The 144,179-nt window shown below is 44.2% G+C and overlaps 4 protein-coding genes across 9 annotated transcripts; 1 reads left to right on the top strand and 3 right to left on the bottom strand.

Annotated features, from left to right (window-relative positions):
* Positions 1–23,910: 23,910 nt before the first annotated feature.
* On the bottom strand, positions 23,911–27,192 carry lsm6 (LSM6 homolog, U6 small nuclear RNA and mRNA degradation associated). 2 transcript variants are annotated; one of them, XM_047575900.1, is made up of 4 exons: positions 27,094–27,192; positions 26,596–26,701; positions 26,383–26,496; positions 23,911–24,113 (listed from the first exon to the last, which is right to left on the bottom strand). In XM_047575900.1, the coding sequence occupies exons 2-4, from the start codon at positions 26,687–26,689 to the stop codon at positions 24,079–24,081; spliced, it is 243 nt and encodes an 80-aa protein (XP_047431856.1). In that variant the 5' UTR covers positions 26,690–26,701; positions 27,094–27,192; the 3' UTR covers positions 23,911–24,078. The 2 variants fall into 2 exon arrangements, with proteins under 2 accessions (XP_047431856.1, XP_047431865.1); XM_047575909.1 differs by lacking the exon at positions 27,094–27,192 and adding an exon at positions 26,935–27,087.
* An 11,639-nt stretch (positions 27,193–38,831) lies between these two features.
* Positions 38,832–103,740, top strand: znf827 (zinc finger protein 827). 3 transcript variants are annotated; one of them, XM_047578272.1, is made up of 15 exons: positions 38,832–40,839; positions 58,842–60,107; positions 62,215–62,387; positions 62,653–63,136; positions 71,094–71,363; positions 81,498–81,740; positions 84,624–84,678; positions 84,819–84,919; positions 90,741–90,878; positions 92,109–92,280; positions 93,030–93,196; positions 95,785–95,994; positions 96,739–96,916; positions 98,899–98,949; positions 99,301–99,453. In XM_047578272.1, exons 1-14 carry the CDS (start codon positions 40,797–40,799, stop codon positions 98,945–98,947), a joined length of 3,549 nt encoding a protein of 1,182 aa, XP_047434228.1. In that variant the 5' UTR covers positions 38,832–40,796; the 3' UTR covers positions 98,948–98,949; positions 99,301–99,453. The 3 variants fall into 3 exon arrangements, with proteins under 3 accessions (XP_047434228.1, XP_047434227.1, XP_047434226.1); XM_047578270.1 differs by lacking the exon at positions 98,899–98,949 and having other exon boundaries at positions 38,835–40,839; positions 99,301–103,740; XM_047578271.1 differs by lacking the exons at positions 92,109–92,280; positions 93,030–93,196; positions 98,899–98,949 and having other exon boundaries at positions 38,833–40,839; positions 99,301–103,740.
* Positions 103,741–116,692: 12,952 nt separating this feature from the next.
* On the bottom strand, positions 116,693–124,744 carry mmaa (metabolism of cobalamin associated A). Of its 3 annotated transcripts, none has more exons than XM_047579668.1 (7): positions 124,633–124,744; positions 123,924–124,348; positions 122,624–122,746; positions 122,214–122,384; positions 121,482–121,567; positions 120,171–120,320; positions 116,693–117,738 (listed from the first exon to the last, which is right to left on the bottom strand). In XM_047579668.1, the coding sequence occupies exons 2-7, from the start codon at positions 124,333–124,335 to the stop codon at positions 117,445–117,447; spliced, it is 1,236 nt and encodes a 411-aa protein (XP_047435624.1). In that variant the 5' UTR covers positions 124,336–124,348; positions 124,633–124,744; the 3' UTR covers positions 116,693–117,444. The 3 variants fall into 3 exon arrangements, with proteins under 3 accessions (XP_047435624.1, XP_047435626.1, XP_047435627.1); XM_047579670.1 differs by having other exon boundaries at positions 124,637–124,714; XM_047579671.1 differs by lacking the exon at positions 124,633–124,744 and adding an exon at positions 124,505–124,604.
* A 1,492-nt stretch (positions 124,745–126,236) lies between these two features.
* Positions 126,237–142,568, bottom strand: smad1 (SMAD family member 1). Its single transcript, XM_047579327.1, has 7 exons — positions 142,487–142,568; positions 134,335–134,902; positions 131,969–132,232; positions 131,743–131,871; positions 129,104–129,325; positions 128,600–128,856; positions 126,237–127,844 (listed from the first exon to the last, which is right to left on the bottom strand). The coding sequence occupies exons 2-7, from the start codon at positions 134,732–134,734 to the stop codon at positions 127,701–127,703; spliced, it is 1,416 nt and encodes a 471-aa protein (XP_047435283.1). The 5' UTR covers positions 134,735–134,902; positions 142,487–142,568; the 3' UTR covers positions 126,237–127,700.
* Positions 142,569–144,179: the final 1,611 nt, after the last annotated feature.

Here is a 144,179-nt window from a genome sequence, read left to right as displayed (position 1 = left end):
AACCTCAAAGCGCACACACACACACACACACACACACACACACACACACAAACACGCACAGACACACACGAGCACCCAGATGATGAGCAGATGTTTTCCCAACTGGTGGTATCCTCCTAATGCTCCTATACCCCTCATCCTATAAAAGCATGCCTCCTCCTCCTCTTCCTCCTCCTCCTCCTTATACCTTTCCTCAGCCTCTTTCCAAGCCATCCATTTTTCTGCAGAGTAAAGACAGATTAGGGCCTAAATCCCCCGCAATTTGGGTCACGGCCTTTTGTGTGCTGCGTACGGTGAGAGGAGTGGCTCTCCCATTTACCAGAGATCAGAGGTTTAGGCGGCCTCTGATTGAGGGGGAGCCACGCGGTGTGGCCATGTTTGGAAAAGTAATGAGATTGAATTAACCACAGAGTCTATGGTGGAGATCCGAGCTGGGAGCGGTGGAATTTTTTTAAAGAGAAGGCAAACGTCAGAGGATGGATAGTGAAGAAAGCAAAGTGAATCTGTGCGCAATCATTCCTGTGAAATGTTGTCTCTGTGGACCTTTCAACGAGAGCAATACATTACACTATAAAATCAAATCAAATAAAATGATCAATGGGATTTTATGGGATTAAACTATATATATATATATACACACACACACACACACACTTATCCGGTGGTGTCAACAGGATGTTGTTAGTTGGGGGTCTTTGGGTCCAATGGGTTGAGGGGAGGGGCCTCTGTTGATCAGATTAGTTCCAGTACATCCCACAGATCCGTAATCAGCTTGGTATCTAGTGAAGGTCAATACCTTGTGCTGTTTTTTTTTAGTTGTTCCCACTCAAACAAACAAATAACAACAAAAAAAAACCCTGCTGCCATTAAGGAGTGTCATTGCTATGGGGAGGAGGTGTCTGGTCACGTCCAAACGCTTCCCAGCAGAACATTGAATTGTCACAAGATGGTCAATGTTATTTAATTCTCCTGGCAATGGTTTTAATGTTGTGGCTGATCGGTGTATATGTATATTTAACTCATAATTATGATTGTTTGGTAGATCTTAGTAAAATCATATTAAAGTGTAATGATTCTCCTTATTTGACTGATGCAGTTGGATCATCTAGTGTTGATGCTTAGTGTCCTACGTAGATGAACTGTATTTAACACAACACTGGGTCAAGTTGTGTTTTGCTCCTTTAAAGCACATTTTTAAACTTAATATCACAATATAGTGTTACGCAAGTTAAATGACTCTTTATTTGTCATTTAAACTACAAGACACCTGCAATTCACCGCAAAGACGATATTGTAACGTGCATTTTCAGTTGTCTGGTCCCAACAGTTTGATGTTTTGCACTCCTCATACTGAGACCAGATTTCTAGAAATAGAAAAAAAAATAAATACTGCACATGGCTGCAACAATCCAATACAACGCCTCTCCTCCTAACTCCTGTTTCGTCTGTTATTTCCATCTCATCCCAAGTTCAAAGCAGCGTGATGTTAATGAAGGTTCCCATGTACAAAGAGAAGCTTATGTAAATGTTACCTCTCCAGATGTTCTATAGCTCTCAGATCCAGATCTCCTGCTAGCCCCCGAGCCACGTACTACAGTTAGCATTTAGACAAACCTTTGTACCTTCTCTTGCCTATAGGGCCTATCAGATCGCTGCAGCCTGAAAATCAATATCTGCTGCTAATGAAGTTTAGCCACACATTTTAATGAAGGACCCAATTTGCATTTGAAAGTAACACGAGGGGAAATGGGTTCATTTTCCCCCATATCTTATTTAGTATGTACATTTGAGCAGAAAGCAATGCATCAGTTTGTTGTGTGTGGTAACATTTGTCTGTTTGTGTGGAGTTTTACTTTAATTGGGCACTGTACATATGCTGGTATTACATGTCTGGCAAAAAAAAAAAATTAACTCATGCATGTGTTATGTGTAGTTTGAGCACAAATTAGCTTGAATTAAAATCAAGCGCAATACATCTACCATCTCTTTTTGTGAGCATGAAACATGAAAAGCATGAAAAACATGGGTATTGCATTTTGCGACACTTTTATGCAAACAATGGGCATTTCCACATCTGTCCTTGTGATGATATTCACATTACTGATCAGTCTTGATTAAACTACATATAGCTCTAAAATAACCGTGGCCTGTTTTGAAAATACAATACATGCTGTAACAAATTAAGTGCAGGTATGAGCTTCTCAACCTTTCAATTTATTTATGTTTGAGTTCATTTTAGAAATTAACTTTCATGCCAAGAGTCAGTCAGCCACAGAAGTGTACTCTGTGGTTATCTTCATGTCCTGGAAAAAAAAAGAGCTAAAAACGTTTTTTAGCTGTTAACAAAGTCCAGAAGCCGGCTCATGAAATGTGTGTTGAGGAAAGATGGTCTGGAATTGTTCTGTTGATTTTGTTTACAACAAAATCGGTTGTAGGACCATCAAGTTGTGTGTAGGCGTATTTGTTTTCTCTGTACCAGTTGAAACATAATGAAGTCCAAATTGCATTTTATTTGGGAGGTAGATGTTTCCGAGCATCTTGGACATCTCGGCCACAGCTCTTTTGTGGAATTTTCCCAGTGTCTTCTAAGTGAAAGTCAAAGTGAAAAAGTGATGTGACAAGTTGATGTGTCAGATGGTGTCCTGGGGTATCTCCTCCCAGATCTGAACCAGGGCATCACCGAGCTCCTGGACGGCCTGAAGTGAAACCAAAACATAATGTCCCAGCCTAATGGATTTAGTCCAGAGGAGCATAGGACCTGCATACTCTCACCACATGAGTGTGCACATTGTTGTGCCCCACGAGGTACCCAGGACCCATTTCACAAACGTAAGGTCCTTCACACCAGTGGTCTGCTGGAGGTCTTTTTGAAGGGCTCTGGCATCATCCTGTTCCTCCTCGAAGGAAGGAGCAGATACCGATCTGGTCCTGCTGATGGGTTTAAGACCTTCTACGGGCCTGTCCAGCCCTCCTAGATTAACTACCTGTCTTGTGGAATCTCCTCTGTAGTCTTGAGACTGTACTGGGAGACACAGCTAACCCTCTGGCAGGTATTGACTTATCATCCTGGAGGTGTCGGACTACCCGTGCAAACTCTGTAGGGACCAAGTATTGCTGAGGTGGTGTCATTTCAATGAAGTCTGAGAGTACTGTCAAGACCACAGAGATCAAGTTAAAGGTGGGCGAGGAGTTTGACGAGACAACTGCAGATGGCTGGAACACCAAGACCACCGTCACATTTCGAGATTGAGAGTACTTTCAAGACCACAGAGATCAAGCCCCATGACGCCAGTAGTGACACTGACCCTAGCCAAATGAGAAACTATTAAAAAGTCGTCAAAGAAGTTGTGGAAGGAAGAAAAGTCAATGGCCTCCACCTCTGAAACCGTTGCTTTGTTTTGTGGATCATCTCATTGTTGCCCCTCTAGTGCGCCTGTTTAAATGACTTGATGCTATACTCTGATTAAGAAGTTTTCTTTTAGCTTGGAGTTATGCATAATTAGGCGCATGATCGCTTAGAGTGACACACTGGTGGTCTACAGGTTGCTACATGCCTGCCTAGAGGTCAATGACCCATCTCGGCATCAATCATGCTCCACCTCTTTCATCTTATCTCATCTTCTGCTACCACTTATCCTCACCAGGGTTACAGGGGTCATTAGGCGAGCGGCGGGGTACACCCTGGACAGGTCACCAGCCTATCTCAGGGCTAACACAGAGACAAACAACCATTCACACTCACACCTAGTGTCAATTAAGAGTCACGCAGACACAGGGAGAACATGGAAACTGTAAGCTCTTGCTGGGAGTCATCAGTGCTTAGCTGGGATTTAGCTGCTAAGATGACTGAGCCTTATAAGCTCCATTGGGTGAAACCTGTGGATGACATCATGAAGGGTTCATCCAATTTTATGCGTAGTCTATGGTCCTGCTGAATGAGTGTTGGACCAATGTTCAACAAATAGAACTCTAAACCTTAAAAGTACTTTTAAGTTTTCGCACACAGCTGCTGGCTTTATCTTTATCTCTCCTTTCTGTTCCACCACAATCACATCCATGTGTTTAATCTCCACCGTAGCGAGCGGCCATTGGACATCTCTGAACCTCTAAACTAGCTTCAGTGCTTGTTTATCTCGCCGCTCGACACAGCTCATCACAGCTCATCACACACCCGACCTGCGTTTCTTTTTTGTTAGAAGTTAAATTGCTACAGTAGTACAGCTGAGGGCATGTTTTCTTTCTTCTTTTAAGTAAATCCCAAATTTGAGAGAGGGATAAAGGGCGGTTACACCCCCAGAACTGGTGATATTCAGATAAACAACCCACGCGCCGCACAAACTCTTGCATGTATTCTATGTTTAACGGGAGCTTTGATTTGTGTTATTGTGGGGGATTCTTCTCTCCTGGATCAGGTAAAACATTAAAGCGTTTTCATTTCGCTAAACAGCCGTAGCCCAGCTTGGGCACTTTGGCTTTATTTTATATTTTTTTTGTGTACGCGTTTTATGGATTGTGCTCATGTTTGTGTGTTTTTGACAACATCTGATGAGACACGTACTTTGCCCATGTTGATTGATTTTATAATTTTAATATTTAAGTTTCATTGTGAGTGACTGATTGAATGTCATTTCACGCTATTTGCAGGTCGCAACCGTTCATTTAAATAATGACAGTTCTCCTCCGGCCGGTCATCGCTGTGGTATTTAGACGCTACAGATCCAACTGTGTAACGGCCCTGAAATTTATATGGAAACTTTTCTCAAACCCCCGTGTTGACAGATAAAGTTCACTTTGAATAAACGCGTATTTGAATGATGTCACACTGTGTTCGCGACCCTTTTCTACTCGAGCAGCTCTTTGTTCATGAAAGCCAACCTGTGTGTTTCATGTAAATAACAACAAGGCTGAGTCTCCTGCGTGCCAACGCTCGGATATGAATACTGTGAGATCTTTGCAGCAATTTCTTGTGCGCTCCCCTGCCGGCAAAGTGTGCCACAATACCAGCTGCAGCAGGAAGGCAACTTAGCCTCCAGCTAGACTAAAGTGTGCATCAGAGTAAAACAGTTGTTTACTTTGTTTGAACCACAGCATCTCACCCACGGGAGACTGAGCGCTTGAAGTTTTGCATCTTTCGCTCTCAACTTGTGACAAAGGGTCGGATGAATAACAATGTCATTTCCTCTGCCTCCTCCCCCCTCGTCCCCACGTCGTCGTCGTCTTCTCTACGTTCCATCCACTTCTCTTACCTCCTCGCGCCACCGCCACCCTTCTTCCCCTTTATACTCTCCTCTCGAATTATTCATCGGCCCGTTTAAAGTTTCAGCATGCAGTAAATTGATGGTGACACGCAAACTACATTATGTTTTTTCACTCGTTTTTTTCCATAAACTAACAGCACTGCTCATCTCTCTTTAATTGTGCAGCAGTTGGGGACACAGATGCACACAGATGCGAGCGCAGGAGGGTGAGATGAGAGGAGGGAAGGCAGGGATTAAAAGACAGCGGAGCAGTGGATTGTGTAACTTAGTTAAAGTGATGAGGCAGAGGTCCTAAGTGACCCGGCTCAGATGTTCCTGTTGTGTGTGCGCTGATGTGGATACAAGGGTACAGGAAATAGGGAGAAGGAGACGACACTCGCTCTCCGCTTTGATTCGACTTTGAATTCAGCTCAAACTAACAGCACATATGAATCTTTCAAAAAAAAAAAGTTCCCCAACACAAAGACGCGTGTGATTGTGCAGACAGTTTGTATAGTTTATTTTTCTTCAGTAAAGTCACTCATCAAAAAAGATGTGCCCCCCCTTTTCCCACCACGTGTCATCAGTCGAACTATAATTCCATGTTATTTAGTTTGGTTTCACTACTGAAAACTGAAAGTTTAAAAAGGTCTAAACCAAGTGGCAAGCTCTGGAGCGGACCCTGAAAAACATGTGGAATTTTATAGACAGAGGAAACCGAACGGTCAGAGGAAACAGGGGGTCCGTGACCCCTATGGGGTCTGCAGAGGTACTGCAGGGGGTCGTAAAATCTTTGGTTGATTAAACATTTTTTATATATATATATATATATATATATATATTAAATTTTTCTTCACAGATTCATATTTCTTTAAATATACATTAACATGAATCTAACATATTTTAGTAAAGGGATAAATGGAGACACAAAATGTTATCTTTCAGTCAGTACTCATTCCACTCGTGACACTAGACCTGTCAATCTAAGCTTTACACAATAGGCCCCGCCCCTATTGCTGCTGAGCCAATCACAAGGTCACATATTACGAGGTTTATATATATATATGTATGTATGTATATGTCTACATATATATATATATATGTATGTATGTATATATATATGTACACACAGACAAGGCAGTTGCATGGTCACTTTGAAATAAAAAAAAAAAATCATATTTGAACCTGTGTATTATTTGAATACCTTAATATTGAACGCAAAATTTTAACGATGATATATTTAATTCTAAATGGCACTCGGCAGAGTTTAATATAGAACACATATGGGTGGGTGGGGGGTCCCTAATTACTCTCTCGTCTGTTTGGGGGTCCTTGGTCTAAAATAAAGCCAGTAAAGAAGTGCAAAAAAAACAAAAAAAAACAATTTCTCAAATGGCCACTAGAGGGCTGGCTCCAAAAGAGAGTCGATCTCCATAGACCTCAGTGTTAAAATGTCCAACTCTACAGCCGGAAGGTATTTGCATCCTGGCGTGTAGCTAAAACTATTTCACTGGAGAGGCCCGTCCAGTAGCATTTATACATAACAATGGTTATTCATGTGTTACTTGTGTTGATTTTGTTGATCCTTGAAGCATCTTCTTTTATTTAGCAGCTGTTGCCGTCTTCCCGTTTTATTGTGATTTCGTGCTGTTTATTTTCTCATTCTCTTTGAGCTTGATAGAGATGCATCACTTACTGAATAGTGTCAGTCTGGGGACGTGTAGAGCAGAACACAAGCAACACATCCAAGCACCAAAAAAAATAAAATAAAATAAAAAATATTGATTGGAGAAATGTTTTTTGTTTTTTGTGTTCCAGATCAGGCCGAGGTGTCCGTTCCCTCGTCCTTGATCCAATCTGTTTTTATCTCAGTGAACACGTCTCTGAGGAAGTTCAGCAGGATGTCTTAAAGCGTGTCAATACGCGCCTCGGCCGCCGTACCAGGAATCAAAAAACTCACCGGCCCTCGAGAGGAACGAGAAAGAAAAGAGACGGTGGAACATGAAACGCGTCTCTTCCTCCCGCTCACATCGCTCATGCGCAAACACGTAAATTACTGTGATGATGTTACCAACAGCGGCGGATCAATAAAATGCTGTGTTTCCACTAAAAGTCCGTCAGTAGTGGAGATCAAAGTTGTACAAACTGTGTCAGGCTCCGCGCGGATGTTGGAGTGTGTGTGCGCGCTCGTGGCAGGACGGGGCTCGCGTTTCCCCTCCTTGTCACTTCTCCCCGTTTCATCCCGCGCACCTCTCCAGCAGGAAAATAAATAAATAATACCCAATATCGTCGTATGTGATTGAAGGGCCTCTGAAATGGTGGGAGCGGAGAGAGCGCCGGCAGATGAAGTGGAGTGTTGAAAAGAGTGATTATTTTTGCTTCACTGAGGTCTTATTTTTCAAAGTGCCACTAAAAGCATGAGAGACTTCTGTCACTTTGCGCTGGGAGGATGCAGGAGCTGAGGGGTGATTTGATAAGAGATGAGAGAAAGGTAGTGACACCCCGTCCGCCATCTTTTATTTTTTTTTTCCCCCCCTCTTTTTTTCCCCAAGACCTTTGCTCAAAATTTTGATACTTCCAAGTGGCTCCAATCATATTCTCCATGAGGCGGTGTGATATTTATGGCTGAGTGCCCACAGCCAAAGCTAATATTATGAGCTTCCGCGGTGCCATCCATATTGTTTTACCTCCCGTTGCCTGCGGTGCGGAATAAATAAAGTGCCTGCCGCCGCTCCGTGGCATCGGCAGCCTTGGCTTTCAAAGCACTCGTCTTGCAGGTTGGCGAGTCGGCCTGGCTGCAGAGAAGGGAGAGAGGGGGGAGAGGGAGGGAGAGACGGGAAGAAAGGGGGCTGTCACTTTAGGTTGGGTAATTTTTGACGTGCACGTCAAGGCCTTGACAAGGGGAATGTGGCCGGCTTGTACATTAGAGTCGGGCTCACAGGCAGCGCAGCACTGGGGACAAGTAGTAATGCAGTCCCAGAGAGTGCTGCTCATCTGCTCACACTATGTACTTGTCTGGTGCCACACAAGGATGCCCCCTGTCGCCCCGACTCCACTCCCCCATCCCTCTGCAGAAATGACTTTAGTCAGTGAGGGAAGAATCCATTTACAATGTGTGCTTTATAACATCTCCTTGACAATGCAGTAGTGGATTAGAGACATTTGTGATGAATCTTTTATAAAGACTTTTTTCCCCCCCATCTTTCTTTTCCATGCGCGCAGGCTTCCTGGGTCCTGGCGCGCCACATGCACACGTGTCTGCTCGGATGTCATCGCGGATCGGCAGAGGAGACGGCAATGGGTGCTCGCAGAAAAAAAAAAGAGAAAAAGAAAGGAAAAAGGAATAGGGAGAGTGACACAGAATCGTCAGAGCGGGGCATTAAAATTCATCTACAAGTCACGATGGCTGCCATGATAGCGGCGTGAAACTTTCCTTTGAAAAAGAACGTCACTTGTCCTCTCAGTCATCCGCTCGCCTTCGCAAAAACCAAGACAAGCGCTCTCTGTCCTCATCAATTCTTCACTGCAATTTTGACATTTATTTCGTTCATTTGCATAGCGGCGGAACTCGAGCGCAACATCCCCCCCTCTCCTCAACTTTAAAACGCTGCTCCAAAATTAATGCGGGCCCCGGAGAAATATATAAATATATCCTAAAGTTGACATGATGTTGTTCTACATTATTCCCCTTGAAAAGCGATTTTGTTCAAACTTACAGCTACTCCGGCGCGGCGGGCGCGGAGGTGCGGGGCGCGCACACCCGGGCTAACAAACATGCACATGGTTGTCTGGCCTTGCCAACCCTCCTGTCAGTCTGCGCCGCGTTGTTAACATGGAATGCATACTGAATGTTACAATCCTGACCGGCTGAATGCTGTTTTTTTAATGCACAAGTCTCTCAGTAGAGAAGTTCGCGATTATGGTGCAGAGTTTGTGGATGATACTGCTGTTTTTTTTTTTTTTTTTGAGTGGAGGGGGGTTTGCAGACACTTCTCTGAAAGCGACCTGTGGATGTCCACAAACCTTCTGATTCTTTCAAAAAGTAAACATGTAACTGAATAATTAAATGTTTGACATCAGGGTTAACTAATTTAATCTATCCTATATTCTTTCTTTCGATCAAATGTTGATGCATATATATATTTTTATCTTAAAAACAAACAAAAAAAAGAGCCTGAGCGACTGTTGTCCTGTTTGCAAAGGGAGAGCCACACTCTTCTCTCTCCATTTTTTTTCTTCCCTCACTTCAAACTCACCTGTCCTGTCCCCCTCCCGTCCCCCATTGTCCATTTGAAAGCGACCGCAGCAGCAGCAGAATCTGAGAGCGAGTCAATGCAAATGCTGCCTGGGAAAAAAAAAAGAAAAAAAAAAGAAGAAGAAATTAAAAATTGATCGCCTTTCCATTTGAATTCAAGGTAGGCATCACTCTCCATAAGCAGGCCTGTCTCTTTAAATCAGAGGAACTGTCACTTCTGTGACTGCCTGTTTACAAAATATGAGACTGAAAATGAGACCTGCTCCCTGCGGACAAGCTCCTTGTATAAATATAAATAATGAATATTAGATAAATAATTTCTGCCCCTTAATAATGTACAACTTGACGAAAATTCACTTACACTGTGAAACCGGAGAATCCGGCTGAGAGCAGATAATGCAGTGGTACAATGGAGGGCTGTGAGTGGCGGAGAAGAACAGGACACGTTGGAGGCCCGGCTGACCCCGCGGTCACCCTAGAGACCGAGAAGAAAAAAATATATATATATGCGGGTTGTCAAATTCGTTCCGTCGATTCTGCTGCGCGGCTGCCGGTGTGTGTAAAATACTCATTAAGGGATGAATTAACTCCTCCTGTTTATTATAAATGTATATGCGGCCTTAGTGTGTGTTAACGGGGAGCGTGATGCAGTCCGGACGAAGCCACCGTCCCTCTGGGAGCGGTGGACTTCTGAGAGAGCAGCAGTGAGCGCCTCCTCTCCTCCGCTGCCTGGGTGTCTCCTGGCGCGGGAGCGGGTGGAGATTTGATAAATGGTTAATTATGAAAACCCTTGTGCCAAAGCTAAAACTGTAATTAGCCTTAATTGGCTAATTGGATAGAACTGGTGGATGGCATAGGCGTAATTACCCCTTTTTTTTTCCCCTAAGCACTTAAAATCAAGTATGTAGCTGTGACGCTGACAGAGAACTTACTTTATTCTACGTGTGCAACGAGAGCGGGAGTCAAACTGACAGTGAACTTATTATCATTATTATTATTATTTTTATTTTTTTGTACAATTCACCATCAGATCCTGTTGTTATGTTTCTTCTCGGGGCTGCACTGACTTGTTGAGCTAATAAAACCCTCCGCGAAGGAAATCCCGCATTTCCTCCTGATGCAGAGATGGATCGTGCACAACCGGTTCTGAGACAGTGGAGTAAAAACTAGAATTTTCTTCTCTTCTACCCCCTCTTCTCTCTCTCTCTCTCTTTCCTCTCTCTGACACAAACACAAACTCACTCCGAGCATTAGAGCAGCTCAGCTCAAGGTGCTCAGACTCTCTGCTAATAACACCATCTAGAATTCACGCCCTCCAAATAGGTTAATGTGTTTTTGCCCAGAGGGCCCTATCTACCTCAACAGCAGAACTCTCTCTGCACTTCCATTAAGCTTGAACACTGCCGCCTATTAGCTGCTTTGGTGTGTATGGGGCCTGGAGTGAGAATGCGAGCACAGACGCAGCTTTTTGTGTGTCTGTGTGTGTGTGTTTTGTGTGGATCGCGAAGTTGCTGTGCAGTGCGCCGGGGGTGTCACTACCTGGAGCTGCCTGGTGTGCTGTGTTAACTGCTGCAAGGAGAACAATGTTAGGACCCCTGACAGCTTGTTAAAGACTTCACCGTGTTGTCTGCTGGGTTGTGTATTAGCACCACGCAGCGCAACTCACCTGTTTAAACGCACGCGCGCACACACACACAGTAAACACTCAGAAACTTACAGAAAAAAACATTATTCTTATTATTCTGGTTTGTTAAAGTGCGAGAGTGTGAAGAAGTAATGGGTGGTGGAACTTTATTTTTTTTATTTATTTTTTTATTCATTTCTGGTTTGTTTGCTTTTTCTAAATTTGCAAATTCTTTGTCTCTGTTCCGTCTTTGTTGCACACACAAAAGATGTATAAATTAGTAATCAATAATGAAATTAAATAATTCATAATTAACAAATTGCACATTTCCGTTCTTCTCATCTTTATAAACCAAATGCATGTTACAAAGAAAACGCGACTAGATGAACATAAGAATAGCACCGCACCGGAGCAGTAATTAAACCTCACTACAGCAGCTAAAACACACTGTTCCTTGCAGAAAAATCTCAGTTTATCGTACGATAAATGTATTAACTATAAGTCACCGATTAAAAACAAAAATGTCTTGTCTGAAATATGAGAAATATTCTTTCTTTCTGTCTCCTTCATAAAACTGTCTCAAAGTAAATTGGAAAAACAAAGAAGATGGTTGTATAAAAACATATATACACACATTTATTTTATTTTTTTAAGGTTAAACAAATTGCAGTAATGCAGCAGAAAGTAGAAACAGGTTTTAATTCACATGACGGATATTAAAACAATGAATAAAAACACATTTTGTATAACAATGCAGATTTTAAAAATGTGTTGCTTATCAATTTTACTGGTTTCAAATCAAGGTTTCAGCTTCTAAACTAAACATTTAACATTTAGACTGACGCACATATTTTGTAATAAGTTTATGATTTTACATGATTTAATACGTGTTTATAGCCACAATTGATGGTACAGATGTAGTTTCAAGTCATTTCTGACTCACGCTGGCAACGGGTCAGTACTTGAGGTGAATGCAGAGTCTATATGGAAGACGTGATCTGCCTACAGGTGAGCATCGCTATAGTGTGAAAGACATTTGAAGAGAATCCAGCCGCCGGTTATAAGGATTTTACAGCGTTTTATATTAAACACGTGTTTTTCTATATGTAACAGATTCACGTCACACTAATTACAGGATTCCTCTTTTTTCCAGTTGCATGTTTTCTGTACCTTAAACACTTTTCTTGTTGCTGTTAGATATTTTGTGATCTTGACTTTCACGGTGTCGACACGTTCCAGCCTGAGCTCAGTTAACTCCACCGCGCGCTGAAAGCTCTGTGTCGGCCTGACCCCTAGTGGACGCCCGCTCCACCCGCCCGCGCTCCCATTCACAGACGTATCAGGCAGAAAACAGCAAAAAGGAAAACATCCATAAAACTTGTATAAGTTTTGTTCAGATGAATAAGTCATCTATCGAGATGTTTTGATTGGGTTTCACAAGCAACACATGTCCTGAATTGTTTTTGCGGGAAGCTAAAGCGCCTTAGGCCCCCCAGCAGTGGTCTGTGTGTCTGTGCACATTTATTTGTATTTAAGCAGACTGAGGCATTATTCATAATGTTTGATGCCACAGTCGGTGACGGGCTTCGCGGAAATGTGACTTAAATTGCGCCCAATTGTAACCGAGCTTCGGTTCAGCGTTGTCTGCCTTTGACAACAATAACTCAGGCGCTGAAGACGCATTAACCTCTGAATGGTCCTCGGAGATGCGTCGCATATATTTGATGAATTCCGTGACTGACTGGACCAGCCCATATTGTCGAGAGTAAAATAGATCTGACCGGCTTAGAGACAGCAGAACTAATTAAATGGATAAAAGATATATATGGCCTGTAAAATTAATAGCAGACCAAAGGACTTGCCTCTAAGTCACTTCATCCACTCCACGGCGCTGAGCTGCTATGGTGGGTTTTAGAGGGCAGATGAGGCTGGGTAAACCTCGGTGTTCGATGGCTGCTGTCTTTGGGCTGACGCTGCCTCCAGAACATGAACATCTGGGCTGTGCTTATGTGAGTGATGACACCTGAACGGTACACTGACCAGCCACAACATTAAAACCACTGGTAGGAGAAGTAGTGAATTCATTGTTCTGCTGGAAGATTTTCAGACGTGGCGTTCATGTGAATGTTACTTAGACATGTAGCACCCACCTGGACCAGACCAGACGCCCCCACCCTCATAACGATGACACTCCTTGATGACAGCAGGATAAAGACTGACACACGCACACAAAAAAGGTTTAGAAACAACTCATAAAACATAAGACAGCACAATGTGTTGACCTCACCTCCAAATTCACTAGATCCCAAACTGATCAAGTGTCTGTGGAATGAAATGGAACAAACCTGATCCACAGAGACCCCTCCCCTAAACCCATAGGACCCATAGGCCCCCCACTAACTACATTCTGTCACCAGACACCACAGGACACCCTCAGAAGGACCACGTCCATGCTCTGATGAGTCACAACTGTTTTGAAGACACAAGGGAGACTTACACAATATCAGGGTGGTCATAATGTTATGCCTGATTGGTGTAAAAAAAGAAACAATTGCTGACGTATCAGTATCCTATTAAAACTGTGTGCGGTGTCTGCCCTTTAACTTAATTCTCTTTTTAAAGCATGACGTCTATCCAGCCTCTTCATTAGGTTTTTCTTGGTGTTGCATGCTCTTATTTTGAAGGAGTAGTTTTGTCCTGCTAAAGCACCCCACGCATTTGTGTGTAGTTGTACTTTATGTAGCGTCACGGTCCTGGAGGAACGTTGTTTCAGTTACTCCACGTGTGCTCTGTAGGTATGGAATGAAAATAAAACCTTTACCACTCGAGAAAGACGTGTTAGCTGAACCGGCATTAAATGTGCGGCCTTGGTGTATTGAGTTTTATCATCTATTTATTGAATCCATTAACCAACTACAAACAGTGTAGTTAAGTGTAGCAAGTGACCTTGAAGCGATAAATCATTTAGTTCAAAGCCAGATAATGGTTTATAGCCAAGAAACATTCGATTTCAATATATGTATATACAAAAAAAAAAAAGAAAGAAGAGGAGCCGATCTGTCTGAGAAGCTGTAATTAGCAAACGCAGCTCTGCTGAAGGTCAAAGATTCATCACTTATTAAAATAGCTCTCAATTAAAGTTCTGTCAGGTGACAAATGGATTAATTCAATAATCATTTCAGCTCTACTCTCAAAGCTTTGTTAACGTTATAGATGTGCCTGGTTATAGATGTTACTGATTCTCCTTTTCCAACGCGCTCACACGCGCTGATCCTTTACTGGCGTCTCCTGAAAGGATGAGGTCACACCACATCTGAAAATACTCATCGCTGTCAGTTCTCAGACGTTGGCGTGCTCCCCTTCAAAGTTCTTAAGAACCCACGTCTTTTTATTAACCGCTGACAATGGTGGGACGTAAAACGGGATGAATTTTAGTGAAATAAAGGTCAATAAGTTTCACTCCTGGTCATCTGACTCTGTGCTCCACCAAGGAGGCCAGTACGAGAACCACTTCTCTACTCTGACCCACTTCGACTTATCTCTGCCCTCTTCTGTCATCCTGGGAGACTCTGGATAAGAAGGGCTGTGGTAACAGGAGGAGATGATACCTTAGCATCTGGTTGCTTACATTAAGATGCAGTACATGCATCACTGTGCGGGTACAAAACACCAGCACCCAAGCTTCATGATAAATATAAGATTCCATCGTAAACATGAAAGTACAGCCCTCATGTTGTGCGCTTGTGTATCAGCTCCATAATCTGCAGACACTACGTCACATAAAGGTTGAGAATCTGTACGGAAGTTAAGTGGAGCTGAACTCCAGTACGATCAAATTCAGCTCAAATGTCCTCGTACTGATAGTTTTAACATTTCTTTCCCAGCATGGAATCAAAATCAGAGTCTGAAAAGTGGCTCTTGAGGAAGAAAAACCACAAAATAAAGTTATAGAAGTGCATGTAACAGAATACAAATAGAACAAATGAACATTCATACAAGCCTCAGATATCCTCTTGCTGTGTAACGACACATATTACTGCAGATTCTGGCTTCATACTGGTATTAATTTTATCCTGTGAATGTTTCATCTCCTCGAGTGTTAGTGCAGTTAACAGGATCCGCCACTAGAGGGCAAACTACTGAAAAGTTGCTGCCTGCCAACTTGCCTGGCCTTGACCATGCACTTGGGAAGCCATCATTTATTTTTGGAGCCGTAGGCTGCATGGCTGCTGAGAGACTGGCAGGGGGTGAGGAGGTGGGAGGGTAAGGAGGGAGAGGAGATGCGAGGAGAGGGAGGGGAAGCGGGGGCAGCCTACGCCAGCGCCAGTGACACAAAAAGCATTGTCCTGATTTAATGGCTGTGAAGTCTTGCCTCCCCCTGGTCCAAGGAGCTGCTGATGCTTAATTAGGACGAGCATTCATTCAAACACAAACACACAACAAATGTAACACACTGACACACGCACACACACACAGAGACACACACACACACACACACCTCAGCCCCAGCTTTGCCGGGGCTTTCTGCTGCCAGCCTGGAGCAAAGATGATTCAATCCTGCTCTGCCTGTCGAAGGAGATGAGTTATGAAGATAGAGAGGTTTCTGTTGTAGCACCAGCACAACAACAGCACTCTTCCTCCAGTACGGACACCATTAAATTGTCACCAGGCTTTAATGTGAAGAGTTAAACCTCTGATGAGTCATCAGGTCTAAAATCAAAACATGCTCGTGGTCGATGATTAATGACCGTGTGGGGAGTTGTAAGCTAGTTTGTGTAATGACGAGAAGGGGGGGAACAACAACAACAACGACAACAAGGAGCTGGGGAGGGCTCATCCTCAGATATGTTCTTCATGTGGCCTGATAGAACACCGTCACACGGAGCTGTGACCGATTCGACTGAATCATTTGTTATAATTTAAACGTCGCTAAAGCTGAAATGATTTTGATCGCGTGGCAGGATTCGGGGAACTTCTCTCTTTTACCAAAGGGATGCTTCACATCCAGTGTTTGCGGTACTTTCGTGGGAGGGCCGCGTGTCTGCTAAAGCACATATTAATTGCAAAAGTTTGATCTCCTTTTAATTTTTAATCCGGCATGTTTTAATTGACTGACCTTGTTCGCGCTGTAGAATATCGATCGCCTTGTATTGATCACGAGCAGCACCCCGAGAAGCTGATAGGCCGCATTAATACGCATCAGGATGCATCGCCTGTTCGTCTCAGGGCCCAAATCAGCAGCGCGTGTCCCATTTGTACATCTTTTTTAAAAAGTGATCCCGCTCCTTCTCCGTGTTCGACAAACTCGGCGTGAAACGCTCGGTGTGAATATTTAACAGAGAAGTAACGATACAAGACATGTGCAAGCCCCCCCCCACACACACACACACACACAAATATATACCGCCAAAGTGTTTCTTCAATGGGTTTACATCCAAATGTATTAAAATCCCCCTCTCCATTATCACAAAATGCATATTTCTTAATTATTCATCGCGAGGCATTGAAGCACCCAGGTCTTTTAAATTTTTTATTTCTGCTCAGCTTCAAACAGTGGATCTTGTAAAAGGGGACCCAGTTTTGGGGTGTGGGAATTGCTTCGGGGCGAAGCTGACAGGATTTTCAGTCTCGAGGCACCTCGCGCTTTTTCATTACAGCGAAGCAAAGGAACAAATCCAGGTCAATTAAAATAAGGAACAAGAGGAGGACGAGTGAAGCCACCACCAGGACCCGCCACAAGAGGGCACAAGGGGCTTAGATATGCCTCGGAAAACGCATCCCGGTGCACCTCAACGCAGCGGCGCACCAGCCGAGGGGGGAGCGGCGGTGGCGGCGGCGGCCCAGATAACGCGCAGATGAACACGACATCAGCTTGCACTTTTAATTTGAAGGTTATACGAGCTTTTTCCAAAGGAGAATATGGCATCAGTTGTCACAGTAAACAAAACAAAAGATATGATGTAAGAATGATTTGTATGCGCAGTTAAAAGCACTGCCCCATCCCGTTTGGCTCTTCATAAAAGTCGATCAGAGGCCTCCTACTCCAGGTTCTGCTTCGCCTATAAAAGCTACTCGTGTGTGTGTGTGTGAGCCAGAGTGCGTCCCCCTCTTCGCTTTCTGTGACGGTCGTTAAAAACTCTCAAAGTGACGCGCCCACGTAAAAAGCATCAGTGGCTAACCTGGGGAGTGTCACATTGGATTTAATGGCCCCGTTGTTCCTGCGCCGCGGCGTGCACGAAATCATATCCTGATGTGAAAGGTGCTCTCCCTCGTCTGCCTCCTAATATGTTGTGACGCAAACGTTCACGCATCTGCCTCGCTCTCCTGCACACGCGCACACGGGCCGAAGCGAGGCCCGGCTCGGGTTCAGGACTGAAAGGCTGTAATAGGGTTTATGACAGTGTCCCGGCTCTGACGCTGGCCGTGGTCCAGGGTCCAAGTGTGTGTGTGTGTGTGTGTGTGTATGTGTGTGTGTGATAGCTTAACACGTGTTATCGTGTGTTAGGTAAATATGTGCGTGTGTGCAGCTGAGTGTGTGACTGCATCCTCCTCATGACCTCCCTGATGGCCAGAGATGGGCCGGAGTCATAACTCTTCCGACGGGCTTTACCCTTGAGCAATATCACAGACAGCCGGAGCGCAGCGAGTCAAACCGCAGAGCCTCCCTACATGACGGCGGACACACAAGCTGTAACGCACATGTGGTGCGCGCACATTCACGCGGTCAGAGCGGCCGAGAACATGTAATGTCGTAAACAGCGATATGATGTTGGATTGCACTCACACGCGTGTCTTTAATTTAAAGCAACGCCCTTGTCTCATTTCTATAGTTTCATACTTTTTTTTTTTTTTTTTTTTTTTACCTCAACTGATTACAATTACGTTGCGCTCTGCAAAGAAAATGCTGGCGTCAGAGCATGCTGCAGTATCACTTCAGTAAAGACTGCCAGGGCAGGAAACCCGAGTGGTCATGGTCATCTGAGAGGCTGAAAAAAAAAAAAAAAAAATCAGTTTAGTCTGAAGATAAACACTACAGGAATGCTCCGGTCACTTTCACCTTCTGACTAAGTCTGACTAACATTCTTACAAAAGATCATTCAGTGCAACACAGGAATAAGGGGGGAAAATGATAATCCAATTTATTATTATTATTATTGTTATTACCTTCCTAACATTGTGTAAGTCTCCCTTGCGCCTCCAAAACAGTTGTGACTCATCAAAGACTTGACATGGTCCTTCTGAGGGTGTCCTGTGGTGTCTGGCAACAAGACATTGTTAGTGGGGCCTTTGGGTCCTGTGGGTTGAGGGGAGGAGCCTCTGTGGATCATCCTGATCATACTTGATCAGTTTGGGATCGAGTGAATTTGGGGGAGAGTTAGTTGCAGCGTATTGTGGGGGTTTAGAGGTTTTCCAATGAAAACAGCCTCCAGCTGTTGCAAGAAACTGATCAGATAACAGCGGTGAGATCAAACAGGGAAGTTGCGCAGGCTCGAGAGAATGAATGAGCCGAAACAGGTTGTTGTCATTTCTGGGAACTTCTGCAGCAAAATTGGGAAGAAGTCTCTGAAATATGTTTGATTTTCACTTTAGAAAGAAAGAATGTCACAAGTGTGTTCACATGTTAAATCTGTCCAAAGTTTGGAATATATTTTAGAGAATATATTGATTCCACGATTTTTATTTTTATTTTGGTCTATGCTTTTATTTCAGAGTAAAATAACACATTAAACTGCATACATTTCAATAAAAACAATAAAAAATGATGGCACCAAATTAGTTTCTTTGGTCCATCCTCAAAACCTTCAAAAGCCGATCATCAGCGCTTTTCACGACTGTAAAAAAACAAACAGAAAAAAAATCGAACAAACGTAATGACACAACACTAACCCCGAACAACAACCAAGTAACACTGAGTAAAACGGCACCCTTGAAGCTTTTGGGCTGTTGTATTCGAGGGCAAAGGTTCACGTCTGGACTCCTGACTGCCGCGCAAACATTTCCACTTCCTCAACATTTCATCTAGTGACACGCCAGCCGCCTGTGGCCGTTTGTCTGAGAGGAAACAACAACAAAAGACTCTTGCATTACCATTATTACAATTCTGGGTGCATGCCAGCAACACTCTGGATTACCTTGCATGGCAGACAAATTGGCAATTGGAGCACCAGTGTAATGGAGGCTAATTGCCTGAGTGCAGGGTTAGTTTGTATTTCATGCAAATCTCATGTGCATAGTAGTGAGACTTGGCTGACAAACAGGACAAGCAATAGCCATTCTGATGCAAAACATAATTGAAAATGGCTCTTTGACACAGGCTGTTTACCTCATATTCACTAATTATTGCTCACGAGCACTGATGGGCTCATCCTTAAATTTACCATTGTGTGAAATAAGGTCCCAAGACAACCATTAATGTAATAACTTTTGTGCGACCAATAATTACCAACAGGCTACCACGTATGTATAATGCCCAAATGAGATCTGTTGGACTTTATTGCTTTGGCATAAAACCAAAAAATAAAAATAAAAAAATAAAAAATCTCGTTTATTTTTAATTTACATAAAAAAAGAAGATCATCTCTACCTATAGGTTATTAAATATTTACTACACTGCCAGGGCTAAGACAGAGGAGCCTTTCAAGGCAAGTCAGAGACCTCAAAGCTGGTGCAGTTTGGTCTATGACTATTTAAAGGACATGACATCTGGACCCTCTGCTTTCAAGTCAGAGGGGTTTTCTACATAGAGGAACTCATTTGGATTTGGAAACTCTTTCAGAGGCAGTTTAGCAGCTCTTCTGGTGTGTGTGTTCGTTCACCTGTTGTGCTATACATCTACAGTCGTAGAGGTTCAAAATATTTTTTTTCTAAGCAGTTTTTTTTTTTCTGTTCACAAAAATCATTTTTGACCTTGGTAATAGCAGCTGACCAAACAAAAACGCCACCCCAAGGTCTCGCATTGGATATTTCGACTTGAGTGTCGATCTCAAGTACGATATCGATGTCTTAAAGGCTCTTCCAGGAAATCACCAAAGATAATTATTCAGGGCTGAAGAAGGCACTTGGCGGGCGAGCGGTGGAACGTCTTTGAGAAAACTCGAGGCGCGTCCGGCTGCCTTTATTTCAGCCGCGCGGAGACGTGGACGACCCGGGAATGTTTGTTTTTTTTTTAACATTTTGAAAAGCAGAGATTTGACTGAAGACGCCACGTCTTATCCAAACTCCACGTCCTCAGATCTGTTTGGTGACAAAGCTTTGACTGGAGTTCACGGAGAAACACTAATGACTCACTAATGAGTTAGCAGAACAGTTGTGGCCCTGTCGAGAAGAATAACCTTGACGTGCTTTGTGTTTCTATCCATACAAGTTATTTCAATGTAAATGGGTCAGGTCACGGCCAATAATTCAATATGGTTAACATGTTGTATGTAAGCGAGTGTGTTTCCAAAATAGACCCCAGTGTTGTGGGACAGCTGCAGAGCCTTTTGTGGCCAAGGTTCAAGGGCTCACGTTGACCTTGTTGCGCCGTTCAAGACTTTTCCTTTTCCTCGGTCTTAACGCGTCCGTTGCCGTTCTTAGCGTCGGAGCCTGTGCGGAACAAACACGCTGCACGGCGATTGCAGAGTGAGTGCAACAGCGCTGCTCTTTAGCCTCCAAAAGTACCTAGTTGTGCTCCCATAACCTCACCATCTGCATCAAACTGACACTCGCAGCCAAGATAAATCGCAGAAGCCTCTCCCCATGCTGGGAATAGAATTTTTCCAGATAAGAAGGTCAAGGGTTACATTTCTGGCCAAGGTTGACTGTTCTCGGGGCTAAATAAAGATCCTAGGGGTTGCCGAGCAACACAGGGGAGCGCAGGCCCTCATACTCAATTAGGATCAAAACAACCATCAAACTTGGACTCGGATTCAGACTCCTGAAAGACGCGGAAGTGGAGCGGAGGGGACGTCCTGGATCAAAACGCCTGTGATGTTTCGCGAGGGGAAAAAAAATCTGCGGCTGATAAATAGATTAATTGGCCAACGAGCAGTTTATTAATCGTTATTAATCAGAAGCAGCTGCTTCCAGACCACGGCGGCAGCTATTGTTAACGCCGTTTCTAAGGTGTTTGTTTGTCCTGCGCCGGCAGAACAGGCCCTCTGACCCAGCCTGTGGAATGCGAGCACAGAGCCACGGAGTGGGAGGTCACCGCCATCACTTCCATCCCCAACACACGACAGTCTGTCAGGCCGGGGGTTAAAGCTGGTCAAGTTCACAACCCAGCACAATGTGCGGAGGGCGGCCCTCTTTACACATGGAAAACTAATTCTCCGTTACATCCAGGCATGCAGGATACAGTGATAGTGTGCAAACGTACGACAGGAAACGCCACATTTTTCAGTCAGATCACTCTTGGTTATGCATCTTTTTTTTTTTTTAAGTTCATTTAAATGTGTACAAGTAGGACAAACGGCAAAATAGAAATGATTTGAACGTTACATATGTTTTGTAAACTCTCAGTTGACCCTGGGGAAGAAGTGAAAAAAAAAAAAAACATTCATATGAAAATCCACACTTAATGGATTTGCATAGAAGACAAGAATGTGCCCTTGTCCGAATGGGAACATGGTTCCGGCAAACATTAAAAAGAAAAAAAAAGGAGAAAAAAAAGAAAAACAGGTTCTCAGGTTGTCCTTGTCATCCTTTGATCCCTTGTGAAAAGGCTAGACAGTCATGCTGCAGTGATCAGTCAGGGTCAAAGTCATACTCCACTTTCCCTCCCTCCTCCCTCGCCTCTACTGTAGTTTTGTGGCTCTGGCAGCTGGTGGTGCTGTAAGACTTGAGTCTCCCCCGCCGCTTTTTCTCCTACATAACAAGGCTGTCACCTATTCTATCCTCCTTTGTCCTCTCCCCTCTATCACTCACCTCCGTACGTCAACACCGAGCCACTGCAGCATCCTCCGCCAGCCCGCTATGATGAGGTGAGTGGGGACCAGTGCCCTACACTAACTGAGCCGGACAAGGGCAAAAGGCATGTGGGAGAGGAAAAAAAAAAAGAGCAGGATCCCTCTCTGTCACGGGGGAACCTTATTTCGAAGGAATAAAATAAATAAATAAGTAGGTTTGAATGGGTTTTATCGGGCTAAATTCAGCAATCGGATGCTGACGAGCGCATGGACGTTCAAGTGGCTGCAAGTATTTTGTTTTTTTTTATTTAAAAAAAAAAAAAAGCACATGGTTCAATAGCATGATGTCTGCCACTGGGTCATTTGTGTGAACGGTATTAATTGGGTTCCCTGTGAGGCCACGCAGCCAGCGGCTCAGTTATGATTCCAGTGGGTAAATATTTGCCTGCGCTAACCCTCACTAGGTGCCGTAATGATTCTTTGTGTGTTGCACTGTGTACAATACTCTTCTGTGTACCTATCACTCAGTGCCTGTGTCTGCCTGTGTGTTTCTGGGTCTGTGTTGCAGCTCAAACCCCACCACCACCACCACCGCCACCCCTCACCCAACATTCCCTCTCTACAGCTGCAGCTCGGCAGAGTTTGATCAATAACGCGTCCTTCATTCTCAAGTCAGGGCTGACCTTGGCAGCCTTTTGTCTCCTTCCAGGGGCCAGAGTGCGCATGTACAGGTTGGAAAGCGAGGCTCTCAAAAAAAAAAAAAAAAAAAAATCCACCCTGGGAAGGAAAGAGAATTCCCCTCGCTCTCCTCCGCGCTATAGCATTCTCATTAAGAACCTAATGAATCATATATTTATAGCATTCTTATCTTAGCGTAATGAGGTGATGCCACTTTTGAACTCATTTGCTAAATTACCACGGGCCGCGCCGGAATGGGAGTAAACTTATGATTCTTTGCATTTGCTGCCGCATTGATTTTCACAGGCCGCCAGAGCCGGTCCAGACCGAACAAAGACCACGTGCGACGGACAAAAAAACGCAGGCTGCGAGAGATTTAAAGGAGTTGATCTGACACATCTGTTTACGTGTTAATGCGGCCCGACGCGGCCTGCAGGTGGCACCGTTTATAGATCAGTGCTGCAGTCACAGTCTTCCGTGTTTGGTAATACATGTTTACGTTGCGAGTGACGGGGTCAGCCTATAAATTGGGCTAAAAAAAAAAAAAGCATTAAAATGTGCAACAAGTTACTTTTGTTGGCCCAGGACCTGTATCTGATAAATACTGCTGTGATTTACTGTAGAGACGACCAGGAAAAGTTGCGATGCAGGTACATTAGCAGAGCAGAGTAGAGTCATCAGAACGTATTAACATCATTAATGACAGAGACAGAGATAAAAACCTAAATGAGGATGAAAAGGGAAGCTTTAGAAATTCTCTCCAACATTATTTGAACGCTTTCATTTAGCTTCATAAAAAACAGACGATTGTAAAGATTACGTTTAATGATTGTGTTTGTGCACGGGCCACTCTGTAATGGGTTTCTGCGGGCCAGTCGCATCAAGATCAATTACAAAATTAGCACGTTGGAACTGACAAATTATGATATTGTGTTTTAATCCTTTCGAAGCCTTGTGGGAAAGCAGTGGTAGATTTGCAAGTCTGTGCTCGCTCCAGGGATAAACTGATTTGTCTTAACGGAAAAAAAAAAAAAAGAAATGAAAGAAAAACATCTTTTTTATTAACCTTCCACCGGCTCACCAGCACTGAGGAAGCCTGACGGACGCACAAGAATGAAGTCACAGTTAGGGTTTGGATTGAATTTCACATAACTCAATCAGCATATAGGATGAAATTATGTCCCTCGAGATAAAAACGTGTAAACAGAATAATGTTTGCATAATCAAATGTAAGTCAAAACTCAGAATTTATTAACATATTCCACTTTTACAAAACGAACATTGTTCAGGAATTCAGGCTTTACAAAACCAAAAACTTAAGCACAGCTGCGTCGTCATGAATCACTAAAACAAACAAACAAAAAAAAAAAAAAATGAAATCACAGAGTCATCTTTAGCCTACACCTTCCTCTTCTGGGTGCTGATGTATAGAACTGAGGGAGAGGAGACATAAAGAAGACAGAAACGTAAGTTTGCGGTTCATTCGATGTGATCATGCGTCAAATAAGACGGTTATAAAACATTACATTGTTCAGGATGAAGTCATTTGCACAAAAGGGGAAAGCGCAGTTATTCCAATAAAAGTCAACAATCAAGAATAACAGCTGCTGTTATTCTAACTATAACGTTTCCTTTCGGGTGGTCCGGCGTAAATGCAGCCGATTCCACCGACAAAGACAGTCTGCTGCACCGGTGCATTCAGCCGATGGTCGGCTTGTGTGAATGCGATGTTCTTTCTAAGAACTGATTCTTGAAGCTCGGAGCGTTTTGTAGCCAACCCTCCCTTCGCTTCCCACAAACACATTCTCAGTGGGAGACGCTGACCCACTGAGCAAACGTCTCCCACTTAAGTCCCATTTGTCATTTTTAAAGTGAAATTGTACAATTGTGCCGCACAGGTCACACTGGGTGGATGAGGCGCACCCAGCTGCAGTCTGCATTCAGAGTCAAACGCGTAAGTTGTTACTTCTGATTTCCTCAATCTGCATTCATCAACCTGTTCTATTTTGACTAAAATAGCCCCGTCTAGAGACTGTGAGCTCGCTAACACCTTGAGACTCTGTTGGTCTGCATGACTCACGCACAAGACTGAATCATACAGTAGATACAGTATATGCTCGGTGTCTGGGAAATGTAGACAGTGTGATGAAGACACGGTTCAGGAAAGAAAAAGTTCTGGCTGTGGAGGTGAATGCAGAACAGATTAAAATATCTCTGCGTGCTCACCGGATCCTCGCACTGAGCTGATACGAATGAGTAGTCCTATTTAAAGGGGAGCTCCAGTGATTAAACATGAACTCTCTCTTAAGGGTAGGGTCATTTGAATGTCTATATTGACAGAACCATTACTGCAGATGGCGGTTTAAGTTTCAGTTTTCCCCAGACTGCCTTTACTGATGAATAAGGAGAGTAATTATATATAAATTCATATCAATATTCCATCGACTACAAGAAAAGTGAAACACTAGCTGATGAAGCCCAGCATCAGTGTACTGGGGGTGGCAATGTGTTGTTCTAGCTAAGAATCTGTGAATATTTTAGCAGCTAGAACATTAACTAAAACTATTCTCAGTCTGCTGATCATTTCCAATTGATCGTGTACTTTTTTAAAAGACGATGTTAACACTAAATCTCTATAGGTCCTGCTGTTATATTGGCTGCATAGTGCAAAAGTGTCTCCTGTTTACAAAAATGTCTTCGTTACAAACTTACAAAGTAAAACTAAAGGGACATTCTATCTTTGAGGCTGATCAAAAATAACAGATGTCCCCGTGTTCACAGTAAATTGTAGTTAGACTGAATGATACAACAGAGCTTTTCAGATGGTGACTTTTTACATCACACTACATCCTTAATCCAGCATTTTCAAATTGTAATATACTATTGCATCTGCTTTTAAGACACTGTCTCCATACTGTCTCCTTCAGTTACGAATAAGCGGACAAAATCATTCTGACTTATAAGTTTACAATAAAAAAAAATTATCCACCAAGATGTTTGGTTTACGTCCCCAAAACATCAATCAGACTCTAAGTGGTTCACTTATATCAGAACATTGAATCTGCCTAAAACAGAGGAAGGATTTTGTAAAGCGTCTTCAGGCAATTTGTATTGTTATTGAAGCTATATGAATAAAGCTGATTGAAGGTGGAAAGAGTTTTGACAACATTACATTCATTAAACTGAAGAAGAACCAAGGAAAGATCCTCAGTTCCAGCAGCGCTGCCGACATCGATTCTGTCTGATTATTTTTCAAAACTTTTTGAACAAATTATTGTTTTGTTTCTGTCTCTCCAGAAAACTTGTCAACTCATTTGATATTTATCCTTGTGTAGAAGGATTATTAGGAGAATATTTTCATTCCAACTACCAGAGAAACAATCGGCTCGAGCACTTACATGGTTATTAGGAGCAAATCTTTTCCTTCTGAACTGATCATAAGTTTACATCAGTCTGATCCAATTGAGGTGGTTACATTAGACTTATGTTTTCTAACACGTGTGTCTAATTAGTGTCCATGTAAATCAGGTGCATCCCTATTTGAAAGTAACAACTTGTGATCCTGTATTGGTGTGTTGTGACACTGATACTACTGTATATAGCCTCCTGGAGTTTTGCAGTAATGCAATAGCTATTTAAGAGTAACCAACCAAACAAAATAGTGCCTCGACTTTAAAGTCTCTTAAAGTTGGACGATCTTACCATTGTTTCCTCTAATGAAGGCGTCCCCATACTTGTTCTTAAGCTGTCCATTGACATACTCCTCTGTCTGCTCTATGGCGATGTTCATGTAGCCATCCAGACAGGCCAGGACACCTGCACACACAAACAAACAAACATGTGTAGCGCCTCGGATTAACGCCGATCGATATTTAAAGGCAACGAGACTTTAACACGGGCTGTCAGTCGCATTACCTCTGTAATCGACTCCAGAGTTCAGTTTGACCACCACAGGTCTCCCAATTATCTGCTTCAGAAAGTCACTCGGGGTCTGCTTTCTCAGGCTCATCTTCAATGGGATCTGAAAGGGTTGAGGAGGATCACACGATGTTGTGGCGGCAGCTTATTACAAGTGGCTACGTTAGCTTCACGCTAGCTCGCTCTCGTACACCCCAAAGTGTTCATTAATTCAAACAAACATTTATTTACTTGTTCTTTAAAACGAATGTTGTGTCGTAATGTTTCAGGTTTGACTAAACGCTAAGTAGCAACACTGTGCTAATATGTAGCTTTAGCTCATCGCTAACTACTAACCGGTTGACTCCAGTAATTCTGCTTGTAATTAATAGTGTGCGAAGGTCGATACCCGAGTAAATATTCTCTCTGTGTTTTGCTATACTACAGCTGATGGAAGAGTTTTTTTTTATCTTAATATTATTAGCAGTAGCAACGTGTTTAGTATGTTTCACTAACCTGACGCTCTTTCTTTCCAGGCTACGGATTGACCAATCACAGACGGGCCCGGTACGGAATCCGAGTTGGGACAAAAGTGTAACAAACGCGCGTTGGTACAGGTTGACACAGCACAGTAACTAAACAGGTTAGAGAAAAAAATACACTCTCGGTATTTGGGAGACAGCGTGGCATATTTATATGGTAGTATAAGATAGCAGTATTTTAAGTGGATTATTTTACTACTAAATATACATAATACCCTATTTTTAGACTTAAGTGTTTGCAAAATAATCATAGTGTCAAGTATTCTGACAGGTATGCTTAAATGTAATTGTTTGAAATTGAATGGTAAATCACAATAAAATAAAAAGTATATAATAAGTTACGTTTTCCCAGGCCTTTTGTACTTGTACTTTGTACTTTTGTTCTATATCAAAATAGAATCTCACAGATTTATGAACGCTGTAATCAATATGCCACATGAGAGAAGTTGATATTGTGTTTCTGTGTCTACAGCCTCCATCAAACTTTCTAACACCAACAAATTACTATTGCTGGTCTGTGTAGCTGACGGCCAGTATTAGATCATCGTGTTGAGGTCTTACCTGCCAACAAGGAGGGAGAATAACACTCAAATCTTAATGTAAGTACAGCTGAGCCACGGCCTTAAGTTGATTGCAGAAGATGATTTGGCATCTTTTGCGACTATACTTTCTAGTCATTTTCAAGAAATCTTTTTAAAGTAAATGCAGATTCTAGCTTAAGACATGAAAACTTTATATATTTCTTTGACATGTACGACAGTCAAATAAATATATTAAGGTTTTGGATGTTTTTTTCAATAAATTAAGCAACTTGAATGACAAGCATAAGGAATTTTTGACATTTCATGGCACATGTTTTTTGGTATACTAAATACAGAAAGTATTTCAAGAGTGAAAGAGAGAAATGGATGATATGATATCCGTCTCAATTTAAACTGAAAATGCATTGATATTCTGTCAGACTTGTCCTGACAAAAATAGACTTTGATGTCGATAACCCAACACAACTGTTATTCTATGTGATATCTGAAAGTGTAGTAATCTTATCCCAATTTTTATTACCTATTGTTTTTAAATCTCTGACCAGTTCATATATGTCTTACATCTGTTTGAAATATAAAGAATGCGAATGCAGTTTGGTTTCACTGTGGTTCTTCTTTTCTGAAGAATCGTAAAGGTTTCATGCGTTTTCCCTTTTTTATTATGATGTTGAACTGCGCTGTGAAGGAAAATAGAAAGTCCACCACTTGATAAAACTCTAGTTGTTGGGTGCATGACCCAAACGCTGCACAGCTTGGGACGTACATGAAAAATGGTGTTGGGGGGGTGGAAATAGGGATGAAATGGTGAGGTGAAAGCTGGACGAGGATAGAGGGCGGAAGGATGTGCCTCTACGTGTTAGTGGAGACAGAGAGGTTGAGGGAAAGTGGGAGAGGGGGAGAGAGACAGAGAGAGGGAGAGAGAGGGGATTGTGAGAGGCAGAATCATAAAGTACTTCTTGTGTGTCTAGACAGGTTGCTTGTTAGCAGGGCAATGGCTAGCCCTGTGGAGGCTAGAGGTTAATTTGGTATCTGCTGCCGTGTTAAACTAAGGTCAGTACTACAAGTCCTTAAGTCATAAACAAGAGTGGTTAAGAGCCATGTATACACCTAGGCACCGGTTAATGAATATTCAATGAAGATTTTTTTTTCCCCTTGTCCCCTGTTCCCTTTGTCGTTTCTTGCTTTAAAGAAATTTTTGGGAATGGAAAAAAAAAATCATAGCTTATTTCTGTGGCCTTCAAAAATGACCTCTGTGCACCTACATTTACTTGTCCTTTGTTATCATAACACACAGCCTTAGTTGTAACAGAAAGTGGCTTTTTTGCTATTTGAAATGTGCAACACTCATTATGCGGTTCAGTCCCTGAATGCACCAAACGTAACTACCCGTAATTTGATTGCTTGATTCACTAAAACCGATGATGTAACTCGAATGTGATGGGGTTTTTTTTTTCCCCGCCAGGCCATAAATATATTGTTAAAATAAAACTTAAACTTATGACCAGGGCTATGTTTCAATGGCATTTGATGCAGATGTTTTAATATGATTGAACTGAGCACTTACAGACAAATCATGGCATTCACGTGCCCTGAGATAAATGTGTTTTGCCTGTAAATGGCAGAAAACCCACCATCGATACATTATAAGTCAGTTGAAATGGGGGTTAATTGTAAACACTGACACCGTGGTCTGAAATTATGGTTAACACCGCGTCCCATTTCACCACAGATTGCATGTCAATAATGGCCACACATTATGCCGCATATACTGTATATTATTTAAAATTAAAGTGTGTGGGAGTACACATCTAAAATGCCAAGCCTTTTTTACATACCGTGTAACGGCAGAAAAATGCATTAGCATTCGAACACTTTGGTTTGTGTCTTATTTTCTTCATATTCTTTGTTTGACTGACAGCATTAGAAATGCACTGCTTAACAATGAACTGTAAGAATGCAATCATTGTTATCACTGGGAATCATATAGTCATATTTATTTGTATACACTAACAATGTGCCCGTTTACCCATATCAATTTTTTGTTGGATTTAGACAAAATCAGGCTTTTGCATTTTTCTGTTTTGGTGCAAATTATTTTTTCTTCTTCTTTTTTTCAGTTTTTTATTGGAAACTGCTGCCATACTATGTTTTTACATCAACAGTAGATCATAACTTACAAAACACTATTATTTGGTTCTGCTGTTCCCCTTGAATTTTGGGAGATTATTTGGGATTTTGGTGTCTCTCAGCTCATTGTTTTGGTTTTGCTGTCGTCACATCTTTAATGTCTTTAGTCTCTCTTACTGCTCTTATCATCACTGCCTCTAGCTGTAGCAGACACCAGTTTGAGAAACTGTCAGTGTGAGTCACTCCATATGAATTTACATTAATTACTGTTATGGCTGTTGTCAAAAACTATTGCATTATGTGAGTATGTAAATTAATTAATGTTTATTTAATACAACGCATGAAACAAATTCTAATCGTCTATAAGCACCAGGCATGTTTAGCATCTAGACATGTTTAAACTAGGAGAAGGGGCGGGAGTTTATAAATTATATTTCTTCCCACTCCTTTTTGAATACGTATCCTACATCTTATGTTTAAATGTTTTGTATCATTTTATTTATTTTCGTAATTATTTGTCTCCAAATTCAAAATGAACTTCAATCAATCAAAAAGTGATATAGAATAGATTCAACCTTATTGTCATTGCACATGTTTTAATACAAGGCAATGAAATGCAGTTAGCGTAATACAGACAGTGTTCCAGTGCACACAGTAGGATATGTACAGATATTACACCCAGGTTAATTACAGAATAAAACTATGGTTAATGGAAACCATGGCAATTACAGTAGGATATAATAGTAGGCCACTGTTGTGTTTACATCATGAGGCTGAAAAAGGAACCCAAAATCTGCAATTTTTGTAGATTGCAACTTAAAGCGAGTTAGTTTCCACCTGTTAAGTTACTTTACATCAGTACATAACACTTATTATTCAGATTTAGATTTATTTATTTCATGTAATTCCCCCATTCAAATGATATTAAACCTTAAAGTTATGTATAACTACTCTTGGTCTTGATTGCTCTGAGTAACAGGTGGGTGTCATGGGTAGTTGTAAAACGGCGATCACTGAGCATTTTAACCTGTGAGTGATGCCACAGACAGTTTATCGATCTCAAAATAAAAGTCCATCATTTAGAGCTCGTTGACCCCAAGTAGCCAAACAGTTATTGTGTCATGCTTGTGAATTGTAGCTCTTTGCAATATTAAAATATCCACAATTATTTCATGTTTCCTATAACCAGAAGTTTAAGCACTAGCACCAGTACAGGAGCAAAAGCAAGACACATATCGCTGTGTCAGTGTCACCAATATGACCAGTAATGCAGCCAATAATGCTAAACCTGGTTAGCATCACTATTATCTGTCATCCAAACAATATATTTCATTCCACACAACACCCAACATTAATATCAGCGTTAAAAAAATGCTCTGCCAATCCAGTGTAAGACTGGTCAGCTAGAAAGCATAACAACGGCGCTGTCGATTGACAGACAAATCCCGTCTCCATCTCCAGACCCTTTAACCCCGAGGGAAGGGCTAGTGAAATAGAAAGATTACGGTGAGGGGAGATGCTATTGTAGGTGGGAAATGGGGGACTGGACCAAAGCAAGCAGGGGCTTGAGGTGAGTGGGAAAAAGGGGGAGGAGGGGGTGCATCCCTCTTGTATCCTAGAGCAATATGCAGTATGGGTGTAGAGGTGGGGGTTGGCGGCGCAGGATGAGGAGAAAGTCTAGACTGCAGTGACCCTTGTGAAGCCAGGTTTTCTCTCCAGGTCAAGCTTGATATGGGGAAGATAATGGAAAAGCTTGGGGGAGTTTTCAAATAAAAAAACAGATTGGTGGAGGGAGTATCCCTGTTCTTGCTTCTGTGTAATCCCTAACTGTATGGAGGTAATAGTGTGGAAGGAATGGGAAACCTTTCTTCCATTAAAAGGGGGCCAGGAAAGCTCAGTTGCATGGCTTCATGCCTGTATCTGTGGCTGCTGTCGCACCAAGGGTTGTTTTAAATGGCCTACTTTTGGGACTCTTTCCATTCTCTTCCACTGCTCATTTACAACAGCAACAAAACAGGTGGTCAGATCTTTACACCCACTGTAAGTGTCCATTAATCGGAGCAGGTAACTCCTAAAGAATGATAACATATATGCATTGGTAAATTGCCCACAAAGTGCAACGAGTGTCCCTGTGCTTCGGGCTTTCCTCCTTATTATTTCCATGCCAGTGACACATCCGTCAACTTCCACTTAATGACTCAGCTCTGAGCACTGACAGTTGACAGTGGTTGGTTGGCCTGGGGGCCCCATGCTGAGAGGAGGGGGCGGTGGGAGACAGACTAGGTGGGATGTAATCACTCCCTGTAATTTGGAGGAAATCCACTGAGCTGCTCACAGTCAAGATGAAAGCCATCCTCTTGTTCCGTGTCTCTGCAGCCACCAAGCTCCGCTGCCTGCAAAAGAGAGTTTCATAAAACCAATTCTGCCTGGTCGGTGTCCCCCAGGGGTTAGTCCTGAGACCATCTCAAATCAGCTATAGCCCTGGAGCCATGTTCTTTCCCCAAGGACTGGCACTGCAGCCAGACAGTCAGACGGCCCATCCTGTGCTGTATGGCCCAGGCGCAGCCAGCCAGCACACAACTCTCCTGAGATCCTCCTTAGTGGGAAGAGAGCTCAATGGAGCTTATGCTGTGGGCTCTGCTTGTATCTGGCTGTCTGTGTGTCGTTCTGTCTAACACTCTCGCATGTCACCTCATCCTCACCCACCTCTGTTTAATATCTCAATCCGGCGGCAGAGAGGGAATTCATGTAAAAGCTGCACATGCAGTGTTCATTTTTCATCACATCAGGGACTGGTGAAAATGTTTAAATAGATAAAATACGCTGCTCTCAGCAGTGTAGGAAGGTTGTGTTGACGAATACGCCGATTTGCCAAGCATCTTTATCATACATACAGTATAATCACGTGTGCAATCTCTAATAATTGCATCCTGTTAAGCTCGGCATACCTCATTGTCTAAATGACAGCCAATTTCACACGAAAATTTGACTCAAGTCACGAGCAGATTGCCCAGTTTGATCACTTTGTCACACAACACCATCCCACCAAGTTGTCAAAGGGACAGTGTAGTGGTTTTGCTTGATAGATGGTGAATGGTGCTTATACAAGGAGCCACTCCAGTGCGCCCATAAATATGCATTGTGACATTTGGAACAAAGCCGCTCGTCCTCTCTTTCCTGATGAGCTCTGCCTGCATACTATAACATATTGCCATACTGTCACACCTTGTGTTTCATAGCCAATCTCTCTGTTCATCAACTTGGCAGATAACCTCTGGATGCTGACAAATGATATGGGAGGTGGCATTAGGGCTCTGTTGTATGCAAAAAAAAACAAAAAAACAGGAGGCTATTTTCCAGCAGCGAGACTTATGCAAGTAATTAATGATTAATCCTTATTAGTGTGTGATGTATATGATCTGTGGTTATGAATATTTAAAGGGAAGGATGCACTTCTTCGTGATGTCTCAGTTTGGAGGCGTGCCTTTCGCGTTCTGCCCGGCCGCAGCGAGGTAAGTGCAGAGGAATGCTCCCTGTTCTCGCCGTACCATTAAGAACATGGCTGGCCTGTTTCTCCAAACACCCCATTGCTTTAGAAAGGAATAAATATCCAAGACAGCCAGGAGCAGTTCCTTTCAAATCCCACACACACGCATATCTCCGTCTCCCCTCCGCATGTGTGTGTGTGTGTGTCTCTCTTTCTCTCTCTCCCTCTCTCTCACTCTCCCTCTGTCATTTGACCAGCAGTGCTTCCTGCCACTGAGGACCTGTGACTCAACAGCCAGAATACAGCAATGTTCTTTTGCCCACCCTCTTGAATATTCATAGAAATAAGAGGACTGAAGCTCAGACCCATCCATCTTGTATCCTTCCACATTTATATGAAAGAGGAAAGTGTGTGTGTATGCGTGTGTGTGTTGGGGGGGGGGGTTTACAAGCCAGTAGTGCTAGATATCTAAACGGGTGCTGTGGGAGAGGGGGAGTTGGGGAGGTGGGGGGGGGCTGTTTTACACTAATTTCTTTATCCCTTTCACAGGAGTGCCATGTTACAAGAGAATTCCTGAGGCGAGCCAATGGCCCGATAAATCTGCCGGAGCCTCTCTCTCAATTTGTCTCCGTGGAATGTCAGCTGGCAAGTGCCCAGACACTGAGAACCTCTTTTCACAATGCGCCAATCTAACAGACGAGATCCCATGTTGGAGCTACAGTACAAGGACTGGCATGGATAAATTGCCACGTGCCTTATCTATGTCTCTTTATGTCTAAGCCGTCCGGGGGACCCGCTCCTCACGCGGCCCCCGCAAAGGCCACTTCCTCGCGGGCCTGACGGTGAACCTAAATGGCCGAGCGGGTGACATTGACAAAATGCAGGTGTCACCGGAGAGGAACCCGTGATATGACACAGATGCCGTGTCAACCCGTCTTACTCCGTATGACCCGCAGTGTGAACAGAAATTGGTCTGTTTGGTGTCGTTCATCACTGTGTGGCGCAGTCTCCCACATCGCTCGGTCCAGGTGGCGGAATGGCAGAGTGGGAGAACAGACCATGTTTGTGTGAAGATGCAACAACTATCTCTCTCTTCTTCTCTCCCTCTCTCTCTCTCTCTCTCTCTTTCATTCCCCACCCTCGTCCCCCTCCCTCTGCCTGTTCAAACAGACTGCTGTAGCACTCTTTGTACTCTATTTAAAGGTTGTAGGTTAGCAAACAACAACAAGCCTTCCCACCTGTACTCCTAAATGAGTCACGAGCCATGATTGGACTCATCGCTTTATTTACAGTATCTGCGGAAAAATGCATCCGTACCGAAGGATACGAGGGGAATATAAGACTGTTTTAATCACTGATTTTGGTCACAAATATTCCTCAAAATGTTCTAGTTTCGTCAATCTCCCTACTGATGTCTTATTGTGTTACAGGACAGCGGGATATTTCAAAGTGTAACGTAGATATTTCTTTGTAAATGTGTCACATCGTCTAGTTCCCAGCAGATAAGTGCATCTGTTAAATCAAATTAGTAACCTGGCCATATTATTAAAAGGTCTTTATTTAGCGAAGCAGATTTTCATCTAATGATACAGGACAAAATGAAAAACCCAAGTGAATTCCGCCCTATCCTCCACAGCGCTGAAATTTTAACACAGCCAACCGCACAAGCTTATTTAAGGGGGTTCATGTTACTGCATGACAGTTGGCATGAGTGTAAAAAAAAGGCATGTGCCAAGCGGAGCTGCCAATGCTCAGCATGGCTGGTTTTAATATTTTAATGTGTTTCATTACAACATTATGGGCCAGATAGCCTTTCTAACGTCCAGACAATTGTCTGCAAATGAACAAGATTACATGACAAGCCCTGAATGACAGAGCTACCCACTGTTGCCTACCCCAGCCACTTATCTGATGGTAGCCTAGCAACAGATCCCTGACCTGGCTTTGACCTCCACCCGATAAGGTCAACACCTGAAGGCTCTCCCATTGGAGGGCTGGCTCAGAGAGAGGTGGAGCTTGGGGATGTAGGGAGACAAAGGACTCACAGAGCAAGGGCAGCCTCCTCTGCATATAGTTGCCTGTTCCCTGCTGACAAAAAAAAAAAAGAAGAAAGAAAAAAAAGCTCTTACAAAAGCATGCCAGACCTCCTTTGCAGGCTTTATTGTACCTGTGTGTGCAAATGTATTTATGTGCGAGTACCAAAGGCAAGCCAATCAGATTGGTCTGGTCAAAAACATTAAAGCGATTGCCGGTACGGTACCCACCCCCCACCCGTAGCAAATTTAGAGCTTATTTTTCAAAAGGGTCAAAACGGCATCAGCGAGAGCAAAAACAGCAGCTGTAACTGATCATAATGAAAACGACTGTGCTGACGAACAGAAGAGACACATTATGAAGGAGGTGCTGAATGTGAAATTAATCGACCAGAGCAGCCCACCCTCATCCACGTGCCCCCTTCTCCGCCGCTTGTGCGCGTGCAGCCGCTCTTGGTTTAACAGCAGCGATATGGAAGTTAATCCAAATTGTGATAGTGGCAATATCCTATTAGAGCATGGCAATAAAATCAAGCTGCGACTGGCAACACATTACAAATATCGGAACACGTTCGGCACACTCCATTACAATATGGGGCGACATTACTCAGCGGGGCTCCTCTTACACATACATAGAGGCATAAAACAAACATGCAAATCATACGCACAGGCTTAAACTGCAGCAGAAAAAAAAAATAAAAAAATGTATTTGACAGTTGGGAGTGAAAGGATTTTTTTCATGTTATTTTAAATAGTGAAAAAAAAAAAAAGACGTTGCCTTTTACTGGATAAACCCAGACTTTAAAGACAAAAGGGTAGTAAGGCAGCCAAGGGCAGTGAAGTGGACAAATGAAAAGCAGTTCATAATAGTTTTTGTAATTATTTTTGCTCACCCGGCTTCGGGAATAAAAAAAGTGATTTAGAAGCAGGTGGCAGATAGTATTACTGTCCGAGTGCTTTGTGACTTTCTCTGGAAGCTGCACTGAAATTCACAATCGCACTGCTTGAAATGATTAAAAAAAAAAAGGAAAAAAAGCACATTGTTTTTCGAGCCGTGTTGTACAAGGGGGTGTGCCACCAAACGGCTGGATGGTTTGTTTACGTTTTTCTTTGAGCAAATTTTTAGACGTTACATGCTTACACGTCTATCAGAGGCTGCGCTGCTGCAGGGATGATCATCCAGCCTGTGAGGTTTGGTACTAAAATAACTCGCCCCTGAATCGAAGGACCTTCGCTTTCCTCTAGGGCCTTTTGCAAGACCTCTGCCCCAGTTCACCCAGGGCAACCTAGGCTCCTCCTCTATGCATTTGTGTATGTGGAAGTGTGTGTCTCCGTGTGTGTGTGCGTGTGTGTGTTTGCGCTGTCTACGTTCTGCGGGGAAACTGTTGAAGGTCAAAGGGCAGGAAGTTGGCCACCTGCCTCTGTCACACTAGAAAAAGTAGTTGAGCAGAAAGAGGAAGCGGTAGCAGGAGACATGACAGAGAAAGTGTAAATAGTGTATGTGTGTGTTCTTTCATCTCGCAAGAAGGTCAGATGGATTGTCGCTTTAAAATGCCTAAACAAAAACATATCATTGTCATTTAAGTCACATCCTCTCATTTGCTTCTCGCTGAACATTTTACTGGCCTTTGAAAAAGTTTGTTTGTCTGATCTGCATACTGTATGCCTGATTAAAGGAAAACAACCGTGGTCGGCTTTTGGTTCGCCTTCTGAAAAACCTGGTACAGGGATCTCTCCATTGGTATTTGCTGGAGGCGACAACCCTGCTCGCACCCTGCATAAATGTGCCAACCGAGGACGAGAGCGTAGAAGGCCAGGGGGCAAAAAGGGAGTGAACCACCTGCTTCTGTCACACTGTCACGATGAAGGCGGATGAGTGCAAATAGGGTGAAGTGTATGTGTGTGTGTGTGTGTATGGGTTGTGGATATTGTGTAGGAGGGGGGACAGGTGGCACGCCGGACAGCGCTGGCACAAGCCACCCCAGGATTTATCACTCAGCGACAGTCACGGCTGGGCAGGGGACAGATGTTTCTGTTTACCCCAGGGCAACATCTGACTGGCCGAGCCTAACGTTAGCCCAACCAGCCTAGCCCGCACAGGACAGGGCCTGAGACGACTGGGGGGGTGGGGGTGGAGTGGGCGGGGGAGAGGGAGAAAAGGAGACAGAAGAGAAAAGAAGAAACCGGAGAGGGTTCAGTTTGGCCCCAAGGCACATGAGCACGTTAGCTCATTTCTCTCCAGTCTGCTCCATCCTCCACTGAAGCACCTGAAACTCATTTAGCCCACGCTAACTGTTGTGCCACTATAGGGAACCATTTTAATAAGAAGTAATAATACCGACTGACAATATGAGCTGTTATCAAAGCGGGGAACCTACACGAGTTATTGGGAAGTGAAACAAAACTACTGTAAAAGACCTTGAATATATTCTTGATGGAGTTTGCGAAGAGCGCGCGTGCGCGATGCTCTAATTGTGGCCATCGTTTAATGGCCGGGATCTTTTCCCGGTTACTATATATGATATGCATATGTTCCAGCGGGGGAAATTCGAGACCTGTCGCTGGGAATGCAGCTTGAGCACTCGTTCCGTGGAGCAATGAGGAACGACCTTTAGGTTCAACCCCGGAGTGAGGTCATGTCATTGTTACCATGGCTACAATCGGCTGCCTGCCCCGTTGCTAGCATTACCTCAGCTGCCTGGCATTGTCAGGGTCAGAGAACAGCCTGTGACCTCCCTCACTGTGACCAAGCTCAAAGGGGAACAAAACCTCCACCAAGACGGACACGAGCATCCTACCGCTGCTCATTTGCCGTGAACATGTGGCGGAACCGTTGGCGGAGGTTTTTGCATTTCTACATGATTTGTGTTCCCCGAATCAGCCAGCCTGGTTAAACGAGACTGATATTACATGGTGTTTGCTGTCATTAATGAGCACTAATGTGCTGTAATAAGCTATGGACGGACGAGCAGAGCAAGATTTAGCACTGATTAAGCCATGCGGCGTGCAACAGCTTAAAGGAGAATTTAGGGCTGTTAATTCCAAATGTGTAAGCATTTCTCCCAACAAATCTGGGAACACGCATTTATCTGTGATCTCATCAAAAAGTTCAAAACCCAAGATGCCAAATCACTGATTGTAGGGGAAGATAAATAAATAATGTGCTCTGCAGTATACTTTAGGGGCATGGTAATTAAATGGAACCATAAAATATCAATACTATTTAAATCATCCTTTGCCTTTTTCATCTTCTACTGGATGTTTCTACCTAATCTGTACACCCCATAAACACACACACACACATAAATATGTAGGAGAAACTCATCAACTAACTGTGAAAGCTGAGTCTTGTGCAAGCATTAGCGTATTTAGAAATGAATAAGTAGATGGGAGTGCTGGAATGGTCTTTTCCATGCCTACAGGTCTCGCCATGTGAATATTTTGTGTTGTACAGAAACAAACAATCTGCAACAAACAAAGAAGCTCTCCGCGCTCTCTCTGGTCATAGCACCTGTTCATCTGCAGGTACAATCATGGCCAGTGATAGCTGCATGCACGCAAACACACAAGTCTATTTAAATTGTAATACACATCATTGTAATATTCAGCATCACAACCCAACATTACCCTCTCCTCAACTGAAAACCCTAATGAGGTGTCTTAATCATTTCATGCGGGAGAAGCTATAATAAATCGCTCTTTACTATTTGTGGAAAATGTTTGTCCACTCTCCTCCTGATAGGCCCCCATTTAATCATGTTGTTCTGTTTCCTAATTAGCAGAAATGCAAAGTGTCTTTGTCACCTGTGGACAGCCAAGAGGGCTAATTTGGGCTTTTCACTAATTGCCACGGTAACGAGCCTCCTGCGCCTCCGCTGGGGGTGGGTGGAAGGCATGGCAGGAGGAGGACTGGAGGATGGAAGGATGGAGGGATGAAGACACAGCTCTCCTCACACACGGCCGAGGTGTGAAAGAACGCGGCAGGCCAACAGAACGCAGCCTGGAGGAGTCCAACAGCAGGGAGTGGGGGACAGCCTGCGCTGTGAAAAAGCCCCAACACCCAGCTGAGAGGGAGGAGGATTCAGCTCGGGCCGGTTTTTGGTCTCTCAACTTTGATGAGGAGATATGACTACATTTGGTTGGGTAATTGTTGGACAGTTTTCTGACACTGACACCTGTTATTGCACCCATTCTGATTTAATACAGGTTCCCACTCGATGTCCATTTTTTTTTTTTTTTTTTACTGTTTCTTATTATAGACAAATTCCAGGAACAACTCAGCAGGCAGTTTTTAAATCACCAGCTTGACATGTATGAAACCCGTCCGTGAGCGAGAAATGGAGGTAGGAGGAGGTAGACAGAAGTAAACGAAATGAAAACACAGAATCTAGGTTGTTGTTTTATTTTATTTATTTTTTTTTTGTTTTATCCCAATTACTTTTTCCTTATAAACCGTTTACACAGTTTGCGAAATGAATCGGTGGAAACTTTTCCATGAGAAGAGTGTGTATAAGAAGCGCAAACTAAATTGCTCCGGAAACGTTATAATAGCGTTAATATAAATGTATTATCCAGCCCGAAGTACAAGCATCACTACTACGTAAGAGGCAGGATGGGTTTAATGTATACATTTGTCAAATTCATGTATAAACTTAACCATCTAGTCAATAATAACCCTCTATTGTTGTATTCTTATCATGCTACGTATTGAATACTGTTTTATTTATTTATTTTTTTAACTATAGCCGAATTTGCGATTTGGTCATGGTGTTAAACTGTGCAGTGTTTTCCTAATGAATGCTACATTCACGGCTTCACGTATTTCACAGCGGTCAGAGCAGAGATGTACATTCATCTTTGCATCATTCGCATAAATTACTATCGTAACTCACTATTATCTCTCTCTCTCTCTTTTTTTTTTTTTTTTTAAGGAAATTACACCGACTCCGTTAATGTAACCCGACTCCATCAATATGGCCCCTGCGCTGAATTATGCCCCTCTTTGCTTTTCCACATATATTTTCTTTTCAGCATTACACCCTGAAAGCTTGGGGGCACCTTGTCCGCACGTCGCTCTCGGGGGCGAGCTCCTCGGATGTGTGCGTGCGCGCACTGGCGTGCTTGAGCGTGTGAGAGCGTGCGAACGTGTGTGTGAGTGAGTGAGAGTGTGTGTGTGTGCGTGCGTGCGTGCGGTGCGCGCGCGTGTGTGTCTGCTCTGCTGTTGCTGCCCTTTGATCCCTGCATTAGTGTTAGTTAGGGGCTCGGAGACACACTTGCACCGAGAGCAGCCATAGTCAAGACACGGCAACAACAACAGCGGCGCCTCCTCCGCCTGTGTTCCCATTCCCCAACAATACACTTTAAACCGAGCAAAGCCAGGTGCACGACCAAGTCCCTGCCATCACTGGCGCCTCCAGTCTCAATGGGAAAAACCTTTTTTCTTCTTATCCCTAAACAAGGACGAGAATGTGATTAAAAACGGGGGAAAATGCCAAGGAGGAAGCAGGAGCAACCCAAGCGCCTGCCTTCGCGTAAGTCCTTCACTCGTTTTGTGCAATTTTGACGGCTCTCCGTGTGTTTTGCGCAGTAGTTTAGGGTTAAAGAGGTGAAACAGACAAAAGACTCGGCGTAGGTTATTTCTCCCTTTTTAGGTCCGAGCGAGGCAGCCATGTTGTTGGCGATGGGTAACGTTAGCGAGGCAGTGAGTGGATAAATGATACGTGGCTTTAATAAGAGTATAATCGATAGAGGTCCGGTTCCGTTAAAGGTTGCGGTCAGTCGGTATATGTGTCGGTTGTGTGTGTGAGGTATAACGGGCGAGCGTTTTCGGTAACGTGTTCGCCTCCGCTTCGGTCGCTTTTCGGGTAGAAAGGGGAGGATCTGGGAGTCTGGCCGCAATAAAATGAAGGGTCAGTCGGATCAGACAAGCCAGAGTCTGGCTCCCCGTACCCTTGTGTTCCTAGTTAGCAATAGCGCTATCTAGCAACGCTCGGTAAACTTCATTTCCTCGGCGATAAACGTCTTTAACTTTCGCCTCATAGTTTTGGCTGCTTCCAGGTCGCGGAACCGAATTTGTTCGCGCTTGTTTGTCGTCGACTTTAAAGAAAAAGTGTGGTGGGATTTTTTTTTTTAATCATTTTTTCTTGTTTTTTTTCCCCCCAAGCCTGTGTATTATTTTTTTTTCTACCCCTCCCAGTCTGCATGCAGGCTGTGTCAGAGCCATGGTCGGTCACCTGAAGTTCAGGGTTTTTCCCCCCTTCCCTTTGCAGCCATTCATTGCAGACAGACTACGATCAATAACGCGGTTAGAAAAAGGAAACGACACTTGTGCTCCTCTACGTCGCTTAAAAACAACACTTTGCCGCGGCGCACATCTACTATTATTCCCGTGCAGTTGATTTTGGTCGGAGGTTGGGTTACTTTTCGCACATTTGACCCGCTGTATCTTGGATGTTCGTATTGAGCCTTTATCAGTCCAGATAATGGAAAAGCTGCAGTGACTCACTCCGGCCGCTAGAGGATGGCTTGGCTGTTAGTGGGCTATGACAACCATTATTACAGGAATTATCCAAGAGTGACATTTTGTTATTAGTTCTTTTTCTTTTGTTGTTGTTCTTGCTCTTAATCATTTCTGCTGTATACATACGCAGGCAAACATTTCAATTAGTCACATTAGTATGTAAATGTAGTGAATAACTGAGTGAATCATCTTTTAAATCCACGATGGCCTGATGCATTTATCTCATGACTCTTCGTCTTCTCCGTTTCTTAAATGTCAGAGCGTGCAAGCTGTTCAAACCAACCCGTGAGCACAGTTTTTAGTGTTAATATTCACTGATCTACTACTCAGGTGTTTGACCTAGGGTTGAACTTGGGAAATTGCAGCGGTTGGCTGGGAGGCAGAGAGGTGGAGACTGGGTGACAGTGGGTGCAGTGGCGGTGTCTGTGTGTGTGACTGACTGACAGTGAGTCCTCACTGATACGCTGCAGGGTCATGATATATAAATGAAAATAACCCTTAGCAGCCCTCCCCTCTCCGTACATCCAGGCTTGTTGGAGGTTTTTACTGAATACGTTTCCCTGGGTCTTATACTGTTTTGTGTACGCTGAAATCCTAAAAAAAGCAAACAGTGGTACCAAGCACACAAGATGAGCTGAATTTCCTGAATTAACTTGATCTCTTATTACCTCCAGGAAGTATGTACAAATACTTTTATTCAGTTCATGATTGCATTCTCGTCCTGAGTAGAGAATCCGTGTACTTTTGGTCAATAGGATTTTTATTTTTTATTTTTTGACATGTCACCCTGTTAACAGGGACGTTTATAAATAATATAAATATAGCTTTAGAATATTTTGTTTATGAGTCAGCAGTCTCAAAACGGAAAACGCTGCAACATTTAAATAAATTGTATGTTTTGTGCAAAAGCAAAAAAAAACATGTTTTAACACCAAGTTGCCTACCATAGCATCAGATTATCTATGAGAATAAATGTACACCTACATGTTCACTACTAGGACATTATTTAAAAAAATGTTAGAAACATATAGGAAATTTTGGGTCAAGTTAGTTTGATTGTGATTTTAAATATTAACATTAAAACTAACAATTTTGCTGAAGTGTCCTTCTCGCGGAGAACTGATGTTACAGAAGACACACATTTTTAATAATGAATGCTGTCGTCTTTGGCACAGTATCATTATGTATACATAGTCCATTATTTTCTGTTTTTTGGGGGATGAAAATCAAAGTAAGCCTGTATCAACCTTTCAATTAAGCTCTTTTGTAATTGCCCTGCAACAGACATACTGTTCACCCACGTATCTGAAATCATGTGCTCATGAGTAGGTAGGCACTGTGCTGGTGCACGGCTCTGCATGTGTTCCTGAGTTTAAATGAAAGCCTTTTCTGATTTAGGAGCTGTTTCCCTCCTCAGTCAACAAACTGTCAGAGAAAAGTATGAATTTGTCAGAAGCTTTTTGCGCTTTGTTTTGGATCTTCCCACTCCACAATGGAAGTGTCACCTCATGCCATTCGCTGTCAGTCTGTGTGTTTTCATTATTCAGCCAACAACACCCTGGTGGTGTGCCAGCCAACAAACACAATATCGAGCTTGAAATCTCTTCATCTGTGGTGAAAAAGGGCAAGCTAATACACTGGCTTTAATGCTGGAGGTGCTTTATCTTAGCACAGACCCAGATATATGGGTTGTGTAGCCCAGCGTGCAGTGTCCTATTGTCTGTAGCACAGCTTGTGAGAAGAGACTATTCTTTAAGTGTGTGTGCATGGCACGCACATGTGAAACTGAACACACAACCCCTTGTGTATGCGTGTTTGTGTGTGTGTCTCTGTCTGTGGGTACATAAGCTGGCTATGGAGGTCACAGTACAGTATGGCGCCTTCATTCTGACAAGTAAACATGACCTTTGGTGCCACAATGAAAACTGCCATTCTTTATGACCTTGTGCTGTGTTATTGTTTGTGTAATTTTACTGCCTTATTACTCAGTGTTAAAAGTTGGGCTGGGTTACGTGCTGTGTAAACATGTAAAACTGTATACATTTTGTGCACATGGTTTCAAAAATAACATGTTGAGTCAGTAAGAACAGGCCTAAATATTCAGCACTGTTAAAATAAATGGATATTTTTCCAGCATTGCCAGACAGACTTCTGCTCCTCTTCCTCAGCCAATAGCGCACTGACTGGGTGGCTCTCTACCTTACTGTAATGGTGGGTCACTGGCTACCTTCCACTTGCTATGATTATAATGACCTTGGTTGGGCTGGGGCTTAAAAACACTGGATTAAGGGGAAAGGAAAATGAGAGGAGGTTTCCATTTCACTCTTGGCATAAAATTTGAGGGGAATTTCAGCCAAGCATCCCTTGCTTCACTACCACTGCTATGCCCCCCCCCCCCCCCCCTCTCAAGTTCATGGGGCTCTGGTGCACTGGCTATAACTTGGAAACGAGTGCAGCAGAAAGGAAAGGTGGTTCCATGCCCCTCTAAAAGTATACAGCTTTAGAGAGCACAGAAGCCCACTTTCGGTTAATATTCATACTCGCTGGACGGACCGGGCTCTGCCTTTTGGGTTTTCCTTTTGATAGGAGCAGAAAACACACAAGCTGGTGTGATTAAAAAGTTAGATGGGCAAGGTTTAATGGGCCTGGTTTCAGAAAAGTAGCTAAGCCTCAGGGCGAGGATCAATATTTATACACAAGAGTTAACCCTATTTGCTACATCAGAGAATTGGCACGCCACAGAGACGGCGGGGTTTAGACAACTTAAAAAATGGATGATTCTTAAGAATCAAATATCCATGCGGCGGGTCTGAATGCTACTCAAGATTAACATGTAACCGTATCACGTTCATTTGAATTGGTGCGCCCGTTTAATTCCCACAACACATGAAAGCATCTTTATAGAATTAGGCTGATGGTTGATATTGATGATTGACTCAGTATTGGTGCAGATCTTTGTTTGCTTGCAAGTACAAGAAACTGTTATTGTGACAACGACGGTCAAATATGGTGTTTAAATCACATTGGCAGTGGTTGTTGAGGGAGAACTTCTGGGTTATTTTCACTATAAGTTCTTAATTTGGGCCATATAAAGTCGTGTCGGACTACATCATAATTTCCAGAGATGTAATTGCTCCATACGTACATCTCACATCCACTGTGCTCAGAAATAATCACTGACTGTTTCTGCAAATCACGAATTCAGCCAAATTAGATTCCTGTGGACCCTTTTACAGGCTAGATTTGTTTTAAGTGATAATGTATTGGGAGACTGCATTATGATAATAAGCAAGTGAATAACCAGAGCTGAAACGTCCTCCCGTATTATTCAGCTCCACTGTTTGGGTTCGTGGTGTCTTCCGGGTTAGTTACAACATCCCAGTGTGGCACCCTGTGGTCATTCAAAACTTTGTGTCTTGATAAAGGTACATGACTTACACAAGTTTTGTATGTGCTAATGACATCAGACAGTCTGAGTCGTTTGTGGTGGCATGACCCAAGTGTTCTTGTTAATAAAAAAGAGGAAAAGAAGATTGCAGATCGTGGTTTTCTGGTTGCGAATTGAGACAGACTCTGACAGTACCTGATGCCAGAGATCTTGCTACATGTCTGTAATACACTATTACATTGTAGATTCATGGCTCTTAAAGTGTAACAACACAGTGGCTTTTTACAGTTTTACAACAAAATCCTAAAAAGATATTTATTAGTTTTAAAAGGTTCCTCTGAATTAAACTTAACTCATTTTGTTTATATAGTTTCAAACCGAAAAATTTGATGGTCATGAAACGCTCACTTTTTTTCTTAAAACCACATCTTTTGTTTATTAAAATAAGCTCGATGTCTCTGGAAGGAAACGGTGTGTAATAATTTAACTCCTAAATGAATGAATGAATGAATGAATGTAGCCCTACCTGAGATATTCCAATGCATTTACCAGTGATGGCAAAAAGACATAAAAATACTTTACTCTTTTACAGTTTGTGTTTTTATTATCTGATGTCAACTTTTTTAAAAAAAAAAAAAAAAAACGTCACAACGTGAAAACGCTGGAATTGCCAACTTGTCTTTTAGATCTAATGATTTCAAAGTGGCCTCTCTGAGCAGAGAGTCTTTTTTCTTTGTAGCACAAAATCAGTGGTCGTCCTAATACCAGTACAGTACCTGCCTGTCTGCCTGGTCGCAATCAGAACCCCCTCTGTGTGGAATGGAAGTGCCTCAGCCTTGGTAACGATTTTTCCCGTGTTGACAAGTCACAACATGGAGATCTACAGCTCGGAGAGCAGCCCTTTGGCTACGCAGAGCCCTGCTTGCACTGAGTAATAGCAATCTCACAGGAGTAGCAGGCTTTCAGCTGGCAGCAGTTCATACGGAACAGCTCGCCGGTGCAGCTGGGAAAGACGGAGCAGAGTGGAGAGGGAGAGGAGCTGGTGGTGGTAGCAGAGGAGATGGAGGGAGGGAGGAAGTGGAGAGGAAGAGCTGTTAAGAGCTTTGGGCGGTTTCTCTGTTGTTGTACCACACAAGTGCATCCAGGCCCTGCAGGACAAGCCTTTAACAGGCATGAGGGATGGAGAGCATGAGAGGAGAAGAGGAGGAGGAGGAGGCGGCGGTGGTGGAGGAGGTGGTGGTCTGGGGAGCTGAAGCTGGCCAGTCGTGCCAGACGCCTGTTCTAAACAGGGATGTGATTTATTGTTTGACTCCGTCTCACGTTTCACTCCTCGAAAGATACTAAAATTTACATTGTCGAGAGATAAAGAACTGCCCCGATTGTCTTTGAAAGGAACACCGTCCCCTGTGGGCCGTGGCAAAACGTTTGAGCATGTGGTGCATCATTAACTAGTGCGTAAAACTGGGAAGTTTTTGGCACCAGGTGGCATCGGGATTTTTGTTTTGGCATTGAATTCTGTCTCATTTATAGCTTTTTACAGTTCGTACAAATCTACTGCTTTAGCCTATTACGTATTATTAACTACGAAGCAGCTTTCTCAAACATGGCTGTTCGGTGTAGTTCATTACTGAATGTATATTTTCAAGGGGGGTTTGCTGAGACGTTGATCTTTGTCGCCCTTTCTGAACACACTCTGCACAGTGCAGTGCTGTGAGATGACCTCACTTCCTGTGTGGGTAGAGGAGGGCAGGAGGCCTCTTTCACACACATTCACACTCTCTGAAGCACAGTCTGGCTCCAGTTAGCCTTTAGTGCACTAGCCAGGCTAACCCCTCTCTCCTCTGTGTTTCCACTTGGCACATTTGGGCAGTCAAGAGCAAGGCACAGGCTAATGTCTTCAACTAGCTGGGCTAACAGCTGTGCGTCTGCAGCTTTTGGGGCATAGGATCAGTTTTATGGGGAGATTAAAAGTACTGAGAAGGAGGGGGTTGTTACAGACACACGATAGCGGGACCATAAGGCAGTGACAGCTCTCTAGGGAAACAATATATCACCTCTAAAAGGGGAGTGGAAGTGTTTGGCTGCCGTACAAAAATCCAGAGAAGTTAAAATCATTGATGTGATGTCATCTCTGAGAAAGCCATTGTCAGTATAGCGTGAGGTTATTTATGATGCTCAGAATGCAGGTGAGCGTCTTGGCTAATTCAGCGTCGTGGAGAAGGTCTCCCCATTTGCACATTGTCTTTGTTGCGTCTCTCGGTGTATTAAAAGGAAGATGTGGCCCCGGCTTTTATCCTTTCATTGTTTACCAAGGGCATTTGATCACTTGATTGTGCCCTTGTGATTCCAACGAGATTAGCTAATCACTGGATATTTCTGAGTGAATAGCCCTGTGGCGTATGGTACCTGTAAGAATCATCAAATGAACTTGGGCAAATTGGCGATGATGAGTGAGTGTACGTAAGGAGCTGTTGCAAAAAGAACTGAATCAGATGGCTCAGCTCATAATTGCCCGTATGTTCTCACACCCCACGAGCGTTTTTGAATGGGGGCCATGTTGGTGCCATGTCATTAATCCCTTGTACTCTACAGGGGAGTGGTCAGCGGCAGATGTATTTGCACTTCCTCCAGAAGGTTTTCTAGATTAGCACAAATCCTCCCAGAAAAACCGTTTAAAAACCTCATTTGGCACGCACAGCCAGACTTTGTGCTCATAGCTGGCCAAAGACAGCCTTCCCTCCCTCTACATCTCCATCTCTCTGACTCCCCCGGACACCCCCACCCCATCCTCACCAACCTTGTGGTTCTCACAGCTTAGCTCCATGTTGATTTGGACAGGGCAGTGTAATTGTTTGGAAACCCGGTTCTGTCATTTGCATGTAGCAAGCAGCCACTTTTCCAGTTTCAGTGCTTTGACCTTGTTGTACCTGCCAGCCAGAAATGAGATCATCAGAAGAGTAGACGAGGAGCTGACATCTCTCCTCCACCTACCCGTGGCTTTAAGTGATGGTTGTCATAGCAATCATTATGCCACAGAACAGACTCAGTGGGTGAAGGATGGCTTTGAATGCGGCAGCCTCAGGTCACAACCTGGTTATGACAGAACAGATAGGCCTATGAGGGTTGGTTGCAGTACACAGTCTGCACAAAGTAAACAGCTGCATACATAGCCCGACAGCTTTGTATAGATTTCAGCTTGAGACTGAAGTTATTGAGGCAATGTCTTTTTTTTTATACCATAGAGAAGGCAAGGCAGGTATTCATGTAATGGAGTGTAGAAGGGCAGCATGGGGCGAACAATGCCTCTCATTCGCATCAGCTGCCCTGGCCAGCATTTAACATGGAGATTGGAAACGGAATAAGCTCTCCCCCCAATCTCCCTGGACCTGCATGTAAATGAGGTTAGCGGTTAGCATTTCCTGCTGTGCCACAGCAATTCTTCTCCCTTTTCTTGCTCCCTCCTTTTCCTTTTTTTTTTTTTTTTTTTTTAAATAATGGCCTGAAAGTGCTCCCCCTTTCCCGGGGTAGGGACCGGGACCAATCCTGATTAGTGTCCCTGTCCTAAGTGACAGGCTAAAATCCAAGCCGGCACTGCCTTGGGCGCCTCTGCCAAACAGCCGTCAAACCAATACCACCATAAAAAAAGACAGCCCCTCCACTCTCAAGATTCTCTCCTTCTTTTCGTCCTCGCCGCTCCTCTGCTCATTCTCCCCTGCCGTCCTTTCTGAGCGACTCTAATAGACGCTGCCTCCTCCATCTCTCCAGCACACCGTCCTCTTCCATACATACATGCACATATAGAATTACCTCTCACCCTACCCCCACCTCCCACCGGACCTTGCTTTTTGTCCCTGGGTGGACTGGCTGCTATAGAGCCAAGTGTCCCTTTTGCCAATAGGGTGATTTACAAACAATACATGGACGCTGTACACACTCCCACCTTCCACCCTCCTACTCTCTCTCACTTTGCCTCCACAGACACACAATCACCTCTGTGATGAGCTTCAGTATGCCAGCAGACTGCGCAGCAGGGTGATGGCCTGTTCTTTTCTCACTTGTTTTAAAAAAAAAAAAATGTACCCCGTCTTATTGAAAAAGTTAGCGCACCATCCATGTCTCGGTTGTATGAGGTGACTTTATCAGCTGAAAGAAAAACCGATGCCTTTTGATTTGCTTCTCAAGTGGCTTAAAATGTGTAGTCTCGCAAACCACATGAAATGGTGGTAATGTGCGGCGCATTCATGACAATTTTCCCCCGATGCGCCGCAGTTCTGTTGAAAGTTGCAATGCTAATTACTCTGAGGAAAATCTGAAATAAGAACACACTGAGAAAATACTGTTATCCTCCTCAGTAGCTCTATTGAACCTGTTATCAATTAGCCATTTTCACTACTTGTTTATAGAAAGGACTGTATACATGATAACTGAAATAAAAACACTGCAGCGCAGAAAATTGATCTGGTCATGTCAATCAAGGTGTCACGCTCCCATGTGCTTATGAAGCGAGTAAGCGCTAGTATGTCAGAGGCAAAACACTTTGCCGTTTTCACACATGCCTAAGTAGAATTTTTCTTCCATGGGTGGTTGACTGCATTCACTTACACAAAGAAGGATCCCACCCACATATGCCTATTCTTATGAGATGGAGTGGTGGAAGACTTTATGAATACGAACAGCTCTTGCTCACAGAATCAAGAGATTGGTTTTGTGAAGTGTAGCACGAGCACAATGCACTGGTCCCATTTATCAGATGGCCTATGAATTTGTCTCTTTTCGTGCACATGTGACCAAATAGCGTCGTTGGCTGGTCAGCAGTTTTATTAATGCTGGGATTAGATGGCCGTTTGCAGACGTCTCTCTGTTAAAGAGCCGTCCGTGCTCATCTATTTCGATGTCATTTCCTCACGCTCCTCGTGGAATTTTGCTGCCCAAACATTTTGGCAATATGCAAGTAGATTTTAATTTGTAAAATGCACACACACTCGGCAACCAACCAACAAATAATGTAAAGTGATGTGAACTAGTGTTATGAATTGCATAGTATATTTGAGCTTTTGTCTTTTGTTACTTCTTTTTTTTTTTTTTTTTTTAAAGTTGTTTTACATGTGAATAGTCCCTTTTATTCATTTGATGAAGAGCTTCAGGTAGAATAGCTTTCAAAGATGAGAGGAGTTTGATGAGACGTTCTTTTGCAAAAAGCTGCTTAGATTATTTACCAGCGCTTGTAAAGCAGATTCAATAAAAAAGCATGACCATTGCCATTGCCAAAAACACCGCAAGCAATGAATATGCCATTCATAATAAAATAAAAGGTTTTGGCAGAGAGTTTGACAGGAAAATCTACCAGTGGCCCGGGGCCTCCAAGGAGTTGACCCAGGTCTGTTAAATGTTGAAAATACAGCCTTAGAAATATCACCATGCTTTTACAATTTAATAAGTCCCTGTCTCGCTATGTCCTCCATGTTGTGTTTTATCTATCCAGACAGAATATACCCCATGTTGGTGAAGTTTTTGGATTCAGCTCCTAAAAGTTCCCAAAACTCTAATTCTCAATTCTCCACAAACCTACAATTTTTTTTTTTTTTTTGCTGTTGTTGTTTTTAAATGTGTCAACGTCGTCCAGCTCTTAAAGCCCAGCCTGGGACGTTCTTGAACCTTCAGAAAGTTCCTGCTGTGAAAATTCACATTGCAGTATTGTGATTGAGGCTGTTTTATTCATTTCACATAACACAAACAGACAAACTTTGCTGAAAGTAATCTCATCAAAAATCATTGTAACCATGTAGGGGCGTAGAATTAGGGATATTAAAAATTCTGAATGCACCTTAAATGCACTATAATCTTTACAGGTAAACTTAATTTGACACTTGTGTATTAAGTTAATCACACTGTTCAGTGTGATTAACCACAAAAAAACGCAAAAAGTGTCTAACGCATGAATTTACCACTAAATGTTCTGGCCCAATGTCAATTTATATTTAAACAGTCCTCCTCATAATGCTGTTCATATTGCACAATATCACGATTCACCTAACCATTGCGAGACTTCAAACGGGATGTTCTCAGAGGGAAGTTGCCACTGAGCTTAGAGCGTCACCGTGTGTCATCAACATGTTGCAACAGCGACACTGGAAGAGTCACAGAAAGACATAGAGGTGGACGTCCTTTGGCCACATCCAATGCTGATGACCACTTCATTGAGAACCAGGGAACCAGATGAGGGAATGCCACTCAACTCCAGGCAAGTTTAAGAGAGAGAGAGAGAGATGAGAGGGACCAAAGTGTCAGGTCAGACCATTTGAAACTGCTTACTTCAGCACAGTCTGTGTACTACAACCTGCAAGTGTACCTGACAACACAACCAGGCCCAGGCGTCATCGTCTTGAACGGACCGGGGAGCATTTGCGCTGGACGGGGAAGTAGTGGGATGATGGCATCCAACGCTATTGGAGACATCAGGGAGAACGTTAATGCATCGGCCACTGTTGCAGCCAGAAGAACCTTAGTGGTGGCGGTGGTGGTGTCTGGGCAGGTGTGTATAGTCGACACAGAACTGTCCTACACCTTGTTAATGGTACGATACCTGAATAACAACATTAACCCAGTCACACTGTTTTCATCTTCATGGACGACAATGCCCCAGCTCATCATCATCATTAGGGAACGGCTGCTGGAGGCTGGGCTACCTCAAGTGGAGTGGCCTGCATGTTCCCCAGACCCAAGTCCCATAGAAAACCTATAGGATCAGCTGAGGTGTCAGGTAGAGGGTTTTAACCCAGAATCTCAAGGACCTGAGTGCAGCCTTCAAGAAGAGTATAGTGCTGTGCCTAAGTTGACAAAAAGTCAACTTGTGAGACGTCGTTGTCAAGCTGTAATTGACACTCAAGGACGCATGACAAGTTATTGAGAGTTGGACATTTTTCTACTATAGTGCCTCACTTTCATGATATAATATCCATGTAGCATGAACTTTTTACATTTTCTGTAAATTTCACCCAAAACTCAAATATAAATAACATTTTGTGAGTAGTGTGTGTATATACGTCATGGGTGGTGTTTCACACCAGCGAGCAGGAATTTTGACAATTGTGACATTTGACTTCTGCACTAATGTGATGAAGTATGTTCTCTGCAATGTAATTCATTGTTGCCTTAAAACTGAGAACCCTATATTACACAACAATAATTTGTCAGTTAGCAATTAATCAGTAGATTACCTTGTCTACGGTTGGATAAAATATTCAAAAAGATTTATCTCCATGATCTCCTCGATGACCTCATGTGTAAGTAGCCACAGCCTGTTTGGCAGGTTACATTTACATTTTTTTTTTTTTTATTCAGGAACAATATCAGTTGCCAAAACTGGTTAAAAACAAACAAAAGCCATGCAGTTTGGTTGCGTCACTACAACCCCCGTACTTTAAACGCCTTTGCAGAGTCTGTAAAAACTTTGGTCTCTGAAGTTAAATATTTTTGCAAACTAGCCCACAGACATTAGAAGGTATTTGACCATTGACCATCTCACCATTGACACTTCTTCATCGTACAGATCAATGTTGTTACGTTATTTTTTAAGATGTTACTTGATGAAGTCAAGTAATGTGAAGAAGTGATGCTTCATCATCTATAGACTATTTTAGAAAACCCAATTAACTAGAGCACGCGATCTGGAGAATAAAATAATAAAACAAGCTTTTAATAAGATGAAACAATCTAACACATGTATTCATCACAGCAAGAGGGAATAAACCCTCTGCACAGCTAGTAACTGTCTGTCATTATATACAAAAATATATGATACAAATATATAAATCAAATGATTTTGGAAACATAACAAAACACACAATGGTTTAATCCTCTGTAACACTTATAGATAAGGATAAAGTAATTTCCTCATTTAATTCACATAATTCTGCTAATAAATCTCATAGCTTTCTCTGTGCAGATTGTTTATGTCCCCTCAGGGAATAGGGAATCATTTGAGTAGGATTTCAGGGTAGTGGCCACAATCACATAATGACAGCAAAACTCAGGATTTGTGGTGCAGATAGCGGTGTTATATTCTGTAATCCTTGTTTGACAGCCCCAACTACATTTGGCTGAGCTACAGGCGCAAAGCATGTGCACAAACTAATTTCTGACCAGGGAAGTCATTTATATTTAGTATGTGAAATGGTACATTGATGTGCCTCTTTAGCAGACATCATCCTTCTTCATTGCATTCTGTTAAGTTAAATACACTAACACAACCTTGAAAGTCTCCGATAGTATGGTACAGTGATTAGAAAGTGGCTGCCCTCTGTCCTCTCAGTTGAGATGGGGATTGCTAGACAGAAATGGAATTTGACAGCCTCATGTGTAATAGATGTTGTAGATATTCTGATGCCGTTTTTGGGACGGTGACAGACAGCGAGCGCTGGCCTGTTTTCTCTCTCCAATTAGTGTCATTAGCTGGGTAATGCAGTTTGTTTTCATGCCTGGGCTGTAGTTTATTGCTGTGCGCAGGATAATCCTAATTATTTAGTGAGCTGCTTTCAAGGGAAATAAAGAATTGTGGTATAGATGCGTGTTTTGGAATGATTACTTGTTGAGTTGATCACAACTGCAGGTGTTGCGTTAACTGCTACACGCAATGCAGTTGAATGTAACTCGTACACTGGACTTTTTGTTTCTCATCTTTAATTTCGTGATCCGACCATATTCAGAAACATGCATGTTGCACCACGTTTGTTTTCATATTTTATTGTGTGATTGTAAAGTACATGTGATGTTTATCTCCTCCACTGATTAGCTTTTCAACGTTCCAGTCTATGCTGCTGCAAGGATGCAATAGATATACCACCTCTTTGTGAAGCAGTTTGTGTCCGTACCTTTGATAACACAACTGAGGTTATGAGCAAGTTTTTTTTTTTTTTTCGTACGTGAAATGCTAAAAATGGAAGGGAAAAATAAACCAGGGGGTAAAGTGCACTTCATCTGCATTGAGGAATTTCAGAGGTCTCGGGCTCTCAGTCGTCTCATTCTCTTCCAAGAACACTTCTCCTTCCTGTTTCACCTCTGGCATGCCGCCCAAAGTACCCACAAACCACGGAGGCCAAGGCCGAAAATACACAGATGGTAATTTGCACTACATTTCAATACGACTCAACCACCATTATATATAGCCCTGCTGCCTGAACCCTGATCCTCACTGAGAGTATCGTCTCACCTCGGATTCCTATTGAAAGATAGGCTCGTTATGTCTTTGTTACTTGTTAATGGTTGGACGGGATAATAGAGACAGTTGGAGTTGTTATGTTGGAAGACGTGAATGTTTTGGCGTGAACATTGATCAATAGACAGTAGATTTTTTATTTTTTTTTTCCCCCAAGGTCAAGACATTGTGTCAACATAATTAATAGTTAGAGGGATGTTCAGAGGTTTAGGTTACGTTTGCATGGAAGGAAAATAGGTGTCAATCTTTCAAGTCAGAAGAAAGAAAAAGGCACTGAATACCCCTACATAACCGACGATATATGCACACTGTACGCACTCAAGCATTCAAGCCCTGCTATTGAGTACAGTTCATCCAGTGGGCCCCATTTTTAATTGGTTAATTTATAGGAGTGCCGTTACGTTCCAATATCAAGGACAGGCCATCACAGGATCATCAAAAGTAAATAAGCTGCCTATTGTGCTGTGTGACATTTTGCCTCAGCAATCACTTGTCTTGCCCATTTCCTTTTTGGTTGTCATGTTTCATCAGCCTCCTAATGGAAATAACAGGATGAATAAACTCAGGAGCAGTGATTTTGTTGCTCCTGCATAGAAGCAACAGCGTTTAATGTACTGATGGCACCGAATTGCATGAGGGTGGGGCAGTCGTGGAGGCCTGCTCGGCTGGCTCCTCGCACATCCTGCTGAATTTATTCCAGGGATCTTTACTCATTCTAATCTTTGCATTTCCAGTTGTGGATGGGAGAAAAAGGGAGAAAATCTCATGTATAAGTAGGAAAAAAAAAAAAAAAAAGAGCACGCACGTGGGAAAGAGATCAAGCGAGTGAGAGATTACGGAAAAAGGAAAGGGAGGTGATCCTGATCCAGTGTGTTCCAATTAATGGAATTACCTTCCGTCTTGAGAGGACTGTTAGTCATTTGCGGAGACGTGAGCCGGCCAGTAGTGGATCTCTCCCACCATATTGTCCAGCGAGCACTAATAAGGCAGCCCTGACCGCTGGGCGTGCTCATTAGCATAGCCCGCGGCCGTGGCAACCCCCGCCAGGGCCCAGCCGGACACTTAATTACCACTACGGCTTCTTCTTCACTGCGTCCATACTCGCTTCCTTCCTATGTCCTCACCCCCTGCCCTTCCTCCTTAACCCGTGGACTCACGTACACACAGACACACATGTCACCATCACCCTCCCAGCCATAGCAGGACAGAGAGGCTAATCATTTTGGTGATGTAAATGTGATGCCTTTAGTCTCAGTGTGTTGTGGCAGCCTTTCATGTTACTTCACTTTGTAGGGTGTTGCGGTCAGCAATCTTTGAGATTTTAGTGATTCCCTGACCTGCACTACCTCCCTCTATCTCTTGTTCCCTCTCTCTCATTCTTATATTAGCTCATGGGCATGACTCTCCTTTTGACATCGGCGCAGTATTGATGCACCCCCGTCCAACCTTAATCGGCTAATGGCCTCTTCTTCTTGCCTGCCCAGCCAAATCAGCCCCTCCCTTAACCATCCTTCTATCTGTCCCTTCCTTCGCCTTCCCGTCTCCTCTCCCCCTTCCCTGTTCGGGCCGGGGTCACTGAGGCCAATTTTCATGCCTGGCTAAGCAACAGAGTAGCTGTGTGTGTGTGTGTGTGTGTGTGTGGGAGCGAGTCGCTGTGTACGTGTGTGTGTGTAAGAGAGGGAATATGTTAGTCAGCAGCCTCAACACAAGTCATGTGGTGGGTGACCTCTTGACCTACCTTTACTCCAGTCCCTTGCTCTTCCGCCGCTTCTCCGAGTCGCACTCTTCCCTTGATTAGCGGCCGTTCTGTGTGACAAGGGTAGCAGAAGTCTGACTGACTCCTGTACTGTACTCGTATGTTTGTGTGTGTGCTCACACATGCGTGCACCCCCTCTGACCTAGAAAAGCCACAGCCAAAATAATCCTGCCAAGTTCACAAATGGAGATTGTTGACAGCGCTGCGTGGCGAAACAATGAACAACTCCACTACCTGAAACGTCCAACTGTTTTTGCTATGGTTACAGACTGTGAGCTGTGTGTTTCATTTTTGTGACAGGTTAGTGCAACAGATTTTCAGACGTTGTAAGTTGAAGAGGGACCCCGTCAATACGTTTTATCTGCTCTCTGCGTATCTCGGGTCAAGCTCAAGTCACTTTACTCTGGCCAATCTTGAAGTATTTTAGCCTTTTCTTTAAGCAGAACCAACCTGGAACTTTTAACTTGTGCTAGGTCTCTCTTTGTCTTTAATTTGGTGGCACTATACATCTCCGCAGCCCAGAGAGAAAATCCCCCACCACTGCACCAGTGAATCATCCGTGTGTGAGTGATAACAGATCCAGACTGCTGAGCACCCCGCAGCTGTTTGTCTCAACATGCAAGTCATCCCCGCCATTACACCGCTAAATGGTTCCCTTTCTGTGGCAGACGCTTGCCGCCTCGGCCCGTATCTCCATGTCTCCATCACTGGAGGGGTGGGGGGTGCGGTTATTGTCACCGAGCCAGCCACTTTTCCAAAGGAAAAACAGTTAAATGTTCCTGGAAAAAGTGCAGAAGGGTAAATCACATGCTCCACTGTGATTTTGCAAAAAAATAATAATAAAACAATAATAATAAGAGACTGTATTTTCAGATGTGTGTGTGTGCACGTGACCGTGTTTGTCCCTATGTGTCTAGTGGACATATAGCAGCAGTCGCGGGTGCAGAGCTCACATGAAGCACCCTTTTGAGCTTAGGCCAGAGACCGTGACCTTGGGAAATGTCATTGTGCTCACGGGGGTGGCTCGCCTGTGACACACAAAGCCACGGTAGTGGAGTGCATCAGTGCACTGTTGCACTCAGGCAGGAGGCTAGTGGCGTGGTGTTGTGTTCGGCTGCACCTAACCCAGGGGTTTAAGAGTGAGCCTAGGAAGCAGGAGAGTTCAGCCTCAAAGCTAAGACCTTGGGTCAGCAATCTAGCGATTTCCCTCTAACCACATTACAGCCATTAGTGGCTCTTGCTGCTTTTCGCATGTCACATGGAAATGGGTCAAGCCCTGCCCTGCATGACTCACTGGCTCTTTCTCCCTCTCTTTATTCCTGTTAACCCTTCTCAGGTGGTAAAACAGCTTCAAGGAGCATGCTAAATGGACTTCACAATCATTGCATTTTTGTGTTTACTTTCACCTTTAATAACAAGGGGTCATGCATCTATGTAGGCTTCTCAGTCCTTACAGCACATTGTCTGTCAAGGTTAACTCCAACAGATGTGGGTATATAGACGGTGTGGAAAGGCCGAATATTATCACAGAACCTGTTGGATTGTGTTTAGCTGTGTGTTACTGTAAAATGTGAGAGAGAAATGTGGATGTGTTGGAGACGAGGCCGTATCTGGACGTGTGTGAGCTCTGTTTGATATCTGTTGCAACAGGAGAGTAGCGGTCATAGTGGATTGTGATTGTGGTCACCTTTGTGGATCATAGTAAGCCACGCTGGCCAGATGTCAGCCAACTCTAATGATCCCAAAAGGTTGCTTGCCTGGGTTGCATGGCAACCATTTTGCCTCTCACTGTAAACAGAGTAAATCCACCAGTCCCATGTTGTGGTTGTGGCTTTGGTGTGTGTGTGTGTGTGTGTGGATATATGTATCGTGGTTTGTAAGACATTTTAAATCATTCCTCCATTGTCTCGTCATTTTGCCGCCGCATGAGCACAAATCTCATCCATTTCGTTTTGTGAGGTTGTGTACAGTAACCCAAATAGCAGATGCCAGTTTTGACATTTTGTTTCACCCAGCTTTGTTGTTTTTGACATATTCTTATGGAGGTTTGTTAATATGTATCAGGAATATTCACTTTTCTTTGTTCGCCCTTGTCTGGCAAGCTGTAATGTTTTGCTTATGAATATTGATACATGAAGTGTATATTAATGACCCTTGGTGACCTTAACCCTATCCTTATTGGCTCCCTGGTGGTATCCGCAGGCTCATGAATATTAATCTGGTTCTGTAACCTCCATTACCCTAATCTTTGCTGTCTAGCCTCCCAGAAGGGCCCGTTGTCATGGTAACCCCTTTACTAGGCTCTTCCAGACCAAGGGTGGGAAAAAATATGGTTTAAAAAGGACAGAAAAATTCAAAATTACTCAAACATCTTGGATGTGCTATGTGGAAGGCTGCTATTATATAAGAAAAAAGTAGAATTTGGAAGTCCTTTGAGTGGTCTGCTTGCAGAGCAGTGAGGTGTGTTTTTGCAGCGTGACTTTGTGCATCAGAACGATGCTAAAAATGTGCATACAGTTGAACTTCTGCATTTTTCAATTATGCTTAAGTGATACAGAACACAGGCTTACTGTTATTACTGTCTATCACGATACTAGCACTGCATTTATTTCTGTTGCCCCTGGCTAAATAGTTTGTCTTCCTTTCCTCTACCAGATGTGGACAGCAATGAGGAAGGAGGGCCTGATGGAGGTGCTGTGGAGGAGGAAAGCTGGTTTGGGAACGCTTCTGACACGCGCTCTGAGTCGTCGTCTTTTGGAGACACCCAGGATGAGCTCCTCTTGACCAGGGGCTCGTCTCCTGATGAGCGGCCGGGATTCAGCGCTGCGGATACCTGCGGAGGCGAAAGCTCAGTGGGCTGCCACACACCCGTCCATCGTGCCTCCTTGGAACTCCTTGGACTGGATGGAGGTGCGTTCTCGACCCAGGACACGCTCTCCTCCGTGGTGTCGTCACTGTATGGCGAGGCAGCATCTCGAGCCTTGGGGAAACCTCTGAGCAGCAATCTGCGGCGTCTCCTGGAGGCTGGGTCACTGAAACTTGACTCTGCAGAGCTGCTGGGTCGGTCATCCAGAGGAGGCGCTGGGGGTGAGTCCCCTCCAATTGCTCTAGCGCCACCTTTGACCCTCTCCCCGTCTTCCCACCATGCCCAGCAGTTAAGTGCTCTTGCCCGAAAACTCGCCAATAACAACAACAGTGGCTCAGCCTCGCCAGCCTCCTTGGCACCCTCAGTCACCAACATTAAGCAAGAGCCCCTTGACCCATTTAACTCTGTCACCCCTAGCAATGGCAGCGGCTTTGTATGGGCAGGTGTTGCAGACAAGTGGCCACCAGCCAGCTGCTCCACGCCCTGTGGCTCCAGCCTGTCCCCAGACTCTGCAATCCAGAAGTTAAAAGCTGCAGCGAATGCTGTGCTTCAAGACAAGAATGCCGTGGCGTCCTCCTCAGCGACGTCTTCCTCCTCCTCCAATTCTGCCTCATCTGCGGTGCCGACCCTGGGAGGGGGAGGTCGAGGAGACGATGTGGTGCGCTTTGATGCCTTCAACTCTCCGTTTAGCCCACAGTCAGCTAGCTCCACACTCGCTGCTCTTTCCAAGAAAGTCAGTGAGCGTAGCCAAGCCTCATCAACAGCCAGTGCTGCTACGGACCACCAAGCCTCAGCTAGTTCCTTTCTCTCGCTTGTGTCAATGACCTCCTCTGCTGCCTTGCTCAAAGAGGTGGCAGCCAGGGCGGCGGGAAACCTGATGGCAGAGAAGAAGGAGGGTTCTCCGTTGCCATCTACTGGGGTCCTCCAAGAGGATGTGAAGCCCCTGTTGGACAAGTCCCAGAAAGCACCGACGCCCTCCACACCCACTCAGAACCTAGAGTTGCTGTTGCCTTCTACTCCAAAGGCCAGAGGCAAACAAACCAACAACCAAGCAGGTAATCAAAATCTGCAACACAATAATAGTACATGCTTAGTTTTAAGAGAAGAGTGATAGTATATTTATTCAAAAAATGGTGACTTGGGTACACTTTTTTGTTATTTTTTTCCATTAAAAGATGGCTTTTCATAAGAAGAAATAGTTGCTAAACATTAGACACACTCAACTGTTGCCTTGTGTTAAATACACGATCACACTACTAAAGCTTAAGCTTGTTCTAATTCTTTTGTGACCTTATGTTTATAGAATGTGAAAGAAATTGAACTTCCCTTCTTTCAAGTAAATTTTTCATCCTCTTTCACTATGCCTTCCTCTTGAGAAGTGGTTTATTCAAATTCGGTCAAAAGACATCTTTCTCTATTCATTACGCTCCTACCTGTTGTGTAAGAAATGACACAAATTAAGGCTGAATTTTCTGGCATCACGTGGGACATGTAACCAGCAGGTTTGCTTGTCACCAAAATAAGAGAAGGCGCAGTTCTGAATTTCCATGACATGTTTTCTCTGGTTTTGTAATGGTTTTGTTCTCACCTCGCTGGAGCTGAAGTAGCGAGTGGTGTAGCCTCAGCTTAACTGTCAGCCGAGCGGAGAGCGTAGCCGAGAGAAAACAGCCCTGGCTGGCCTTCTAGTCTGGGAAATGGTCTGTGGGCTCGACGGGGGGTTTCCGACTGAGACCTCACTGCCTTCCCAGACCAGCTCGTTTGTGCTCGGATGTGCGTGCTGCCAAAAGGGGGCCGTCAGTGTGTGCTCGGCACAGCGGGGAGCCCTGGGGTCCATATCCATCTCGGCAGCCTCCTCCTGGCTTCAGCCCCCACTAACCAGAGCCCTCTGCACTGATCAGCACAGCAGACTTAAGGCCAAACACATCATACTTTCCACTGACTGGATACAGATGCGTGCACACACACACACACGCGCACGCTCTCTCTCTTTCCCTCTTATACTCTCTCTGCTACTCACAAATGGCCATGCAGCGCAATCTGTAAGACATGTAGACATGTAACCCAAACAAGAGTGCACACCAAGATCTCACTCTTGGAGAGAGAGAGAGAGAGAGAGAAGGCTTCAGTATGCGGGCTCTAAGTAAGTAGCCTTAAGGGAGAACAGAATGTTTTCAGGGAGATGGATGGGCACTTTTGAGGGATTGTGTCGCAACCCCGCCAACTCTAAAATGGCTGGATCAAATTGACTTCAGACGGATGAGGCAGTCGATGTAATATTCTGTGATCTGCATGCTAAAAAGGGGGTCTGCTCTAACCCGGCGTGCCGTCAAGGTCGAGCGGCACTGTAAAAATGCAGGTAGTTGTTTGGTCGGCAGACTGAGAAATGTGACCTTGATTATTGACTGTCATGTCTTGTTTTATTGTCGCTCCCTGCCAGTTCCACCATAAAACTGTATCGCACTGTTCTAGACGCTGCGTATTTAAGGAGAATTCACTCCCGTTTCTAATGTGTGATTTTGATTGCGTAGGAAACAGGGGCGTAAAGTACAAAGACAAAGGTACCAAACCCACACACATTTCATCTCTCCTGCTTTATTTTAGTTCCATTTGCCTCAACTTAGAGTAAGCAGAAGTCATTTTTGCATTGTGATCTCTCCTGTGCTTGGAGAGGTTGGGCCGCAGATGGCGGTTTATTGTTGCAAATAGGCAGTCTCGAGGTTTTACACCTCAGGTCAATGAATGGCTGAGCACAGTAATTTCACCAAACACTGATTACCAGATGTTTTTCAAGGAACGGCACTGGAATACTTATGAAGCCATCCTGACAGGCCCTTGTAGAATTTGTAATGCAATCATGCCTCTTTCTAATAAGACCAATTAAACAGTAATGGATGCCGGATATGAAGCCAACAACAATAATCGAGATACTAAAACATGCTTGAGTTTTTACTTTCATTGTTCCATTGCTTCCAGCTGGCATTTCCCTTGATAGCCGTCATCATTAGGTGTGCAGACATTGTCTCTCAGATGTGAGTCTGAGTTACTCCCTGATGTAAGGAGCGTTTCAGCAAACCAGTACATTATTCCATGCACCGACGTTTAGTTTTGAGACTCCTTGAATGTTTCTTGGAGATGCCAACAATGTTCTTTGGTTCACTCAAGGCTCTCCTGAGGATGGTGGCAAACCATTCCAGTGTCCTGTATGTGGACTGGTCATCAAACGCAAGAGCTACTGGAAGAGACACATGGTCATCCACACAGGCTTGAAAAGCCACCAGTGTCCGCTGTGTCCCTTCCGCTGTGCTCGTAAAGACAATCTCAAGTCCCACATGAAGGTGAGACAATATGGATTTTTTTTTTTTTTTACTCTGCCCCTCCTGTTACCCCAACCCTTTTCATTTTTCATCAATACTTATTAAGGGACTTGGCATAAAATTGTTGACCTTAAATGAAAACGCATGCTGTAGTTAAACTCATATCCATGTTCGTATGTAAAATATCACACAGATGCATGTTCTAGTTCTTGCTCAGCATGAGTACAACTAACATGAAGCAAACAATCTGCGAGGTTTGACGTGAAAAGCTGTGCTTCTCTTCCAGGTACATCAGCACCAGGACCGGGGTGAGACGTTTCAGTGCGAACTTTGTCCCTTCACTTCCTCCCGTCACTTCAGCCTGAAGCTTCACATGCGCTGCCACCAGCACTTCCCCCGCACAGACGTCAAGGTGAAAGAGGAGCTCACCACCGACACGGAGGGCGAGGGCTCCCTGATGGGTGACAGTGGTTCCGCGGACCTCAGAGGGACCGAGGTGTCCCCGCTGCACTCAGACACTCAGCAGCAGACGTCCCCTCCGGTCGAGGCTTCCTCCAATCATGTCCACATCAAGGAGGAGCCGCAGGAGAGAGAACTGTCCGTGCTCTCCCCCTTTAGCATTTGCCGGGACCGTCCCAGCAGCAGTGCCAACTCCCTCGACCTACCTGGAGTTGGGGTCAGATCTAGTCCCAGTGGTCCAACCACAGCCTCCCTCTTCAGCCCCGACATCACTACCAAAACAGCCACTGACCTGCTTATGAAGCTTTCAGGTTGGTGTCATTTATTTATTTATTAAAGATAAAACGGTTCCCTCTTGGGCTGCTACTATTGCTATCTATACAATCATTTAATCTACAGAAATCTGACAAAGTCGTGACCATGAGTTCAGGGTTAAAAGCTCTTGTTTTCTCTGACCCCTTGTTTTACTCAAATTTTAAAACCCAATATCAATATTTTTAATTAAAAGTTGCTTAAATGAAAATAGTTTACTGTAGTTCCTTTCAATCAACTAGTGGATTAATTGGCTATTCAGTTTAGCTGGAATTCAGTCAATGCCCACTTTATGAAAAGGAACCAGACTCCTGCTCCCGCTGTAAATGGAACAACTTTATTAGACCGATGGGTCTCAGCTCATGGCCTTCATCAGGGTCATCCAGTGCGTACCGTGTGGCCATCATCTTGGGATCTGGTGTATAATAGCAGAAGCCTTTAAGGGTTTTAAAGGTGTACCGTAACCAGTGCAAAGTTAATCTTCTTTGCTGCCCACAAATAAGCACACAAAAGTACAGTATGTGCTGCGCTGGCTGCGTTTAGCTGCATCTGTCCCGGGCAGCAAATTTTTTTTGTTTTGACAAATTCACAGCTCACACAGACGCTACCGGCATGACTCCTGTCATCCGTAATTGTTTTGTTTATTGTACTGTTTTCTCAACTTGAGTTTGCGACTCCGTTTATTACAGTTGCACTTTTATCAGAAGTATTTCCGTTCCTTCAGACCTGAATATTAAGACATCCATGCTGCTCTCAGCTAGATGCTGTCTCCCCTTTGCCATAAGTTTTGTTTTGATTCTTCGCTGCCACCAAAAATAACATTCGTAAGAAGCGTAAACACTTTTCATGTTTATTGTTTCAGGTCAAGGCTGTGGTATGTCTCTGGGTTGTTTTTAATGGGATTTAAAACAATAGGAATCTAAAATGTCAGGGAGCTTTTGACAATGGCACATACAATAAAGTGTTTAGGCTTTTATTGGCATCGACATAGGAAAGCAATATAAATTCCCACAGTGAAATGAATACTGTTTACACTATAAGCCCTCAATCACACGGCACGGATCTTAAGACTCAGACATCTGCGTTACGAGCTGTTTAGCTATCACAGTGCATATTGTGCATAACGTGCATGCCTTCACTTGTACACAGATTCATTCACAACCTTGCTTTCAGTGCCTTTCCCAGGAGTGTGATAGAAAACTAGGTCACAGACTTTTAGCCATTTCACAAATTTCTCCTGCCAGAAGTTCAGCATACCTTCGAACTGGTCAGCACGACATCTGAGGAATTCAAAACGTGCTCCTCTGACCCTGACGATTTGAGAAACAAAAACTAGATTAAACCGTTTTAGCTGCTTTTGCTTTTATTACAAGCAGACTTCAATACAATAACAATTCAAATACTGTAAATTCACTTTGTGCTATTATTATTATTATTATTATTATTATTATTAGTATTATTTCAGCTGTTCAACAAGTCTCTGCACCCACACAGAAATGTTGCATTTTTACATGTACAAATTTAGATCATTTCCACTGATGGTCTGTTCTGTGAAATGTCAAATGGCATCTGCTCGACAAAAGGTGTTTTCTGATCGGAGTTTTAACAGGACGTTGTCTTGCCCGTACTTACAATAAATGCGGTATATTGCTGTATTGAAATCACAGTTTAGTGGACTAATCACTCCCATTAACACCCCCCCCCCCAACCCCCCCCTACCCCAACACTGGAATAAACACGGGAAGGCGAGCTCGACAAATCCATATTCAACAGTTGACACATCTGAGTTCATGCACAAATGGTGGATACTGTTGTGGCCAGCACATCTAACACATTTACTTGCATCCTCCTTCTGTCATGCTGTTTCTGTATGTGACAAAGTTGTGTTGGAAGAAGTGAAAGGGAAAAGACATTGGTGGTAGAATAACTAGGTTCCAGGCTTGGCCACGAAGGGGTAAAGACAAGTGAAAATGCTCTGATTTGGACATTTTTTCTTACCTGTTACAAAGACCAAAGTATCTGTAGCTCAATGACTGAGCATGGCTTTGCCAGAGTTTCTTTTGTGTGTGCACTCGTCATAAAAAGTGTTGCTGTGTGCGCCATTGTATGCATGGTTGGTGGCAGCAGATTAAAATGTACTTGCGCTTAAGTGAGAGTATATGCAGCATGTTGCCCTTCGTTTTTAAAAGACACATATAGTTATATTCTTCTACTGTGTTCACACAAGCAAGTAGGACCTTTGCCTCTTTTGTACACAGTTTTAAACTGATACTTTATAGCTGCTCTGTAATACATTTGCAGTCTTCTGCTGCTGGCCACTGATTAGCCCCACTAAAGCAGTTGGGGCCTAAATGATTTGCTCAAGGGCACCTGGATAATAGTTGTTGAGGGATTCATTTTTCTCGCCCACGTCTTGTCAGTTGTCAGGGGAGTCGACAAATTGTGACCTCTAGGCGTCTTCAATTATTTTTGCTTGTGTGTAGGTATTATTACAACTGGCAAAATAGTGACAACTTTTATTCTAACATTGCTGAGGGGGTAAAACTGGTAGGAAGAAAAAAAAACACAACAAAAAAAAATAGAAAAGTTGTCACATTACCCAAAATAACAATTTTACTGTGGCAGTGGATGTCATGTAATACAGTCATGTTGGTATATTTCACAGTCTATCACCAAAGTTGCAGTGTGATATGTGTGATAGCGTCAGGATACATTTTTAACTGACTAAACAAACTCAGCAAACATGCTGTTCTCAGGTATACAAGGTCCAGCCCGTGTTTGGATGCATCCCACCATGTTGCAAAATATCAAAGGAGGTTTGAGGTTTGAGACAGCGGCAAGATTGATGGGAAAAGGTTGACCGAGGTTGAGCACCAGGGTCGGGGCTACGACTGCCACTCTTCCACTTAATGCTGTGTAATTAGATTGAGATCTCGAACGAGGATGGGAGGAAAAAACCCTGGGAACATTAGATTAATTAAAAATTTATGCATAATTCATAATTAAAAAGGAATTCATAATTTGAAATGATTAGCGCCCTCGGCGCCATCCTGTGACCCCGCCAGGATGCGCAGGGACTGGGCCGGCTTAGTTAACTCCCCCCTCGATCTTGCACGCCCCGGCTCCACATGGATGCCCCCTGGGTGCCAGTTGCACTTCACTCCCAGACTGCACAATCAAGCCCGGGCAACTCCCAGAGGAGCCAAGATGGCTCCTCGCAATGTCAGTCCAGTGTCAAGTGGCGGACATCTTAGTCAGGGCATCATTCAAGGAGAGTGAGGGACAATGTAAAAAGACAGGACGAGAGGATGTTGAACTTGAATGCGTGATGATGGGTTTTAATGAATACGGCTTCTTTGATCACAAAGTTCTCTGGTTGTCGGGAGGTGGGGCCGAAAGGAAGAAGGTTATGAAACTGAGAAGAAGTGGGCTCAGATCTCCGCGAGACTCGCCCGTGCCACGGAGCGGCCGGGGAGGGAGAGGTGAAGGACCTCCTCCTGGGACCTCTAGACTCTATTTCTTTTGACCTCCCTGCCAACTCAGATTGAGTGTATACACGAGCAGTTCATCCCTCCTGCTTTTACACTGTCTGTGTTGGTGCCTCAAGTCCCACCAGGCCTATGAGGAGGAGGGGAGGGGGGGTAGGGGTAGACGTATAAAAAGCTGCAAAGGGAAGGATGAAAAAAAAAAAAAGAAACAAGAGACAGATAAAGTGACAGCAAGTGAGGGAGAAGGAGTAAGAGGCAAAGAGGGAGTTGTATTGAGCTCCCCAGGCATAGAAAGCCAGTGAACTCTACCTGACCTCTGACATAATAAGCATATCATTTTTTGGACTGCCTTGCTTTCCATTGAGTGTTATACTGATACCCTTTGATTTCTATCCTTGCACGCTGACACAACCGTTAGCTATCCAGTGTGATCCACATTTTGATTCAGAGATGAAAGCCACTGAGGCACTTTGAAATGCACAGCCCCTACCCTGCGCCCAGTGGACCCTTTGTTAATAATGACAGTGGGCACTGCACACCCTCCGAGCGCCACCCCCCCACCCCCCACTGCGGTGACACAGGCACAACGAGCTTGACCCTGGCCGGGTGTGAATAATTGGCATGCAGGGGGTTGTGGGAGGTGTTGCATCTGTCATGACGCTTGTGCAGTTGTCTTATTTATCCTTTTTTTTTTTTTGTCCCTGGGAGAGACTCGCCTGCACCGCTTTACTACAGTGTGACGCACAGGCAGAATTTTAACGCTGTAGATGTTCAACCTGGGGCCTGTTTTTATGTCATTATCCTTGTTTGTGTTTATGTATTGCTGTCTATTATTGCATGTTCAGGAATGAGAGTACTGTAAGGGATTTATTGAACCGTCTCTTTTGACACAAAATATTTTGGATTTCGAAGGTGTCTCATCTTTAGTTTTGTGTCTTTGTGAGCATCTAGATTTACCTCATGTGTCCCTTGCTTTCCAGCTCTGCATGAGCAGATACAGACAGGCCTTTTGTGTGCGACCTCTGGTCCATACATCCCCACTGCAGCCATCAGTATCACTGTCCGGTGTCTAGCACACTGTCAGCTATTGTTGGGTTCTCAACCTGCCCCACGTAGCCCTGTGCTTTCTGTTTTTTTTTTTTTTTTTTTTTTTTTTTCTCCGGGAGAAAACAGCAGCCAATTGTCAGAGGGGGAGCAGGCCGGCGTGACAGAGGTGGAAAGCTAATGAAGTTATTTGACGGCAGGCCTGGCCACGGAGCGAGAGGTGAGGTGGGGTGGACAAGCGCCTGGCAGTGAGACGGATGAGGCGCAAGAGAGAAGCGTGGCGAGGGTGGAGGGGGAGGGGGGGCGAACAGGCAAGAGAATGGCGATGGAAGTAGCGTTGGTGACAGGTGTCAGCGAAGTGTGATAACATGGAGACAAACTGATAGCGTCGTCAAACCTGAGCTAGAACCAGCCTTACAGTATCATGCACAGGGAGCTGACACCGGCCGGGATGCACACTCGCACAGGCAGGGAGCTCACAGAAGTGAAGCCCAGTCACCCAGAGATGCCCGCCTCCTCCTCCGCAGATCTGTGTTCACTTCACAAAATGATCTGCCAGGGACTGGATGCTCATAATGCTGTTGTGATTGTGAAACTTTGACAGACAAAAGGCTAAAGTGTAAACTTGGGTGTTGTTGGCTGAGTTGTTGCTGTTGGTACTGAGCTCTGGCGTTTTGTTCTTGAGCCATCAGCATGGAGGAATTAAAAACTCACCCACTGGATAAGGCTACTAAATAATTCATTGGGCTCTGTAACATAGATTCTGAGTGGAAATACACTCTATTTATAGTGACGATCCAAAAGGTCACCGGAGTGGAGTGACTTTGTGTGAGAGTGCACGTCCTGGAGATGTTTTTGCACTTGTGAGGTCACAGAAGAGAAGAATTTAAGAATCGGAGTTTATGCTGCAGAGTGTCGTTCTTGGCCGTTCAGCCCAGCCAATGCATGATGTTTAAGTGCGTGATGACACAACGCGTGTTTAAAGGTTCATCTGAAGACATAGGTGTGTTCACATCTGCACGGTTAAATGCGCTGGTGCATTTCCATGTGTGTTTGTAAGGCGGTCACCAAGTGTGCTGTCCCTGTCTGATCCGACATGGCCCAACACGCTTCTAATTAGAGGACGTCCCTTCCAGGTGCTGACCAGGTTATACTTAGCCTGCCCGCTGACATCTGACAGTGTGACATTTCCAGCTGGTGCCATGTGCGACCCTGCGCCACTGCCCCTGAACTTGAAGGTTGCTGCCCCCCCCGCCCCCTGCCCCCCGCCCCCTAATCCACCCCTCCTATCCTCTCCCCCAATGCTCAGCCTCTTCCTTCTCGCCCTCTTGAACCGCAGCCCCGGCCCGCCATGGTGTGGCACTGTGGCATCGTGGCATCTCACGGGTGGCCACAACACCAGCACCTGTCCCCTTTTCGCTGCCCCCTATCCCCTGTCCCCGAGCCCTCTATCCCTCCGGCATAGATCACCATTAATCAGAGGGGCCGGAGCCGGCACAGATTGATGATGCGGGCAGGGGGCGACGGGCCTGTGGCGGTTAGAGATGTTAGGTGAGACGGTAGGGTGAGGAGCGGAGCAGATCTCTGCTGGGGCCAGAGGAGACTGGACAGCAGCCTGCCCAAGAGTGATAGCCTCCTTTATATCCATGCCCTGTGTGTGTGAGACAGATTGAGTGCACATGCTAGGTTGTACAGATTGTTCCAAACTGTACACGTGTCAGGGGTTATGCTGGTAGATGGGCAGATGTGCTTGTCAGGGCCACGGCCAACCTTAGCACTGGTAAGAAACATTAGCAAACTCTAAAATAAGCCCCCCAAGCAACACTAGTAATGAGGAACTACTAATATACTACTAATAAACTTCTTCTGTTTTTTGTCTGATCGCATTAACAAGTGTGAATTTATTTCTGCTGTGCGATGACTTTTAAAATGCCTGTGTATTACTTATATATTATATGGAAATATAATATATAAGTGTTAATCTTTATGTATTTATTCATTTATTATATTCTTCAGTTTTACGATTCTAGAAATACAGAAAGCAGCCTTTTCTACATTTGGTCATTATCATATATTATGTGGTGCCCTTTAAACTTTGCCATAGCAACCTTGTTTTGCATCTCGACTCAAATTTCATCTCGTCTTCAGAGCGTTCATGTTGGCTAATTTATTCATAGTTTTAACAAACAAAATCAAGGCAACGTCGCTTCAGTCTACATTAAGATTTTACACACACTTGTTTAGATATAAACTTGCAAAATTTTATGAGCAAATAAGTTAAAAAGTGATTTATATGTACACATACACATAGAAGTAAGTCTCCAGAATAAGTAGCAAAATGTTGAGCAGACTCGTAGTCGAAAGGGGAAAAAAAATGATTTGAACAATGTGACATTGTGAGAAAATACCATTGTAACAACTTTACAAGCCAAACCACTAAATGAAATACTCGATACTGGAACTAATTCTGAAAAGTATTACGGTACATCTGTGGTTAATCAGGTTACACCAGCTGACAATATTATCCTTAAACATTAACATGGTTTCCATAGCACTGAATGAAACAGAAACCAGCTGACTTTCCACGGGCAAATATAACATTTACATTTTAGATCATGTTCCTAGGCCTCCGCTCTGCGTTTCATAGTTATTTGATATTCCAACGGTCTTGTAAGCCCTAGCCTGTGTAAATCTTCCCTTTAGCACAAAGAGTAGTGGAACGTGTTGAGAGACACAAAGAAAGGCGCTTGGCCCGACTGTTCTTTTCTTGGCGGCTATCGGAAGATGCTCCATGTCTAATTATTAATTATTCATCTAAGGCGGATTAGATGTGGCCCAGTTTCTCTTGAAGATGTCTTTAGAGCACAGGGATCCATGTGACAGTTCGCTCCCTAACCTAGGCGGCACACTGCAGAGATGGCAGATAAGGCTTCACTTGATTGCTGTCACGCTCTACAGTACTGCAGGAATTATTTCATGTCCTTTTGTCTGAAGGGGATTCAGACAAGGAAGTCAGACGCGGGGAGAGATGAAGAAACTAGACTTAAAGTTAAAATGAAGTGAGGATAAAGTGTAGAGGAAAGAATGCGATGGGAAGGGGCCGGTGTGAAGGAGAAAAGACGTCGTAGATACCCTGAAGACATGAAGAGATCATGAGATTTAACCCCGGCTCACAGTATATCATAATAATAATACTGAATTTTATATTTTACACTCAAAGACACTTTACATTGGAAGTCACAGTCACTTTATGCAGGGACTCAGAATATCTGATGAGGACAGTTTGGGCCTTTTACATGGATGCAAAAGAAACTAATTCATATTGTACTGTAAAGAAACATGAATGAGGGACATCATGGCCTCTTGTTGTTGTGCCGTCAAATTTACACCCTGCTTCGATCTCCTCTGTACTTTTTAACTGCAGCGGCCAACCAGAGGGAGACACTCAAGTCTCCATTCCACCTGAAGGAAGAGCCCAAAGTGGAGGAAGCACTGAGCCCTCGACCATCCTCCCAGTCCCAGGTTCAGTCGAGCTTCCCTGCGGCTTTCTCCCAGGACGGTCACACGGGGGCTGCAGCCTCAGAGCGTCCAGGGCCACTGAAACCGAGGGAAGGAAGCCCCATGGCTAAGAACAGCTTGCTGAGCCAGGATATCAACGTTAAGGTGGCCTCTGAGCTGCTAATTAAGCTTTCAGGTAAGGTGTTTACTTATCTATAGATTGTCTCATCTCATCTTCTACTACCGCTTATCCACACTAGGGTCGCGGGGGGTTGCTGGAGCTTATCCCAGCTGTCATCAGGCGAGATGCAGGGTACACCCTGGACAGGTCTCCAGTCTGTCGCAGGGCTAACGCAAGCAACCATTCACACTCAAACCTAGGGTCAATGTAGAATCGCCAATCAGCCTAACGAGCATGTCTTTGGAGGTGGGAGGAAAACCCACGGAGACGCAGGGAGAACATGCAAACTCCACCCAGAAAGGCCCGAGCTGGGAGGCATCAGTGCCAACCACAGAGCCCATCTATAGATTGTGATAAATGAGTTCTCAGATTGATCTGTTCAACAGTCTGTTATTGTAAACTGAGGCAAAACAATAAATTTGTGGTCTATAAATTGAGCTTTTAAGGCACAGACCACGTTTTTAAAGTTTGTACAAAACACTAGTGCAAACACGGTTGAATATGTAAAGGAATAGTTACTACTCTTCCAGGAAAGAACAGGTCGTGCACTTTGATATTGATATTCGTTGTACTGGTTGGCTGTTTGAGTTTCAAATCAACTCGGGAGGTTAGCTGTAGGATAAAGGTTGTGACACTGATCGCCATAAAAAGGTTCTGTTGTTTTCTACCGAGGCACACCTCACCAAGCTAAAATTGGGGGCTTCACAGAGGTGAGCAAAATGTATTTGTGGGGGGGGAAACATATATGGAGTAATAGTCTTTGATTCTCTGAAGCTTCTCCTCAGGATGGTGGCGGCAAAGCCTTTGTTTCCTCTGTGATGACAGTCATGTCACCAGCTTTGACCTTTTATTTTTTTCTGCTCTTTTATGCATCAAGTTATTACAACTTCTGTGAAACCGGGTGTAGTTTTATATTGCACAGTCCGATGCTTTCTGTCCTTTCAAAACAAGACAATGTTTGAATGTAATTTACTGTGTATGCTTGATTTATTGAACTTAAAAATTCAACTGTGACTTGTCCTTTGTTTGTATCAGATGTTTTTTAAAGTAAAATGTACCCTATTCAGTGCCAGATGATTTAGCCTTTTACAGCCTCTGGCTTAAACTGAGCAAAAATGTTGTTAAGGAGTCCTGAGGCCGGGAGTCAAACCTGGTTCTTTATTTTGTAGCGCACAGCTGCTGCTAAATAAAGTTTTAAAGCAGGTGCTTATTTTAACCTACGTCAAAATCGCTACTGAATGCCAGGTCTAGTTCAAGTGTGTTATAGACAGGTGTTTGTCCAGTGTGGGCTGCTAGAGAGCGTCTCTCAGGCAGTCAAGAATGAAACAGGCTGAAGTGTATATCAGTATGCAACAACACGACTAGCTTTCAAAGCTACATGATTTGCAGAATAACTTGTTTCCCTGTTGAATATTTAACTGTAACGCACGCTTATTGTATACAGTGAATTATTTTGAATTAACAAAGGTTGCAGCAGGCCCCAGAATTATCTTTCCTTTGTAAGCACAGGCTGATTTGGACATTACCACAGTTATTATGATATAACTGTGCGGCCGTAACCTTCATAATGTGCATCTCCAGTATTAAAAAAAAAAAAAACTCAAAGCAAATGGCAGTCTGATGGTGGCGCAGTGGGGTGTTGCTCCATCCGCGGCTCTTCATCGTGTGCCAATGTGTGCGCGCTTGACAGACACCTCACACACCGGTTACCATTGTTCTCTCTGGGTCGACTGGTGTTCAGAGTGACTCATGCTGGCTGGGAGCTCTGTGGTACTACACGTGTGCTGCTCCGCTGCCTGCCCCCAGGTCACGTTTCCCTGTGTGTGTGCATTTGCTTTTTTTTTTTCTGTGTGTGTATGAGGAGGACAGAGATAATACGATTACGACTTTAAACTAAAAAAAAAAAAACAACACAACAGTTGAAAATAATGGGTCCACGAGCGTAAATAGATAAATTGAGAGAGTGATCTGTGCATTATATAATTCCTTCACTGTGTTCCCGTCTTAATGTTGTTGTCCCTCTTTCGCTACCTTTTTTTTTTTTTTTTTTTTTTTGCTCTTTCCAATCCCTGCACTGACGTTATCCTGACAGTTTATTTGGTCTTCACGCAGCACATCCAGCGTTTATCCCCTCCCATTACTTACACTAGCTCTGCAAGGTTGACCTAGGTTAGGGAAAGATGCTGCAGCGTTCGTCCGTCCACTGGCTCCCTCTGCCCCCTCATACAGTCCTCGGAGCGCAGTGCCGTCCATCGCCATGGCAACAGTGGGGGTGGTAGATGGAGAGGGCTGTCTAGAGTGACAGCCTTGACAAGAGTCTGGACCCTCAAATGACCCTGGGGTGGGGGGAGAGGGGGGGAGGAAAGGAGGGAGTAAAAGACGGTGAGGAGGAAAGGGAGAGAACCGGGGAAAGGTCGTCGCAGTTACAGTCACGTGCGATTACGGTCGTGAGGTTCAAGGGCGTCTGCACTGAGACCTCTGCTGTCCCCGGTTCAAGGTTAGCCCCAGAGCACAAAAGTCCAATAGGAATACTCAAATAAGATAAATACTTTGGGGGTTTACTCAGAGCATTCTCATCCCCAGCTGGCTGTTTAAGTGCTTATTTTGCTCATTCTTATTTGTACAGGAAATGGACAGAACCTAATTAAATTTCTGCTGCTCATCCTTCCTCGGCCATGGCATTGGACAGTCAGAGCAAGTGGGGTTGTCATCATTACTGCCCATTGTGCTGTAACATGAGTTGCATCATCCCTTTAACTAGGTCACCCCCCCCCCCCCACACACACACACACACCCACCCCCATTCTATATCAAACATTTGTTGGTCGCACTGAGTCGCCTTGCTAGCGTTACCTCCCCCACATCTGTTTAAAACCAGGCTACTGGTGTCTGGGGGCTAATTACGCCGGGCTAAATAGTCCCCGGCGCCAGCGGCTAACGTGTCTTAGCAGATGGGCACTGGTGTTGCAGGGCAAAGGGAACATGGCGTCACAGCAACGGGAGAGGGGGGGCGGGGCTTTGGGGGAGGGGGGGAGGGGAGTAGTGTTGGGTCCTAGGTGGTGCCCTGGCAGACTGGCATCGTGTGGGTAACAGCCGTGCCACCCACTCACCATCCAACCACCCTCACTATAGGTGTGAAATCACACTTTGTACTCACTTAACTCATTGCCTATTCCTTAGGAACAGGCCTCCTATCTCAGGAGATTTTCTACAGGCCTTCTCCCCTCCGCAGTGCTTGCTGAAAAAAGTTGCATCCTCAACTAGGGAGCAGAATGGATTGGAAACAATTCATTTTTCACAAAGACATTCACAGAAAAATGAAAATCGTGTGCAGCACCGTGCAAGCTTCTTCTGGTTACCATTCAAATGTAGCTTTAATATTAACTGATGTGTGTCCCCGGTTTGGTCACCAGCTGTGGTGATAGTGGATGCCCATGATTTTATTAGCAGCTGTAATGTTTTGGTTTTGTGCAGCAAAGTCATCAACCGAGCGTGATAAGAAGCTGGAAAGTGGGTGTTAATTTCCAGTGGCGATGGCATTTCTTGAAGCAGTGGGAAAAATCTGACAATTAACAGCCAGTTCCACCTTGGTTTCCTAAAAGAGTGCCTCAGCGGTAGCTAGTCACAACTGACTGACAGGTTAGTTGGTGCTTTTTAGACCACAGGAAGTTTTTTGGCAGAACTGTTGTGTTGTTTTCTGTGCTCGGCAGAACAGGACGCGAGAAATGTTGATCGGCCGAACACATAAATGCATCTCAGGCTGCCATTTGCACAAAAAATGGGAGTCCAGACTTCATCAAATCTGTATGCGTGTGCAGTTGTACTGTACATACGGACAGAACTAAATGATGGTGATGATGTTACTATACCAACCGCTAGGTATTGTGTCGCTGAAGTGTTGCTGACGGATCTTAAAAGCCATTAAAGGTGTCTGGTTGTCGGTGGACCTCTCAGTTGATTGTTTCGTCCGAAAGAGCGTAATGTTCTTTACAAATTGGACCCTCGTTATAACCTTTATTACCTGGACGCACTGGTTTACTTTTTATCCTCTTTTCTATGGATTTATATGGGTTTTTTTTCTTGGCAGGAAACCATTTGCAGCACCACTTATATTGACATGAAGCTGAACCGGAAGCGTAACTTTCCTTGGGATAATAATCCAAACTGCACTAACTAATCCACCAAGTGGTTGTATTAACTACTGTAGATGAAGACTTAAATGTACTTGAACCCATCCACAAGGAAAATTAACGTTTTCAGTAAAAAAGTAAAGACAGTGCACCCATGGCCCTCTTCAGTAGAAATTATTTTATTGCTTTCATTAAGCAGAAATTGTCCACAAGTCTAAGCTTAAACTAGGCCAGTGCTCGTAAACTACGTGACTAACCTGCTGTTGGTCTCATTAACGGCTATAAAAATGTCATGTTATCACCTTTTATTAATGTGTTTTTTCCAAATCAGAAAAAAAAATGTAGCTTGTTAAAAATCCATCAGTTTCCACGGGATCTACTTACTTACTCTTTACTCGACCGCGTTTAGCAACAGACCAGTCGTTTTCTGTGCACACGTGTAGAACATAACGTCGATTTTTTTTATATTTTTTTTTTGCCCTTGGTTGTGCATGACTTCCTCCAGGTAACCACAGTGAATCTTTTTATCTAATGGGGCACAGCTTTTTGGCACAGCAGTACACAGTTTCTCTGTTGTACTGCGGTGAGGTATTCATCGACTGGGAGGGAAAACTTTCAGAAATTTTAACAGCAGTTCTTAAAGTAAACCCGTAACTCAGTAGGGACTAGTTTGTCGCTTTCTTAAATAAGTTTATTTACCTAGTTTATACATTTTTATGGAATAATTACATATTTCTACTACGCATTTAGTTTGGCACATGAAGGTGGAATAACTAAAGTGTCGACTCGTAGCATCAGAAAACAGAGACGGTTTTCATCAGGACACCAGTGCCTTGTTGAACCCTGGTTTACATCTTACTCTCTCCAAACAGAAAAAGCTTAGTTGCATTTTAGGAAAACATATTACAGGGATGCTTTTCAGTAGACGGCTCATTTTCTGCAATTTTCTGGAGAAAATACCACAAAGCAAAATTCAGAAGAGGGGACTGAACATAACATTTATTATATAAAAAATACATTTGTGAATTAAATATAGATATATAGCTTTACCCTTTCAGCTCGTAAGTGGATGTAATTATTTAGCTTTGCTCACACATGAAAGAATTTTCCGTTTATTCAACGTAGCCCATCCCGGCCGAGCAGTTCACCGTCCTAATTCACAACACTGGCATTACTGTACAATATTACCTTATTTTAAGCTCCACACTGCTGACAGTGTCCTCACCATGCCCCTCAGCGTGGCCGCTCGCTGACCTCTCTTATTCCCACCCACCCCTCCTCCATATTCTGTCTCGCTGCCTCTTCATTCACTGCATATAGCTCTGTTTACAGAGAGTTGATTCCCTTTTTGCCTCTCGCTATATGTGCCTGTTTCCTGTGTGCATAGTTTTATATGCATGAGTGAGTGACACAATTACCGAGGCAATCACTTGCCACCTTTTGTCTCGACCTGATATGATGAACATTCAGCGGCCTGAGATTGGCTGCAGCCAAATGTTTTTGTTCAGGACCGCTTTTAAAAAAGGGGCCGTATCCGTCCCCTCGCGGGCTGTTTATCAGCCGACGCTGCTCCGGAGTCAGATGTGGCTGCAGACTGCAGCCGTTGGAAAGCTGAACCGCTGAGCGCTGGCTGGTCCAGGATCAATTGTAGCAGCAGCTGTCTGTGAAGTCTGCAGGCAAGGCTGCTGTGGCTCCCACATGACACGCAGTCTCCACACTGCAGCCTTTGAAGCGCGTGAACTCTTCACCCCTGTCTGAGCAGGTCGGCTAGAGAGCAGGAGAATAGAGAGATTGAGAGAGCGAGGGATGGGGGGGTAGGGATAGAGAGAGGAGAGGGATGTGGAATAACAGAGCAGAAAGAAGGGTAGACTAGGATAACGGGAGGGGGAGAGGTGGAGAGGTTGTCATTTAGGCTCTAGCCGTTCCTCATCCTTCTGTCCTCCCCCAGCTCTTCTTTCTCATTCTGCCTTCTTCTTCTTTCCTCTCTTACCCTCGGGTGTTCTTTTTCTGGCACTGTTTGACAATTTTTCCCCTCTCTTTACGCTTCCTCTTTTTTTGCATCTCCTTTTGACTGTCTCCCTCACTGCCTGTCGGACCTCTTTTCTTTTTTTTCTTTTTTTTTTTTTGCTCCTATGCTCGATGCGTCAAAGTGGTGCAATAAATCTACTTTGTGTGCATTAAGTCACTAATGGTATGTGACTGTTTTCATCCAAGTGTAATTACAAATCTACGCTAGGCGTTAAGCTTCCGGCTGTATATTTTCAGGGAATCCGGCTGTCAGGTCGGCACAGATTCAGCCAGACACCTGGGGTTAAAGTTGATCACTAAAATCAGCGTCGCATAAACCCCCAGTCACTTTTAGTCTGACTCAGAACCGTGGTGTACGGTGAATAAAGGTATGTGGTGAACGTATGGGAGCCCTGCTTACAGATCAGCGTGTTGAGAAGTGCGCACAAGCCTGTAGTTTGAAACTAAACCCAGATGTGACCGACTAGTTGTTTAAACAGAGCAGTTACACCTGCTCTTAAATGAACAAAACTTGAGACGAGAAGAAAGACTCACGTGAAAAAGTTGTAAAAGCCGGATTCTAATGCAACAACGCAGCCCACATGATGAAGTGTTTTCATTATTTTTCCGTGGCCTTGCTCCCCTCTTAAAATATTGATGGTAAAATTGACAACGTGTTAAATAAATTACACAGTAGCACTGCTACTTACACACCACAGTGTCCAGACCAGACCTAGATCTGATGTTTTGACAAGAGCCTGATGTTTTATTTTTGTTGATTGTTTATAAAGAAATAATTCTTTGGAAGTTTCCCTCAACTACTACTACCGAGAAGCTGCCTCCCCCCAATTTCTAAACATCGCAGTCTAACCACCAAATACCAGCGTTTAACCACATTTATTCCTCCTAAATAATGAAAACATACATTTAAGCTTTATTTGTTCAGCTTTACCGGCATGTATTTAAGTTATGAGCTGTGACATTTCTTGAGAACGGGTACAGACGCTTTTGGACTCATGTAGGCACACGCTGAGACATTTTTCCAGACCTGATTCTGCTGTGGCCTAATGACAGCTGGTGTATCACAGAGGAGGCTTCTGCACTAGAGGGGATGACACATACAACACACACACACACACACAGTTAGACACACAGGCTGGATTGAGGCAGACTGAGGGCTGCTTTTTATGGCTTCAGAACATTAGGTCACGACCCCTACCAAAAAGCCACAGCTATTATCAGTGTGGGAGTACGGACGTATTTTCATTTTTTTATTTTGTGACAGGTAGACTTTTCATGTGGCCTGCTGTGATGCGGTGCTTTCAGCGTGGCTGCCGGCGTGTTTACGATCCTGTGTTTCCTCTCTCTCTCTCCGCGTGTCACGTGATCCACGTGTAACCGCTCCCACGCCGGATGTAAGCGGTGTGCTCGAGCGCGTGTGGGATCCCTCTGTACGTGGATGTGTTTTTGCAGCACAGCAGCCCTCTCAGCCTCTGCCGTCAGGGTGGTGATCCAGCGACAGAGGCTTGTGTCCCTTGGTTGACCCTTACAGTGCGGTGCCCCCTCCGCCCTCCTCTTCCCCTCCCTCTGCTCTGCCACTCCATCAGCCTCTCCTAGGTTACTCTTGGCCAGCCCTGGCCACCTGATTAAGGGATTAGTGGGGCTGATGGTTGTCAGTGTCCCCCACATGCTGGCTACTACCAATAAACCAGACACCTGGACCTCAGGGAGGAGGAGGAGGAGGAGGAGGAGGCGGCGGCGGCGGCGGCACGGGGGCCGGGTGCACTTTATTTCATCCACATAAACACAGGAGTATACACAAACGCCCTGATTCAGTAGATAATCTGGTGTGCACACCGTGTGCTGTAGGTCCAGCCTCAGCGCCTCACATTTGGCCTCGTTAAGTAGAGAATGTAAAGGGAGGGGTTAGCGCGGGGTTACTGTCTTATGTCTCCCTCCCTCTCTCCCTCCGTCTCCTCCGCTCACGACGCCCTGCCAAATTCATATATCCCATAATCGTGCTGAGTCGCCGTGTCAGCAGCACTGTATCAATCCCACTGCTTTGTCTCGCTCCTGTTTGTCATCGCGCTGAGAAGTTGCCTCCCGCCATCACTCTGGTTGAAGACAACTTGGAAATACAGATGCTGAGGGGTGTCCCAATTAGTTTTTTTTTTTTGTCTTTTTATTTCGGCCTCTCGGTTCCACTCTATGTCTTTTACATTATGCAGCTGCACAGTGAATACTTAATGAAAGCGAACATCACAGATTACTGACATTAGAGCAGTTTTCTAATATTTATCGTAAGTGTTTTTGAGAGGCAGTGTCTGAGTCCCCTGAGGAGATCGGGACATTCCTAGTAGCTGCCGTCTCTCTCCTGACTATTTTTTGCCTGCTCACTTTTTGAACTTGCGGTGAAGAGAAGCGAGTGGACGGCTGCGCCCACTTCTCGGGCCATCGTTTTGTTTGTGTGCTGAAGGCACACGCACAACACCTCCCATTATCATAAGCTTAGAGTCGTCGCTTTTAAGTTCACATTTGAAGCGTTTTACTGCCGTGTTTGCTCGAGTGGACCGACGTGAGCTGCTGACATGAGCCGTCCTCAAGCGACAGTGTGACCTCCCGGTGCACTCTTGCCCTAATAATCACACAGCGAGATGCAAACCGGCTCAGCTCGGCTTTAGAGGGAATGCTCCTGTTTTGGCTTTTATTTGGATTTCCCCCATTTTTAGATTTAATACCATCCGTCCAACCTCTTTGAACGTGCACGGAAATATGTTTCATTTACTTGTGCATAAGAGAGACATGGTCATGTTTGTTTTGCTCTTAAATTGGACTTTTGGACTGAATAATTATTTGGATTAATTAAACTCCAGAAATTGTTTGTCCTCAATGTGTCCTGGTCTAAATCTAAAGGGTCATCAGGATAGCTACAGGTGTTGCATGTTTTACAGTTTTTGGGTTCTTGGATACAAATGTAGAATTTGTAGGTAAATTTGAATTAACTGGTACAGAATAGGCCACCTGAGAGAAAGACGTACATCTGAGTTCAGCCTATATACAAAATTTAGTAATAAAGGTAATTATGAAAAGGTTTTAAAAGCTTCTGCTATCTGAATATTTAGTACAAGACCAAAACATCCAAGTAATTAAATCAGTTTGACACTGTAAACACAAGCTATTATTAAACTGTTTTTACTGTTTTACTGTAAATCTGATGAGAGATGTGAGTTGATTCGTGCAGAGTAAGAAACGAGAAAAAAGTTCTAATCCTGTGAATTGTTTTGGATTTTCTTGTAGCCTTTTTTGCAAAAACATTGGTCAGTGTTCACGTCTTTGGGCCTTAAACGGGGCAGCCTCAATACGAACTCATAGACATGTGAAATGTTTGTGCTTTTAACCAAAGTGGCTGTTGAATGGCTGTTTTTTTTGTTGTTGTTGTTAAAGGGAACTACAGGCTGAATTTAAACAACACAGTTTTTTTTGTTTTTGACAAATCTCTATCTTCTAAATGTATTGGAGAAATTATTACGATTTCCCTCCTCAATGTTGTGTAAGTATGATACAACAATGTACTGTAACTGAACTGACTTGTATTTTAATATTGTGCACGGTTCTGTTTACCCGATTAGTGATCAGCTCATAGTGAATCCATTCTGTGAAAAAGCCTAAATCCTTTAACTCAGCGGTCTTCAATGTTTTTCAGGCCAAACACCCCCAAGCCAATGGAGAGATTAAGCAGGGACCCGCTACATTATTATTATCATTTTGCATTCAGTATTAAGCTATTCAAACAATACACAGGTCAAATATTCATTTTTTTATTTCAAACATGTGGGGTGCTGGTAACGTCGTCTTGTCCCTTTACTAAAATATGTTGCATTCATGTTAATGTGTATTTAACGATATTTATAATTGTAGAGGACCGATGCTTTAACTAATGTGAACCGGTTGAATGTTTTTTGTCGATGCAACTCTTAACTTGTGTTATTTCTGCTTGATTGTGTCTTTGCAGAGAACAACAAAGATGCCCAGTATCAGAAGGTGAAGGTAAAGGCAGAACCCATGGAGGTAGACCCGCCCCCTGCAGAACTCACCCCTCCTGCCTCTCACCTGCTGGCCTTCAGCACTTTAGGGGCGAGTGAGAAGAGTGAGCCGACGAGTAACCTCCCCGAGACATTGGCCTGCCCCCAGAAAGACCTCTTCTCCCAAGACATATCGGTCAAAATGGCCTCTGAACTATTGTTCAAATTGTCAGGTATGTTCTTTTAAGATACATATGCGCTGCCAGCTACTGAACCACAACACACACACATACAGACGCACACTCGTAGCATAGCATCGTGTCTTCCCCCCCACACTCCCCCTCCTTGCAGAACCACGGTGTAAGCCTTGGACATTTTGTGATACCTCACTATAAAACCTACATGTTTCCATTTCCATCCTCCAGTGGCTCCGTAGTAAAGTCAAGGATATATGACATGTAATGACATCCTGCTTTTTACCTATGGCCATGAAAGTGACATTGAAGCAGCAGACAGCTGTTTGTATTGCAAGATTAAGACAGTGCTTTGAGGTGTATCCATTGGCCCCTTGAGGAATAAGGCAGAAGCTCGTGTGTGTGTGTGTGTGTGGTGGGGGGGGTCAGGTTTTGTATCTTGGGCTGTGACCCCGGCTCCGTTCAGCCTCTGATTGCTTCGTTTAAATGCCATATAAAGAACCCAGCTTGTGTGAAATCTTTTTTTTCTTCTTCTCTCTCTCTCGTGCTCTCACACGTATTCACAAATTCACACATTGACAATCGTTCTTTCCCACACCGGCTTGCATGCACACCTTTACGCGCTCACACAAGGCCCCATGGGGAGTGGTGTCTGCACAAATGCCCCCTCCTCCTCCTCCTCCTCCTCCTCCTCCTCCTCCTCCTCCTCCTTTCTTTCTCTCCCTCTCTCTCTCTTGACTCGTTTTCAGACATGCCGGCTCAAGCACACTTGGCTGCACACGCTCTCCCCCTGCACTTCCCCTCCCTCCCTCTATCCCTCCCTTTACATTTCTCCCGTGTGGCATCTCCATGGCAACATGGAAAGAGACCTCTGTCCTTGGCGAGCAGTGTGACGGAGTGGGGTGTTTTGGGTAGGGGTGGTGGTGGTGGTGGGTTGTACTGAAGACCAGAGGATAAGGAGGGTAGAGAGGGCAGCAGGGGTACACAGCATGCCCACCCAGGGAGACCAGGGCTACCACTACCTTGGCAACAGCGACAGCCCCCCCCCCTTCACCCTCCCCTCTCCTTAGAACTGGGTTTGAATGTGAGGGGGACTGGAACAGAGTGGGCTGCTGTCACACAATGAGCAATCAATATGAATTACCCAGAGCAGTAGGACCTCAGAGACACATCAGTAGCAAGGTCGCTCTGAACACTGAGATGATTGCAGCTTTGAAATTCACTTCAGTACATCGCCTTGAAGCTCACACATATGGCTCCATTCTTGGATATTTTGGATAGTGCTCTTTTACTACTGAGCGCTGAAAACCCGTGATCTGCGCTCATATTAGTTGGGCAGGTACATTACAGTTCTTGTTTCACTTGCCACTTTGCAAATATTTCTTAAGAGGTTTCTAAGATTGTGAAATTGCAGTAACTTCAAATGCTCAAGTACAAGAAATTTACATTTTTTTTTTTTTTATTTGACGAATGTACTTGTGTATTTTACACTGGAGGTGCCTCATCTGAAGTATGTAGGACCTCCTCAAATGTCAGGAGACATTGGCACATTTTGTTATTATTATTATTATTATTACTACTACTGCAAGACTTGTTAAGGGTCTCATTCAGCTCCGCATGTGATTGATTGATCAGTCACCTTGTGTGGCCATTTGACTGTAATTGTTCTGAGTCATTTCTTTAGCTGAGGAAAAAGTTTTTTTTTTTACAGTCGGTTACAGTCCAGTTTTAATGGGACAGACTTGGGAAAAGGACACTAGACATGATTACATTACTACTAAAGTATATTATCATGAAATATTTGAATATTTTGTATTTTTAAATAGCCAAATAGTAGAGCTCATAGGATTCAGAATAGGTTATACACTCGTATAGTGGAGTATTGGGTCTGAAACGTATCCAAAAGTAGCCCTCACTAACCTTCACTGTGTTAAACATCTTGGGCATGTTTTGAGCCCACAGGTAGTGGTGGTGATCATTCAGGCTCCTAAAAACATCCACAGCAGTACAACAACACATGCACCATCTGGGTTGTCCAACTAATGTATATCTGGCCGGCCACACATTGTTATTTTATAAAAATGTCTTCACATTAGTGTTGTTGGGCTTAGCTTGCGGCCCACAGGTCGACAGACCCACCAGAGAGACTCCCACTGCTCCAGATGGCCAGCACAGCCCCGCTGGCATGGTAAACATTTACCATCTGAGCTCAACTTAAAGGGATGCAGCAATCAGCTCGGTATCTGTGTCAGACAATGATCTGTGACCTTTGGGAAGTTTTAGGAAACTTACCAACTGACACTGACTTTAAACTGGCTGCTGGTCAAATCTAAATATCCGTTGTCAGCAGGAGTAGTATTTGGACGTGATGGTTTATTCTCAAACTTGGAGGAAGTAGGAAAAAGAAATCTTCACTAAATCTAAAGATCACACAATCTCCAGCAGCTGTAGTAGAGATGGTTGAGTTGAGGTCTGATTCGATTCAGTTCAGTTCAAAATTGATTCACAGAGAGAGATTTTAGTTTCCAAACTGTGTGCTTATTTATGGAAGGGATTGTCACAAAACTTATTTTGAAAGTTAGAAAAATGGAACTCGTGCATTATTGAAAATGTCCCACATTACTTTGCTCCTTTCTATTGTCATTTTTTTTTTTTTTTTTTTTTTCTAAATCCAAAGTCCTGTCACACATCAGTTTGAGTCCTGACGATGCTCTCAGTGTTGTCACTCATCTCGTGTTGTTGTAGTTTCTGTCTTGTTTTGGATCTTCTTCACACTGGAACTAGTCTTGGGAGACTACTCATGTGAAACCATGTCTTCTAGATCTCTCTCTCTCTCTATATGTATATTCACAATATATGCAATCTATTGTAAGATAAAAGGAAATAAATGGTATTATATATTTTGTTTTGTTTTCTTTTCAGAAAAAGTGAGCAAAGCCAACAACCACAAAGACAGTAACATGGTGGGAATAAACAGGTGAGTCTGTGACGCTGCTTACATTTGACGCATAGCTGTGGACTGTCTTTCCTTTAAAAGTTGTAAAGGATCTTATTCCATTTGCATGAGCAGTAATTCGACTGAGTGGCAATGTAAATGTTGGTGTCTTTGTTTTTCAGTCCATTTCTGGACGAGTGCTTCAGACAATCACCCTTTAACTCACGCTCCAAGAGCACTTCCCCCGCAGAGGCCAGCTCCTCCACCAGGGCAGCATTTCATGGTGAGACACATGTTACGAGCACACATACTCACACGGACACTGGTTAGAGGGACGGCAGAGGACAAATCAATAACGGCTGCGGGCAGGTTGTTGAATGGGCATTATCATCCTCCCACGGTGTCTTTTTAAGTTCCGATGGCCACTCGACTAATCAATTAGTCGGTTGACGGAAAATGAATCAACTTTGATTGGTTGTCTTCTGGTCTCTGCTTCGCAAACGTCCACGTGTGATTGTCGCATATTACAGTTGTGGGCTGTTGGCCGCTTTGAACAAAAGAAAAGAACCGCAAGGCAAGTAAAAAAAAAACAAAAAAAAAACATGTTTTCTATCATTTAAATGAGCGTAAAATCATAGACTAAATGATTAATTGACAAAATAATTGGTGGATTCATTAATAATTGTCACAGGGGTGCCAACCAACAATCATTAATTAACCCAGTATCTTTATGTGGCTTTACATAATTTTGCAGAAAGAAATAAATAGTCTGAAAAGTCCTCTGCAGTTGGACTGAACAGACATGTAATTAACTGCCAGCGGTCATTATCGCTGCATCATTCATAGAACGGCGTCTTCAAAGACAACTATCAAAATCCTCATGTTATTCTCACGTAGCTGGAGGGGAAATGGGTGACTAGATGCAGAGCTGCTCGTTACGACCACACATGCTGTACATGTGCACGCGTTTCCAGACCGTCCCCTTGACTCACGACAAACACACACTCTCGTTAACCCCCTCTCCTTGTTTCGTATTTAGATTTTCCGCCGGCCTCTCTGAACCATCACGCATTTCCCCAACCTGAAGGCTCGGCCCAGGGCATCCCCTGTCTCCCTCTTTTCCCTGGCATCCCACAACTTCCCTTCATGTTCCTTTGGCAGCGAGAGATCCAGAGGTTAATTAGCTTGTGCCAGCTTTGCCTGTCCCTCTGCCAGTTAATGAAAATCTGATTGGCTTCTGGGTGTCAAGAGTGTCCTGAAAGTTAATTCGCCCAACCCACCTCTCCTTTCCCTTGTGTGTTTAAGCTTCACATCCAGCCTCCACTCCTTTCTCCCTCTTTTTGTTTTTACTGTAGTTTTACTTTTTTCTCTGTTCATTTGTTTTACTCTGTTCGTTTTATCGTACACCAGTGGCTGCAGCTCTCGAAAGCAGGTTTTCAGCTCAGTGGTCAGTGAACTACTATCTCTTCCTGTCACTTCACACCACGTCTTTGACTCTGCATTAAACCGACTATACTATTGACTATGATGCAGCTTGTGAAATACATAACTTTTGTCGATCATGCAATGGAATCAAATGTATTTATCAGCGCAGTGTAGTCATGATTTTATCTCAAACAGGTCACGGTAGACGATATGTAATTTAAATTGAAAAACAAAGCAAATAAAATTACATGTTAATGCACAAAATATATCCAATTTGTACCAGAAAGAGAAGTTACCATTGATGAGGGAATCTCGTAGAGTCGACCCTGCTCTTATGAATGTACGAATGGGTTAAATTATCATTTTGGAAATTCAGAAGATCTCACAGGACAAACAAAAACAAAGTTATTAAGCTGCTGTGACCTCAGATGGAGGAGGAAAAGGCAAAATGGTTGCTATGACGTCTAAAACCTGATTGATGCTGTAAGAGCCAGGAAGTTTTATTAGTTAGTTAGTTAGTTAGTTAGTTAGACCACTTCACTGCTAGGAAGACTGACTGTGATTAGAGATTACTGGCACGTCTCATTCTGGTTTGGTCAGAAGCTAAAACATTAAATATATTAGTCTGAGAAATGTTAGTGACTTTAAAAAAAAAGAAAATGTTCCTGCCGTCTATAAATGATTCCAAATGACATTTTTATTATTATTAACTCTGCAATCTGAAAAAGGACACAATATTAAATATATTTGGTTTAATTTGCCATTTTACAAAAAAATCATCATATTATGAAAAATTTGAAAAATGAGTGCTTGAGGGTTAGGAATCACAGGTTCCACTCATTTTAATTTGGACATACAGATGAATCGCTTTCTGAGAGTAAAATGACTCGAACATCTACGATTGAAGTGAATTACACTTGTTCTTATATAGGAACAAATACATACGTTTAAAAGGTAAAAGGAGACTGAGTTGCATAACTGGTGATGTCTTCGCAAAGAAATGCTCTTTATTATGGCTGCTAATGGAGCATGAGCCCAACAACAGACATGAAGCTGGGGGAGCATTTCCTTCTAAGCAAGCCTGGAAGAGAAATGAGTAGGAGTTTGTGTGACACCAGTGTGACTTCAGGAGTTCACCGTCTCCTCCCTCTAGTCTGGGGTTTAGCACAATCCTTCATTTCTTGTTTGTGGCCGTCTCTTATGCTCTAATAGCACTAATTAAACCATTAACCACTTCAAGGCCCACACTACACCCTAATTGGTTTAATCGTCAGTGTGTTTGCCGGGTCATGGCCTTGGGTCTCTGCTGTCCGGCTTCTCATCACCCTGCGTGACCAAGCTGTCCACTAGTCTCACTTGCGTGAGTCAGGAAAAGTTAATGCATTTATGAGCTGAGCTTCAGCCTGCAAACCTCATAAGAAGGTCTGGGATTCGCAGAACAGGTCATGCTCTAAAAATTAGTGAGTGAGCCTGATATCAGAGCTCAGCCCTATTCCAGCTAATGCAGGAGGTCAGAAAGTCCGTGGTCTGGAGATCATCCAGGTCACAGGAACTCAGGTTTCTTCACAAGTCTTGTGTTGTGACACCTTTGCCACCGACTGTTACTGAGTGTGTGTGTGTGTGTGTGTGTGTGTGTGTGGGTGTGGGAGGGGGTGTCACTCATTACTTACTTAGTTTACAGGCAGGTGTTGCTTTTCACTGGTCTACTTGCATGCATTTACCATGACATGCTACATGCCCTCAGTCACCCCTGTTATAGTGGTGAGTTATAGACAGCAGCAGAAAAGACTCGGAGTGATGAACTGAGCGCTGTGACGGTTACATTTAAGGCTTCAACTAACGGTCACACCACTCAGGCATAACATTATGCGTAGGTTTCCCAGCAGAACGTTGAATTGTCACACGATGGATTTACTTCTCCCATCAGTGGTCATAATGTTCTGGCTGACGGGTATATTTTCACTGTCTTAGTTTTTTATCTGAGGGGCTCAGAAAATGAACATACTCTGTTTACAAAAAGCAAAAAAAAAAAAAAAAAACAAGCAGTCACTTCTTATAGTTGAGATAATCCAGACGAACTTTTCTGACCACAAATCTTTTGTGGTTTTAAACTTGATGTTGAGTCACTACGATTTGCCAAACATCTGCTTGGCCAATCAAGTCAGTAGGTGGGCTTCATGGGCATTTTGTCTAGAACAGAATGGCTGTAATTGGTTGTTTCCAGTTGCATGAAGAGGTATTTCAGTTTGAAAACACCCAGTAATGGGATTGTGACGAGATTTGTGTCCTGCTACGGTAAAATGATTAAATCATTCATTGAGCTGTTAAAGGTGCTCCAGTAAAAACAATCAGAAAGTCACAATAAACTCTGCTTATTTAACATTTAGTACAATAATAGTACACTATATTTCATAGTATATGGTTACTTCCTTAGATTCACTTAGGAAATGTGTGTGTAATTCAAATGCCGTGCATATTCTCAACACGAGGAACAAACAAACAAATCATAAAAAAACACATAGTTTTGTGTTTCTCTCCCCGGTGTGAATACAGTACTTTGTACATGTGAGTAGACTAACCACCATCCTTCAGAGGAGAATAATTTAAATGCAAAAATAATTGTATTTTGCTTGGACGGTTTAAAAAAAATGGTGTAACACAAATAAAAGCGAATAAACAAAGGCACACAACGTAAATGTACTAGTTTGCATATAGAGGGCAAAGAGCCAATTAAAAATGTGAGACGGACGCGGGAAAAAAGGCTCTAGGTTGTGTGAGTCAGTGCAACAGCATTAAAATGTCCTTTCACACCACCATCTGTTCCTCACCAGAGAACCTGCCCTCAAATGCCAGAAAACAATCTTTGTTTGTCTTCACTCAAATACCTTCAGCTACACTGTGTCTTACAGGGCGACTTTTGAATCTTTTCACGGTGTCAAGAGGCACAATGTGTATCACTGAATATCAGCTGTGGACTATGTTGCTTGAAGACTCTTTGTCTAATTTGTCTCTCTTTTTTTTATTCTAAAGTCAGAGTGCTCAAACTGATTTCCATCTGCAAAGAATCAAACTCCAAAGAGGAGGGAGAAGCTTTTTCAATCTCTTTACCAACGTGAAAGAATAAAACCAGAACCTTTTTTTTTTATTTTTTTATTTTTTTTTTATCCCTTACATGCACAAGGGGTTTGTCCAAGGCCGGGCCTGTGTAGATATTCTCTGAACAATATAGACCATAAATAAAAACCTTGGAGTGGAAGTTCTACACGTCTGAAAATAGCGTCTGGTTGGTTTTACTTCTTTTACGAAGGAGTGGATGAAGGGAAGGGAAGCGACGTGCGGCGAGGGGGGCTGCCGTGGTGTGCTCATGCTGCAGGCTTCAGAGCAAAGGACTAGTGCTAGTTGTTGACATTAAGAATGCATTTACACTGCATCCCACCCGCAGGCTAGACAAGGAGCTTCTGTCAAATGGTGGCAGACAGGTTTCAGTGTTGTGGGTTAGAAAATTAGCCCACAGTGCATCAGTTTGCCGGGTATCAGATGTTTTCACGTTTCGAAAACCTCAGAATGGATGAGGGATGTGTTTGATTTGATGTGTCGCGGCGTGATATGAAGCAGCCCACTAAATGTTGTGTGTAGTGTCCTCCGCGCTCGTCTAATCTAGTTTATTCTCGTCTGTCTCGTCATTTTGACTCCTTCGGCTGCTCGCGGACACCTTCGGTGAAAGAGATTACACAAGTCTAATTCTGTGTTGTGTGCAGCCAAAACAGCTGCATGGACTCTTCAGGACCTCTGAAAGGTGCCAGTACGTTAAGCAGCAGATCCTTTTAAATCCTGTTAGATTGTGAGTCGGTCAACAGATTTACTTAATCTGAGTGGTCACAATGTTTTGGCTCATCTGGGTAAACATTTGTTTCCCAGGGAATAGTTCAGAGGGTAATTGTTTGTTCCTTTGCTCAGCACAACTAGAAGCCCAACATACAAATGTATCAGTCTGTGACTTGATTGTGTCTCTACTTTCCAGATCCCGTCCTGAGTGAAGGGACAAACGTACGAGTGGTTTCAGTCTTCACATCTAGTTGTCAATAATTTCCTTTTTTATTTTTTATTTTTTTTACGTTAATTGAATAAATATGTTGCAGATAAAGCAGAACGTCCTGCTATCACGCTTTCTTGGCCGGTTATAAAGAAATGCATGTAGTTTCTTGAAAATGCATCTTAGTCGTACAAACTCTCATGTTTCATATAATAATATAATGTCAGCTGCAGGAAGAAAAAAACAAAACACTAAAGACAGAGGTACTAACTGTGGAGGACGGGGTTGAAGTAATTAAAACTTGTATTGGACATGACTGTGAGCTCCCTGGTTCAATGCCACAGAATTTTAGATGTTGAAGTTAAACGGAAGAAAAGGAGACGAGGTCTGTCCTGATGGGACAATTTATTTCTGACCTTTGCCGTCTTAATTCCCACCTCCGCCCCTCACTTTCTTTAATCTCTCGTAGCTGCCGAATGAAATGCTAAAACAAAGATGGACAAATTCGACCAGACGATACTTGATCACGTCATTTTTACAGTTTCAGCATCAGCTGAGTTTGATTTCCAGCAGCATCATTTCACAGCGTTATCTCCACCACCAGATGTTGTTTGTGATACGTGGTATGGTTTTCTGTTTGTGCCAGACTCAGAAAAGGACGACAGCGAGCTGGGGAATGGGATCGCCCAGTGGAGACTAAATGAGCAGCTCTTCCCCTGTCCCGTGTGTGGCAAAGTGTTTGGTCGACAGCAAACCCTTTCAAGACATCTGTCCCTGCACACAGGTGAATAACGCCCCCCCCGCCACAATGTCAGCTCGTACCTTAAGTCTCCTTGTTAATGTGTTTGTGTTTGCTATTGTGTGTTGCATGTGTACTTGTGCTTCAACACAGTAAGTAAATAAGGTTGACTAGACTAGATTACCCTTCCTTTAAAGAGATTACTACCATGATTAGTCTCACTGGGAAAACTGCCCGTCTAATTACCCAGATAGAAGGATGTCTCGCTCTCTACACACACACACACTCACACACACACACACACACACACTCCAGTAATTCCAATGCCGCTACAACTGTTTCGCTCATTCACTTTCTGTCTTAGACTCGCAGACATGGACGTGGACTTGCTCAGGATGACGCCGCACACGCTCCCTCGTGTCCTGATTACACCATGTTTTCAAACTCGGCCCCACGATCCGTTCTAGTCTCCCACCATCCCACTCCTTATTAGTAAAATAAAAATAAAATTTTTAAAAAAATCACAATTATCCTGCCCACTACAGTTTCATATAAAACAAATTAACTCTTGATTAGAAATTAATGCAACCTACTAAGGATAGCAGACCAAATCACTGATTGCACAAATAGAGTCGTGTGTACGAAATGCCCCCACACAATTGGACATGCTCTCACATTTTGCGTGCACGCACGACGCGCGCGCACACACACACACACACACCATCTGAGTGTTGGCTGTGAACAGCTTGGCCACACCACAGAGAGCAGAAGCAGGGGCATATGTCAGTGTGATGGTCTTTTTGGTTTCCCCGGCGACATAAAGGTTGCCTGGCTTCATGTCCTTGGGGCAAATGATGTGTGTGTGCGTGTGTGTGTGTTTGAGTGTGAGCATGTGTGTGTTGGAGGGGGAGTAGATGTGTCGTTGTGTTAATTTGTTTCTTGGACGAGAAGAAATGTGGTTTTCAGTAGATTTTACAGCTCTCGCAAATAGAGGGAGATCATGTTTAAGGCATCTCCTGGAATCTGTAGGTAGGAATATCTGGGCGCTTCCCGGAGACGTTGATCTCACCATAAGGTGTGTTGTTTCTCTCTCCCCGTTCTCAGGATCAGATTTACAGTCGGGGTCAGGCGACGGTGAGGCAGGGTTCAGCATTAAGTAATTAGGTTGGAGCTTGCTTTAAAGGCTCAGGAGTCTGAGTGCAACTTAATGAAATATCATCTGAGGTGATGTTTACAGCAACCCGGGGTCTCGTGTCTGCGTGTGTTTTGTTGCAGAAGAGAGGAAGTACAAGTGTCACCTGTGTCCTTACGCCGCCAAGTGCAGGGCTAACCTCAATCAGCACCTGACCATCCACTCCGTCAAGCTGGTCAACACGGACGCGGAGCAGATCGTCAGCGCTGTTACGGCCGACTCTGCTGAGCGCAAGAACTGCCCGTACTACTACAGGTAGTTAGAACTGACCAAACATAACCCCCCAGTCTGTTCGGATGTCTCAAGACAGTCACGGGGATCGGAATTGATATCATTTCTGTCTTATAAATACATATCTGCTGCCTGATGCCAAATAAAATCCCGACATATTTCTTGAATTAAATTGCTCTGTTTCTTTAACGTCTGTTTCCTCTGTATGTGAGAGTCAATTATGAGTTCTCAAAGGAATAGTCGGACAGTATGGTAAATATGCTCGTTAGCCTTCTGGCGGTGAGGTCGTGTGAGGAGTTAGATGCCACTTTTATGTCTGTTCTTTACCCGTAAAGCGACAGTCGGCTTAGGATAAAGACTGGAAGCGGAGGGGGCGACCAGCCAGCCGGACTCTTTTTAAAAATAAAAATGAGCCGTGCTGCTAATTAACACAACATAACTTGTCTGTTTCCAGTTTTAAGGTTAGTCTTAACGAGTCATCTCACCCTCACAGCCTCGTATTTTTAGGCTGCAGACATAACTGCTCACACTCGTCTCCTCAAGCACCCCGAAGAAAAACAAATAAGATTTCCAAAAATGTCGTTTTATACTCAGGCTGGTGATTTAAAAATAGGTCAGTCGCACCGTTTCCAAATTACCAAAGTATGTTACTTTCAATAATCTGTCACGCTGGACGGACCGTAGCCACATCTTAACATTATGCAGGCAAAATGTAACACTCAAGCTGACTCGTCTCCTTCCTCCCATTCTCGCCATCTCTGTTCTCCGTCCAGCTGCCATGTGTGTGGTTTCCAGACGGAGCTGAACGCCCAGTTTGTCAGCCACATGTCGCTCCATGTGGACAAGGAGCAGTGGATGTTCTCACTCTGCTGCAGCGTCTGTGACTACGTCTGCATGGAGGAGAACGACATGAAGAGCCACATCAGTACTGGACATGCAGGTGAAGATGGAGCGCAGAGTGTTACCAGTAAAAAGATAAAATCTCCAACAATGTGTTGGTGTAAAATCACTCTTTTGGTTACCATTCACATTATTCTTAGCTGGTATTTCTTGAAAATATCCTGAAACTCTTTGTCCAGAACGAGCGCAATTTATTGTATTTTGCATAACAAGTCCACGTCTCAAATTATTTAGGGGTCATTTTCCTTCAGTCTACGAATTGATGACTTAACTAATCGTTTCTTGTCTCCGCTGTTCAATCACGTCCCGAATAGTAGCAAAGTACATGATTCAACTCCGAGCGAAATGATTTATGGAGTTATTTTCAAAATGACTCTCACATGTGAGAGTGGGTGGTAGCTTACACATTGTGGCTCTTGTTCTCAGCCCAGAATAGAAATACACAGCGCAGTATTTGGACAGTGACACATTTTCAGTTGTTTTGGCTCCGTACTCCCAATACATGGGGTTTAAATTTAAACAATGAGCGAGGTTAAAGTGCAGGGTTTCAGCTCTAAGGGTTTTCAGAGCTATTCCTGTTTTTTGTTTTTTTTACCTGTTCAATCCAACTTTTTGTGCTGCACAGTAGGACAGTTGCACTGAAGGCGCGTTTATTAGATCTGCGTGTGAATATACTCGGACTAAACCTGAAGCACTTAATCGTCATAGTCAGGGTTTTATTTAGGACGACAAATGATTATTTTTATTATCAATTAATCTGCCAATTATTTTCTAGATGAATCAATTAATTGTTTTGGTCTAAGAAAATTAAATGCCCAAGGTGTGGTGTGAACATTTTTGGCATTATGACTTCAGATCAGATATCAAAATGATTGCCAGTTACTTTTCAGTGGCTCATCTAAGCCACTAATTATTTCTCCTTCACTACATTTCTGTTATATTACCTGTTCTACATGTTTATGTTCCCTTTTTAATTGATATTAATGGGAATCAGCATGGAGACTGATTGAAATGACAACATCTTATAGCAGCACTTCACAAACACACAGCTCAGTGTCAGTACAACCAGCTTTCACAAACTCCTCCAGTCGACCTTCTTCAGACTTTTAAATCTGCTGGCCTGAACCCCCCTGGTGGTCGATATGAGTGTTTTTGTTTAAAACAGCTTCGTCCAGTTTATTGCTGACGTTTTTTTGCTCTTGCCCCTGTTCCTCAATCTGTGTGTGGGTGGGATTGTCCGGTCCAGACAGCCGAGGGGTCTTTCAGAGGCCACGGTGGCCTTGTTTATCTGAGGAGGTCGGCCCTTATCGTGCCTGAGGGGGGAAAAATCAATAGGCCTTGGGTCCTTTGGAGACGAGCTGGGTTTACGATGCCACCGTGGCCATCTTTTAAGTCTCTCTGCCTGGTTTGGCATTTATCTCCGTCTCCCATAAGATGGACACCACCGCCAAACGCACAGGTGCCGAGGAGTGCGTCTCATGGTCGAGTTAAACTTCACAAGTGCGACGTCCTACATTCTGTGTGTGGAGAGTTTTTATAATTTGTCAAGGTTCAGCTCTATCTGGTGTAGTGTCACACGGCGCGGTGGCCAGAGCAGCGCCGACGAGAGCGTGGCCTTGCAGACTGTAAAAGACCAGCTATCTGGTCCCACTGTGTGGACACACCCAGGTATAAGATAAGGGAGCTCAGCAGGTGTCGGAGTTCAAGATAATCACCTGTGAGGACCGGGCTCTGAAGGGGGACATCATGTATATCATGAATGTTGCACGGCAGCCACAAAAGAACCCGTTTGGTAAAAGAGAAAATGGAATATTTCTATTAGTCGAGGCGTGTGTTAAGGTTGAGTCCCACTGCTTCAGAGCAGCGTCTATTTTTCAGCTTTGCTTCTATCCTTCTATATTAGCCTTTTGGATATTAGAAGAGAAGGCAAGTACATGATAAATACTGCAGCAAAGCAGATAGAAGCTCCCTCTCGCTGGTTCGCTGCTGTATTTAAAACGCTGCTAAGATTGCTGTGAATGACCCTGGTATATTCAGATTTGATTGAAGGTAATTAATCACCTTATAATACTGAATAAATCCTCGTGTGAAGAAGCGCCGCACGTGTTCATCCGTGTCTGTGTGCCCGTATTAAAAAGACAGGTCAACCATTTCTAGCTCTTTTCACTCACTCCTGAGTGAATGCTCTTTGTTGAGCTGTTCCCTGAGATGCTCCTGCCATCTTAGCTCCTTCGGCCATGACCCGTGCTCCTCACCCCTCCCTGCTGCCTCCTCTGCTTCTAATTCCCTCTCTCTTGCCAGTGAATTGCGGACTTGGAGACGGAGATCAATAAAAGCACACTGCATCTTGATTGGACTGGCAGCAGGGCCTCAGTCAGAGCACAGGGCTATCGAGGCTGCCTGCTTTTATTCTGCTTGTGCGTGCGTGTGTGTGTCAGTGTGTGTATGCAGGTAGATAACGAAAAAAGATTAGAAAATGTTTTTCACCCTCAATCACCGCAGATTTTGTAATTATCTTTGTCCCGAGCCTTTCTTTAAAGTTGAAGCTGGTGCTCATTCTTCCTTATTGTGCCCTTTGAGGACGCAGAGGTTTAACTTTTTCTCACTCTGTAACTCTCGTGCGTCCAGGTCTGAACTCGAGAAGTCCCCTCAGCGAGACCAAGAGCACCTCGTCGTCCCTCTCCGCCCTCAGCGACTCCCTCAACAGCTCGGAGGGAGGAGACCTCACCCACAGTAACGAAGAACTCAAGAGCCTGCTAGCCCCGCCCTCCTCCGCAGGCAGCCAATCCAGCTCCGGAAGCCACTCGGGATCAGGAACCGAGGACAAGTCGGACAAAGGCAAGGAACTGTGGGATGGTTCTTACTCCTCTGAACCTGTTTGAAAAGCATCTTTAGGCATCATTTAATTAATAGTTTAACCCTTAAAATCCAGCTTCATGACGACTGAGTGGACGACTGATTCAAATAGTTCTGAATCCTCCTGATGAAGTATATAGCATCACTGGTTTTCAGTTTAACCCCACCAGTGTCAAACCAGCAACAGGAGCATAAGGAAACGCACAAATTTATCATGTTTGACAGAAAAGTTTGTGTTCAGGCTGATGTAGAAAGTCAGTCAGGCTACGATATGATTAGTCTTGCAAGTTAGTCAGGAAGATACTCAGTATGTGGAAGATGAGGCATCGCATTCAGTCCTTTATCAGTGATTAGATTAAGTTATTAATTCAACAGTTGGAGAACGGTTGAAAACAAGTTGTGAAGTGACAGTGTTTCACTTACTTAGTTGTATATATTCAGATTGTTTTGAATCATTATTCTTCTTCATTATTAGGAAACTTAATGAGATACCTTCACATGTGACAGTTCATTTACTACTCAGTCTGAATCCAATCATGTGAGAGCTCTGAGAAATCTGTGGTTTATTTCTAAGAACCTTTAAATAAACATTTTGTGTTAAAAAAACTGGGATGCAAAGTAGCGGCGATGCGGTTGTGGTTCGTTTTGCTTATGAAAACCAGAGGCTCAACATCACGCATCGCAGCAGCTCACCCTCTCCTCCCCTCGTCTCTCTGCTCCCTCCAGGTTTTGAGTGCGTCTTCTGCAACTTCGTGTGCAAGACGCGCAGCATGTACGAGCGGCACCTCCAGATCCACCTCATCACACGAATGTTCGAGTGCGACGTTTGCCACAAGTTCCTGAAGACGCCCGAGCAGCTGCTGGAGCACAAGAAGTGCCACACCGTCCCCTCCGGAGGGCTCAAGTAAGGAAAGCAAGTACAGACAGAGGTTCCTAACTCCGCCCATCCCTCCTCCCCTCCCCTCACCCTCTCAGCTCACCTCACACTGTACATGCACGCACACTCACACCAGGGCTGTGCTAGTCACAGAATGAAAGAAGTCACTGCTGTTTTACATGCAGCTGTGTAAAAAGCTGCATGAGGATGGAGCAAGACTCATAACATCCCTCTGATAGTGTAACTTATTGCAGTGGCTGATCAAACCAGGAGGGAGAGTAGAAAGGAGATGGTAATGGGCTTCCCCTCAGGATCTGTTGTTCCACTGCCCACAGCCACGCTGCAAAATATCTCACAAAGCTGCTAGCGCCCCCTTAAAAAAAGGCACTCAGTCCGATGTAGTGTCGATTATATAAAATCTGCAGGCACGCCCCTCGCAGACAAATCAAATGAGCGGCTATGCGCAATCACTCAGATATGTGACGTGAACAAATGATTTATCAGTTAGTGTAAATGAAACACTGCTCCTCACGTACAGATACATGAACACACATCACGTCTTTTACTCCGAGTGTTATTCTGATGAGACAGACTTGTTCCTGCTATTATTCGTTGTTCATGTAGCTCCACTCTCCTCACACGCTTCCCTCTCCATCTCCATCCTCCAGTCCCACAGGAGCCTTTGTTGTACTGTGACATGTTTTTGTGCCATTTCAGGCCCGTAGAGCAAACACAAAGCCCATCTGCTGAAATCAGCCCACCACACACACACACACACACACACACACACACACACACACACACACACACACACACACACACACTGATCACTTTTAGCAAAATCACAGTGATGTACTTTCGTTTTAGTGTGGTTGTTCACATTAGCACATGGGATTCAGATGAATATGTGTGTTAGACGGGCAGAAACATCAGCAGCAGGCTAACATTTAGCGGAAGTACATTTCAAGTAACACAAGCCATGTTTTTGTTTTTGTTCACCTAACTCCAGTCTGTGCATGTGCAGAACCATTGACTGTCATTATGAATACCGCCTCATCTCGTCATAAGCAACGATCTGTGTTCTACACGTTTTTTTTTTTTTTTTTAATGTGCAGCCATCAGCGGAGTTAGCATGATGTCAACACGCCTGAATGTCTGGAAATGAAAATAGGAAGTCACACTGACTCATAGAACACAGATACACAAGAAGCCCCCTCATAGCTCTAAGATCTCCACTCTGCATCTTTCAGTCACTAACTTAAAGACTTACTGCAGCTGTAGTGTCAGTGAATAAATGTAGTTCCTTTTTTTTTTTTTTTTTTTTATTCGTAACGGTTTTAAATGTTTCCTCTGTCTGGTGTAAATGTTTCTGAAGCCGGATTGATTTCTTGAAGCCAGCATTCAAAAGAGAAGGAGACAGCTGGTGGAGATAGTTTAGATTATTTGTATTCAGTGGAGGAGAACTGAGCTCTTTTGATCTATTTATATTTAAATGTATCTACGTTAACTCAGTTGAACTGATGTACTGTTACTACACCAATCAGGCATAACATTATGACCACTGACAGGATCTTGTGACAATACGGTGTTCTGCTAGGAAACTGTAGGACCTGCCATTCATGTGGATGTTACTTAGACATGTACGACCCACCTAGACCAGACCAGACGCCCCCACCCCGTAGTGATGACACTCCTTGATGACAGCAGCCATCAAACAGCACAAGGTGTCGACCAAATTCACTAGATACCGAACAAAACACATGGGAGACCTACACACTATTCAGAATGTTATGCCTGATGTGTACAATGCACAATTTGAATCCAGCCAGGTTTACACGGACTCTTAATTCATGTCAGCCATATAGAACTAGGAACTCAGGTGTGCAAAAAGTAAGGGAGACTGGGTTTTGCCTGAGCAATGTGAAGTGTTTCTGTACATGTAGGTGTGTAGCCAGGGAGAGAGGGCCTTGACCATTTCGAGGTTTTTCTGAGGTGATTCTGTTCTGCAGGGTTTGTGAAGCGCTTTGGGGCCCAGAGCAGATGAAAGGTGCTATTTAAATGTAAGTGCCACTCCATTCCTTCATTTCCCTTCATGTCCTACTGCTCCAATCTTTTCTCCAGCCTGTCACCCTACTCCCTCCCTCTCCCCTCCACCGCCCCTCGCACACACCTGATCGCCTCAATTCTCCCACCATTAAAGTGCCACACATACCACCACGAGCACACACAACTGTACATTATCCACAATTTTCCTTTATCTGTCCTTCTCCTCTTCATCATTTTGTTATTAAATTTCAAGGTGTGTTACATGGCTGTGGGCCTACACTTTTCTTTCAACTGTCTTGTGCTTTTGTGTGTTGTGTCCTCCCTCCCTCCCTCCCTCCCTCCCTCCCTTTTGTTACATTAACCAGGTGCCCTTTTTGCATCTACTCCACCAATCGTCCAGCGGCCATGGAGTGCCACCTTAAGACGCACTGTAAGATGGAGTACCGCTGCCGCATCTGCCAGGGACTGTGGCCCGACCAGGCCTCACTGGAGGCCCACATGCGCGGCCACCGACTGGGCAACCACTACAAGTGTGAGCAGTGTGGCTACTTGTCCAAGACGGCCAACAAGCTCATCGAGCACGTGCGTGTGCACACGGGCGAGCGGCCCTTCCACTGCGACCGCTGCTCTTATAGCTGCAAGCGCAAGGACAACCTCAACCTGCACAAGAAGCTGAAGCACGCGCCGCGCCAGACTTTTGGCTGCCAAGAGTGCCCTTTCACCACCACACACCCCTTCGTCTTCAGCCGCCACCTCAAGAAACACCAGAGCGGAGGAACGGGGGGGCTGGACGGAGGCTTGGGGGGAGGAGAGGAGGAGGAGGAGGAGGAGGAGGAGGACGAGGAGGAGGCGGGAGGGGAGGAGCTGCCGCCGCGAGAGGCGACGTCACCGGGGGGTCCTGCGTCGCTGCGGCGGAGCCGGGAGAACTTCCTGTTCGGCGGGGGGGGCAGCAGCGGAGGGAGCGGGAGCAACAGCCCCCTCACGAGCCTAACAGCATCTCAGGCGCTCCAGTCCGTCGCTCTGTCGCTCACTCTGGGCAAGTCCCACCAGCTGAACCCCCCCAGGCCCCCGCACTGCTCGGCGAGCACCAACGGCAGCGGCGCCGCCAGAAACCCCGCCGGCGCGAGCAGCGGCAGCCCCTCCCTCTTCCTCCCCTCCTCCCGTCACATGCTGGAGCAGTACAGGAACTGCGACCGGGCCCACCTGATCCCCCTCACCACCCTGTTCACCCACAACAGCCGCTTCACATTCCACTCGCGCCTCCACTCCAGAGGGCGGCCGGCCACGTCCCCCCTCCTCCTCCTCTCCTCCGACTCCGCGTCCCCCTCCTGCGCTCCCGCCTCCTCACCCTCCTCCCACAAAAAACACTCCTTCCTGGCCTACCTGGGACTGATGGAGAGGGCCAAGACCGTCTGACCTCGCCCACCTCCCCTCCCCTCCCCTCCCCCTCCCCCTCCCTTTCCCTCACTCCTGGGACGGTGGTGTGAATGACACTTGACCACCGCAGTGGGAGCAACATCTTTTCCAATCAGACCAGCAGAATAAGCTGGACCAGACAAAAAAATAAATAAAAAAAAGAAGAAAAAAAAAAACATTTATAAGAGAAAAAGGCTGTACATGCTAAAAATGCATTTATATCAAAAAGCTGCTTTTCTTATCAGTTCTATCGATTGAATTATTACTACTTCAAGTACTACTCTCTATTACCTTTTTTCAGTTTTTAAACATCTGAATGACCTGGACCCAGTTGCATTGTCTGAGGAAACTAACGTATCTCAGTTTTATAGCTATTATTTTTTTCTTTTCTTTAGCCGTTCGACAAAAAGTTGAAAAAGACGAAACAAAACTTGCAAGTGCTACATTTTCGTGCATTTTTGTCTGTTGCTATTATGCATCAAAATAGCATGCCTGTTTCTGTGTTTCAACTAGCTTTGACGTCATTAGGAAGCTAAATTCGAGATATCCTGAAGTGTTAGCGGTGCAATGTGGACAGAACCAATGAAACGGTATGCTTTTTATTCATCGACAAAGGCACGTTTCCAAAGCAACGCCTCAAACCACGCACTTACTTATTTATCAATCTTGTACATAGTTTTGTAGCCCTTCTCATCTTTTTCTTTTTTTTTTTTTTTGTTTTGTTTTTTTTGGTTTTGTTTTTGTATAATGGTGAAACCGTGTTATGCGTAGCTGCTGACTGATATCACTTCTGTCTCGGAATAAATTACTAGCTATTTTTTTTTATTATTATTATTATTATTCTAAGCTCACAAAACAGAAAATAAGCTGTGATAATGTAAATATATATTAAAAACAAATATCCAATCTGAACTATCCTGTAGAAACATTTATTATAGAATAATTTGAATATAAATGCAAAAAAAACGTCGCCAATGCATTTGCACTTACAGATAAAATGAATATAAGATAAAAAATCCTAGAGACAACAAATGTGTGAAGAGACGGAAGCGTCCTGTCATCACTTCTGAGACCAGGTCGATATCAGCACAGCACTATATGCAGAACGATGTATCACGCACCTATACTTAGAGATATATGAGATAACTGTTTTGTGGAGGTGACCGGCTCTGGGTTAGCGAGCTGCCCGCAGCCAGGGTCACCACAGGCCGATTCAATGGTGCTTTTTGGAGCTTTTTGTAATTTTTGTGTACAAAAAAAAAGAAAAAAAAACCTGTTCCAAAATGACTTGAATGAATGTATTTTTGTTTATGTACATGAAAAAGAAGCGATACAGAAGTGCGAATAAGAACAGGGACGTCTTCAGTGCTGGTAAAGACGGGGGGGTGGGGGGGGAGTCGGTGTGTTTGGTGGCCTTTCTGTGTCTTGTGTTTTGTTTTTTCCATTTTATTTTATTTTATTTTTTACTTTATTTTTTACTGAGCCTTTTACATCATAATAAACATTTTCTACTAACATTCACGAGAGAACCCGTTGTGAGAGAAAGCTCCTCTAGGTGCAATGATGGAGCAAAGCCATTCATTTGTACAGCATTTAATGTTCAATGGCTTCTGTTAGGCTGGCAGACAAGGTACTGCTTCTTCTTCTTCTTCTTCTTTTTTATTTTTTTTGTCACCCCCTCCCTTTCTTCCTGTCAACCTTTTGAGTTTTAATTGCACTTACTGTAGTTACACTTCAAGCCAAAAGCACTTAAACCTTTTATTTTCTTTTTCTTTTTTCTTTTTTCTTTTAAGTGCTAACTCGGATCCATCAAGTTACCGTAATGTGAAGTCGGCTTTATAGTCGCTGGAAATGACTCAATCAACACCCCTTAGTTTCACATTTAGACGTTTCTGGTGGTGCAAAAGGCTCTGCCTCTGTGAAATCGGAGAAAGTAATTGAATACAAATTGCATGAATTAGACAGTAGAGGTCAAGCTCCCCCTGGGAACTAAAGGTCCCAGGCTAAATTGTGATCGCCAATTTTGCACAGTGCTGCACTTTTTTTAATATGAGAATATGTATGTGTCAGTGAAAATACAAATTGTTTTGTTTTTAGTTGTTTTGCGAAAATGGGGCAGCATAGTACAAGCATTTTTATTTTGGAAAAGCTTTACCCGTTATTGATCACGCTTGTGTTCCCAAGTGTTCTTTCAAGCCAAAATCCCTTATTTGTAAAGGGATCATTTGTTTTTAATTTTCCACGTTTATTTTTTTACTACCATTATTTTACTTATTGCATTTTCTTATAATTCACTGTTTTGTTCTTCTGTTTTTTTTGTTTTTTTTTTTCCTCTGCTTGAGTCACATCAGAATAATGTTGATTGGACAGAGAGCGTGCACGGTGAAGACCAAACTGTAGCTTCGCCGCGGGACGTGATGTTAGGATTGAATCCGTCACGTCCTGCTCAGCGGCGAAGCCTCGACCGTCTCCCTCCTTCCCACACCGCTGCTTGTTTGTTCCTTTTTGCTCTGTCGACGTCTGGCGTGCTGTCTCTGGAGTAAAAGGAGCATCCCTCTCTCTCTCTCTCTCACACACACACACACACACAAACACACTCTCCCTGTACTATCTGTGTTATCTTTTATACTCTAGTGCCACTTGGTGGAAGGAAACCACCTGAGACTTCTGAGAATGAGTCAAACTAATTATCAGGGTCCAGTAGAGAATAAGCGAGAGGGAAAATAAATAAATAAAGAAATAAAAGAATGTGTCCACACTTGACACCTTTTTAAAACGTCTGCCTTTGAATACAGCGTAATCATGAATGGCTGCACTTCTTTATGTCCCCTTTAGGCTGAGTGTGATGCTGAAAAAGGCGACGGGGCTCAATCCTTTTAGTATTCTCGAGCACTTATTCGGTTTATTTTGCCCAGCCGTGAGCAGCGCACCGACCTTTTTCCTTTTCCTCTTGTTTTGATTTTAAGCTTGACTACCTTTTTCGGCACTTCAGAGTATGCATGATATTGTCCTCTCTCCCTCTTTAGCACTTAATTAAAACTAACTCCCTCGTTTTAGTTAGCATCCCACTGCACTGTCTACAATCAGTTAGCTTTAAGTTTGGCTGCATCTTATGATTAGAAAAGGCTCAACTATCTTAACTTTTGGCACTCGGTAAAGATTGGTATGTGCTGTACAAAGCTTTTTGTTTTTCCTTTTCTGTTTTTTTTCTTTTCCTTTTTTTTACTCCATTGTTAAGGCTGTACAGGGTTGTGATGATAACTGGTAAATAGATCATTTGTACTTTTTTCCGTTTTTGTATTTGTTTTCTTTGTTTGGCATTATTTTATGTTCAACTTGCCAGATCTAAATGTAACAGGATTTGAAAGTAAAGCTTACATCAGATATTATCTCGACCGTCTCGTCTTTTCTCTGTATTTTAAGTTGTTTTTTTTTCCCCGCTTCCAGCTACAACCAAGTGTTATATCTATACATATGTGTAGGGGAAAAAAGACTAAAAGACCATTTGGACACATTGAAATGTCTGAAAAGAGCATGAAAATAAAAATAACCATTTTATTTTTATTTTCATGCTCTTTTCAGACATTTCAATGACATATGGAAATCAATCGGCCACCCTACTGCTGCACATGTTTGAAATCAGTTTGGAGCCTCCTTGGCCTGCAAAACCTTGAAGCCCCCTGGGTTAAAACATTGAAAGACTTAAGGATAAAACTGATTCTCAGAAAGTAGATCAGAGTCTAGATTAGGTTTCAGCTGCTCTGTATTCTTAACATAATACTCAACACATTTATTCACGTTTCATGGGCTAAACAGATTCTCTTCTATATATTTAGAGTTAAAGGTTGAAGGATGACCTGGTCAAATTAAATGGTGGTGAATATACATGAACTGACGTCAAATAACGGAGGTTACATGCAACAAATTTGTTGGTCGCTCTTAACCGTCTGTGGAGGAAACTAAGGCCACTGGACGTGTTGCTTGTTTTGTTGAAGACGTTTCATCACTGAGCCGAGGAGATTCATCTGTGGGCACCACCCACACACGTTCCTCACATCCCTCACATACGATTTTAACTATAACGTCTGATGGTCGGAGTAAGATCGAGTTGGTGAACAGCGTCGACCAGTCACCATCCTAAGATCTGTCCTTCAAGTGAATGCAACTGTAAATGTGACCAGGTCAAGAATGAACGCGGCTAATGAAAACCTTGTGTTCTGATCGTAAAACTCCGGCGCAGCTAGTAAACACGGTGAGATTGTTTCCTCGGCAACAATAATCTGGGCTCAGATTCCTCCGTCGCCGTCCAGTGAGGAATGCAGAGGCCTTGGTGCCGTCTCAGGAATTCAGTCAGGGCGATCAAAAGTTAGCTCCAGAGACGGCGACACGAGCTAAAGGAGAAAAGCCCTGATCATCTTTGAGGGACGTGGCAGTCTCTAATTTATACCGGTGGCATGCCATCATAATAATAAGGAACCGGATCTGTCACGGTGTCGAGCTGGTGTTTTTATTAGACCGATGGGAGGTCTCTCTGCCTCTCTCTTTCCGCGTTGAAGTAATGAAAGTTACAGCACGTTCTCGCCCAGCCAAAGGTTGGCCCTGCCTAATGAAAACAGATGAAGCAGAGATAAAGTGTTTGCCGACATTAAGGGACTCATTTATCACCGTTAGCCCCCGAGCTATAGAACACCTTGGTCTGGAGCTCTCCTTTAACGGGCCCTGCCTCACAGCAGCCCGCTGGCACACTGCACCACTCTTTACCTTTCTTTCCCTTCCATTCATTGCATGTTTTTTTTTTTAGTTTTTTTTTTTTTTTACTCGCATTGCGCCCGCAGATAATTTCACGGTTTACATGCGTACGTACACATTATCTCATTTTATAGGCGTCAGAGGGAGGCTTTCGGCGGCCGATGGGGTTTATTGGAATCTTTATGAAATCTACAGGATTTGGCAGCCCTCGCGGGAACGCCGCCGCCCGCGCCCTCGATGTTGACCCGTGTGGGTTCAACAGCCATCCGACGCGGAATCTCTCCCGTTCAGGGGCCGTGTTCTCATCTAGCTACTCATCTTGCCTGTGTATTAATGAATCTTTTCGGCTGTGTTTAAAGCTGCTTAATTAAGTTCAAAGCAGCGCTCGGGGCACCGCGCGCCTGCTCAGCTGACCTCCCTACGAGTGGAAGTGTTGATTAGGAAGTAAAGAGACATGGAGGCACTGCAGGGGATGGCTATTGATTGAAGGGATAGAAAAACCTCATTTGGATTTTGTGATTGGAATATCAGGCCCGGCGCGCGCGTGCGCGGGGGCTGTTTTTATTCACAATAACTCCGTCCCTGCGCTGGCAGTTTGGCGAAATTGCCGGCTAAGTGAGGAATTTCTGTGATAAGACCAAACGCCAGAGTTTTCCCTCATCCCAATAATAGCCCTTCACCCCAGCCCGAGCTGTCTGCACAGTGTCGACCTTTCGACACCGCCTCGCGAAAGTTGGCCGCTGTCGATCGATAGCGTGTTAGCTTTTTGTTTGTAGGTTCAGGCTGCCTTGGCTTTATTACAGCTGCTGAGAGTCATGGGGGAGTCGTGCGCGGCTTTGTGAGAGAGGAGCTCCCTCTTGTTTGCCAAAAGTGTAATCCCGCCGTGACCTGCCGCGACCCTGCCCTGAGAGGAAAGCTGCTTAGACAGAAGTGCGTGTCTGTGGGAGCTCCCAGCTGCCTGGCCTCTCTTTTCCTCTAGATTTTCCTCACTGCGTCCACCTCACTCTTAGTTTTTCTATCTTTCCATCTCTTGTTTTCTCCTCTGTTCCGTTCTGTTTACCTCCCCGTCCCGCTCTCCCCTTTCATTTCCCGGTAAACTCCATGCGTGCCTCACTCTGCATCAGTACTTCTAAAACTCCCCCTCCCCTCCTCTCCGCCCATCCATCCACCCACCATCAAGGTTTAAAGCCTGCAAAGGAGCAGAGGCTCTGCTAAGTGGAGACAGATCTCCTTTTTTTTCCCCCCTTCTTCTTCTTCTTCTTCTTTGCTCCAACAGAGAAAATAAACACACAGAGTCACTGCCACTGACAGGCTCCAGTAGGGCTGTGGAGCAGGACCCACTGGTGCACGGGAAGGAGAAAATGAAGGAAAATGACCTCTGGAATCGATTTGGCATGGCCTGAAGTCAGGGCTAAAACTGCGCGCAATAAGGCTCCACCAAGGCCGCTCGTGATTTTGTGAATCCATTCTTCTCTGAAAGAATGGAGGCACAGAAGCGAAATGATCATTAGTAGTCCGGCCAAATTTGGCGCGGGCCAAGAAGACGTCAAGAAGAAGCAAAAGGACGAGGCGCACCTGAGGCACACCTGGGAGAGACGAGATCCGCGCGCGGTGTGTCGCTTGCTCCGAGTCGGACACGCATGGTGGGACATGTATTTACGTGTTTGGTGCCCAGCCCAGGGGCATAGCATCACTGCCTGCCCACTCCCCCGCTGCGCCCGCTCCCCATTCTCTGGGGTGAGGCATCACTCGGCGGGGGGGCGGCAGCAATCTGATTCAGGAAGCACCGCGGGGGGCGTTTGGAGTGGACGAGAGAGCGAGATGGATTACCCACAAGTCTCTGGGCCTGGCATATCCAGACTTAGGGCAGCCTGAATCAGCAGGGGGGGGCAGATCGTACCCCCCTGCTGGCTGCTGCTTCAAATATAAAGCTAATGCTTGGCCACTCCAACCGGTTGACAAACACATTATAGGAGGAGAGGAAAAGGGGAGGAGGGAGAGGACGGTTAATGGGCAGAGGGAGAGCAGCTCTACTTAAGTATGATCGCGTCTTTGAAATAAATCGGAAACAAGCCAGCCAACTCCCCTGTTGTTAAGCTCTGCTGTTACCATGGCATCCTATGACCGTCACCAGCCATAGGTTACTTAGTTTCTATGGGTAACAGTCGTCTCTTCGCATGCACTGTGGCGTTGAACCTACAGATATCGCCCACCGAATCCTGGCTCAAACGCGACGAGGTCCTGAAACATCCGCGCGCTCCTTTTTTTTTTTCTCAGGCAATGATTTCAATGATTCAGGGTCTGCAGAGATCTGAAGTGAGGAGATTTAGTTAGAGAGGGCTTAACAGAATAGCCCAAGGTCGAGCCCAAACTAATCAGGCTCCTCATTTCCCTGGACGGAGTAATGAAGTAGAACGCTGACCCCCGGCCGACCCTGGGAATCCGCTGCCGAAAACACCGGCCTGGAGACCAATTAGCCAAAAGTAAACGGAAATATTAAAACAGGGCAGTCATTTATTAATAAATATGATCCGAGTCATGCATGCGATGAAAAATGCAAAAAAAAACAATAAGGTTCTGTTATGTGAGAATGTTTTTTGATGATTTTACAGCAGCTGTCATGAAACCTTAAAGCGTGTTGGATAATAAGCCTCGTTTTATTCAGATAAAAGATGAGGGTTGATCACAAACTGGTTAGCACTTTCTAATTATCTCATGCACTTGGGCTTTTAATGATTTCCATGATTCAATTATTCCTAACTGAATTCCTGTCCTCAATCAATTAAAGCCATAGCCGCGCACTCATCCATCTTCCAATCAGGACATCGGGAATCCTTCCATCCATTCTCATTTGAGGAGAGAGTGGGTCAAACTAATTAACTGAGTTTGCATCCATCCATGTCTTCTCATCTTTTTCCTAATTTTTTTTTTTTTAACATTTACCACGTTTCCCTTAAACACAGGGAGGTGAAAGTGTGTGACACCACCCACTGTTCAGCACCGCCTGCTGAATCCTTGAGGATCACGTGGGAGAACCACTCAGCTCGAGAAGATATTTGCAATAAACTAAACACTAAACAGGGCTAAGGAAAATAGACTAATTGTTGTCCAGTCCGATTGAAAAAGCATCTTGAAATGTCTCCGTTGCGGATCTGTTACAGCGAAGCCGAGGCACGTCTGACGGGTGAACGCAGCCAGTTTAGCCGGTTCACGGCTGAATTAAAGGAAGAAGAAGCAGCACAGAAATGGTTGCCAAGGTGCCCAGATAGTCATTTAACCCTCATTGGTTGAGAGGGAAGCCAAGGGCAGCGCAGCCTTTTCACATGCTGCTCTTTCCATCCCCATTATCTCCTCTGTCTCATCCCTGCAACTACCAATATGGTTTCCATGAAAGGGTCTAGCATTCTTTCAAATGAAAATACCAAACTGTGCTCTTTCTGCTAAGGCGCACAGAATGGTGCTGAAGATTAGGCTTGATGTTTTATCGCCACGGCGGCTTTCTCCTCAGCAAAAAATCATTTAACAGCAGCGCCAACCGCAGAGCCGAGCGGCAGAGGTGTCTTGGTCACATTTAACACTGGGGAGGGATCAAACACAAACGTAAGCCTACAAGGCTGCAGCGGCCTTGTCCGAGCTTCCCACTAAGATGGACTCTGACTTCAATCTCATCACACTCAGCGGCGTCGTGTTACCGAGCAGCTTCAGATGTCTCCATTCAGAGGGCGGCCTCGGCTCTATCTTTTTCTCAGAGCCCTCCCGTTTTTTTTTTTGTCCGGACGGCGGTGAGCGCGCATTCCCTGGCACAATTTTCTATAGAGCTCCCCCTGGAGTAGCAGGGGAATGGCTATCACAACAATTACACTGACAGCTCTTTTCTAAAGTGCACTTGATTTATTTGATTTAGCCAAGATTAATGGCCCTCCCTCCAAGCGGGCCTGGCTGAGACGTGCAGGACATCGGTTTATTCCTGCAGACGCACAGGTGTATGCTAGCAGGCATAATGGAAGAGTGTGAGGAGTATGCACATATCCAAACAGAAATGTAGGCGCACACACACAAACCCACTTTACAGAACAAAAGGTTTGCTCATAATTTTTTATTTCTTTCATGCGTCCAGCTTCTCCTGAAGCAACATGTTTGTTAGCTTCAGTGTTGCCAGTATTAAATGGAACCATTTCATGAATTAAACGTCACGTCACATATCAGCGCGCACGATACGCGACAAAATAAAAAATTATGCAAAGAGGAATCCAAAACATTCCCGCCGCAACAGCACTGAAATTCAATCTGCAATGTATTCAACCCAAACGTCAAATACTACGTTTTCTTTATGTTAAACATTTTATAAAGATTTTTTCATGTCTCTTCTTTATTGACTTGTCAGAGTCAAGGATCAACCACTCAATAACGAAAACATAAAAATATGCCCCAAACTGTGTGTCATTCTGCTGCACTGGTTCAAGGTCAGGAACACATCCTGGAGGCAAATTTGAGGTTGGTTTAATAAAAACGGACATGGGACATAACATTATGACCACCTTTCTCCTATTGTGTAGGTCTCCCTTGTGCCTCCAGAGCAGTTGTGACTCATCAGAGAATGGACGTGGGTCTTCTGAGGGTGTCCTGTGGGGTCTGGTGACAGGGTGTTGTTTTCCATCATCAAATTTGCTGATGACACCATCATTGGCTCCATCAGGGGGCGCTGACGAATCCTCCTAAAGAGGGGATGTTAGAGATATTTCATCAACCTCCTGCTCAACGTCAGCAAAAACAGGGAGATGACGGTGGACTTCAGAGAGGAGGACACCACCCCCCGTCTACCTCCATGGAGTCGAGTCGGCCGCTTCAGATTTCTGGTGATCAACATCGGCGAGGATCTCAGTTGGTCACGCCACATGGGCAACGTCATCAAGGCAGCGCCTCTTCTTCCTGTGACGTCTGAGGAGGTTTGGTACGTATCGCTCACTCACGCTGGGAGCTTCCTCTCTGACCCCAGCTATAGACTATTTACACTGCCACCGTCTGTCAGGCGTCTCCTTGCACCAAGAAGTTCATTGCTGGTAATGTTGCACTGTTACAGAGTATTTGACAATAAAAATCTTGAGTGGACGCTTTCCAGTCCTATGGGTTGAGGGATCAGGCTGGCCAGTACATCCCACAGATTTCGAGGCCAGATCAACACCTTGTGCTGTTTTTCATGTTTTTTGAGTTGTTCCTAAACCACTTGTGTGTGTGTGCGATGCTGCTGCCATCGAAGAGTGTCATTACTACGGGGTAGGGGCATCTGATCTGGTCTAGGCAGGTGCTACATGTCTACGTAACATCCACACTAATGTAAGGTCCAACGTTTCCCAGCAGAACATTGAATTGTCACAAGGTGGTCAATGTTATTCCTCTCTCAGTGGTCATAATGCTGTGGCTGATTGGTGTGTATAAGTAGGATTGCTGGGAGTATCTGTGAATGTTTTTGACGACTGTGTGTGCTGGTATACGCATGTGGATGCACCTGTCACACGTTTAGTTCAGAGGCGCTTCAGTGTTTAGTGTTGCTTATGGTTGTAATGTTTTAGATCAAAAGCCGTATTCAGACACACTTGTTCCTGCTAGAGGGAGACACCCTCCCTTCCACCACGAGCCAGGAAGTGCTACTTCAGGCTAGCCGCTCGACAGTTGCCAGGCCAGTGGTCCGGCACAGTCCAGTGCAGTTGGCACCGACACCTGCCCATCTGCCTGAGTTGACACTTCCGCTCCCACACCACTTGTCCAGGAGGACGAAATGTGCTGCGGTGTCCTGGCAAAGCTCCCTGAAATGTCAACCTGGCGTGACAAACCCATGCCGCCCCCGTTGGCCGTCACAGGCACGGTAGCGTGAGGCGCTGCCCTGGATCAGACGGGGAGCCAGAAACATGCCACGGTAACAACAACCGCTGATCGACTGCCGGGGCGCTACCATCTTGTCCAGTGCGGATAGAGCTTGTTCTGTTGGGTAGAGGATGACTGTTCTCATTACGGGACTTGAACCCTACAAAGCTCGGCTGTTCGCTGGCTGATGGGGGGCAGATGGATAAAAATGAGACATCACGAGCGGAGAATGCATCTGGGAAACACGCTCGGACCCTTCGCTGAAGCAGTCCCAGGTTTTCGGAAATTGTTATGATTGAAGCAAATTGCAACTTGGCGTCTCCTCTTCCAGGCCCAAAAACAACGGATGCAGAAGACAAATAACATGCAGAACATATTTTCTGTTGTACGAGCAGATGGCCTTGGAAGCGCGGCGAGGGTCTGATGTTGGCTGACTCCGTCCTGCAGCCCCCTCAGGGCAGCAACTGTGAGTGGTCATTAACACCAGGAGCAGGCCATGCCAGGAGAAAGGGGAGTCAAGCAGTAGTTAACAGCCACTATCCGGTTAAATCCTCCTCCTCTGTGCTAAACACCAACAACTACAGCATTCCTACCGGTTGCCAAGGCTGTAAAAGCAGCCCATCATGTAAGACCTTTAGAAGAAAAAAAATGACATTGTTTTGCAAGCACAAAGGAAGAGAGCGGGGAGAGGTGTGTTTCTACTGCGCCGTGCCTCATCGCTCACTTTTGCTGAATCTAAGGTTACAGCCAGAGATGTCTGGCAGTTATCCATACAGAGTGAATCACGGCGTGTATGTGTGTGTGTGTCCGCGTGTGTGGAGCTGTGGACAGGTATGACAGGCTGACCTCCACGTGTTACCAGAGAGAGTGTGTGGCCCAGTGTTACCTGTCATAACACGGGCTGCCTGGAGCCCCGGAGCAGCAGCCTGACCAGGCCACTGGGCAGCCAGAAATAATGGAGACTGGCAAGAGGGCAACGAGGGGTCACACGGAGGGAAGGAGAGGGACTGGGGAGGGAGAGGGAGGAGAGGGAGGAGGAGGAGGAGGAGGAGGGGGAGGAGGGGGACAGGGACATATGACAGGGGGACTCGCGGAGGCATGAAGGCAGAAGAGTGAGAAGGAAGGAGTAAAGGAAGATCAAGTGCGGCGCAGGAGAACGATGAGGATAATGACGTGGGAGCAAGTGGGTCAATCAAGGCGAGCAAAGAGAGGGAGATAAAAGAGACGAAGGAGGAGAAGGTGGCTGCTGCTCCCTCGGCCTCGTGTTACCTCACTGAGCTTCTGTAGAGAGATTAAAAAAAATGTATGTGTATGCATAAAGGCAGCGAGGAACGGCTGGAGAAAATCTCATTTCTCAGTCACCATTGGACTCGCTCTAACAAAAAAAAAAAAAAAAAAAATAAGCCCCGGTTTTAACAAGGCAGACTGCCACGCATCACTTCCCATTTGTTTTGAAGCCCAGTTTATCTTTCAGAGCATGATATTGGAGCGCTCTCGAGGTGCAGCCACTCGCCTGCAGAGATGGAACAGCTGAATTCACTTAGGCAGGCTTGGCCAGCAATTAAAGTGCTGGATTAAGAGTGATTGCATTTTGTGTCCTGAGGAGGCGCTGCCTGCCATCTTGAGAGGTCTCATTAACATGGCCGCCATAGGCTGTGCCGAGCACTGCCACAGGCAGTTAAAAAATAATGGAGACATTATCAACCTTAATGCCTTGTACCTGGAGTGGAGAAGATTTTATAATCACTATTGTGATGGGCCACAGGCTGCCAGTTGTGCGAAAGGGAAAGGTTGGATGAAGATAACCCTTTTTCTGACCAGACCCCTGTGTGTTTTTTTTGATCAGCCACTGCACGTGGGGAGTCCGAGCAGCTGGATTTCATTAATTGAGTGCTGGCAGCGCTCTGCTCTGGCGGCAGGGGTGAGTCACAGTGGTGGGATTGGTCTCTCTCTCTCCCTGATATCATCTTCCAACCATAACTACAAATAATTATTCACTCAAATCCATTACCGGGGGTCAATCACGTTCCCCAATCAGTTCTAAAGTCCAATTACTGGCGCCAAGGCTCTGTTCGCGCCTTCCTGCAGATGAAGGCCTAGCCCACAGGCTGCCCAGCAAATTACACACAGCAAACAGTGCGGCGTGCGTGTGTGGGAGAACGAGCCTCCTCAGGTGCGTAATAAAGCAGAGGTACACACTGGCCTCCCCGGGGCATTCTGACCGTACCATCTAGCAGACTTCACCAGGTTAAATAGAATTAGCCCGTGCAATGAGACGCACTAAGAATACCAACTACATCTCATCACTGCACAGGCCACGGAGCACGCAGCATGCACAGCACAGCCTGGCATTAACATCCATCTCAGCAGTTGATATAATAAGACATGTCGCCATAAGGGTCTTCTTATAAAGAGGCTGCACAGTGACCCATCAGAGCAGCATAATGAGTGGGGTGTTATATCTACAACCATGCACACACACGCACACACACACACTCGGGGCTTCACTGCAGCTAGCCAACCCCATTAGAGAGGGGCTCCTCATATCGTTTTGTGGCTGTCTTGAAAGTGAGTCCCAGCCTGGAGGAAATGCTTCTCACACACTCATCTGTCACTACAGAGGGACAGCGGCGCAGTCGGCCGAGTCGGATCGGCCGGGTGGGCAACAAGGCGGGCGGCGCGCGTGGGTGCGTGCGCGCGCTTGACAGGGGACGCATGCATGTACGAGCCGTGTAGGTGCCGAGCGGGACGGGCGTCCACACGCGGTGTAAAAGAGTGGAGGAGGGAGGGAGGGAGGGAGAGAGGGAGGGAGGAAGGGTGGGTGGGCTCGTGTGATGCTATGTGCTCGTGTGCGAGGGGGCAGAGCAAACATAGCGGGGACGGCGTTGGCTTTGTGGATCAGCAGCCCATGACCGGTTGTCACACTAGACACACACACACACACACACACACACACAGCTCCCAAATCAGCCTGGTGCCAGAGCCAGTCTGACATTTGCCTGTGTCAGGCTTCCCTCACACTGCGATCTGTCCAGAAAACAACCAAACCATACTAACCGTGCTACGATGGGCCTGCTTTGTTTACTGACATCTGTAGCGTTCATTCCAGACTTTTTTGAACTGCGTTTACAGCGGCACGAGGGCGCCGTTAAGTTTCATCCCTAACCAGGAAAGCATTTTGACTTCAGACTGTTGACACAAAGTACTGCTGTCAATATAATCCCCTTCCATTAAACACGAAAAACCTCATCAAAGGGCCAGCCCCTGTCCTCTGCTTACATCCAAGAGATCCAGCAAAATGCTGAACACATGTGGTGGAGCCCTGTGTTTAGGCTAAGATGGCCGAACACGATCCGGCAGCATTTGAGTTAATCTTCCTTAGTGAAACCGCATGGTGTTGTTTACACTGGAGACAACTGTGTGTATACGTATATGCATGGCTCTGTGTACGTGTGTGTGGGTGTGCTTGTGTGTGTGTGTGTGTGTGCGTGTGTGTGGAGAGCGTCCAGAGCTGCAGAACTCACTGTTCCCTTTTGCAAAGCCAGAGCAGTTACAGTGTGTATGTGTTTGTGTCAGCATGATGGAGGAGAAGGGTGTTACTCAGACCTAATGAATCCATCTGCATTCAAGGGGCATTCTTCCCCTCGTATGCAGGCGGGAGCAAACGAGCAGCGACCTGGGAGCCTGTCCAGCGGTCGGGGGGCTCAGACTCAATATTTCCAAAGCAGGCTCGCAAGGACGAGCGTGGATTAGTATAGAAATCACTCCATCTTCTCCCCTGAAAAGCTGTTTTCAAAGAGAGGTCTTTGTGGTTGAAAGGCGTACAGTCGCACGGCTCCTTTCTGTGTTTCAGGGAGGACTGAGAATAGCAGAGGAGAGGCTCGGTATGGAGGGCTGGGACCTCAGTACAGCATGTGCTCCAGGAGAGTGGCAGCTGTTGATGTCCTCACCTCTGAGTGACCTGGCACCCTAGGCAACCTCAATGAAGAATGGATGGAGGGCAGGAGGCGGGGGCGATAAGAAGGAGAGGGCGGTTGGCACAGAGGGCCGAGTCATTAGGATAATGAATCCAGGCGTGAGTGGTGTGTGGGAGACCTCTAGTGGTGGAAAAGGGTACAACCTTGCAACTACAGAGGCTAGGACCTGGTGAAAGAAGGTTAGTCCTAATCTGGAAGGGTGTGGGACTTTACCGACTGACCGAAGCACCCACAGGTTTTTATTTCTTACCATATTACATGTACATGAGTGCATGATTAGTTCATGATCTAAAACGCAGTGATTCTTTCATCGTTCAACGCTGCATTTTCTTAAACGCTAGCTACCGAGACCTGCTGACCAAGACGGTTTATTCTAGATTTCTTGTATTGCAGTACTTTCTAAGCTTATCTTTAGGTCAGGGGTCTTCAATGTTTTTCAGGCCAAGGACCCCAAACTGATGGAGAGATTAAGTAGGAACCCACTACCTGCTATATGTGTTCTATATTAAGTTATTCAAATAAAACACAGCTTCAAATATTCATTTTTTATTTCAAACATGTACAACAGTAGAGTGGCAGTGGTCTAATCAATCAATATATATATAAAAATGTCTAATCAATCAACATATATATATATATATATATATAAATGTCTAATCAATCAAAGGTTTTTCCAGTTCTCTGCAGTACCTCTGCGGATCCCCTAGGGGTCACGGACCCCTTGTTGTTTTTTTATATTTTATCATTACTACTCACTTGATGTGTCCGTAGCACATCATTATGTATTACAATAATAATTAGTTTTCCTGGTACGGTTCCTCGGTTTCCAATAGTTCCTATGAATATGGGAGAAACTGTAGTAACATAACTTATTACAATTGGGAAATCCAGAACAACAGCATCAAAAGAAAAGTTAAAACGGGGCTTAATCAACATTTATGACCCATTTTGTTTCGATGTCAATTACACAGTTCACAAATTTTTGCTTCCATTGTTCTGAGTCCCTTTACATTAAATCTCATGCTGCTTTTATGCGGTGGCTTAATGCTAGAACACCACAAATGTGAAAAGAGAAATTAGTTTGAAGGATAGTTTTTCATCATCGTGCAGAAATCCTCCCGAACCGGCCGACTCCGGCTTTGCTGCTTCCATCTGTTTTCTAGGATCCATAAACCGAACTCGCAAAACAAGCAAACTTCAGACATCAACCTGTGGTGAACTCTTTCTATGGCTGATTAGCGGAGTAATTAACGACAACTATCAGAATAAGCCCAGTCCGTAATTGGGAAACACTCTTTCTTCCAGCACTGACGCTGGAGTTCATTTCTTCCTCCTGAATAGAGCAGCCTGTATCTTTTAAATTAATAAAGTGGCTGCGCTGGAGTTATGAGTGTGTGACTTCTCTTTGTCTCCAGGTCTCTGGCGGTGTCCGTGGACTGCAGTGCATTACCGAGTTCATTCTGAAAATATTAAAGTGTGTTTTGCCTGAATTAGAAGCAACCGCGCGGCTGACTCATTCAGAGGACACCTGGCGCTGACATTTCTGGCTCCGGAGAGCAAAGAAGAAATTTCATTAAATCTTTGACAAATCTCAGGCTTAATATTCGCGGAGGTAACATTAATCACTCTGCCCTTTTTTTTTTTTTTTTTTCATATCACGAGCAAACACCAAGAGAGAGAGAGAGAGAGAGAGAGAGAGAGAGAGAGAGAGAGAGAGAGAAGCTCGGACAGCTGCACTGACACATTTAACGTCTTTCACTTAGATTCATTCTTTAATATGATTCACCCAGAAACAAAACACTGAATTTAAAAAAATCATTTTTAAACTCCTGTTTGTATTCAGGAGGAATTTTGTTATTAGAAAGGCTACGGCGGTCCAACCGCAGAAAGAAGCGATGATAACAAATTCCATTTCCCCACGCCTGATCCTCATTAACATGTTTCTCTCTGGGTCACAAAGGGTGTGTGTTATTGAGGAAAGGTGAACGAGAGCGCCAGAGAAAATAACTTATCGCAGTTCAAACTGTGGCACAAACAAGTCACGGCTTCACGCTTTAATGACCCCATCCGTACATGTGAAGGGGTTTTGTACAAACTACTCTCCGATTGCAACAACATGACCTTTTCACATCTCATTAAAGCCGTTCATGGCTGTCATTGTTAGTGTAATATTTCAGATCTCGCAGCACAAATGAAACGTTTCATTCGGCCAAATGTGAACGTGTCCCGGAGCCTTGGATGAGAAGTGGCGACTGTCAGCACTACTCCCCCAGCTCTTGTGATTTTGAATTAAAGCATTGAGAAAGTGAAGTCTCTGCACAGTGCTGACTTAAACCTCAGGTATCTTGAATCTGAAATGAAGTATAAAAAGAGCAAGGCAGCTTCTTTTTTTGTGCAAACCCCCAAGAGTCAAGGTCACGGATGCTCCGCTTTTCTTGTCACTGAGTGGCCCTGATCAGCCACGAGGCACTCGTCCGTCTCGTAAAAGGCCGGTCCCGGTGATTACTACAAAGACGCTGACGAGGAGAAGGCTTTGAGGAGCAGGTCGGCGGCCAGGCCTGGAGAGATGACTCCCTTGGTGACCTTCTCCTCGAGGTGGGGCAGAGCCCCCCTGACACTGGGGTGGTTCTGGAAATGTCTGACGACGCTCTCCTGGATCAGGCTCCACATCCAGACCTTCTGCTGGGCCGTCCGTCTGCCCTGCAGCTCCCCGCTGGCCAGCATGGCGTCCCGGTACGACTCCATCTTGGCCCAGACCTCCGGGATTCCGTCGAAGGTGTGTGAGGAGGCACGCACCACCTGGGGACGGAGTCGGGGAGGGCGGAGGGATGCATATGTGAATTTGAATTTTTTTTTTCTTTAGCAACCAGGTGGCAGTCTGGACATTATGACCGTTTGGCCCGGGGAGGCCGAAGTCACGGCAACCTGCCCTCCATATTTTATTCAGTATGGAAATCGTATTTGTTATACATGCTCATGTCTCATGTTTAGGACTCTGCGTGGAATGACACGTCCTCATTTAAGTTCAGACTCATGGAGAAATGCTACAGATGAAGAGCTGCTGGACGTGAGATGCTGAGATGCAGCAAATTCAGAGAATTGGCCCCTGGGGCATTTTGCCTACAAAATGCACTATTTACATTCTTTTTTTTTTTTTTAAACAGAATAAAGAGTAAAGCCAAAAGCTGAAAAACATAAAATATAGCTACAAGTTTCATTATAACTGAGGACCTCTGCTGTATGTCCTGTTGCAGGCGTAAAGGTGACAGAAATATTGTGGTACAAAAATCTGACACAAGGACCGAGAGGAAATTTGCTGTGTTATTAATTATTATTATTATTATTATGGCTTTATGCACGTTTACACATCTACACTGGTGTTTTACTGGTTAGTGTGCACCACCTCGACAGGAACTGTCTCGAGTACTCGCCTCCCCTGAACGCCTCGTTCACGAAGGCAGTCTGAGGATGAACGTCACTTATGGGTTTAACACTTCAACAAATGACAATCAACAGGCGACCGCACGTGTCTCTGCACAGCTCACCACTCGTTCGGGAGCACATGATGAAATGCGGAGTAACGCTCGGTTTCAAAGCAGCAGACGTAGGAGGGCCGCGGATTTACAGCGACACAAAGAAGTAGGAGCGTACGTTTAACACAATGAAAGCGTCTATTTAAAAGTTAAGCTTCTATTTTTTTTTTTAAGCACTTAATTAAACTAGTGGATAAAGAGGAGAGGGTTGGTTTGGAAGAGGAAAGACTACGGTGTCGATGTGAAATTATCCCCACAGATGGGAGATAATTTGACAGCTCAAGTTGAACGTGGCAGCCTGGTGGATCTCGGACGCCTGTGATCAACGGCCAATTATAAATCCTTTAATTACATCATTTAGTGAATCATTTTACAAGGACTGGATTTTTAGTCTGATGCAAAAACAGGAAATCAATGTTGTGTAACTAACTGCGCTGCGTTTTCTCTAATTATCTTTTTTTTAAAGGACCAGTAAAAAAAAAAAAGCCATAGATTTAGTTGTATTTTTTTGTCAACCCACCCAAACAGGTGAGAGGAACTTTATATGATTTAAAGATAATCTTAGTGTGACTCCTCCATCGTTATAACCCACACACACTGGCTGTGTTTTTGTTGCGGCTGCTCTCTCAGCAGATTAAAAATCATAACACAGACACAGACAGATAAGTAAATGGGAAAATGTGTAGCCGGAATGAATTTGACGGCCACTTCCTACTAATATCACAGGAAGTCGATATCTCAGGTGGAGGAAAATAAAATAAAGCAGCAGTGAAATGTTGGAGATCGTCACTTTAACACCTGCTGTTCTGTGACCTGTAACTTTACTTGTATGCGTAAAAAACGCACAGCTCCCCCTTTGAGAAGAAGACGACAGCAGAGGAACTTTTAGGCTGCTCAAGGTTAACTTGAATATAAGTAAAAATCCAGCTGAGATCCATCATTTAGTCAAGATGTGGAAAATGAATCAACAGCTATGACGGCAATCACTTAACACCGTCTAAACCTTTTACAAGCTTTGCTCTTCGTTATGGAACAATACTCTCTGGGTTTTGATTTATATGTCGGGCAATAAAAGTTAAATGTTTTAACTGTTAGTAAAATGTGTTTAACATGAGCTCTCACATAATCACACACACACAGAGAAATTAAAAATCAAAGCGCTGATTTGTCATGATTTCAATGCTTTCATGCAAAGCGATACACAAGAAAGCAAATACACAAGAAAGCCAAGAAAAGGATGAATATGGGAGGATGGGGGTGGGGGGCTTTTATTTGAATGCGCAGGCTTCTAATCAGCGAAATGTGTGACGCAGCAGCCGAGCGGTCGTGGAGGCAGGAGTGAGAGGTAGGGGTGGTAGGTGGTGGCTGGGGGTGCTTCCTGGCAGCTTGCCCAGTGGGCAGATGCTGCACTGGGTTGGGAGAACAAAGGGACAAGGCCAGGCAGGCGAACGGGTGAGAGACACTGCGCTACTGAAACCACGACGGTATGACGACACCATCGTCCTCCTCCGACTGAGCCCCGCTGACCTCTCAGCAGGAGGCCGTGTAGGGTCCACAGAGCAACACCACTCCTGCCGCAGCTCTCCAGTAGGTCAGACTCATCCAACTCTTACGTCAAATATCTTTTGTTTTTTTTTTTTTAAATCTCTTTTTGTTTACGAGTGTAGCTCGCTATAGTGCAGATCTAACACAACACACCTTGGGGTTCCAGGACTTGGAGCTTCTCCGGAGGAGCTTGAGTGCGCTGGTGTATTCAGTCTGGATCCTCCTGGCCGGCACCACCAGGTCTCCGTCCGACTTCGTCACCACCACCAGGTCGGCCCTCTCAATGATGCCCCTCTTGATACCCTGGACGGAGATTTTGCCATTAGATAGGAGGGTAACTCTATGTACAAAATAACTACATCAACTAGACTTCTGAGGCATTTGTGTAAATCCTGCCACCTTGGATTAATACAGGCACAACATTATGACCACCTTCCTAATATTGTGTGCAGGCTTTTCTATTCACCGTTTACCTGTGAGTTTTTCATCTATTGTTGGTTTTTAGAGTCTCGGATGCTCCAGTGAGCCTGATCACAGATTGAGATCCTCCGGCAAACAAACTCATTGACTATTAAATCTCTTCTTCAAAGTAGGAACACACCAAACCAACTTCAAAGAAGTAGCAGCAATGCCGGCCAATGAGACATCACCTCACAGTGTTGTAGCTGAAACGCTGCACTCAAACACACCGCACATGTATGTTCTATATAAATTAAGTGATTATTATTATTTATGGGTCATTTTTCTGTAATTAAATCCTACTGACGATCTTATTATCTTAATTTTAGAACATCTGCTCTATGCTGTTGAGAATACGTAATAATAACGCATTGTTCATTCGGTTTATTTACAGTGGCCGTTTGTCACTCATGTTTCTCCGTGTTTCCAGGGTACAAACGCTCATTATAATTAAAACAAATACCACCTCAGCTACCTACCGTCCAGCCATAATCACCATAATATTAATCATAATGAGCGAGGCTAATGAAGCAATTCATTCTGCTAATTAATACACTGATTAGCATATTGTTTTTGTCAGCATGTTTATCTTCGCAAAAAATGGGAAGAGGGACCGTTTCAGTGTAAGATTTAATGTGTGTAATAGCCACAGATATATCTATAGATATATTCACAATATTATGTGTAAGTTTATTATTTCAGCTTAAAAACTTAAAAGAGATAAATTAGGTAATTTAATAATTTTGTTTGGAAATATGGTTTTGAAATATTTTTTTAAATTTTTAATGGCGTCTCCCACTCATGTTATTTTTCACACCACTGACACATTACCAGACTAACTTGGAATAACCTTGAAATTATGTACCAACTTCCTACTGGTTTATTTACTTTTAAAATATTTAACCTGGACAATAATACAAAAAAAACAAACATATGAACATATGAACTGTCCTGTTCAGTTACTTACAGATACATTAAGATGTGACACTGATATTTTTGACTGACCTGGAGTTCATCGCCCCCTGCTGGTGGAATCAGCAGCACAAACATGTCCACCATGTCCGCCACTGCAAACTCTGACTGGCCAACACCTGGAAACAAGAAGATACATGTCAACTGCTGCACAACAAGAGGGATATAACGACTCTCTCAGAAAATAAGACCCTTCATCTATATCTAAAAAGTTAGTCCACAACATTAACCCTTAAATGTCGCCATGAGGAGGTTAAAAATGAACACTTGTTTAGAGGAAAAATGTTATTCATTCAGCAGTTCTAAAATGACTAAAATTTGAATAATTATGAATAAATATTATGACAAACTTCACATTCCTCACAGTGAATACGTTCTGTGCTTGAGGTTTAAAGCAGAGTATCAGAGCTCACACGGAGCAAATTGTGTTTGTAAAACTGAGTGCAGGCCGTTATGTACAACAAGTGTTTCCTGTTATTAAAACTGAATTATTTTTTACACCAAGGAAGAAAAAAAAGACTATATGATTATGATAACGCTATCAAATATTTGGATGGAGGAAGGAGCCCAACTGAGGAAAATCAAGAAAATGTTCTACTAAGTTGAGCTTCCAGATTTTTTTCTGTTTTAGACAGAAATAATGACATAAATTTAATTACTCCACAAAGTACTGAAAATCTATATTTAAAATAGTCTTTCAGTATACAAAAAATATGCAATGGTATCTGTGGGTGAGAATGTAGGTCCTCCTGAAAACTACCTCACCTACTGTCTCTACGAGGACGACGTCGTATCCCGCCCCCTCACAGAGAACCACGGCCTCATTGGTCGTTCTTGTGACACCGCCAAGTGTCCCTGAGGTCGGCGACGGCCTGATAAAAGCGTTCATGTCTCTTGAGAGCTCAGTCATACGGGTCTTATCACCCATCAGGGACCCTGAAACAAGAAGGTCAGTTTATTCCTGTGACTTCAATGCACAGCGGAGCAACAGTTCACTGGTTTCAGACATTTCTTTTTTTTTTTTAGGTCAAAAATAAACATCTATTTATCTGAAGGAATAAAATCTTTGATCTTTGTATATTAAAAAAACATTTCACACGTAGTTACAGTAAAAAAATGACGACATTTCACGTGTATCACTCTGTTAAATCTGTTAGATCTTTTAAAACGTTTACCTCCTGTAGTGCACGAAGACGGGTCGACAGCCAGAACTGCCACTTTATGTCCACGTCCCGTCAACATCTTTCCCACCACCTCGATGAAGGACGACTTCCCTGCTCCAGGGGGACCGGACAGACCTGAGACATTAACAGAGTCAACAAATCAGCTGCAGAACAAACTAATGTCCACAGCTTCAGTTATACTTCGCCACATGGTCGATGAAAAAGCTAAAAATACTTATGTAAAGTTATGTGTAAGACACATGTGTGATGCACTGCTTCTACTCAAAGAGTCTTTGTTTGTATGCAGATATTAAAAGGACCAAACTGAGCTTAATAGTTTAAAGGAAGTTATCAGTAGCTCCTGCAAATCACCAACTTAAACTCATAAACAAACATTTCACTTTTGAGATAAATTTTTAAAAACGTTCCTGCTCCTGTGGACGGCTCCCTGTCTAGATTCTGGTCTGTGCTCACAGTGAGCATGAAGGTATTATAGCATGTTTTAACTATACTTGCTGGAGATAAGGTCCATATATAATTTAGGACACAGCAGATGGGAATAGCTGCTTTTCCACTACAGGAACTTTTTCCAGGGAATCAAGAACTTCTTTTGAGGAGCTGAATTCCTCTACCCAGTTGAAGCAGAAGTTTCTGAGAGATTTCTATCCTGTTCAAACAGACGCTGGTCAATGGAAAGTACTAAAGGAATCTGGGATCTTTGGGGGTGGGAAAGCATTTCATAGCAAGCAAGAATGAAATGCACGTGGAGCGATGCTAAAAACCAAACCTTATTAAGCATTTAGAGGAAAACATCTAGCAGGGATTTAAGACAGTGGAATTGAAAGAATCTTTAGTATCTTAGAAAGTTGTATAAAAATAAAAATAAAAAGTACTTCTGGCACAACTTCACCTTCTACCAGGGTGCATGGAGGAGGAAACAAAAAGTATGTAGAACGGTCAAGAGTGTATTAAATCTTCTTTGAAAGTTCCCAAAAAGTTTTTGGGCACATGAGAGCAGCGATTTTTTCCCTGCATATGTTGTATCTTTTCCAGATCCTCTGGTATTAGACTCTAAACCTTAATGTGAAACCAGCATTAAAAAGAAAAAACAGTGACTCCATTATTAATTAATCAATAAACTCTTTCCATGAATGTCAGATGAGCCGTGTTTATATGGAGCTGTTCATACGCAGCTTTTACTTACACACACACTGAACAGCTTGAACTGGACATTAGCAGTAAGATTTAGTAAATGACGATCAGCCGTCTCTCACCCATGTCCATTCACCAAGCACACTCTCCACATACCTACCTACTCTGAAGGCCACCGGCTTCCCTCCATTACGAGCCTCCTGCTCCCTCCTGTAAGCCAGCACTCTCTGCAGCAGCACCTGGGCCAGCTCCTTTTTCCTGGGGTGCTGCGTCTCCACCAGGGTGATGGACTCTGCCAAAGACGCCCGCTGTCCCCCGACCAGTCCATCATACAGCTTATTCAACAGTCTCTGCTCAGGCCCACTCAGGTCCTGTATGTGCTGGGGGGCGGCTGTGCCCAGGTCTCTCCTGTGCTGGCAGCTGAGACCCGGGACGGTGGTGCGCCGGTAACAAGGGAAGGACCCGGTGAACACCCTTGGATGCAGGCAGCGTGTCCGGGGGACTGGAGGACAAGTGAATGAGGAGGGAAGGGAGGAGACGTGGCGGAGGAGACAGACACCAAACCGTCCCATTTTACAGGAGCGTCTAGAAGGACAAACGTGGTCAAAAAAAACAGTCGGGTTTTACTCATAAACGTGAGCTAGAGGTTTAAAAAGAGTATACTCGTCTGAATATATTATATTCTATCACTACAGGTTCACTACAGGTATCACCAGCTTAGAAACAACTGTCAGCTCTTACACGGTCAAATGCAAACCGCAGGCTCAGGCTCGTCTTGCTAACGTCACCCAGTAACTCACTGTGACTTTTAACACGGTTGTCAAATGAATCGTTAACAGTTAAGACAAAAACAACAAGGTCTGACTTACTCACGTTGACCTCTCGCGAGCTGCACGGGGGTGTTACAGGTTACATATTACCGTTGTTTCATTCATTTACTTCCTGTTCCGGTGACGCACGGCACCGCCCACCACACTACTTCCGTCGATTATTAAAAAAGTAAAACAAAATAAAGCACACGTAAAAAAAAAAGTATATAATGCATAAAAAAAGGCCTCATAAATATCCAAATTGTTAAGTGTCTGTTACGAAAAATAAAAATTAAATGTAGATGTAGTAAACAATATAACCACAAGGTGGCAGCAGAGGTCAACGTTCACGTTCCCTGTTGAACCCAAAGGGAGTTTCTCTTCTTTTACATTTTTAGCGGGTAATTTTCCCCTTGCAGTATAGCACTCAGCAACACCCTTAGTATGTTTTATTCCCAGATTGACTGTAGTCTGTTTCTTAATTCTTTATTTTTATTTGTATATGTATCATGTAGTTATCTGACAGTCTATCACAGCACGTCTTCCATTTTGAATTCCTAATTCCAAAAATCTGTTCATCTTCATCATCTCATTGATAAAAACATTAAATCATCAATCAGTTTCAGAAAACCAAGGGGGACCAGTGAGGCAGAGCCAGGAGATTTAATGATAAGAGATTAAAATCTGTCGAGCTCTTGGAGAAGTATTTAGTAGAGCCGTGGGATTGGAGATCGAACACGGGCAATAAATAAAACCATAAAATACAAGAAAAACACATAAAACATGCATCTATTAAAATAGATCTTACAATAAAAACAACCTTTATCTTTATTGTCTGTTAGTACTATAAAGTGAAACCATTTCCTGACAAATCAGATTATTTCATAGCATTAGTAGTGCCTCATACAAAGCCACGTTTACGTCTGTCTTAGAAATTGGGGTTTTAGTCTAGACAGGATTGAATCTATTAATGTACCTTACTAACAATTTAGATGGATTTTCAGTAAATCAGTGAGTTAAGTCTTTTAGTCATCTTTTAGTCTCCAGCCCACCTGACGTGCTTGCCTCTGGAATTTGGGAGAGACATGCAACCTCTTGGGAGGCAGAGCTACTAACCACTGTGCAACCATACCACCCACGTTACATACAGCCAAACGAAACGGCTGCACGCACAAACACACACAATCCGCTCGGTGGCTTCCAGAGGACCTTCCTGGAAGACGGTAGTAACCGTTCCAGCATTGTTACATATCCCATAAAACAAAGGGAAACCCATCATTTCATGCGTTTTCATACAATTTACTGGAAAATCACTAGTGCAGCTGCCATTCAGATGCACTTTTAATTGTTGAGCCTCTCTAATTGAAGGTCTGCTTCCAAACATTTAAGTAAGAGTTTTCATCAGTTCAGAAGACATTACACTGAGTTACACCTTTGAGTTGAACGATTTACATTAAGGGGATTTTTTTCCTGTCTCCAAAGGGGAGGCAGGTCCCCACGTTGTGTCCCCACAACATGAGCGAGACAAGCACACACAGCTGTTTTTGAGAAAGTCCCTGACAATACATGATGCATATTTTCTTAGCATGGGTGGCCTATAATTTCGTAGACAGACACACAAAGACAAACATGCCGAGACAGTGGTCATGAAAGAGACAGAAATGTTGCAAGTAATAAAACAAATTTATTGAATCTTCCAGTAGAGACTTGATATTCATGGAATAAAACTGCTTTCTGGGAGTTTTAGTGAGCAAAAACAGAAAGAGGGAGCGAGGGGGGGAAGAAAAACAAAGAGGCAACATGTGAAAGTGCAGACAAAACAAAAAAACATCTTCAAAAAATACAAAAAGAATGTCAAGAGTATAACAGTTTCATAGCAAAGAGGATTGCTCGAAGCGTAGAAGGTTTTAATGGCAAAATCTGCATTAAAAAAAAAAAAAAAAATCATAGTCATCAGTAACTGACGCCCTTTTCTCAGCCAACAATTAAAATTTGAATGCTCAACATTTTCCCATAACAGTCATTTTTTTGCTCATGTAATCGAGAGAACGAGGCACAGTCACTGAAATATTAATGTCCTCAACGCGACTCCACACACATCTGTTTCAGCTGCAGAGCGAACAGCGAGGGACAAACTAGACTGTACTGCCCCTCCATGTCATGTTCAGCTACCCGACGTAAATGTGTAACACTACACTAACCAAACTATGCTTTGCAAAACCAGACTGCACAGCACATATTCTAATAGTGAATATACCTAAACACTATTTATTTTTTTCTTAAAATTCATTTGAAACACAAGTGTAACACGAGATGAGCAACACTTAAAACTTTATGTCTGAAATGCCCTTTTAGTGCCATGCCCCACGACGAACCCCACCCTAAACGCTCAAACGCCCCCTAAAGTTACCCTCAAACTATTTATTATCTGTGATACGGGATTTTAATCTGACGTTAGAATAACTTCAAACGGCTTCAATTTATTGACCTAAACATAACCGTTTTTGAGAAATTGACTTTTAAGTGTCTGAAGATGAGTCGAGCTGGTCGTCCTCCAAGTCCCCGCTAACTTTGAGTGTCTCATAAGAACATTTCATGTCAACCTCGGAGCAGTCAGACACAAAATAGCAGGCAACTGCAATTTCGGCGACTTGGAATGTCCCGTAATTATTGTAACTACACATGTATATCTGGACGTTTTGGAGGGAATATTTTCCAAGGGATGCAAACTAGTTATGAGTCAGAATGATAGAACAGTGACAAAGAAAAGTTGTGGGAACAACATCAGAGAGGATTTCTGCGTCATGATGAGTGTGATGGTCTAATTATTACAGTTGGTCACAAAGATCAAGTATCTTCCAGTTGCATCACGCTCACTTTGCTTTACTCCTCTCCCAGTCTGTAAATGTGCCCAATTCAGACGTCCTTCAAGTAGAAAACAAACCTACCCATTTAACAACCCGCCCAACCTTACAGGTCCCAGATCAGTTTGTGTTTCAGTCATGCAGCCTTCTCGGTGGACTCATGACGACGCCACAAACCAGTGTGGGACCGGGGCAGCCCCTGTTCTTGCTACTTAGACCAAAATGCTGGGGTATGGACAGCCACAGGGCTGAGGACAGTGAAGCCTAGGAGACCGAGGATATAGGGTTGTGGGGGGAGCCCATCTGGGTTAGCACCTTATCTAACCACTGCAGAGGACCGTGCAGGTGAATCTCAATCCAACAGGGTGTGCTGGTCACATCTTGGCGGTGGTATTCTGCTCCCCAGCCCTGAAAGGCAGGAAAAGATGATTACTGATTATGACACCAGACCTGATTCATTTAACCCTGTAAAGTCTGAATGTATCGCTGGTGATACGTTAAAGCATGCGGTATTTGAATTACCGTAACTCATAGTGGTTTGCTCTATTGACAATATTCAAAGTGTGGCTGAACACTGGGTAGTTGTGCTTTTGTCTGGAAAATCTTCGTGACATCTCAAGCTTATAACTAACTTCATCCCACCCCCAACCAGAAGTCGGCAGCAGCGGTGCGCCATCATTACCATAATGGCAGCTTTTTTGTTTCCAGCTCCCCAGTGTTCAGCCACACCATCAGTGAGTTACGGTAATTCAAATACAAACTTTTTTTTAATGCGCAGGTAGGTGTTCAGGTCTTAAAGCGTAGGGCTAAGTGATGTGAATGAATTGTACATCTAAGATTTATTAAGTTATACAGGATAATACTGTAGTTAGAGCTACTTGGTTGTTTGTATGGTTGTTCTCCATATGAGTCAAATATTGGACAAGACTCCAGTCAATCAGATTTGCTTTTTGAAGAAGTAGTAACTGGTTTAAAGCTGCAGTCACCACTTCACGGACGACGGTCAACAGAACAGAAACATTATGAAAGCATAAGGAGCCAGTATAAAGACTGTAGAAGGCAACCAGACGCCTGTTTACACTAAACATTGTGAGTTTACTACCAAGACAATCCAAAAATGCCTACAGTTCTGTCATTTTTAAAACATAAAACTTTAGCCTTACCTTAACAAAGCTCATGCGGATGGTGCACATCTTGGTGAGCTCGTACACGGCCTCGAAGCCGTGGTTGACGGACTGGGCCAGCAGCTCAGCAAACTCCTGGTTGTTGAAAATCTTGAGGCTGCAGCCGCTGGGAATCTTACAGACAGTCGTGGGATGGAAGCCGTGGTGATAGTTACAGTTGCGACTCTGGACGAAGATGCTGCTGTCACTCAGGCACTCTGCATACACCTCCCCTCCGACGTAGTACAGGTGGACACCTGAGAGGTAGGTGGGACAGTGTTAGGAGCAGCTCGCCTGAATTAACGGTGAGGTTTTAGCGTTTTTAAAAGCGGAAACATCGCTGTGGTCGGACTCTAGAATCGATAGACTGAAACGTCTGGTCAATTTGTTGTTATTGTTCTGTTCCTCTCTGGATTCCAGTCCCTGCTGACAACACGAATTGATTAAGTCTCATCTGTTGACGGCAGGTGCATTACAGTCATTGACGGGCCGCCCATGCTGTACCTTTGCCGATGTGCCGCCGGGTGTTCTCGATGGTGGAGTTGCGGTTAACGTTGGAGAGCAGGCCCAGACAGAATCGGTTGCGGTTGTTGGAGGGATCCGTGAAGCCATCGACGAGCACGCTGGTGGAGGAAGCCTGGAAGGCCTCCCCGACGCGATTGTTGAGCTCGTAGTAAACAATAGAGCACCAGTGCTTGGGTTCCTCGTAGGCCACGGGCTGCACATCTGTACAGGAAACACATTAAGAGGTCACAGGAGTGAGCTGAGCACGCGGTGCATGCGGAAACAGGCGCAGACACATTAAAGGCACATTTTAAACTCCACTGAGCAGACAAGCTGCCGCGAGCCACCGGTGATATTTCATCCAAATTGTCCCATGTAGCTTATATTAAAGATTTGAATAAACACACAGGACCCACGAGCTACATTTGTGTACATTTAGTCCAACCGCTTTCTAAAGCATTCTGGCTGTCCGTGGTGTGTGTGTGCCAGCTTTTACTGAGCACCAACAGAGTGAATGGAGGGGGTCTGGCCACGCTCTCTGTGCCTGGTATCTCAGGACGAGCCGGGGCCAGCTGGCCTCACCCTCCCCGAGAGAGAGAGAGAGAGGAACAAATCATGTTTTTCTAAGCACATATTTCTTCCAAACTTCCTCTGTAGCGTGGCACTGGCTAGCAGGTGTGTTTTGTCTGTCCCCCTTCCCAGAGCTCGCCTACAATAGAAACGTGCTCCCCTGTACAGGATGCAGCTTGTGTAAAAAGAACTTTAAAAACTCCCCAAAGTCCCACTTCCACCAAGCACAACTTTCAGCAGCTCTTCTCGCTACTGTCTTTGAGCTACAAGTGCATGGAGATAAAAAAAAATATTAATATATATTTACTATTTTCTGAGTCAGGTGTGGAAAGTTAAAACAAAAAAATGAATATTAGGTAAATGTGATGTGAGAGGAATTTAACTGCAAAGCAATACTACGGCCTCTCACTAAGTTACTACTAAAGACTTTGCCATTTTTGGTTCATTGCAATTTTTTTATTTATTTTTTTTAGATCTAACAATACTGTTCTCACCAAACATATTTCTGATTAATCAACAGACAAACTGACTGCAGTTTAGCTGCATCATGCAAATCAGTGGGCCCCACACTTGGTGGTCTAGATCCCAAGAGACATCAAAAGATGAAAAGAGAAGAGAGTACAAAAGTGAAGAAAGCACATTTTTGTAACACAAAGGACTTTAAATTTTGTCAGATCAGAGCTGAGCCAGAAACTTCGGATGGATGTTCACAAAGAGTCTGAGTAACAATTTTACTGTTCCATCCCGAAATGAGTTTGGCTAAAGTACGACTTATTGAACATGAAGCCATTCGTATGTTTATGAATAGTTCCCAGACGATGCAAAAATGCAGCAGAATAACACATTAACACTCGTTAATGTGAACATAAATAATAATAATAATACAATTTTACCTAATGTTCTGTTATATGTTTTTCAGCTTCGTGAAAATTACAAGTTTTAAACTTCTATTTGCTGTATATGTCCTTGTAGGCCCAATTTACTTTAGCTTGCACAACTCATTATTTTAGGGAAAAACAAAATTATACAGATATTATTTTGAACATGACAAGTCATCAGATGTGTACGTTACCTCAATGCTAACCGAAGTCACTGTTTTGAAACCATTAGAAACTAAACTGACTCTCGAAAACCTGACCACATCACAACCACAATCAAAATATGACATTTGGTGACATTTGGCCGGGAACATTATGAGTGTTAGCTGAAATTAACACATTTAGTCATCAAGTTGCCACACGATGAACTGAGCCCACAGAAACCTTCATATACCAGAGCTACTGGGGTGTGAGACAGACATGTGGCAATGTGTTTGTGTTTGAATTCTATGTTATATATCCTGAGTTGTGGTCTTAATGACTGCTCATTTTTGACCAGTAAATCACAGAATTTAACAAAAAAAAGTGGGCCAAAGTTCTTCTATGTGTTCTGAAGTCATGTGTGAACAAAGGCATCGAATTTTATGACAAATAGATGAAATTAACTGTGTTTTCTTAAGAGAGAAAACTTCCTGAGAGAAAACAGGAAGGTTCATTCATTCATTAGACGCTTTTGGAATCCAGTGAGAAGTCCACTACGTAGTCCGTTATGAATTCATGAAGACAGTGGTCAGATGTGTCCCATCTAGGACAATAAAATCAAAACCACCAAGTAGAGATAGCAGCAATTACTGCACCGCATTTCAGAGTCAAAGGTAATTAGCGAATCCTATCGTTAACGGGTTTCAAGTCATCACCACCACCAGCAGAGATGATATAAGCTCCAGCTTTTATAGGCCTCATAAAACCGGCTTAATTTGCTGAGGCTTTGAGCTTCCCCTGGGCTGGCACCCACAGACAAAGCTCCACTGTAAACTAGTCCACACACTGTTTTATCTGACAGGATATGGGCCAGAAATCCCACTGAGGGTTTTCTTCTTTTTTTTGGATTTGACCACAAGAGAAAAAAAAACTTCCTAGAAATCTTTGCACCTGCAGATCAAGGTGAGCAGGTGCAAAAAAAAACTTTATGTGGATGATATCACAAGAAACACAAGGACATGTGTGTGCGTGTGTGTGTGTGATACTAACTGTCATGGTTAACTGGCCGGTTGTTAGTCTCTAGGGGCAAGGGTGGAGCCATGAGGTTGGTGTCCATTGGCTGGGGGCAATCCTGAGTCATCTGCTCCTCTGGGGGCATGTAGGCAGGCGGGGGTGTCTCTGCATGAAAAAGGAAGCAGAACAAAGTGATAAGAGTCATTGCCGTTTAGTACGGAGGAAAAAAGAAATAATAAAGAGAGTGGATAAAGTGCCTCACCTGGCATCTGGAATGGGCTGCCGGGGTCGGAGCTGGATGGTGAATGCGGGAAGGTGGCGCTGCTGCCGCTGCCGGGCGAGTTTGGGTAGCTGTTTCCCGGCGAGTGAGGGAAAGGCAAAGTGTTGGCCTGAGGAAAGGACTCCGGGAAGGTGGCGTTCTGAGGCATGTGTGGCTCGTTCTGCTGCAGAGGGTTGCGGAAGCGAGGTAGCATCGTATGCTTGGCGTTGAACTCGCTGTTCCTTGGTACCAAGACAGGAGGCAGCACTGAAGGAGGAGAAGGAAGGAGACTCTGTGTGACTGCGAGCGTTTAGGGAGGGACAATAAATTCAAATAAAACTGCACTCCGCCAATAAGACAAAAAAAAACAAAAAAAAAACACAACAGCAACAACACTGAAGTGACACTGAGTGCTCTGAAATGGCTCGTTAATCCACTACGGCGCTGTTTCCATTAAACCTGTGAGAGGCCATTACTTCCTCTGCTCCAGTCGAGGCTGGATCACATGTGTCAATGGCATGAATGATGGGATTTATCTAAATGTGTCACAACTTTTGCTTCATGTCAGCTCTTCCTTTTCCCTGTGAGGCATTAAATCAGGAAATAAAACCCCTTTTCCATGACTCATTATCGGCGTGACAAACTTCCATGTTGGATTAAAAAAAGCTCATTTGTGTCAGAACATATTTCAGTATTAAGATACATACGTAACACACGGTAGAAGGTTTTTATCTTCAATGAGGCCATTCTGGTGTATTGTTTGTTAGTGTGCAGTGCTACTAATTTCAACATGTGGGACTAATTTCAGATCTCCCATACTGAAATCTTGAAATATGTTAGATATCTACCTGCTCATCATTTATTCAATTTAATCTATTTGTTTCTTTGTTGTTGTTTTTTAAATGATTGATAAAGAACAATCCCTGCCTCAAATCGATCTCAATCTAACAATTATTTATTTGTTCCAGCACTCTGGACATACTGTGCATCTTAAAATTAAGTTGGAATAAATAAGTTACTTTACTCCAGCGTAAGAAACAAATCCCTTTCTAAAAACTCTCAGCGATTCAACAGTCTGAGCACAGATGTCACAGCATTTTTCAAATGTCAGCTTCCAAGCAGACGGCCTTAGCCAGCAGTATTTGGCCCAGACTCTCACATTTCTGCTCTGAAAAGTCATTTCGAGGCGGGCCGCTCTTGTGGAATTCATCACTTGGGGTAAATATCCTGGCCGGGGGCTATTCAGGTGCAGCATAAACTGCAGAGATATGCTCCACTTGTGTCTATAAATACCTGTGCAGATAAATAAAGCTGGTGCTGAAATTGTAGACGGGCCTCGCGCTGCTGTCAGTACTCCTGCAGGTAGCCCATGTGTGCTGCAGCAGGCCAATGCATCAATGTGGCAGTTTATTTCAAAGGTTATATGCGGAGCAGGCGGACAGCTGTGGTGTTATGTAGAATAGTGAAGGGGGATTGACAGGATGTCTGTGTGTAGCTGGGTGGCGTTCGGAGAGGAAAAAGGAGTGGGCGGGTGTGTGTGAGGGTGGGTGGGAGTAGTGTGGACAGACAGGTGCTGTGGGGTTGAATCACCTTAGCCCTCTGCCTTCCACCCGCTGCTAAAACAAAACGCGTGCGAGGCAGGCAACAACTCTTTCCTCCCATTGTGCGCGGGTGACTGTCTTCCTGTTCCAGCCGTCCTCACACAAACTGGGCCCGGCTCGTTTTTGTAATGTGCATACAAGTGGATTTATGTGTGTGTGCGAGTGTGTGTGTGTGTGTGTGTGTGTGTGTGTGTGTGTGTGTGTGTGTGTGCGTGTGTGTGTGCATAACGAAGATGGGCCTGCAGTACAGAGCATGCCCAAAACAAAGCCCCCTTTTCTCCCCAGGATGGAATTTCCTGCTGCATGCACACATCAATGATCACACACACACACACACACACTTTGGCTCTTTGCACACTTAGCACCCTGCACACAGCTGTTTTTATCTTGTCAGCTGATCCTCATATTCTGTTTAGTAAGTAGGGTTTGATGTCTGTCTCATTTCTACAGTACCAGTGCAGTCTGGAATGACCTTCCCGGAAAATAAATATGGCATTTTGGATCAGCAGCAACGCTCAAACATCTTCTTAATGTGAGAGCTAATCCTGATTTTACTCACAAGGATACATTTTATGTTTGTTTGTAATCCTATATATTAATTTTGTGAAATTTGGAACTGAGTTAAAACACGTCAGGCAACATGCAAATAGTAAATGCACCAGCAAGTAAAATTAGCTGAAAATCTGCTGAAGTCATTACAGAAAAAGAAAATTTGTGGATCAGCTGGATGATAAGGTCAGTATCAGCGCAGACGCACGCATCACTCACCTGGACTGTCCACTCGTTTGTAGTGGTATGGGTTGATGCACACATCCTTCTGTTTGGAGCCGAACGGGTACTCGCAGCACTCCAGCGCCTTCAGCTCATGATGGGACTGCAGGTCAGGCCAGCGCCACACCCGGCAGTAAATGACATGAGGCAGGCCTTTCCTGTGGGACACTTGCAGCCTCCCATCCAGCGAGCGAGGGATTGTCACGCAGTTACTGGGCTGGCCCGGGCAACTGAGAGCCCGCTCCAGCTCCTCCATGGCTCCCTTCTTCTTTTTCAGTTTCTTAACGAGAGCGTCCACGGCCTTCTCTGCCCATTTCTCTTCCTCGTCTCCCTGCTTCCAACCCAGCAGCCGTTTGACAGCTGGGCTGGTGAAGGAGAAGAGCGAGGTGACATTCATGTTGAACGGGCCGACCTCCTCCTCCTGTCCTGAACCAAGTGTGAGCGGTGTTGGGAGACTGTCCAGTCACAGAGGTCACACTGTTGTCTGTTTGCCTGTTTTATTCACAGATTTTGAGTTCAGGTCCTCAGCTTCCAAGACGAAGTAAGATCAGGTTCTCTTGACAGTCTGTAGAAGAAGTAAAAAGAAAGAAATGTGTCAGTTTAAATCTCCGCTAAAAGAGCGTCTCCTCATTTCTCTCACAAAGCTGCAGCAACTGAGGAACACGAGCGTCTCTCCAGAGCAGCGGCACTGACGTCTGACACCAGAAAGCTGCTGGAACGGCCCTTGATGTAGCGAGCGATTATGTCACCGTTAGAGCTGGCGCAGTCATGTCAGTCACGGCTTCGGGGAAACTGGCAGGAGAGTCATAGTGGACGCCCTCCTGCGAACATCAACCCCAACCAGACATTCTCAAGATAGCTTCCTGTCCGTATGGCTTGCCACATTACCACCAGTTACTAATGTCGTTTACAGCAAAGGGCTTCACAAAACTGCATGCAGCCTACTCAGAAAGACTGTGGAGTAATCACCAGATATGGTTGGGTTAATGAGTATGAGGGGCGGGTATTGGCAAGGACTTTGCGATACGATACGTATCGCGATACTTGAGTCATGATACATATCGCGATATATTACAATATTCTACATAGATACATTCTACATATTCTACATTTCTACATCACTGAGAAACAAATTTTAAATGCAGCTTAAAATACACATTGTGTATATGCACATCAGGTTACACTGATAATTCATTGTACAAACTGAGTCAAACAACAATATTAATATTGCACTTGTACAGAAAAAGTGATGGAAGTCGTTCACGATTTGCCCAAACCATGACTTTTTCTTTTGCTTTTAAAATCAATATCGTATCAGAAGAAAAAAATATCGCGATATATTGCCTTATCGATATTTTTTCCCACCCCTAATGAGTATATTTAATAAACTCATAATAATTAATACTTGAAAGAATAAATCCAACTACTAATCCTTTAATTGTAGAAGCAACTGTCTGGACAGTTTTGCCCAATGAATGATCATTAATCAATTAAACAACTTGTCTTTTCTAAACTAGTTTGAACCTCAAAACAAATTCATAAAATAATTTCTAAAATAAAAAAAAAAATTCAAAATAATTTGATCCAAAGTTGTGTTTTTCGTGCACCAGCTAATTTTGTCAAGGCTGTTTTTTTGAGTCAGCTCCTCACCAATACTACATCTGGACACTGGATGCCTGTACAATCAATACAACAACTACTATGGACATTTATTAAATCCTACACTAATACTGTTGTGGATTAATTGTCGGCCCACTTATAAAGCAATATTGCACAAATATTCTCTTGTTGTGTTTTTATTAGCCTAGCCATCCTTTCAACACAGAAGTGCCAATTGCAAATCAAACACTTCAGACGGTTACTCTCATGACGGCAGGTGAAACAGTTTGCTGAATGTGCACAGTTTAAAAATGCTTGCTTTCATATTCTAGAAGAAGAATACGTTCAAGCGCCAGACAATACTATAAAGCTTCAACACCGGCCAACCAACAAACGCTGGTTTTGAGCAGGAATCTGGCACCGTGTAGGACAATAAAAAGGAAGTACATGTGGACTCCAGGATAAGTGTGCCCATTCACTGGGGGTCCCACGGGAGCAATTCAGTAGCCAGAAGGAACGCGCATTTCAGCCTTTAAAGAGGGAAACAAGAACGCATTGAGCACTGCCCCTTCCACCTTCTTTCAAGTTTTGCCTGAATGAAATTAGGGAGATAAAACATAGTTATGGTGGAGGTTTGGCCGCGGATAAATGTTCAGATGCAATCCCAGAATCCAATAAGCAGCGTGTCAGAAGTCCAGCAGCATCTATCTGTACTGACTCACGGGTGAGGATGCATCACTCTCTGACAGTAAAGCTGAAGTATATTGGATTTCCTACGAGCAGGAACAAATACATCATTAAGACTGCGCTGTAGTTATTCCTGGCCCTTTAGATTATGGGATGAATAGCGATTTCTATCTTTGTCAGCTACTGCATGTGTAGGCCGCATCACAGTGGCAAAGGGCAGGGGAGTTTGAGACGAACAGGTGCTGTTTACAACGTGTGTGTGTGTGTGTGTGTGTGTGTGTGTGTGTGTGTGTGTGTGTGTTGTGTGAAGGCCCTGGTCCCTTACTACTGCCAAACACACTGACGGGAAAGATGCTAGTCGCAGCTATAATTAGCTTATCCGTTTGACTAGCATTAGGTCATCAGCGAACTGCAAACATTTGTGGAAGCACTTCATCACACATTGTTGGACGTCATGTTTTATGTTGTTCACTACAACCATTAGAGACAAAGGAAGCAGGTTCTAAAGCCGTCTTACATGTCATCCTCAACGCACGACTGACTCCACTTCCTTTTGCTAAGATGTGCAGTAGTGGTAAATCTGTTTCTTGCTCTCTTCATGTAGAGATAACCAGTGAGGATCTATCTGGTGTGTGGTCTTATTCAGTCATAGGAGTAGGTGGATGAACACCTTTTCACATGTATTTAAACTATGATCTATGTGTATATCACAATTGTTATAATAAACAGAATCAAAACATTTGCATTAAACAATGCATGATGTAAGCTATACATCCAAACAACAAAACAAACCAACCTTCACAAAGCTAAAACACAAATGTGTCGGTGAATGTCTGCTCAAACTGGGTATGTAAATACGATGTAAATACGAGGAGACTTTTGACAGACTCTTCATGACCTTGACGGCGCCCGGTGTAAAACTGGTTCAGCACATCTTCAAACGAAGCAGAACGTGCACCTGAGAGGTGAGGAGTGGGGCCTCGCCATGACGCAAAACAGTTCAAAAGGCACGAACGGCAACATCACACTCGCACAACGGTCACCACCCCGGCGAACGACAAGTCATTTTGATCCACAGCCAGCCGCGCGTCTGCTTTGATGGCCTCTCGGTGACAGCCAAGTTCAGGACTGGCCGCACAAAGACAAACTTTAATCCCTTTCAGATGGAAGATTCCAGAAAGTTCTGCGCCGTAACATCTGGAGCAGACTTAACAATCCTCTTCTGTCAGTGAGCCACAGCTGGAGGCCATGTCTCTTGGATATTTCCAGTCCTGACAGTCAATAATATCCGACTGTTTGCCCGACCACATGCTTATTTAAAGGGCCTGATACTGTGTTGCTTCTTTGGACAATGCTAGTTTGGAGTTCTCTGTGAGGTAGACAAAATATGAAGACGCCAACGCGCCTCACTCTTCCTATACCTATGTATAGACGAGGTTTTCTACAGGCTGTAATGGTCTGTTAGTGTCTGCTTTTTGACATTCGTTGAATCAGTCACTGTGGTCATGTCGTTCAGTTTTTGTTTTCTGTTGTCATTAAGCAAAACATAACTCACAAATCCAAACCCAAACTTCATTCAGTCAGACACTAAAAAATCCTACTGAAACTTCACAACTTTGGAGGTCTGGGTTAAGAAATAGTTTTTCCAATTCAAATCAATCTTCATTTGAAAGTTCTAATATGGCTTCACTTTTAAAATGTCTGCCAAATACATGCTAAATCTCTCGGGCGGCCTCATGAGACTGGTTTGGCACGGCTAGTGAGATTAGTCCACATGAAAGGGAGATCCAACAACACAACAAGAAACTATGACTCTAAGGGAACCGTCAGGTCTGAAAGCTGATGCGTGGCAGCAATTTGTATTTAAGGTACGGCGGCGTGTGACAGAAGTGGACTAAAGCAAAACTTTATGCAAAATGTGGTGCCTGGAGGTAAAACACTGCATAAATATCACAGATCTCATCTCATTTTCTACTGCCACTAATCGTCACTAGAGTCGCGAGTGTTGTTGGAGCCTATCCCAGCTGTCATTGGGCGAGAGGCGGGGTTCACCCTGGACAGGTCGCCAGTCCATCGCAGCGCTGACACAGATCTATGAAACCAATTACCTCGATTTTAAGTTCATAACAAAGCAAACCCAGTCCTGGCAGAGCCAAAATGAACCAATCATCACAACGATCACATGTACTTTCTGATCACCACAAATCAATGAATTGTTTCAGACTGTTTGTTTCCACTCAATCAACAACTAAATTGCGTAATCAAATCATTCTAATGCCCAGAGCTCCACACATGCCTGAGCCAGGCAATGACGACTTGCACAGATGCCTGTAGTGGCCTTGGCCGCAGCTCTCTTCACTATAAAAACACACACCGCCATTTACACAACAGCGCCATAAAAACCACTCTGACATGACATTCCCTTCAGCCCGAGCCCAAGCAAACGCTCTCTCTCACTACTGCGTTAGCTTAGCTTGTTACGGCTATCAGTTAGCCCACCGGACAGAGACCGAGGCTAATGGGAGCACGGAGTGGGATCATGCGACACCGACAGGCGGAGGCTTTGACCCACCTGGTGCGAGCTGTTAGCCACTACACTAGCCCCATGGATCATTTTGCACTGCTCCAGTGTCTGTTAATCAATTTAGGGCCGGGCTGTGTAGGATGAGGAGGCAGTAATGATGCTCTCTGGACCCTCCCCGGGGACGGAGCATTATAAAGAAGCTACATTATTTATCAGCAGGGTCCTGGATGGGGCCTCCATTAACCCCCGCTCAATGGAGTCACTGGCTATAAACAGAGGAGTGCAGGAAGAGAGGGTGATAGATAAAGAGGAGGAAGAGGGAGGACGAAACGGGGGGATGATGCACGGAGGGAGACGGGGAGGAAGAAAGCGAGAGTGATGGTGAAGTCAGAGATCTTAGACAGACTGAGTGTTTTGAAGAGAGAGCCGACCATATATCTGGTCTCTTCAACGAGCACTTCAAGATTAAGTGCCTTCAAGGGTCATTACTGAGCGAGCAGTGACACTACACGGATGAAATACATTTTTTTTTTCTTTTCACAAATACAGATCACAGCTACAACGTCTGTGAGGAATATTACACATGCATTTGCTATCGGAAGGTTCCCAAAGCTGGTTTTAACACGTCCCTTTAGCATTGAATCAATTACCTGATTTTGCAGACTTGTATACCTTTGAGTTTTTAAACAGAGACAAAAACAGCCTGAGGATGTCAACTTGGTGTCTGGAAAACAAGTTATACAACTGTTTCACTGGGTTAGGTCACTTTAGGAATTCACGTATTAATCAGACGATTATATTCAGCTGTCTGATCAAAACTGCCAACTAGGATATTCTACAGCACGCTGGACTTTCTTCACTTTCTAATTGTAAACATATACAACACAGTAATACATCTGGTGCAACCTAATACTGGCTGATACATTAGGTAGCTGAACGGTTTCTAATGCAGTTGGATATAGTTAGCTCCAGCAAACGCTCATTTTTGTCAAAGTCAATACAAGAGTCTAAGAGCGAAGCTGGAAATAACCACAGTCAGACATGAGGTGGTGCCCCTCGCTGACTAGACACAGCATTGACCCGGGAGGCTCCTTGAACTCACTAGGGTCACTTATCCTCACAAACACCATCACACACAGGCGCACAACCCAGCGAAGATTACACAATAAGACGAGCGAGTGGAGTGCGGCCACTAACAACCTGAGAAACGACCAGAAAACCACTGAAACAGTCAACAGCACGGTCCACACTTTGAAGGCCTGAGCTGGGATCGGATTCTTCACGTCCCAGACGCACCAGTCCCCACACACGGCCGCTGCAGACATAACTCGCAAACACATGGGTTTTCAAGCAGCTATCTCAAACATGCCTGGCACTCAGTGTTGGGTTTGTGTTGTGTTAGGGTGGACACCTCACCCCGACACATGGCAGGCTATGTCATCCAGACCGTACAGACTCATAGGACCGGGGCTACAACTTGAGATGGTTTCTGTTCAACCAGCGAAATCACAATTCCTTCATTTATCTTCAGCATGATTTAGTAGCAATCTGAAAATATATACGCCGATCAGGCATAACATTATGACCACCTCCCTATCTCATCCTGCTGACGATGGCTGCTGCCACCAAGGAGCGTCATTGCTGTGGGGTGGGGGTGTCTGATCTGGTCTAGGTGGGTGGTACACGACTAAGTAACATCCACATGAATGGCAGGTCCAAAAGTTTCCCACTGTCAGTGGTTTTCATGCTGTATTTGATTGGTGTATATTTTCTGTCAATCAGCTTCTCAAGGATACGTTGCATACTAGGGTTTGTAGTTTGTAGTTTATTAGTTATTTATTAGATAGATAGATAGATAGATAGATAGATAGATAGATAGATAGATAGATAGATAGAGTAATAACATTGCTATTGTTGCTTTACAGAGGCAAAGATGTAGTTTAATTCCAACGTTGCGTCCATATAAAGACAGGATTTAACCTCCTAAAAGCATCTGACAACCACATCTTCCCATGGCGTCCACTAGGCTTCCCCCTCAGTCCAATGCTGCGTACAAAAATGGGTTTAATTTTTTCAACTTGAGGCCAAATACCCCGAGAATGCAGAACAATAAAACAATTGCAAGTCTATCACGGACAAGGACAAATTCCTGTCCTGTGGGTAATCTGATATGTCATCTTCAATAATGTCAGGAGATCTAGCCTTAGCCGCTGTAGGTCTTTCTCCCACTTTCCCTCCCTCCTTTTCTCCATCTCCCTCACATGCACCCGTGCACAGGCACAGATTCATAAACACACTGGCATAACTTAAACACTGGCCTCTGAAGCACACAAGTGGGGCAGCTGAAAGAGCCTCAGTACAATAGGACAACAAGTTCAAAATAGCAAGTGTGGAGTACACGGATTTGGTTACTGGAAAGAATGCTTACTTATTAATTACACACTGATAAACGTTTTTTTTTTTTTTGCAGTGATCAAACTATTATCCCTACTCATCAATACACATCAGGCAGCACAATCGGCCAAATTAGCCCCATACCATGAGTTGTAATGCCACCATGTAAAAGCTGAGAGGACAGGCTGACTAATCAATCAGCTGATCATCAGAAACTCAATCAACACCTATGACAACTCTTTCATCATTGCAGTGGTTTAATCAAGGACGAAACTCAAAATATTCACAGTTTCTTGCCTCTAACAGGTAGAACCTGCTGCTTTTTCCGGTTTAATACCATTGTAATTGGTACATTTTTGACTTTTAGACAGACAGAAAGAACAATCAGTCTGAAGACATCCCCTCGAGTGTCCTTTGTTGTTGTATTACAGGTTAACCACTTCATTGATGAGCTCAGACAAAGTGCATGACACAAAAAGACCAAACATTCACACGCACCGGGCACCTTAATAAATAAAAATGTGTTATTCTCCGTGTTCAAGGGCAGAATAATCAACTTTATTCTCTGCGGAGAAGACAGCACACGGTTTGTACTTTAAAACACCTCACATTAAACAAGCGATTTGGAAACATTGAAGCACAATTTCTGGCGCTTTTTAGGAACCGAAAACATCATTTCTTCAACGCTTCAACTAGGACTTCAGCCACAACACGAGGTAAACTACCTTATTTTATCAGAGGAGGAGCGCACACCGCTAAATGCGGCTAGATGCGAGTCTCCACTGATGAGTAAAAGGAAGAAAAAAAAAAGTTTGAAGCTGCCACCAGCTGATAAACGCGGGGGTCGACTTCTTTGCAAACAAAGCCTGGCGCACGCAGTGACCAGGAGTGAAAATAGTGACAGAGAAACTTTTCATTTGAGGAGACAACAAAAGTTTACATTACCTTTTCTTCCTCTCCGCGGCTCTTTTCTCACTCTCTGTCCGTGGCTGCCTCTCTCTCCCCCTCTCTCTCTCTTTCTCTCTCTCTCGCTCTGGCGTCAGGGAGTCGCGGAGCCGCATCACCCTTCACCGAGCGCCAGTATCACGCCGCTGGACGCAGCCCCTCCACAACAAGAAGACCTACTTTTTTCTTTTTTTTCTTCTTCTTCTTTTTTTTTTTTTTTTTTTTACACCATCTAACATCTTCATTGAGTCTAAACTGATTATGTAACTGTGAAACAATGCGGGTTTTCTCACAAACTTCGCGGCCGGAGAGTTTCTTTTGACATGTGTGACCTTGTGGCTGCACACTCGCATTTGAAGGCGGTGAAAGATTGCCTGTTTGATGCATTTTGGAGAGAGGGAAAGAAGAAAAGAGGCTCCTTGTTAAGGAGATTTATGCATCTAACTTAATTTAAGCACGTATTACAAGTAATTGCACAACCCCCCCCCCCCCCCCTCTTATCTGCCCCTGTTGCAGCTCCTCAAATACAACAAGGGAGATCTTAAATGAGGACTCAAGGGACAAAACTTAAATTTCCAAGCAGTTCTACACCACAAACGAGTCCCTTGTGTTTGTTGTGATTTGTCTGTAGTGAACTTCTGAACTGCGCCAGGTTAAGCCTACCTCTCGGCTCCCCTCTTGCTTTGATTCTGATATGATAAGCACTACTCTGTCAGGAGAACAAAAGTGTCCAAGAGCAGGGTAAGCACATTGGGAGCATGCTTCCACATGCCGACCGCCCCAGTCTCTCTCAGACCTCATGCAGGCGTTTCATCTGCACAATGTTGCAATGTCAAGAGTAAAACTAACAGTTTTTCAAGCCATCTCATTAATATTGCATGATAATGCATGAAAATAGCCTTCAGGCAGAGCAGTCGCTGCAGAGGACATGAAGTGTCATTTCCTCCTCTGCTGAGCTATATCAGTCCATGCAATGTGCATGAGAAAAAGAAAAAAAAAATCAAAGAATCAGAATTACTTTTCACTTCTGAAGAAATTTATCTGATCAGGTGTGAGGAAGTAAGAAACGGAAATACCATAATCTCACACTGAAACTTGCAGCCTTTCAGATCTTAAACTACACTTTTACAGATAGTAAGATTTTCCCCTAAAGATACCTTATTCACTAACATATACATCAGATATTAAGGTAAATGTTGCACTGACTTATTACAGTGTAAATTCTAACACTGATAAGGAAACATGGAATCAGGGAGCATGAGTTTCACTAAAACCTTCACTCATGTGATTTTTTTTTAATTATTTTATTTTATTTATTTATTTTCTTTTAAAAAAAACGTACTAACAGTATTTTCTGTCAGCTTCAGTGCTGCCGCGGTGAGAGAGGGACTAGTTTATCTCGGAGACGGGGCGGAGGGAAACGTCCGGAGCGCAGGAGGCTCCTGGCGCAGGTGACGTCACAGCGCTGGCGACAGAATGTCTGAGTGAGGCGGGAGCGAGCCGCACGTGAATAAATCTGGGAAAACAGTGCTGAGGGAGGGGGGGGGGGGGGGGGGGGGGGGGGGGGGGGGGGGGGGGGGGCAGCGATGATGATGATGATGAGGAGGGATAGTATGAAGACTCCCCTAAGTTGTTGATAGAAGATTCCCTCGATCACACACACACACCCACACACACCCACAGACACTCACAC

Source organism: Mugil cephalus, chromosome 2 (genome assembly GCF_022458985.1).
Source record: "Mugil cephalus isolate CIBA_MC_2020 chromosome 2, CIBA_Mcephalus_1.1, whole genome shotgun sequence".
Lineage (NCBI taxonomy): Eukaryota > Metazoa > Chordata > Actinopteri > Mugiliformes > Mugilidae > Mugil > Mugil cephalus.
Note: the sequence above shows the minus strand (reverse complement) of the source record. Positions and strands in the feature narration are given on the sequence as shown.

Excerpts from the sequence above, each read along its gene's own strand:
- lsm6 (XM_047575900.1), bottom strand. The coding sequence starts at position 26,689 with ATGAGCCTGAGAAAGCAGACCCCGAGTGACTTTCTGAAGCAGATAATT. Across the intron at positions 26,497-26,595 it reads CTCTGGAGTCGATTACAGAG|GTGTCCTGGCCTGTCTGGAT; the intron begins GTAATGCGACTG and ends TTGTGTGTGCAG. Across the intron at positions 24,114-26,382 it reads CTTCATTAGAGGAAACAATG|TTCTATACATCAGCACCCAG; the intron begins GTAAGATCGTCC and ends CCTCTCCCTCAG.
- znf827 (XM_047578270.1), top strand. The coding sequence starts at position 40,797 with ATGCCAAGGAGGAAGCAGGAGCAACCCAAGCGCCTGCCTTCGC. Across the intron at positions 63,137-71,093 it reads CCTGCTTATGAAGCTTTCAG|CGGCCAACCAGAGGGAGACA; the intron begins GTTGGTGTCATT and ends TTTTAACTGCAG. Across the intron at positions 71,364-81,497 it reads GCTGCTAATTAAGCTTTCAG|AGAACAACAAAGATGCCCAG; the intron begins GTAAGGTGTTTA and ends GTGTCTTTGCAG.
- mmaa (XM_047579668.1), bottom strand. The coding sequence starts at position 124,335 with ATGGGACGGTTTGGTGTCTGTCTCCTCCGCCACGTCTCCTCCCTTCCC. Across the intron at positions 122,747-123,923 it reads GCCGGTGGCCTTCAGAGTAG|GTCTGTCCGGTCCCCCTGGA; the intron begins GTAGGTATGTGG and ends TTAATGTCTCAG. Across the intron at positions 121,568-122,213 it reads CGTCCTCGTAGAGACAGTAG|GTGTTGGCCAGTCAGAGTTT; the intron begins GTGAGGTAGTTT and ends TCTTGTTTCCAG.
- smad1 (XM_047579327.1), bottom strand. The coding sequence starts at position 134,734 with ATGAATGTCACCTCGCTCTTCTCCTTCACCAGCCCAGCTGTCAAACGG. Across the intron at positions 132,233-134,334 it reads CAAACGAGTGGACAGTCCAG|TGCTGCCTCCTGTCTTGGTA; the intron begins GTGAGTGATGCG and ends CTCCTCCTTCAG. Across the intron at positions 131,872-131,968 it reads CAGCCCATTCCAGATGCCAG|AGACACCCCCGCCTGCCTAC; the intron begins GTGAGGCACTTT and ends TTTTTCATGCAG.